This window comes from Myiozetetes cayanensis, unplaced genomic scaffold, assembly GCF_022539395.1.
Source record: "Myiozetetes cayanensis isolate MyiCay16 unplaced genomic scaffold, myiCay2020 scf1, whole genome shotgun sequence".
NCBI classification, from domain to species: domain Eukaryota; kingdom Metazoa; phylum Chordata; class Aves; order Passeriformes; family Tyrannidae; genus Myiozetetes; species Myiozetetes cayanensis.
Genome location: NW_026086604.1, coordinates 16,271,349 through 16,415,527, shown reverse-complemented (window position 1 = coordinate 16,415,527; position 144,179 = coordinate 16,271,349). Strand labels below are relative to the sequence as shown.

General features: G+C 39.4%; 4 protein-coding genes and 1 long non-coding RNA gene across 12 annotated transcripts; 3 read left to right on the top strand and 2 right to left on the bottom strand.

Moving 5' to 3' along the window:
* The first annotated feature begins 35,127 nt into the window (after nt 1-35,127).
* On the top strand, nt 35,128-43,814 carry TRHR (thyrotropin releasing hormone receptor). Its single transcript, XM_050324464.1, has 3 exons — nt 35,128-35,922; nt 42,567-42,980; nt 43,809-43,814. The coding sequence occupies exons 1-3, from the start codon at nt 35,128-35,130 to the stop codon at nt 43,812-43,814; spliced, it is 1,215 nt and encodes a 404-aa protein (XP_050180421.1).
* A 23,509-nt stretch (nt 43,815-67,323) lies between these two features.
* On the bottom strand, nt 67,324-104,103 carry NUDCD1 (NudC domain containing 1). Its single transcript, XM_050305759.1, has 10 exons — nt 103,940-104,103; nt 95,274-95,428; nt 85,179-85,364; nt 83,404-83,587; nt 79,299-79,484; nt 76,907-77,114; nt 74,801-74,945; nt 73,348-73,473; nt 70,722-70,881; nt 67,324-69,507 (listed from the first exon to the last, which is right to left on the bottom strand). The coding sequence occupies exons 1-10, from the start codon at nt 104,055-104,057 to the stop codon at nt 69,215-69,217; spliced, it is 1,761 nt and encodes a 586-aa protein (XP_050161716.1). The 5' UTR covers nt 104,058-104,103; the 3' UTR covers nt 67,324-69,214.
* Nucleotides 104,104-104,253: 150 nt separating this feature from the next.
* Nucleotides 104,254-110,234, top strand: ENY2 (ENY2 transcription and export complex 2 subunit). 3 transcript variants are annotated; one of them, XM_050306011.1, is made up of 5 exons: nt 104,254-104,352; nt 104,678-104,771; nt 106,468-106,538; nt 108,993-109,067; nt 109,977-110,234. In XM_050306011.1, the coding sequence occupies exons 2-5, from the start codon at nt 104,704-104,706 to the stop codon at nt 110,051-110,053; spliced, it is 291 nt and encodes a 96-aa protein (XP_050161968.1). In that variant the 5' UTR covers nt 104,254-104,352; nt 104,678-104,703; the 3' UTR covers nt 110,054-110,234. The 3 variants fall into 3 exon arrangements, with proteins under 3 accessions (XP_050161968.1, XP_050161981.1, XP_050161974.1); XM_050306024.1 differs by lacking the exon at nt 104,254-104,352 and adding an exon at nt 104,420-104,437; XM_050306017.1 differs by lacking the exon at nt 104,254-104,352 and adding an exon at nt 104,492-104,510.
* A 1,794-nt stretch (nt 110,235-112,028) lies between these two features.
* Nucleotides 112,029-114,170, bottom strand: LOC126635128 (uncharacterized). Its single transcript, XR_007627534.1, has 3 exons — nt 114,024-114,170; nt 113,578-113,667; nt 112,029-113,382 (listed from the first exon to the last, which is right to left on the bottom strand). It is a non-coding gene; the product is annotated as an uncharacterized LOC126635128 (long non-coding RNA).
* A 6,057-nt stretch (nt 114,171-120,227) lies between these two features.
* EBAG9 (estrogen receptor binding site associated antigen 9) lies at nt 120,228-140,113 on the top strand. 6 transcript variants are annotated; one of them, XM_050305921.1, is made up of 8 exons: nt 120,250-120,396; nt 126,451-126,626; nt 127,557-127,654; nt 130,950-131,028; nt 131,235-131,393; nt 133,461-133,568; nt 134,619-134,710; nt 139,586-140,113. In XM_050305921.1, the coding sequence occupies exons 3-8, from the start codon at nt 127,572-127,574 to the stop codon at nt 139,704-139,706; spliced, it is 642 nt and encodes a 213-aa protein (XP_050161878.1). In that variant the 5' UTR covers nt 120,250-120,396; nt 126,451-126,626; nt 127,557-127,571; the 3' UTR covers nt 139,707-140,113. The 6 variants fall into 6 exon arrangements, with proteins under 6 accessions (XP_050161890.1, XP_050161878.1, XP_050161884.1 ...); XM_050305927.1 differs by lacking the exon at nt 120,250-120,396 and adding an exon at nt 120,638-120,788; XM_050305933.1 differs by lacking the exon at nt 126,451-126,626 and having other exon boundaries at nt 120,228-120,396.
* The last annotated feature ends 4,066 nt before the right edge of the window (nt 140,114-144,179 follow it).

The window sequence follows — 144,179 nt, the reverse complement described above, 5'->3', positions numbered from 1 at the left end:
TTGTCATTGTTTGCTTCATTTGTTTGTTTTTCTTTTTGTCTTTGGTTCATGTGCTTTTTAGTCTAATAAATGCATCCTATTAGATACTCACTTTTCAGTCTGAGAGCAGTCTGGAAATGAATAGATGAGACTAATAGAATCCTAATGGCCTGTAAAAACAAACCTTTTATTGTGATATTTTAAAGTTCTAAATGTGTTCTCTTGGTTCTGTTTCTGAGTGCAGAATATGTGCACAGTGCTTTAATATGCCAAGTGAATTTGTGTCTTCTTTATCTCAGTATGTATAATGCAGACTGTGTTTGCATAAATGGGTAAGCAAATAAATAGAAATATATTTAATTCACAGTTTTTAAACTGAAAAGTTCTTATTGCAGTTTGGGGGACTAGTGGAAACCAAGACTATAATTGCTAGTTACATATCTGGGTTCATGCGTGTAGGCAGGATTTGGCACAAAGTCACTCTATGCCCAAAAAAGGAATACATGTGACATTTTAGATGTTGACAGCTAAAAAAAAATAGAGCAGGGTAGCCAAGAATTATACTATGACTTCAGTTATTTAATTTATTGACTGACTTGTCTAATGCCAAACTAAAGTGGTGAAGCACTTAGCTGAAGCAGGACAGATGGTCAGTGAATCAACATTTCTGTGAAGAGTGATGCTTTTATCCATTTTTTTCAGTTCCCTTAGTGTTATTATCATGGTATTGATCCAAACATTGGATTTTTGTATCAATTTACATCACCTGATATCATATGATCAGGATAAGAGCAAATGTAATCTTTCTCCAAGAAAGATGCAATTTTAATAAGCCTTCTGGAGAAAACAGCTGTGGCAATTTTCATGGAAAAATAGAGGTCAAACCATTGTTTACATACATATTTAGATCCCTTAAAAGCATTACTCTGCATACACATATCTGCTACATTACCTTTAAAAACGTTTTGTTCCTTGCTGCTTAGGAAGGTATCAGTGATCCATAATGCAGAACCTCCTGTTTTGAGCACCACTGTACTGAATAGTATTGAACAGGCTGCTGCTAGCCCTGTTTTACAATTTTTCAAAAAGAAAGTATTTTAGGGTGTCCCAGTTTAAATGAGACAAGGGTCTTTTGCAGAGGATGGGTTAGGAGGAAAAGACCCAAACTTCTTTTTCTAAGCAATTATAAATCCAAAATTAAGAGGCTCCAATTGAAGGAAAAACAAATTATGGAAAAGGGAAAATAACAGCCCTTTATTAAAAGGTATGTGTGTATTAACAGAAACACACACACACACAACACACAAAAACCAAAACAAACCAAGTAAAACAACCAGGCAATACTCCTATACCCACAAATAATCCCCTTCAAGAACAAACCGATAAACCGGCAAAAGCAAAATTAAATAGTTCAATTTCTTGCACCCTTTGGTGCAGTTCCAACCACAGTCAGCAGGGGGCACCGTTGGGCCACTGGAGATGCAAAACTTGTAATGTCCTGTACCATTCACCAGGTGGCGCTGTTGGATCACTGGAGGAGCAGAACTTGTAGTGTCCTATTGTAGTCACCAGGTGGCGCTGTTGGATCACTGGAGGAGCAGAACTTGTAATGTCCAGTGCCCGTCACCAGGTGGTGCTGTGAAATCCTTGGTTGCCACCAGGTGGGTTGGGGAAAGGGAAAAAAAACAACACCCCCAGGGTATATTGGAGAAAGAACAAAAAAAAAACAACTCGATTCCCCTTCCCACACTGGAAAAAAGGGGGAGGAAGGGGAAAGAAAAAAAAAACAGCAATAAAACAGAAAGTTCTCCCAATGGAAGAAAACTCACAAACTTCAGCTGGTTAGGATTAGTTTTAAGCAGGGCCTGCAGCCAGCAACAGCTCAGAAGAGAGCAGCAGCAAATTCCCCTCTGACAGTAAGAAGAGAAGAAACCAGGCAGCTCTGCAGCTTGCAGCAGGTCCTCACCTCACCGGCACAAACACCAGCCACACCTCCCCACCTCCTTCCAGCCACACACTAGCCCCCCCAACTCCTCCCCCTTCATTGTCAAGGAGACTAATCTCGGCCATTAGTGGATCCTTAGGCCAATTCTTTTGTTCACCTGATGGCCCATATACAGAGCGCACACACACACACACACACACAGCAGGGGGAAAAGAAAGAAAAATTCCTTGCTAAAATCGGAACTATGACATAGGGTTTGGAGATTGTTTTCATCATCACAACAAGATGTTCATATTTTTGTGAATCAGCAGCTTCTAAGATGGAAAATGTTACAACTGCATTTTTGTGACCAAGTTTACTTCTCAGGTGAGTGTTAGTCTCTGCCCTTTCCTGCTTTAGTGCTCATGAGTAGAGAAGAACAAATAGGGGTTTTTTAAATTTTCCTCCCACCTACATCAGTTGCTCCTCTTGGCCATGCCTAAAACAGGCATCACTCTCGGCAAGACAGAGACATGGTCATGGTCTGTGAGATGGTCTGTGAGAGGTGGCCAAGTTACAGCACCCTCTGATATTTATGCGGTGGGTTTGACTGCAATATTTACCTTATTATCTCTTTCCACCACAGGCATGAGGGTTCCACTGTGGCACGGTCTGTGAGGCAGCCTGGGCAGGGAACTTCAGAGACTTTGGTTTTCTCCTACTTCTATTCTCTCTTCATTGTTTTTTTGCAAATTATTTTTGGTCAGAAAGGTGAAAAGGGAATGCCAGAGTACATCATGGTAATTGCAGTGACTGGCACTTCACCCCCAGAGCTTTCACCGGGATGTAAGGAGAGCAGGGCATACACATGCACTACATTAGTTTTATGTCCACACCATTGTGTGCTCAACTGCTTCCATTTGGTATAGTCTCATTTAATAAAACAAAATAAAAACCCCAAGCATTTTAAGAATAAGTAACTCTCCTTTTCTCTGGCTTTTTAGGAGAATATTGAAGCTAGTCTAGAATACATGTCCTTTGCTTTTAAGACATCCAATGACTTGAACTATTTAAAATATCAAAAGTTGAAGGAAAGATAAGATATTCTTATAGCATACTGGAAGTAGAGTTTTATGTGCAGTTCTCGCCACAGGCTGTTGCAGATGCTAAGAGTTTATGTGGGTTAAGGGTTGATTTGACAAATAAATGGAAGAGAAATACTCTGGGGTTTCCTAAAATGCACACAAATTAAGGGACCTGTGAAGCTCATGAGCTGCAAATGACTGGAAAAGACCCTTAGTTTCTGTTCTTGTCCTTCTGGCTAGACATCCAGTTCTGGCTTTAGATTGATTCAATATATTTTCTCTTATGTTCTGACACAAAGAACTTTCTGAAGAGCCACAGAGGAAGGACTTTTGACCGGAGCATGAAGCACAGTGTCCTACACCATCCTGAGGGAGTGAGTGGTAGGAAACAGTTTCATAGACTCAGAGTTTGTTCATACTGCAAAGGATTTTAAAGATCATCTATTTCCAATCCCCCTGCCTTGCATCACATGTAAGAGTGATGAGATAGTGCTAGAACTGTTGTTTATACAACAGACCATGTCTCTGCTTTGACTAAAATGTCCTGAACTGAAACTCAAGAAAAGCAATTAGGAGTTATTTAAAAATGACTGTGCTTCTAGAACGATCTTCCTGAGAAACGATCCCAACTGCACACACAATCAAAGTAAAGGCAACAAAGATTCCCTCCTCCTTATCACTTTATCTTTACTTTTGCTTTTTAGCCTTGCAAATATAATGTTGATAAGTGACTGAATTCAGCAATTACTATGCTGAATCAATAATTCTTCTCTCCATTGAAAAAGAAAATATCTCTCTTCTTTGTTTTGGGGTTTAAGCATTAGAATCACTAGGTGACTGAGAAAGGCCCTGCTAATTAGTGCTGCACTGGAGAAGCAGGATTAGTCATAAGCTCAGTGAGATTTCTCAGTGGCCGTGCCCTGTCAGGCCTGAGCAGCACTACTGCTGTTATTAAAACATGAAACTCCAATGGTATACACCAAGATGAAGTGACTCACTTGGGCACTGGGGTCATCCTCATCCACTACTCCAGTACAGGTAAGGCTCCCACTAACCTCCCACCCTCTCCAGGCTTGGCTATTAGTGCCACTGTCCCCTATCCCCTCTTTGTGGGTAATGGCAGTAACTGCTGGCAGAGGGGTGCAGAGGCACAACACCCATCTGGAGCCCCTGAAACCCTCAGAAGTTACCTGAAACAGGTGTCCCTTTCACCCTGCTCTTGCTGCAACTCTTAGTGTGCAGCTAGAGAAATCTACATTTCAGGAGGCGCTATCCCAGGTTCTGTAGATAGTGTTGTCTTCTGGCAGTGAATGTGCACTGCAACCTAAATTTAATGTTAAGGGATCTAGCAGAGGAATTCTGGATTTGGGTTGATCCAAGACAGAATTTTGAGTGAAAATATCCAGAGTAAAACTCTGCAACTCTAGCATCTGCTGAATGGGGGCTGGAACAGCTCAGTCCTTCCCCCAGCTGCTCTTCAATCCTTAGGGATCATATAGGGTGGATTAAATTCTGCACCAGACACTCCCAGCTCCAGATCTCTGGTTGCAAGTGTCTGTGAGCTAGAGGCTGCTGCCATTCCCCAAGCATCAATTTTTAGTGCTATTTGAGATGCCCTGAACTGCTGAAGACTTCAGGATGGGGCAGGCAGTGCAGAACCTGCAGGAAGCCCCATGTTCCTTTGGGACAGCTAATGAGATCCCAAGCTTTGTTAGGCACCCGTACATGACATGCTGTCCACTGAACTGGAGGAGGAGATTAGATGCCCGACTGACATGTACATCCTATATTTAAACACATATGTGTCTAGAAGCTGAAGCTGACCTCAAGAGTGAGCAGAGAAACAGAGCGTAGTAATAAAGCATTTTTGAGATTCATGTACTTTTACTATCAAGTATGTCTTTTTAATAGATCACAGGGACCTAAATCCTTGCACCAATAAGGTCAGATTTTGTATTCACCAGTTAATTGTACTTGTGGAAAGGGGTTTGGGTACTAGGAAAGCAGGACAGAAAGCAGCAGGTCGTGGCAGGAAGTGCAGCAACAGAAGCATAATTGTGTTTAAAAGTCTAAACAGTGGTTGATTCCTCTTGTAACTGCTTCTTCCTGAGGCAACCTTTACCTACCCAGACTTGAGGTGCATCTTTCACTCACAGAACAGAATCTGGACTCTTTTGTGTACAGGAAAACAGCAGAGGATAACATGAGGGTGGCCCTTCAGTGAGTGACCAGTGCTGCCCACTGTAAAAAAATGACAGGCTAAGGACAGATCAGCCCTACTTCAAGGGCAAAATGCTGCTCCTTTGAAAGCAAGGAGAAAAATCTCTTTAACTCAGGTCTGGGACCTGCTGATTTGTAGGCAAAGCCACTTAACTGTTGCACTTACGCCATAGCGATACTTTATCTACTTTTTCATTGTATTTTCTTTCTTTTTTAGTTCTCTCAAATAATAGGTTGTTTTCCTTTTCTTTCCTCTCTAAAAGAATTTACTTTCTGCTGTCACTAATATCCATTATTAGCATTTAGATGATTCATTTTTCCTGGTAATTTTCCTTATAATTTTTCATAGTAGACAGAAAATTTTCAAGATTCAGAAAGCATTTAGTTATCATGTTCCTCCTCTGGCCAATAGATGGGACTCTTACCTCTGATATCCCTTCTTTCTTTGATCTTATCACATACATAATAGTGCAAAAGCCATTCTTGAAATCTGAAATGTGAGGGATACATGTTACCCCCATCTCTGAAAAGCATGTAAACAAGGGACCTCTGCAGGTGTTAACATCTCAAATAAAGCCAGATATGCAGGAGGTTGGAGACAGTAGAACTTGGGTTTAGAACAGGTTTATCTTTCAGACAGTGTTTCATGAACAAATTAAAAATACTTGTCATCTGGTTTTTTTCCCTCCCAGGAAGGATGCATATTATAAGAGTCAGTTAATACAATAAATAAGAAATAAATTATCAAACAGGTCCAGTTGATTAGGGAAGCTAAGAGTTTGTTCCTGTTGCCTTTTACTCTCAGATACAAGATTGACACACACATTGCTAAAGTGTATTAGGAGCTGACCTGCATTGAAATAGAAACACTGGATTTTGTTGGAAAGTACTTGTTTTGGATGGGAGATAGTTCCAAGGTGAAGTGGTTTGTGTAAATATCTGTTTCCTTATATTTCTGGTGAAATGTTGGATTTCACCAGATTTCAGTGAATTTCAGCCTAATTGAAAATGCACCAGCTTCTGGTGTAGACCTGAGGACTCCTGTGTTCCAGCTTCCCTGACTGAGAAGTTGTTGGAAATACTGGGATACTATCAGCAGCTCTTGCAGTCAGTGCCCTGAACTCGAGGGTAGGAAGGCCAGGACCTCTCTGCTGGCTGTTGTGGCTTGGGGGTAGCCCTTTTGCAGACAGCCAGGGAGCTGAATACCTGGAAGACCTCCTGTAGTTAACGTGGTGTTCAGAGAGTGGCCCTTCAGGTTTAATTTCCATTGCTTTTCCGTTTCCCAGTGAAATGCTTTGAATACTTAAATTTGTCTTTCCAGGTTCCAGAATAGAAAGAAGAGAAAATCCTACAGCAGAACTGCAGTGTCCCACAGTGGAATGCGTTTTATTTTCTAGCCCTCGAGATGGCTGTGAGCAGTTTTGTCTTCAAGAGTACATTGCTCTTTATTTCTCTTGTTGCAGTGTTATACCTGCACATTTCCTTTTACAGTGTTCCCATCTTTTTGGTTCCCCTGTGTATTGTGCCTTGTGCCTGTTGACTGAGTGCCTTGGGGGACACTCAGCAATGGCCTGGAAAACACCACACATTAGGATACAAATGTGAGTGTCTGCAGTGTGTGTGTACAACAAATACACAACACTGCCTCGAAGGCATTTGCCCACATTGATCATTTGAAAGAGGATGATGCCATCAGGCCCCAGCTGATGGTGTTGAAGTGGGAGATGGCCATCAGTCAGATTAAGCAGCAACCATGCATGGTTTTTGATGTGAAGGAGTCGCACAGAAAAGAGATATGAAAGGCACAGGAAAAATTGTGACACGGCTGGGTTTGACACAACTCGAATCTACCCCACCAGCATCACCACCTCTGCCCAGGCCAGGTGCCCTGTTGGCAAGGGAGAGGACAGCAGCACTCTGGGGGACCCATACCTGTAGCATGCAAGCCTGAAAACACAGGGTGCTGACATTTACATATGCATTACCATTTCAGTAAGTGCCTAGCATTGAGATATTACTGGCATCATCCTAATTTTACAGAAGACTGTCAGGAGGCTTTACCTCTGTGTGTGTCTAGCTGGACCTTGTGCCCTGAATGCTCACAGGCATCTGGAGAGCAGAGGCTGAACTCCTGGAGTGTGTCTCAGCTCTAATTTCATCCAGATGAAGTCAGTTTCACAGAGACAGAACTCAGCACTCCAAAACCATTCCAAAAGCATGGAAAATGGGCAAATGGGAGTGTTGCTAAATCATCCAGCAGAGTAGCTACTGCAGATGTGTCCTCAGTTGAGTGGGGTATGTTCCCACCATATGGGTATGTCAGCCAGCAGGCAGGAGGCAAGAATGCCCTACAGCAGAGGGGCACTGAAAACCTGAGTGCTGAGCTGCCTGCAATCAGCACAGCTTTGCAGGTGGCATCTGCCTCTCCTACCCATGTTTCACTAGCAAAATGAACAATGGTGTCATCATGGCCTCATGCCTTTCTGTAATAAAAATCCCAAATAAACTAGATTAGTATTCTAATTTGTTAGAATTTTATCTATTCTTTTTAAGTTAAAAGCAGTCCTATTTTTAATTCCAGGTAATACAAGTCCCAAATGGCAAGGAGGAGAATGTGAAACAACACATGTTGGCTACAAAACATGACAATCCGTTACTGAGTCATCATCACCTGTGACTGACTACTGTAGCCCTCCCAAGATACCTTCTTTATGGTTTTTTAATAAGTGGTATTTCACCTTATCTCATCTTTGCACAATAAATGAGCTAATGAAGTTCCATACTACAGGCAAACCTGGCAGCTGGTAAAATGAAATATTAATATTTTTTGGTTTTGCAGTCTCAAGAGACTTTCCTTACTTTGAAGCAAGCAAGCTCCATCACCTGCAAGCTAACTCTCAGGTGAGCTGGGTGTGCATTAGTCAAAGGGTTTTTGGTAAGTTGTCAAGCATTCCTTGCATGGCACATGAAAAGGGGTGGATCATCCATTGATTAACAAAGGAAAATAGGAAAGGAAGAAGGGAATTTCTTGATCATGTTGAAGTTCTGCAGACAAAATATGTCATTCTCTTTGGCAAGGGCTTTCACTTGTCCCCAGGCTGTCAGCAGGCTGGCCAGACTGCTTAGTCAGATCAAATGTCATGTCAAATGATCAAAAGTTCTGTTCGTTCATGCTCTCTGCTCTCGGCTTCCCTTGCAATGCTCTCTAACTCTTGTTTGCACAAAGGCTTTGCTCAGGACTTGCTTTGGTGAGCACATGTGAAAGTGTATGTTCTTTACAGGACAGCTCAATGTCCAGCATGTAAATACAGCAGAGCATGTTTAGGCAGTTCAGTATCAGTTGTTCCCTGGAAGGAGCACGCTCCCAGCCCACAGAAACACCTCCTATGGCCACATTTTGTCTGAAATTACTTCCTTCGTTTTCTGAACCAAGGCAGCAAGGTTACAGAACACTGGGTTTTCCTGACTCTTTAAGCTGTTAAATATTTCCCTCGTGTCCTAAATGATGCATTTGTTTCCCTTCTCCTATTTGCCTACCCTGCACTCCCCAAAACATGATGAAATTGATGACCTGTCCATTTAGAGAGATGAGAGGAAATATCTCCTTATGTTGGACATGATTAACCTCTAACTTCACCAGTGGAATAGAAAATTACTTCAACCCTACAGGTGTACTTTGAAAAGGGCAGAACAATTTAAATGCCTAGTAGCTTTATGGACAAATTTAATTTATTGAGAGTAATCTGTCATTATACTTTTAAATGCTGCATGGCTGTATTGGAAGACAAGAAGCAACATAGTTTTCCTCCAAAAACTGTCAAACATATTAACCATTTTTCCATTATACTTTCTCCAAATTATAATTGTCAGTGTTGATGGCCTGAAGCTGAGTTTATTGAAAGAATAACCTGAAATGTAAGGGCAAACAATTCTGCTTTTCATGGCAACATGAAACCGTAATGAGATGCTGCTGACCTATAATGCACCTGTGTACACTTATCCTGGCCTTTATGCTTGAGAATGATGAGTAAGAGCCTCATTAAACTGCTTGGAGGCTGTGGCTGTTTGGGTGAGGGGTTAATTCTGTACTGTATCTGTGACGAGGGCTGGAGTCTGGCAGCCCAGGATTCAGGCAGGCTGCAGTGTTTATTATCCTCTTGTCTCTGTGCCCTTTGCTTCCCTCCAAGGGCTCCACACATCATCCTCGGTGCACAGAATGTGAGGTCATTTTACAATGGTTTGTATTCCTGGGGAAATGTGAGTGCTGGGTCAAATGATGCTTTCAGCTCCCTATGGATAGATATATTGATTTAAGTGTAGTCCATTAATGTAATAATTATGAATTCATGACACAGTGTTTTGCTCTCCTGTACAGAACAGTTACGGTCTCATAATGGCTTTCCTTGTTTTCCAAGTATACTTGAAACCCTTTGCACTGTCTACTAGAATGACTGACTTTCTTTGACTTCAAGTTCAGGTAAATTACATAACCAAACATTTATACCCCAATTCTCAAAAAAAGATAAAAGCTGAGTCAAGCAAACAATGACAACAGAAGTGTCAAATAAACTAAGGACCCAGGATGGCCTCACACAAAACTGAAGCTGACTGGTTTAATCCAGGAAAGGGATCAGTTCTCTCAACTCTACTTTACTTGTATTTAAAAATGAGTGTATTAGTGAAACATTACAATTTTTTTTTCTTTCACTGCTGGGAAACTGAGAGACAAGGAAACTAATGCATAACTATACTACCAATTTGTAAAGGTTTTGTGAGGATATCTGGCTCCCTACATCTTGCACGTTCATATTTTCCGCCTCTTCTTCTTTGCTCCTTGCAGTGAAAGAAGAGCATCCATCACAGACATAAGCACTGCACCACTCAGAGCACAGTTTCTCACTCTGAATTGACTCTTTAAGTAATGCATGAAGGCACAGTCAAAAAAGTCAGTCTGCTTCCCTTCTGTGCAACTTTCAGACCCTTCACAGGGATATCCCAAAAGATCCCAGGATGTTTCACCTTTCACAAGAACACTGAGTACACGCTGTAGAGACCTTGGACTTGAGTGTCAGCCATCACTTTTGGGCATTTGCTGTACTTTGCAGTTACTATTCCTTTCCTTTTGGTGGTTGGACTTACCAGTCATTTCTGCTTGCTCTTTAGCCTCAGAAAAAAGGAGTTGTCCCATCTTCACTTCCAGTCTCAGTTGCAGGAATACTGAGGGGCAATTTGAGAGCTGGTAGAGACTTCTGTTTCACCATGCTGTGGTGGTGAGGTATGCAAGAGAATGACCGTATTCTTTAGGAAAAGAGGACTGAATTGTCCACATCCACTAGGCATGACAGCTGGTGATAACGTATTCAAGAAAACAGAAGTTGGAAAAGATTAAAGTTGCCTTTCTGAAGATTAAATCCACTGGTCAGGTCAGACTGTCTGCAAGGATCTCGCCTTTGCTAAGACAAAGCCACCCACCCTCCCAGGTTCCCTCATCTTTAGCAATCTAGTGCAAAAGAGGAGCAGGTGGACTTCTGCCTGCTCTGGCAGCCCAGAGGGAGGTGCACCTGTGGGTGAAGGCCACCTTGTGCAGCTGAGCCTCCTCTTCAGCTGGGATATCTAGCATTGGGAAGCACTTGTGGAACAGGACGGCACCTGAGCACTTTGCTTGCCATGTTCTTGCAGCCCAAGAGGGAAAGGTATGATGAAGGGTGCAGGGTGGGAATCAGAGTCGCCCATCTCCATGTAAAGAACAGTAGGGAAAGCAGCTTCCAAAACCACCCAGTCAGCTTCCCTTCAGACAGTGGGAGCAGCAAACTGCTTAACCTGAAGACTACAGTACCTGACATGTGCCCAGTGTGTGCACCATACCTGCATGGTTTGCTGCACCCTAAGGGGCCCCTGGAATGAAGGTGAGACTCAAAAACACTAATAATTTTGCAGACAAATGAAAAAACAAGCATTTGCTCCATCTGTAATGCACAAATGGGTTTTTCCTTCTCCTGCCCCCCCCCCCTAAACAAGCCAGCAGCATAAAATTGTTGTGGAAGAATGTTTTGTTATCAGTTCCACACAGCTGCACCTTAAAGGGGAGAAAACTCCCTGAAGCATTCAAAACTGGCAGTGCAATGACTATGGTAGAGGTACTTGTCTGCAGAAGGTGCACATCCTGATGTGGGTCTCTACCTTGACCTCACGAAAAATCCTTTCACTGCAAGTGAATCCACGAGCTGACAACAGTTTCACTGAGCTGGACTGGGAAGGACTGCCTGTTTCACAGTAGCTGCTGTGGAAATTACTTACATTGATAATGGTACTTACATTACAGGTCTTTGCGATAGAAAGAATTGACTGCTTTTTCAAGAGAGGGGAACAAAATAGCTTTAGTCAATGCTTTTGTATTTTTAAGATGGAGAAAAAGATGTGGTCCTCTTCACTCCCTAAATATAGTTAGTTTAATTAGAAAATGCAAAATGTAGTAAGAGGCTTGAATTTCTTGCACTTTTATTTTGTATTGATTGGATTAACTGTTAGAGCAACCCCTCTTAGTTCTTGGTGCTATACAAACATGCAATAAGGGTCCAGACCTGCCTGATGGGGGTCTAAAGAGACAAGAGAGACCAAAAGTAGGGCATAATATTGTCACTTGCAGCTGGGTACAGAAGCACAGAACAGCTAAATCATTTTCTTAGGTCATGGATGGTATGAGTAAACATTTCTTGATCTGGTTTAAGTCCAGTGATTTATACATTAGAGTTATGTACAAATTAGCATAAATGATCCTTTTAGATTAATTTAGTGTGATGAACAAGCGAGGTTAAATTATAAGGTTTTGGACTGAAGGTATCATTATTACCCAATCATTTTTTTCTGTTGGTATGTCGTAATGGGACATAGTCCTGGGCAGTCATACATTTGTCAGACATTATCATAAATGCTGCTTTTGTGATTAAAACTATTCTTCTCTTAAAACAAGACAAAGTCTTTCAGCCACAGCTATTCTTTTCTGGAAAGTAGAACATTATAATGAATGTGTCGAACTTATCTTTCTGAGAAAAAAACAGTAGTATATAAAACAGGGGCTTTTAGTATCTATAAAAAAGTAGTACTTTATAGAAAAAAAGGAACTATTAGTTTGCTGGATTTCAAAAGTATCTTACTAAGTCAATAGAAAATTAGAATAGCCAAAGCTATTTAAAGATTCAAAACCAGAGTTCACAGTCTCTTTTGATTCATATGAGAGAGCACAGTAAGAGAGAAATGAAAGCACAATTTATTTGAGAAAATATTTTGGGGGCCCTTTTTTTTCTCCTACTTTTTCCTCCTCACCAATGTCTTTTTCAGTGCTTCCTATGATACTGACTTGAATGCTAATGAGTTAGTACTTTAATATATACAACCAAGCCGAGGTACTTCACAATTGTCACCACAGGAGACATCTGACTTTTCTAACTGGAATCTGAGAAGTTCAGCAAGCCTAGTGTTTTTGTGGTGAATTATAAAAAATGAAGGACAAATGAAGGAGTTATGTTCCTCATTTGGTGCAATTTTTTTCAAAAATGAAATGAAAATGAAATATTTTTTCTTGAAATTACAATAAAGAAAGGAAACAACAAATGTGAGGATGTGATAACTATCAGCCAAGGTGGGGGAGACTTCATAAACTCAGCAGCATTGACAGTCAAATCAGTGACAGAGGCTTTGCAGTCGAGTGCTGTATCTAAAACGGAGTAAGCACACCACACCAAACCTCTGTGCCACTGCCCTGGCTCACACGCGCAGAGGGAAAACCAGACAGAGTGACCCACCTGGGGATGAAGGATCCCCTGCTCCACTGAGAAATCCGTTCACCGTCCTTGTCAGCCAAGCTCCAAGGTGAGCAGGGACACATCAGTGTTAGATCCCCTCTTCAGGGACCCAGAAACCTGTGCAGCTTTGATATACCTTTGTCTTCTTTTATTATTCCATTTTTCACTGGTGCTTTCTCCCTCTCTGCATCTTTTTTGATTCCACTTGATTTTGCAGAACTCCTAGCAGACAGAGCTAGGGAAAGGTGATGGATTTGGTGCAAAGCTGTTGCTCAGCTCAAGGTCTCTCAGGTGAAAGTGAACTATCCCAGATTGCTGGGAACCACATATTAGTATTTTCTCACCAGAACATGCACATATTCTCTAAGTCAGTGACTCTGCTGAACCAGAGTTGATAGGATAAGTCATCGCTTTTAACAACAAAAGCAGAATAATTTAACCCTTTACAAAGAACTAGAGTAACCTCAAGGTACCTGGACTGAAGTTAAGCAAGAAAAATATGAAATATTGCTGGAGAAATAAAAAAAGGAAGTAAGATCAAACTTTTTGTTTTGTTTTTTTTTTTTTAATTTGTTTATTTGGGGTTTTGTTTGTTTGTTTGTTTGTTTTAATGTACTTCATGTTTGGTGAATCAAGTACAGAGTCTAGAACTGTGGTCCTTGAGGTGTTCATAATTCACCTGAATCTCTTCTATCATGTATTCATATTGTTATAAAGCCTGGAAACTGACTGATTTAAGCTATGTTCTATGAATCAGAAGTAAGGGATAGTTTCTTTCCAGGAGTTTTTGCAGTAGCCTAAGAAGTACTTTATTTAAGGAGAAGAAAACCAGCAGAGGGCAATTTTAAATTTCCTGTTAAACCAGCCAGCATTTTGGGATCCTGCAGATTTATTCTGTCGGAGGGAGAAACCAATTCTGGAGCCTAGTTCACCTTTGGTGTGATGCCTCCTGTGTACCAAAAGCGTAAAGAAAGTCTTGTTTGCTTGGGCACAAAGGGGTCAGGTAAAAGTAAGAATTTTATCCTGGGTTTGGGTTTACTTTTGTCCTCTTTTCATTCACCACTTTACCAAAGTTTGCATTTCCTTCAGGAGCAATTAACTACTGTAGCTGAGCCCACACCATTACTCTGCCCCCCATCCTGCACTCCAGCCTCTTCTCCTGTGGTGCATCTGCCCTGCTTTGGCTGCATGAGCCACTTTGACTCACCCAACAGGACACTAATTCAGATAAAAAACAGCAACAGAAAAAATACTTTAAGCAGTGCAACTTATTTGGAGATGAGACAAGTTTCTGAGTAGGCTGGGCTGGGCCAGGCTGCAGGGTAGGGAGCACAGCAGCAGCACACAAGAGAGGTCCTTTGAGGGACGTGGAGGTGGCGAAAGGAAGGAAGCACTCTCGGGATACCACTGGCCCTCTTGGCCTCAAGGACACACTGCTGGCTCATGGCCGACTTGTCATCCACCAAAATGCAGGACTCCAAGGTCGTTCTCAACACAACTGCTCTCAAGTAGCTCAGCCTCCAATTTGTACTGGTACCTGGGGTTATCGCTCCTTAGATGCAGGACCCTACACTTGCCCTTGTTCAGCCTCATTAGGTTTCTCTCTGTCCAACTTTCCAGCCTATCGAGCTCCCACTGAATGGCAGCACAACCTTCAAGTGTATCAGCCACTACCCCCAGTTTCGTATCATCAGCAAACTTGCTGAGGGTACGTTCTATCTGCTTGACTCTCCTGTGTATTCACAAGTTAAAAATAAAACCACCAAATCAGAAAAAATATGTCTCTAAAATCATGATATTGTCAGTGGAGCTAGAAGCAGGTGAAATAACTTAAATGAGTTCTAACTTAGTTAATGTTAAATGTTCTCTCTCCTTCCATGGTAAACAACTAAATAAATTATGTATATGTAGATGCAGACATGAACTTGTTTTCATGCATGGGTCATTAAATAATTGAGGTCTACCATAAGAAAGTAAAAAGTAATTATATGTTCTTTCAGACTTTTCTCAAATAAGCACATTATCAAGTTTGCAGGAAGGGAATCCAAGTTTAAAGGCTCTGAACTGGCTACTCATAATTATGAGGCAGATTTATATGAGGGAATTATAGTAGATAATTTTATGTTTAGTTTCAGTGGTCAGGAAGAGTTAATTGTCACTGTGTCACTACTTAAATGAATATTTAAGCCTTCACACACTTTGAAGGCTGTGTACAATTATGATGCTTTGATTTCAAAAAAGACTAGGTAAAACAAAAAAAGTCTAGAGAACAGATAAAAGAAGGATGTAAAATACAAGGAGCCATTAAATAGACTAATATATTTTAAGAAGAGAAAAAGGAGTTGAAGTGGGATGCTGAAAGTCTATCAAATGGATAACAGAAGGCAAGAGAAGATGGAATAGTTTTGTGTTGCCTTTCCAACAAAGAGGATCAGATGAAGCAAGCAATTAAATGAAATTTAAGTGTGTGAACATCTTTCCTCTCATGATGGTCTGATCTAATCTGGTTGTATTATATTGTAATCTATTTCAAGATGAAATATTCAAACCCATAATTAAAGTTTTAAAGTGTATCTGGAAGAAATATTTTCCAATAGGATGAAGATGCTGTAAATCAAACAGAAAGCCAACCAAATCCTGGGCCATCAGAAGCAGGTCGAGGGAGGTGATTCTGTCCCTCTACTCTGCTCTGGTGAGACCCCACTTGGAGTACTGGATCCAGCTCTGGGACCCTCAACATAAGAAGGACATGGACCTGCTGGAATGAGTCCAGAGGACAGACACAAAGGTGATCAGAGGGTCGGAGTACCTCTGCTATGAGGAAAGGCTGAGAGCTGGTGGTGTTCAGCCTGGAGAAAAGAAGGCTCCAAGCAGACCTTATTGTGGCCTTCCAGTGCTTAAAGGGGGTTTACAAAAAAGACAGAAGAGTTTTAACGGAGTCTGCAGAGATAAAGGGTAATTATTTTAAACTAAAAAGAGGGCACATTTAGACTAGGTATAAGGAAGAATTTTTTTTACTTTGAGAGTGGTGAAAGAGTGGAACAGGTTACCCAAAGAGGTGGTGGGTGCTCCATCCCTGGAAACATTCAAGATCAAGTGGGAGAGGGCTCTGAGTAACCTGACTTAGATGAAGATGTCCCTGCTCACTGTAGGGGAGTTGGACTGGTTGACCTTTAAAGGTCTCTTCCAGCCCAAACTGTTCTATTTGATGCTTGTTTTATAATTCTTGGAGAAAATTATGTACATAGGAAGGGAGGAAGAATCAAACAAATGATTGCATAAAAAACCAACTAACCAACCAACCATTCTCAGTTTCGTGAAATACATTGACTTCATGAAAAACATGAAGTTACAAGGTGTGTTTACAACCACAGAGGCTGTATCCCTTTGCCAACTTCAGCTCACACAAGATGAGTGATTTCCCTTGTTACAGGAACTGTTGCAAATAGAACCATTCTTTCCATTTCTTTCAAACCTGTTTTAAATACAAATTTTTAGTACTGTTCAGTTTAAAAAAGAAATCCTGGAGTTTGGTTTTCTAAAAAACAAGGAAAACAACAACAAAACACCAAGAAAGAGATCTAGTTCACAGTATTTGAATAAATTTCAAATCTTCCACAAGACATAGCAAAACCTACATGTAAAACTGTTTCGTTTCTGCAAATGGTTGAAAAGTCATTGCTTAAATTCATGCATCAAACTGACACATCACATCAGAAAATATCAACATTAGCTTAAAATCAGATGTTATTCCTTATTCTCCTTTGAATATTTCATGTCATTCACATTTTTCTTTGAGAGATATTTTATTTATCCGAGGCTTTTGGATGCCTAAACTACAACTCTGATATTATTACACTTTTAGCCCAAAAGATCTTTATTTTGTTTTAGGAAATTAACAAACTTAAAACTGTTAGCACTGACTGTACTTAAAGGTCTTGTGATCCTTACAAGATGGGGATCAATGTATTTCATCAATAGCTCATGACAGCTGAATACCATTAGGTTTGGATATAGAAATTACATCTTCCCCTCGAGCAAGAGGAAGCTTCATATTCCTTTGTTAAGAGGTAATACATGATAGAACTGCAAAAAATATTGTTTCAGTTCAGTAAAAAATTTAGAGATTTCTCTTCTTACTTCCTCTTTTTACTGATTACTATTTCACCTCATAAGTAGACTTTTGACTGTGAAACCCACTTCTCAAAGTCAAACAGAGGAGGGACCATAATCTTTGGGTTTTAGGGAAATGGCAGAATCTAGTGTTACAATTAGTGAACTAGGAATTGGCAGTAAGCAGAAAGCTGGTGGGTCAGTCTCCCTGGGGCTATTTTTAAAGTATGAACTTCTGCAGACCACCTGAATAGATGGCACATGAAGAAATTCAAATCACTGTGAGGAGGCTGAGTCCAGCTCTCCCATACGACCCTTGACCACTAGCTTCCAGTACATTTTCCCATTATTTTTTTGTTTAGAAGAAATAAGCCTTTTTTTGACTGATAGTTGTATCATGGAAGTGTTTCCAAACATCTTTAATGCATAAGGAAAAAAGTCACAACAGCTACCAATGACATTTTCATAAGTTTCTTACTTTTTCTGGCAGGCTCTGCTTCTCCCATAAAAAAAAGAGGCATTTTAGAAGGAGATCTCCATTTCTGACTCATTCTGCATAGTAACATCTTCATTGACTTGAGGCTGATCAAACTTTTCTGTTTTCCTTTCCTATAAATGCATGGCTCTTGAACGTGACTCTAGGGCTTTCTTCCTTTTTAGAACTGCTTTTTTTTTTTTCTATAATACCATGACACTTTGTTATGTTGTTTGAGGGGGGGGTTTCCTTGATGTGGAAACTGTTGTCTGTTCAACAGCTCTACGCCTTTTCTCTCCTGCATTTTTGACTGAAATCTTGAGTGCAAAATCATGGAGGATGTCTGCTGTAGAACCTTTACTTTACCTTGACCCTGATTTTTGTCTTTTCTTTATTTGCTTTGAGTGAATGACAAATACCCATATTTCTTAGATATGAGATGTTGATACAGACAGATTAGAAAAAATCTGCAAACTATATTCTGAGGACTTCTCTGGAATTACTTTCAATTTATTATAATGCCTCCATTTTGTATCCAAACAAAACACTATCCTAATCCACTTATTGCTGCCTGATAAGCAGTGTGAAATAGACTTTGCTGAGGATTTTTAGTAGCCATTTAAATTCCTCTGAAATAATTTTATCACTTCTGTCTAAAATTACCCTTCTCAGATCATTTATTCTGTGAAATGAATGATGTGTGTACCGTAATTGGCTTTTATAAATGCCAAGTTTTTAGCACTCTATGATTAATGTGCTTATTCTTGTCATCAAAATGAAGCTGTAGCCTATGCAAGTATCTCAGCAATTTCTAGAGCATTCTGGAAACCCCTTTGGTGCAGCCATGACCCACTGAGAAATAAAGTGATGCAACAGTAACTGAAAAAGAGGAGTGAGAATATGTGAGAGAAAGAGCCCTGCAGACATATGGTTGAGGGAAGAAGAAGGTGGAGGGGGCATTTCAGGTGCTGGAGCTGAGATTCCCCTGCAGCCCCTGGTGAAGACCATGGTGAGGCAGCTGTGCCCCCGCTGCCCATGGAGGTCCACGGTAGAGGCAATATCCACCTGCAGTCTGTGGAGGATTCCCGTGCTGGAGCATGTGAACACCTGAATGAGGCTGTGACCCTGTGGGAAGCTTATGCTGGAGCAGACTCCTGCCAGGACCTGCGTGGAGACATGAGCCCGTGCTGGTGCAACTTTGCTGGCAGGACTTGTGACCATGTGGGGGACCCACGTTGTTTCTGAAGGACTGTACCCCATGGAAGGGACCCCGGCTGGAGCAGTTTGTGAAGAACTGCAGCCTGTGGGAAGGAGTCACATTGGGAAAGTTTGTGGCAGGCAGTCTCATGTGAGAGGAATCCCACGCTGAAGCAGGGTAAGAAAGGGAGGAGTCTCATGCCAGGATCAGTGGTCTCTTCAGGTCCCTTGTCTCTACTGACACAATTGCCTCAGGGTATTTACCATGCTTTTGGAACAAGGACTTTTGGAAGAGTGCAGTTGCAGAAGGGACCTGCACATGCTGCTAGAGCCTTCACGATGCCAGCCTGCCTATTCACCACAAGCTCATCATATTTTGGAGGAATCCTACATGGAGATGTGGCAAGGAAAAAAAGCCTGAGCCCTCTGCTACTTCATCACTACAGACTCTCAGCAAAACTAAAGATTCACAGAAATTCAGATATATGAAGGTTACTGGCTCTGCTCCAGCTCTGAGCAGCTTTTCAAACACCATGTCATGGCAACACCGTGCCCACTGTACACATCCACATGGAGTTCATCTTTATTTTGAATCCTTTTGGCAGCTCCCATAGATTTTAGCTGCTGTTTTTCTGGTGTTCAAATAGTGGTTAAATAGGAATGCTTCCAATTTTCTATAACTTCAAACATAATAAAATCTTGATGTGAAGAAAAATGGCTATTTCTTTTGACCGAGGACTCAGAAAACTGAATGACACTTCCTGAAAGAAACAGTGCCTTTTCCAGACAGATTTACTCATTGTAAATGAGGGGATCTTCCCAGTTTTGCAGGGCCAAGTGGGGCGTCCTTGATCTGTATCACCATCGAAGGGAGAGAGGAGGTCTGACAGATAGCTGCTGCACTTTCATTTTTAAAAGATAAGGTATGTGATGCCTAAAACTATTTCATCTCTGTTTACATCCAGTTCTGTCTCAGCCTTAAATACCCTGCCTCAAAGGCCCTACATTTTGTGGGTCTGCTGTTATGAAGATGCCTTGTGAAGCAAGATTAAAGCTTCTGGAACCTGCTGTCTTCATGTCCCTCCAAATTGCAGAGGAGGCATATCTCAGTGTGGTACAGGTATTTAGAAAATCCACAGAGCCTTCCGTGAGCCTTAGCTGTATGTATTTCACCATTTAACATAATTTCAGCTGTGATAAAATGATCTGACCACTAATGCTATGTTGTCAAGGAGATTATTTGACCTATCTCAGAGGGCATTCACTATGTAGAAAGCAAAAAGCTCAGAATAAGCAGTTCGTTTTAAAAGACCGTCCATGCATAATCATTGATACTGTACAAAAAGCAGTATACAATCATGCCTTCTTTCTGTCTTCATGAAAATTGGATACTCTAGTCAGAGTTCAAACTGGATGGGGTTAGACCTCTTAGGGAAGATCTCTGATAAAGTGTTATAGGTTTTTTTATGCCTGTCAGGGAGCAAAGATGGGGAAACAAGCTGTAACTTCATATTATGCAGTGCCAACATAAGAGAATTTATGAGAATGGTGTGTTATAAGAGTAGTTGAACAAGAAAGATGCCTAAGAATAACAAGATAAGAAGTCTTTCTATGTTTCTTTGCACAGCCAGAATCTGATCTGATGTCTGCTTGAATCAATGAGAAAAACTCCGTCATATTTTGCATTTTGGGTCCAGTCTCTGTAGAAACATGATCATGACCAAAAATAGCAACAAAGAAGAGCCAGTCATATAGAAATGTCCTTAAAATCTGCAAAAACAACAGGTTGTGCATGCTCTCAGAACAACTTGCCCATTTTGAGATTTTCTACCAACTTGTGGAAAGGACAGGTAGCACGAGGCTTGGATTATCTCAGCTCTGCCCTGCAGTTTTGACATGGTTAGCCACTGTGTGCTTCTCCTGATGCACAGAGAAATGCAAAACCGGCTTGAGATACCAGTTGCTCTTCCCACAGAAATTGTGGACTGACATATCCAGATTGTATGGAGTAAAAGAAAAACAAAGAAGTTATTTTCAAGTTTGTGTTTTGTGTCTGTCCAGTTTTGTGAGTGCGAAGGACAGTAAGGTTCACAAGAGCTGTTTGAAATTGGCTAAAGCAACTCTGTTTCTTGCAGTGTTAAATGAAGATGTAAATGCACACGAACTACATTCCACCTCAGTGTTCTTGGTACTGCTTCATCTCAAGATTGCCCATGCAAGGAATCGTTGTTGGGAGTTGGAGCCACAAATTCTCACCTTCTCGTAGCAGTGCTTATTTTCAGACATATTTTGTGTTTGTTTAGCTTAAGTCCTGGGGCTTCTAAACTGTTTGTTTGTATGAACTATATTTCACATTTTGTGGTATGTGTTAGGTAAAGGTAGCTTTTCTTTGTTGAATGTAATTTTCCATGGTCCTTGCATCTACTGTGTGTGTGGGGAACAGGGGTGTCATTTAACCAACTTGCTAAGGTAGCATGTGTGTTTTAAAAAATGGCCAAGACTTGTCACCAAGCTATCATTTAATTTTTTTGGGCAATTGCATGAAAAATAATAAGTGCTTGACAAAATCCCAGAATTTTATCTATCTGGCAAAAATATATAAGAAAAACTAACCTTACTACTCTGCTTGTGCTGCTCTGCTATGTCTGACTTCCCACCATGCATGTACTGCTCCGATCTGCTCTGCACCCAAACACAGGTCCTGGCACAGCCTCCCGATTTGAGTGCCAGGAATACACTAGAGTCTTTTCCAACATATCTCCCTTTAGAGTCATGGAAGCAAGCAGTTGGGAAGACACATCTGGAGATCATGTAGTCCAACTCCCTGTGCAAAGCATTCACAGGTGCATCAGACTGCTCAGGGCCTTGCCTAGGCAAACTCTGAAAACCTACAGGTTTCAAGTCTCAAAATCAGTCATCCAAATAGTTTGCCATGTGGCTAAACAGCCCAACCTCACCCAGCACCACTAAATCACTGATGATTTCAAGGAGCAGAACCAGAGTGTTCCATCCCTTCATCCCAGGTGGCATGCAGAGGACTGACCACCATGGGGCAGCGGGCTGTGTTTCTCAAGGTTGAGCAGCCTTCCACATCTTTCTCCATTGCCCTCTGTGGTGGGGCTGGGCCTGACAAATGTGGATGAGGTGAAGGCGGGGGGAAGGAAACCATCCCCAGCCCCTGGGAGATGCTTGGCTGGTCTTGCTGGCTTTGTTCTGCACAGTAAATCATCAAGCAGATGCTCTCTCCTGCAGTTCACCCACAGCCCAGTCTTCTCCTTTCAGTGCTGCTGTCAAGACCACTTGCAAGCCAAGTTAGCCTTTTGTCCTTCTGTTGGTGTTTGTTTGTCTGTATTGTGGTTTGGGGGTGGGTGGTAGGTGGTTGTGGGTTTTGGTTTCATGGGTGATTGTGGGTTTTGTAGGGGTTGTGGTTTTATTTCTTTAGTAGTTTTATTGTTGTGGTGTTTGTTTTTCTTTTCCCAGTTTCTTTATTTTCTGGCTTATGTGGCTTTCTTAACCCTCCTGTTTCTCTAAAAAATGGTCATCAACTGTATTTCCTTCCCTGCTGCTTGTCCCCAAATCTTTTCCTCGAAGGATTCCTAAGCAGTTATTTATCATCCTTTTCTGGTGCTGGTTCGAAGACTTCTGCAGAAGGCAGCGAGGATCCTCCTGAACAGCCAGGCTGTCTGCTAAAGTTGCCTTAGTGGCTGATATCAGACTGACGGTGTCTGTGGGTGAGCCAGGTCACAGAGTGCTGCTGGACTGCACCCTGGGACATCAGCACACTGACAGCGTGCAGCCTGGAGCAGGAAGGCAGGAGCAGGGTATGGAGCAAAGCTTTCGCTTCTGCAGTCCTTTCCCCTCTGTAAAACATTTCCAGATTTCCTTGTGGGCCAGCAAGAGGAAGGGAAGGAGGAGCTGAAGTGCTGGATTATAATATAAGCACAAGAGAACAGGACTCTCTGTCATGATGGGGAGTGAGGAATCCTTCACAGACCTTCTCCAAGGGTGCTACCGGGCTTCACATGGGGCTCACCAATAAAACTCTGTGCTGGTGCTCTGCCAGCAACTTATGGGAGGATAATGCTCAGCCAGGCACAGGATTAACATTTCTTTCAGACTATTACATCCATTGTCACTGGTCCTCGCTCATGGTTTCTTGTCTCCTTCTTGCTTGTTTTATTCCACTCTTATTTTTTGTCCCTGTCCTCAAGAACAACATTAACCCCTTTAGATTCCACATGTGAAGTAGGAATCTGAAGTGTGAAACATCCCTTCTGTGATACGTCATATATTTTGAACTGTTCTTGACGTTTGCTTTTTCTCAGTAAAGCCATTTTTCTCCCATGGTATTGGCAAATAACAGGAACTGCTGTTTGCATGCTCTCATGACCTCATTCATCATACATGCACGCTGTGTAAGTACAAAGCAACATCAGGGAGAGAGTCTATGGTTCCCTGTTATGGCTCTGTTGGTGTTTATGAAGAATTGATTTTAGCCTGTGGTGCTAACAAATTTTTCTGGTAACAACTCATTACTAACACATGACAGCTGAGTCTGGCAGTTCACCTTGAAGATAAACCCAAAGATAAAAAGAGATGAATGAGGAGCAGCTCCACTGAACTCTTAAATCTCCATACATCATAAAATTACTGGAACAGCTGTTAAAGATTGCACTGATGCTCATTCATTTCAGTGACTGAGCTCTGGATCATACAACCATACTTCACTTTCTGTCCCATTTAAAATGTTTTACTGTCTTTTACTTACCTTCTCTGTTGACAGGCTAAGAGGAAGATACACCTGAGCCACCAACACCCCACTGTGCTACTGATCACTTTGGAAACAAAAGGCAGAGCACTATAATCAGTTAAACCTCCTCAGCAGGTAATACCAGGCTGAAGTCAACTCAGCAGGTATTTTTGCCCACTGTTTTCACTTCTTCAGCTTTGCAACTGAATGGGCAAGAACCCCATGTACCTGTTACAGTATTGACCGTGTTACATTGGGTGGCTGATGGGGCTAGAGGGGCAGGGGTGGGAGCATGTCAGACTTCTCCTTTCCTGCTCCAACCTGCTGTGCTGAGAGCAGCCAGGGGAGAGAACAAAGGTCTCTAGTTGTGAAGTAGAGCCTTTGATCCTCCCTGCTAAGGTGGTTATGAAAAACATCCACAAAACTTACAGGCCTTTAGAACTAAGGGCAAGGGTAAAAACCACCTGGAAGTGAGCGTGTTGTCCCACACACTGTGATGAAGGAATTTATGGAGGAAGACGGATGAGAATAAAGAGGGGGAAGCAGAGGGAAAGAGCTGTGTATGGTAGGAAATCCAAGTCAACTGCCCTTGTCCTTATGGGGGACTTCCACTTGAAAGAAATAAACTGAGAGCATCACATAGCTGGTACCACCTGAGTCTAAAGATTCCTAAAAATCCTGGATGACAACTTTACGGAACAGGTCCTGAGGGAACCAACTCGTAAAGATGCCATCCTTGATCTTCTGCTTGTCAACAGAGGGATCTTGTGAGTGAAGTGGAGACTGTTGGCCATCTTGGCCACAGTGACCACGAAGTGTTAAAGTTTAAAATCTCTATTGACAGGAGGAAAAGTGCCAGAACAACCTCAGCTCTGGAGAGGAGGAGAGCAGACTTCAGGTTGCTCAGGGAATTAGCAAAGTTCCCTGGGAAAATGTTTTTGCAGGTGCTGGGGTCCATCAGTGCTGGTCACTTTTCAAACATCACTTCCTAAAGGCACAGGAGTGAGTAATTCCCAAACGTTGGAAATCAAGTAGGCAAGGCAGAAGGCCAGCTTGGCTGAGCAGGGATCTTCTCTTGGAAATAAGGCAAAAAAGAAAGGTGTATGCCCAGTGGAAGCCAGATCAAGTGACATGGGAAGAATTCAGCAATGCTACTTGCCACTGTAGGCAGAAAATCTGTGCAGCCAAAGCTGGAGTTGAAGCTGCCAGAAATGTAGGGGACCATAAAAAGACTTTTTTCAAATACATTGATGGCAACAGGCTGTATAGAAATATCATCATCCTGTTATAGGATGAGGATGGTCACCTCACAAAGAGGGGCAGGGACAAGGCAGAGGTGCTTAATGCTTTCTTTGCCTCTATCTTCAACAGGTATGATGGACAAAGGGGGTCTCAGTGCCCTGAGATGGAGACTGTGAGAAGGATCAGCTCCCAGTTGACCATGAAATTGAGTGGGATCTGCTGCTCCATCGGGATCACTGCAAATTTATAGGGCCTGATGGGATTCATCCAAGAATCCTCAAAGACCTGGTTGATGTCATTGCAAAGCCTGTCTTGATGATTTTCAAGAGGTCTTGGGAATATGCAGAAGTCCCAGCTGACTGGACGCTGGTGAACATTGTCCCTATTTTCAAGAGGGGCAAGAAGGAGGACCCCAGAAACTATGGGTCTGTCAGTCCCACTTCAGTGCCTGGTAAATTTATGGAGAAGATTATTCTGGGAAGTATTGAAAAACAACTGAAAGACAGCATAGTCATTGGTCACAGCCAGCATGGCTTCAGGAGAGAAAAGTCCTGCTTATCCAACCCGATTCCCTTCTATGACAAGGTAACCCACCAAAGCTGATCAAGGGAAGCCAGCTGATGTAATCTTTTTGGATTTCAGTAAAGCTTTCCATACTGTCTCTCACAGGATCCTTCTGAAGAACATGACCAGCACACAGCTGGATAAACACATCATGTGGTGAGTGAGCAACTGGCTGATGGGTGGAGCAAAGAGGGTAATAGTGAATGGGGTGACATCAGACTGGTGACCTGTCACTAGTGGGGTTCCACAGGGCTCTATCTTAGGCCCTGTGCTCCTCAATATCTTAAAAAATGACTGGGACATAGAACTGGAAGGGATACTGAGCAAGTTTGCAGATGACAGAAAACTGGGAGGAGCTGTTGACTCCCTTGAAGGCAGGGAGGCCCTGCAGAGAGACCTTGACAAATTAGAGGACTGGGCAGTCACCAATCATATGAAGTTCAACAAGGGGAAGTGCTGGATTCTTTCCTGGGATGAGGCAACCTTGGATGTTCATATAGACTGGGAAATGAGATGCTGGAAAGCAGTGCCATGGAAAGAGACCTGGGAGTCCTGGTCAACATCAGGTTGAATATGAGTGAGCAGTGCCCTGGCAGCCAGGAGGGCCAGCCATGTCCAGGGGGGAATCAGGCAAAGCATCACCAGCCGGTCGAGGGAGGGGATTGTCCTGCTCTGCTCTGCACTGGTGCAGCCTCACCTTGAATACTGTGTGCAGTTTTGGACACCACAATATGAGATAGATATTAAGCTATTAGAGAGCATCCAAAGCAGGGCAGTGAAGATGGTGAAGGGCCATGAGGGGAAGCTGTACGAAGAGCAGCTGAGGCCACTTGGTCTGTTCAGCCTGGAGGAGACAGGGAGACCTCACTGCAGTTACCACTTCCTTGTGAGGGGAAGAGGAGGGGCAGGCACTGATCTCTTCTCTGTGGTGAGCAGTGACAGGACCCAAGGGAGTGCTCTGAAGTTGTGTCAGAGGAGGTTTAGGTTGGATATCAGAAAAAGGTTCTTTACTCACAGGGTGGTTGGGCACTGGAACAGGCTCCCCAGAGAAGTGGTCACAGCACCAAGCCTGACAGAGTTCAAGAAGCATTTGGCTGATACTTTCGGGCACATGGTGTCACCCTTGGGGATGGTCCTGTGCAGGGCCAGGAGGTGGACTCAGTGATCCTTGTGGGTCCCTTCCAATTCACTACGTCCTGTGATTCTGTGAAATTGTGTTTAAAACCATGCTATCCATTAACAAAACATGTTTTTACAGTCTGGTAAGAAAAAGCATCAACTCTTACCTATTAACTAATTATTATTAATATAGCTATTTTTATTAATATAGCTTTGGTGTTATACAAAAAATTAAAGATATTTTCAGATATTAGCTACATACTCACAGCTCATTCCCAATACAATTGTAAGAGAAATGAATGAAGTTAAAAGGAACAAACTTACTACTTTTTGCACTGCTGCATTCTGAGCGATAAAAGATTAAAAGAAAACAAAGTCAACATTTGTTTAGCTTTATCTCACAGGATTACTGCTTGAGTAGATTTTATTTGATTCACAGACCTCTTTGTTCATCTCTAATTAATAACATAAATCATTTATTTGTTCCTCTGATTGTTGTCATAGTGGGGTTTTTAATTAGCTTTTTCACATGGGTAAGTCATTGCATGGCCTTTAAGATTGCACATCTCACTGTATTTACCAAATCTACACTTACAAAATCAAGGCAGCAGTTGTCAGAACTGCAGAAAAAAAGTAGTTGGTTCTTTGCAGAAATGCATCTTTTAGTTTAATTCTCTGTTGTCTAACAGTTCACAAATTCTGGTCCAAGTTTCTCCCCTATCTTATGGTATGTGTATGACTCTCTCATGCATTTGTTTTCTGATACTCTTGTTCCAAACTTGCTCAGCTTCAGATACTTCTATTCCTTTCTGTCTTTTATGTATCCACTTGTTGTAATATTTGTCAGCTTGAATGGGTTTGAGACTGATAACCTGTCTGTCAAATGTAGCTGAAGTTGGTTAAAGCCTCTAAGAATTACTGAGGTTGAACAAATGGACAGATGAAGGGGCACATCCTCAGTCCTTTCTCATATCAGTATGAAAATCAGTGGGCTGGATTCTAGTTTGGTATGACCCCAAAAGAGGGCAAAAGAAAGCATCATGTTGTCATTTCTACTTCTTTTACAATGGACTCATCCTAATTCGAAAAACAACCACACTCTGGCTCTTCTCTACTGCATCTCAAAATCTACTGTTTGTTCTACTTTTAAATATAAATGAGCAAGTGATTTTGCGATTCACTGTTTGCATTAAAGAGCAAACATGCTCAGAGAGATTAACTGACGTGAAATCAAAAGAGTTGTTTTCAAAACTTTTATGAAGCTCAGAAGTTACAAACAAATAGGTTTACATCTTCAGCTATGGAACATGATTCTTTTTTGAATTATTAAAAATACTTTAACATTTTGAAATGACAAAATGCAACTTCTGATTTTTATTTCCCAAAAAAAGCACTCTACCACAATTGAAAAAAATTTGAAAGTAGTTTCAGTCATCCTGGCTGCATTTTTTTCTACACAAAACCTTTTTTGAGATCCCTTCACTCAGCCGTAGCAGTAACTCTGTCCCCTTCCAGAAATGCTCCCATCTAATGATGGGAGTGGCGTGTGCAAGAAGTCATGGTATAAACCAGTTTTCCGCTGCCTTTGCATAGTAGAGCATACAGCATGAAGCCAAGGACGTAGAACAAGATACTGTTTTCATATGCTTGTACTAACAGATTTTGGTGTTGTATTTGAACAACCAGTCACCCACAACCAACTGTCTCAGACTGATAGAAATCTTTTCCTAAGGTTTTTTGCCATCCTCTAGTAAAGACACCACTGGGATCACAAACTCCCATCTTTCACACGAGTGTCTTCTGCTGTGGCTACAGTGATAACAGCAAATAGCTGAGCACAGCTGGTTAGTCAAACACCAGATGTTTACATGCCTTTTGGTATAATTCAGTTTTACACTGCTGGTTACTAAGAAGTTACCAAGCTTTACATTAATTTGGGATCTGGACCCATGAGCCTCAAACCAATCTGATGTTCTCCCTCCATACTTGGGCACCTGATGGACTGTCCTCCATCTGGACCCAGCCTCATGCCACACAAACTAAGAGTTGCTCTCCCAGACACTCTTTTTCTATTATCTTTTTCTAAGATTTTGTTGAGCTATTTATTCATCAAGGAAAAAGGTGCTTAGATGTCAATTTCTTTCCAAGACCAGGTGACTCAATCTCCTTCCCAACTACTAGGTTAGCATGTTGAACCCACTGAGCACCTCATTACGGATGTGCCAAACTCCCTGTTGGTAATCAAGGTACTCAGGTGAGATGAGTAATTTTCACAGCTAGAAAGAACTTGCATTAAATATTACCAAAAATATGGTATCTTAATGAGTTATTTAATATCCTTGTGTTGCATTTCTTCTGAACATAAAAAGCTGGATATTGTGCTGAATTATGACAAGTCTTTCTGCTATGAATTTAAATTAATGTCCTCAAATTCTGTCTGATCATTCATTACTTTACCATCTAGAATAATAGACAGGCAATTATATTCTTAATGACAAAGCTCTATGCAGAGTCATGGTAGAATTAGTATTTATTCTCCTGACTTGAGGTTCTCTAGAGACATAAGACAAATGACATAAAATTAGTTTAACACAGAAACTAGAAAGTTGTGTCCTTGAAGTAAAACTATGGGATCTGTGAGATCTAAAACTCATAATCACCAAAGACAAGACCTCTGCTTTGATCTTTCAAGCAGTTATGTTTTCTGGTTGGTTCAAATACTGGATCTCATGTATAGGCAGTTGATTTTAATACCTATAACATACATGTTTGCTCAGAGAATATAGACTTTATAGAATGAGATTCCAGTATAATTTTAAAACAGTTTTATTTTTATTAAGATTTTGGGATTATAGTCTACATTTTGCCCATAATCACAGAAGACTTTTCATGGTGTTTTTTAAAATAGGGGCAGCAATTTTAATTCAAAGTACATATATTAAATAAAGCAGACTTTGACAGTATACATTTTCTTCTTTGAAATTATGCATTATCAAGTAGCATTAATAGATGTGTTTAAAGGATGAAAAGACATCATATAAATCAGAAGAATGCCCAGTTACTGCTGCAATAATTTGCCAAGGCTGGCAGAGTTTCGGCATTTCTCCTTGCTCTGAAAAATGAGGCACAAAGTTATGAGTGGACTATTCATCAGATACCATGGATCCTTTTCCCGTTTACTGGAGTCCAGGGGGTAGTTCAGTCTTTCCCAACATTCACCTGAGGATCTTCCAAAACCCATTTAAAATATGAGTTCGTGTGTCCCACTTTCCTTCTTAGGAAGGCACAAGACAAAGGAACACAGGTGTGTACAGGGATTGCAATGACAGAATCAGAGGGCACCCAGCCCATCCTACTTTTATCAGAAAGAATCAACCATGTCTATGCCAAGCAGTTTTTTGCTCATTCCTAATGCTGAAGTCTCTAGCTTCCCTGCATAATCTATTCCAAATCCTCTTTACTGGCAAATTCCTCAATCTTTACAATGATTTTTCCAATCCAGTGGTATTTCCAATCCAGATCTTCCCTGTGGCTGTTTCAGATTATTATTTCCATCATGGGTGCAGAAAGCAGATCAGTCATTTTTATTTTACAGCCTCAGCCTCATCTTGTGAAGGGTAGGTGACATACATTTGTTCATTGTTTTCTCATGGGTCTTGCTGTCATAGATAGATCTTTCCTCTTGCTCTTCTGAGTTGTATCCACATCTCAAAAGGTGCCACCCAAAACTGGAGACAGTCCAGTGAGGGATAAGCTCATACATCATGTTGGAGAAGCTCTTGCTGATGCACTCCAGATGAAAGTTTGATTTCACACCAGCTTCTTGTTAGCCCTTCATACTGATGGATGCATGGCTTGGGATCAGATGAGCTGCTTCTACAGACTTGTTCCTCTCCCATTTGTTCCCCACTGGTTTTATGTACCTGCTTGCCCTTGCCAAAGTGTACCACTTTGTGTTTTTCACTATTGAACTGAACCCCTTCTTTTTCAGATCACTTTTCTGTGGTGATTTTGACAGCTAACAGTCACTTAAGAGGCAAATCCAAGTGAATGCAAATAATTCACCAAATAATAAAATCAAAAAAGCAGTTTTCCTCACCCATCTCTAAATGTTTTTTGAGTGGTCTTTCTACATTTATTTTGGCAAAGTTCCTGCTCCTTCATCAGGCTCTTGTACAGTTTATCTCCATCTGAGCTGGTAGAAGAAAAGCGTAGACTTAAAAGTCCTTCCAGCCTTCTTTGTCACGTGATCCTAGTTCTGTCTCAACAAACCAGTGGTTTGGTCCAGTGACTTTGCTGACAGGCAAGAGATGAATCAAATTTCCCATGTGAGCCAACTGATTGCTTAAATACAATTTTTGTAATTTTTTTGATAATTGTTTTTTCAGAACATTTTAGTTAAAAATTCCTTATTATTTGCCTTGAGCTAACACCAGTCCAAGATGAAGATTAAATGAAAATAAATATAATTCAGCAAAACTCACCTTTGAAACAGGATTTGCACTCTCATGGAGATTAAAAGGGCCTAGATCAATAGAATTTGTCAGGTACACGTAAGAATGCAAGAGTCTCCAACTCATAATAAATCCTAAACCACTTAGGTATTTTTGGAAAATCCACTCATGATTTTAGCAGTATTTCAGCATTCATCAGTTACAGGCAACAAAAAATTATTTAGAAAAAAGGATCACTGTCTTGGGTAACGAGATTTATCCCACAGAAAAGGTGTCTGGTCCCCTTACAATCTTTACTCATGAAAGGCTTTTCCAGGCGCAGATTTCTCCCACAAACCAAACACTTACCCACTGTCTCACTGTATCAGCACAAAAACACAGCCATGTGGTGCAGCAGATGGAGGAGGATAAATTCTAGTTCACCACAGTTGCTACACTATTTAACTGTCCAGTGTAAATCCCAAACACATTTGGAGCTGATCATGCCAGTAGCTAGATACAAACTTTAAAAGCCAGCCTTTGGATGGTACTAAAACAGTTACCCATTGGTGGCTTTTGTTCTCTACAAACTGCAGCTGTGGAAAGATTTGTACAGCAGTAAGTGCTCAGCAATCCATCGGAGGTGGGTGCAGAGTAAAGAATCCAACTTAGCTGAGATTTTTCATGAACCCTGAGTACAGGCAGGTAATATGGTCTCAAATTTCAGAGTCGTTTTTCAAAACAGAAAAGGCCAGCTGGGGAAGTGATCTGAGTTAGAGAAACAGAACTAAGAATAATTTATAACTATGGGGTAAACTGTTTATAGTGATTCAGTGTTCCATCTCAGTTTTTGCTTAGTTATGAGACAGTTTGTTATGTGTTTGTTCTGACTCAAGTGAGCAGAGACACATTTTAATTGAGACAAATGGAAAACAAAATTGGGCACAAATACTGTTGGCTAAGTGGTACACAGCACAGGAGGTATCAACATGATGCCTTCCCCTCTCCCTCCTATCCAGGAGTTGTACCAACATAAATGTACTAGCAAAAGTCAGCACATTTCCAGGTCTTGTTTTTCTAGTTATTGTTGTTGACTTGCTGACTGCATCTGTCCTCATTAGTACATGCAATGTCAACCGATGCCTGGACCAACAGGCATGGATATAAAGTGGGGTAACAGATACGCAGTAAAAGCTTCACAGTGATCTATGGTCCATCTGCTGTGCTGCAGGGCTTGCATGTATTCATGATGAATTGCTTTTGAAACTAGCCACTATATTTTGACAGTTGCGTTAACACAACGTTAATGGAGAAGAAAAAGTTGATCTTTTACTGATTCCAAGATTCAGTATTTGACTTCTGACTGATGATCACATTATATAATTTGAAGGTATCAGGCAACTTGCATCATACAGTGTTTCAGTGAAATACACAGCACCAGATGCTTTTATTACATATACATACAGAACATATATATCCAGTCTTGAAATTCCTTCTGCAATTACTGCAGGTTTTACAGAAACATTGAAGGCTGGGGAAGTACTGTATGGAAAAAAAGGGGAAATGTTTCATGTAGGATGTTAATACTGTCAAAACTCTGAATGCCTCCTATAGATATATTTCCCCATAGCTATACAGTAACAACTCCATACTTTTTTCCCTACCAGAGTGCAACACTTGATAAAAAGACACAAAAAGTGACTGAGACGAGATGGTCTATCCCATCTCTGACACAGACCAGTAGCAGGTGCAGAGGAATGAGGCAAGTATCAGATACTATGTCTTGCACATCTTCCAGACCTCTGATATTCACTTCAAAGTCACATGGCCTATTAAATATTCCACAGCTTCTCTGCATCCCATGCCCTCAGCCATGTCTTCTAGCACTGCAAACACTTACATAGTCTCAGATGTGTTAATTTTTAGCCCCAACTTAGATCATCCACATTGCCTACAAAAGTTAGCAGAATATGCAGAAGCATGAGGAACAAGCATTCATGGTAAGACAGTGTGGCAAAAAGGCATCAGTCACCCCTGAAAGAGAAATCAGCCTAAGGAGGAGTCAGACCTTTCCAATTCATCTGAGGTCCCTGAGGGTTAAGGGGTTTATCCAGGGTGCCATTTAACCCAGTTTCTTGCTTTGAACTTTGGTTCAGTGCCTGATGGGTTTGATGCCTGCAGGGTCCCTGAGTGCTGACACAAAGTCTGTGATCTTTCACTCCTGGTCTACCTCATGGTGCATTTCGTGGTGTATTTTATTCCATGGGGTTGGACATCTATAGCTATCCCCCCTATAGTCACACAGCTTTAAAAGCATGGATTGCTAAGGGGTAATCTGTCCAGTTTGAAGGATAAAATGCTGTGGAGTCTGAAGGGGCTGGGAGGCATTACAGTAGTGCTGACCTTCTTTCTCTTTCAGCTGTGTGCAAAATAACAGGATCGTATAGAGGAGAATCAAGATGAGACCTACGATACTTTTCTGCTGATATGCTGTTGGTCGAGCAACCAGCAACCTGTGTTTTCCCATAGGCCACTGCAAGGCCAAAAAATCTGCTTCTTTTCACCCATGTTTCTTCATCTGTTAAACCGGAATAATGATATTTGCTTTAGTTTGCTGGGTACTTTTGGGTCTACAGATAAAAAACATATGATTATGACTGAAAAGTGAAAAGGCAAATGGAAAACAATGACTAGAAAACTTTACCGAGTGGCTTCAAACCTCTGGAACTGTTTGAATCTGTTTTTCATCTTTGTTTCAGGTGATACTGTCTTTTTGTTACCACCTGTTGTTTCAGTCTATTTAAAAATGCTAGTTTTGCACCATGTGCCTGTGCTAATCCTTCTCTCTTGACACTAAAAATTGTTCTGAAAACCAAGTTGCCTTCCTCAGTTGTGCAACACTGTATTTTGTTGAACCCTTCCTGAGCAAAGAGCAAAAGCATTTGCCCTAAATGGAGAAAAAGAAGGATTTTAAGGCAAATTTACTCTTTAACCTTTTAACACAGTAGTATAAGGAGAAACTACGAGTTGAGGGGCTGCGGTGGGGAGTTGACAAGGGCACTTTCACAGAGCCCTGCAGAAAGTTTGCTATTGTTTCATTCACTGAGGCGTTTAGGTTGCCAGCGAGACAGGAAAGACCTGCATTCATCTACAGGTGCAGCTGAGTTACTGCATCGGTAGGGCTTCATTTGCACGGCTCAAAGCAGCTATTTCCACAGACAGTCTTTGGTTCATCTGTGTTTTTTCACAACCTGACTGACAGTGGAGGAGTTTATTCAGCCAGGGAAGACCCTTCCTTGAGGAAACAGTGGAGGAGGGGGTGGGTGTGCACATGCACGTGTGTGTGACTGATCCATTAAGAAGCAATTTGTGCTGTGGTAGTTTTATTGTCACTGTGCTACAATTCAGAAGAGAGCTGAAAGGGCTTGGGAGTGATGACAGCAATAGCAATAGAGGTTTTGAAGAGAATTTTCTATAAACCACATTTTTTTCCCCTGTAATTTTCAAAAGCTGGGATGTGTTTCTTTCTAAGCCCTGAAGTGACTCTTACAGACCCCTGCAAAGTAGGAGGCAAATTACCATTACTTTCATAAGGACAGGGACACGGGGAAGTCAGAATTTTAGAAACTGGTGTAATTTTATTGCCAGTCATCTCTCCTTTGTCTGCCTGTGTGGATCAATATGATCAATACGTGAGATAGGCATCTGAGAACAGAGAGAGGAAAGCGGTATGAGGCACAAAACCTTTACAAATTCCTCTCTTTTCACGTCCTGCTGCTGTCTCCACCCTCGGCGCTTTGTGACTCCTCCTGGCAAGCGGCGATGCTGGTCTGCCCGGGCTGGATCAGCTCAACCCTGTGCGGAGCTCAGCAGCTGGCGGTGCGGGAGGGCTCTGCATTCCCTGCCCCTGCAGGGAGGAAACTCACCTCCGCGGGCTCGATTTCATGAATGACAACTCAGCTATGAGGAAACAGCCTTTTAACCTGTGCAAATGAGCTGGAGTCTTAGAGGGATTAACCCGTCTGGTAGTTGAATTTATAAAGACTGAAAGTCCAGGTGCTTTCGGGGGAGTGGAGGACGGCACAGGAGTGGGACTGTGACTGCATGGAGAATGTGCTTTGGAGCTGAGGAGCACCCAGACTGCTCCACTCACCCTTTTGCATGACAATGGAGAACAGGTGCTGAGATCAAGTGCTGGGCAGAAGCAGCAGTGGGCTGGTGAAGATGGAGAATGGCACAGGGGACAAGCAGAACCAAACTGTGCTGCCACTATCAAGCCAGGAGATCATTACAGTTGAATACCAAGTGGTTACCATTCTCTTGGTCCTCCTCATCTGTGGACTGGGCATTGTGGGCAACATCATGGTGGTTTTGGTGGTCCTCAGAACCAAACACATGAGAACTCCCACTAACTGCTACCTGGTGAGTCTGGCTGTGGCAGATCTCATGGTGCTTGTGGCTGCAGGACTACCCAATATCACAGAAAGCCTGTATAGGTCCTGGGTGTATGGCTACGTGGGGTGTCTCTGCATCACTTATTTCCAGTACCTAGGGATCAATGCTTCTTCTTTTTCCATTGCTGCCTTCACCATTGAGAGATACATAGCCATCTGCCACCCCATCAAAGCCCAATTCCTGTGCACTTTTTCAAGAGCCAAAAAGATCATTATTTTTGTCTGGGCTTTCACCTCCATATATTGTATGCTCTGGTTTTTCTTGCTGGACATTAATACAGTAGCCTACAAAGAGACTACTGTTGTGTCCTGTGGCTACAAGGTGTCCAGGAGCTATTACTCTCCTATCTACATGATGGACTTTGGCATATTTTATGTTGTGCCAATGGTATTGGCAACTGTCCTCTATGGCCTGATTGCTAGAATACTGTTCCTGAACCCCATCCCTTCGGACCCAAAGGAAAACTCTAAGACATGGAGGAATGATGTGGCTCACCAAAGCAAGCCTGTGAATTCCAAGATGACTAACAGAAGTTTCAATAGCACTATTGCTTCTCGAAGGCAGGTAGGAACAGCAGTTTGAAATGTCCTTCTGAAATGTAAAGCACACTTGGTTTAGAGTTCACTGTTCTGAAGCTGTAGAAAGAGGTAAAACTTTTTGCTAACTAGTCAAGTTGAAATTCTGTGATACGTATACACATACGTATAAATATGAATTTTTTTCTTGCTTATTCATTATTACCTACTGCAAGGACCAAAAAAATTAGTATTTTATTTCCCATATTGAAAAGTATTTAGGGAGCATCAATTATGAATGAAACATTTTCAACTATAGTTTCTTTATATTACAGGCTGTTAGTAATCTTGCCAAATATACAGTGACTTTTGAGTAATTTTTGGGATCTGAAGAGAAGGAACTAGCCTGGGAATTTGGGAGACTTGAGGTTTGGTCTCAGTTAAGGCAGTTTGTCACCCAGCAAACACAATCATGTTGCCACTTTTCCTGTCTCTAACTCTCCTGTGAAAAGTCTATTTAAGGAAATCTGTATATAAAAGTGCTTTTTAAATGCTAATATCTTGGTTACTCTCTCTCTTTTTATGTATCAATTGCTCAAAACTGGTGCATACATTTGACTACCTTCTTTTTATATTGTTAAATATGTGTGCTGTCCTGTGTCGTAATACCAGTAGAATATAGTTAGTAGATTAATGCCTGGCTGTTTGCAGTAAACCACACTGCCTCATTCTCACACAGCATGCAGCAAGTAACACAGCTGGTGCAGTGGCTGTGTGAGAAACACAGGGTGCATCCTTCTCAGCTGGCTCTTGGGAGCAGGCTCCAGTCAGGGCAAGCAGCCTGATGTGAGCATTGGGAAGCAGTGTTTTGTGCTGAGTGCCTTGGCTCTTGACCTTGTATGGTACCCCAGTGGGTTGCTAAACCAAGCTTCTGCTTCCCTACACTGTACAGCTCCCTCAGGAAACCAAACTGAGCTGTGCACCTGCTCAGACAACCTGAATGCCCCCCTTGGGTGAGGGGTTGAACTTTATATTCTTCTTATTTTGTGTAGATTGCTACTGTTTAATGAGAGGGTCCATGTTTTCTTATTACAGAAGTGGCATGGACCTCAAAAGGTGACTGAGCTCCTGCTAGAGCGCCCAGCACTTGCAGAGCACTAGAGCCCTGCTTTGAAATGCACAGCAGAAACATGTGGGCTACGTTATATTAATTATGTTGCCAATTATAGTTAATAGTCAGATAAGAACTGTTTAATGTTATTTTTCTTTGTCCATTAATTAGCAGAAGAAGATAATCTGATCTTCAAGTTCTCAATATCACTTGAGTGCACATGCTTGATTGCATGTGCTTAGCATCACTTGAAAAACAGACAAATCTTTTACACTGAACACTGCTGAATATGGATACTGCTTTATTATGAAACCAAAAGGTGAAGATTATAATATGAAATCTTTTATGTCTTGTAAAGTCAGCAAGATTTTTCTAAAAGCTTAAGTAATCTGGTTGCTTAAAGTAGCCTCATTATGAGTAAAGCCTGCATTTACATTCAGTACAACATGGGAAGCAAAGCAAGGATAGTGTGGCATTATAAGTAATATTTTTTTACATAATAGCAGCACAAAAAAGCCAGTGGTGTAAAATGAGAAAACACAAGTCCATATTCAAAAAAATCTAGCATCTCAAGAGTTAGTAAGACACAGAAGTGAAAATTTTCTGCTGCTCTGGCAAAGCCACGTGTAGCTGACAGTATAGTTTGGCCTCACAGTGAGTCCTGCTCTCATGTGAAACTATCTGTCTTCTCAGAACTGTCCTTGTGTTACAGAGAGTGAGTTGTATACAATGCCCAGCATATAATCCAGAGAAAAAGTGACTGAAAATATGGTGTACACTTTCTCCTTCTGTGGCAGTTCTCATATTTACCCAAGAACATTTCTACAAAATTAAATTTGTGCATGTTTCTGTGGTGGGTTGGCTCCTGCTGAGAATGGGGAGAAAAGGACAGGCAGATAAATTATCAGTTGTTGTCATGGGCAATGCAGACTTTACTTGGGGAAAATGAGTATTGCCAATTTATTTCCCATTGTTATAGTCCCAAGGTACACTCAGTCCCTTGCCTGAAGCTAGCCAGCAGTGTGGGGCCAGGGAGTATTTCAGTCAGGTTGCAGAGGTTGGTCTCTTGTCACCCCTTCCTTCTCACTCTTCTATTGTTTCAGTGTGGTTCCTCCACTGGCTGCAGTCCCTGCAGGTGGTGCCAGCCTTGCCAAAAGGTGCCTCCTCCTCTGACTTTGGTGTTCCCCCACTGTTTCTCATTCTTTTGTTCTCTTATCCCCTCTTTCTCTCTTTTTAGCATTTTTGGCATTCCTTAAATATGTTTTCTCAGAGGCACCACCAGCTTTGCTGATGGGCTCAGCTGTGTCCTTATGGGTCTGTTGGAGCTGGATGGAACTGTTAGGGTCCGGCTTGAGACAGTCCTTGGCTTCTTCTCAGAGAGACCACCCTTCCAACCTGCTGCAGTAAAAACTTGGACGTGGAAACTCAGTACAGTTCCACTGAGTGCTTATAATTACTACTACTACTACTACTACTACTATTATTATTATTATTATTGTTATAATTATAATTGTAATCAACCTACTATGAACTCACACATATAATACAGCAGAATTAAACAGTAAGTTAGATAGGTTTCCCCAATCCTCATGACAGTTTAATTAAGGAGTTTCATAACCATTTTTGATGATGATTAATCCAACATGGCAATATGTAAAGTCACTTTCCCCCCTTAGTCTGAGCAGGATTGCTTAACTAGCTTGGATTAAGCATGACCCAGACTGCCAAATCAAAAAATTTTCTTAATTTTTCATGGGACTTTCCATTATATCATCTATGTTTGGAAAGTGGTCTGTTGTTAAAAAAGGTAAAAATTTTTTGAACAGGATAGGAAAGCATTTTCTCCTTGTCATACAGTGTTTTAGTTGAAGAGCACTATCTGAAGCTGTTTCCATATCATGACAGAGGTCAACTCTATTGTCCAGTAGTTTTTTAGACCTTTTTCTTTTTAACCTTGTGTTAAAAGAAATGCATATGGCTGTATATTAGTGTTCCTATGTCTACTTCCAAGAATTAGTCAGTCAATACTTCCAATTGTGAATCATACTGTTATGCAATTTCATTTGTTTTCTCCAAAAATGACTTGTGTTGCTACTACGAGAGTTAGCCCAGAATCAGGAGCTGATGCACTAAAAATGCAAAGTCCAACTTGGAAAACATCCTGAATTCAATACCTAGGACGCTTTCTCACACAAAGCACCAATGGAAAGGGCAGGTCAAGGGAGGAACAATCCTGATATGGCATCTAGAATAGCTCTATGCTCAAGGAAGAAGAAAATATAGAGTGAAATAACCATTTCCTTAGAGCTGTGGAGGGCAGCTACCTAAGCTGAGGTGAAGACGGGTGGGAAGCTCAGCATACGTATAAAACATTTTATATATATATATATATGAACAGTAAGGAGTGAGATTCTATTCCTGAAGGTGAATGGATGGACTATGTTCAGTTGCATTAGAAAGGATATTTTCAGTCTCTGATGTAAACAGACATAATTTCAGCACTGAATAGGAGTCAAGAGGGGAAGCAAGGAGTCAGTTCATTAATAGAAAATGTGTCATTCAAAGTATTCAGAGCAGATTTTGCCATAAAACAAAGGTTCCCTAATGAGTAACAGTAACCAATATTAAATGTATTTTTACAGCATAGAGTATGAGGGAGAAAAGCTATATTTTGGGGGTGGTCCTTGAATTTGCTAACAGTGCTTCTTCTCTTCTAGCAGCACAAGTACTAGGATCTCTCAGCATTTCTAAAATGTTAATTTTTTTTCTTCTGGAAATTGGAATAATTTTGTTCTGCTCAGAATCAAGAAAATGTTCTGAAGACCCAGACATGGTCAGAAGGAAGATAAGAGGGAAAGAACTTAAAACTGAAGGGTATAAAAGGGATTTTACCGACATGCAAGAAAACTTTGAAAATGTGAGGAAAATTAAATCCTTTTTTTTTTCCTAGGAGTATCTGTTCTTGAACTACCTTGGCAAGCAGCTCATTATCTTTTAAAAGAAAGCAAGAGGCCATGGGAAGCAGATGGGAAGACAAGGAAGGGATCTAATCCTCTTTTTATAGCAGCTAAGAGTCCATACATTCTCTGGGTGATGTGCTCAAGGAATCACAACCTGAGCTGTGTGCTCCTCATCTGCCTAGTTTTCCAGATCAGATCTTGGTGCTGGCTGTGTTGAGCTCTCCCATATTTCCATTTTATCCCACATAGCTCAGCCCACAGATCCCAAATTTTTTTCTTGTGTATTCATAAAATGAACATTGAATTACATATTTGCAGGTATATTTCATACTGCACCCAGAGTAATTCCTAGTTTCCTCAGGTATCAAGGGTACTGTGAAAAATAAATACAGCCTTAGATAACAAATGTTGTTTATACTTAACATGGGATCCAGCTCACTAAACATTATGCATATCTTACAAAGTTAGTTACTTAGTCCAATCAAATCATCTAAGGTCATCATGGTCAGTTATAACAGGCAGATTAACCTCTAGAGAAAGTCCTGTCTTTGACAGTAGTGCAGTCTGCAATGACCTGCTCCCCTGAGAAATCCTTCTGTTCTGTCACAGCAGAGCAAGCACAGATTTCAGATTTCAGCTTTCAGTGCAAGATAAGTTTTGTAAGGCCTACATGAAATCCTCAGTCTTATAATTTGATTTCACTTGTGATGTTAGTTTATCAAGACCTTAATCCTTCTATTTATTTAATGCTCCTCCTTGTTGCATAACTTCTTTTTATTACAAAATCATGGACTGGGATATACAATCTCTTTTCATTGCAAGAAATACCACCAAGCACAAGAAAGATATTATTACATACCTTTAAAACACCAGAGCAATTATCACTTTTGCCTATCAATGTAAGAAAGATTAGTGTTCAAAGGAGAATGAAACAACTACCAAATTCTGAGTACCTCAGTAATGAAAATGTTTAATAAAAACACTTCCTTAGAATGACAAGGTTTTGGAGCAGGAAAGAAAAGGAGAATACTAGTTCAGAATTAAAATATTGTGAATCTATTCAGTAAAATACATTTTGAATATTTTTAGAACATTCTCAGAAATAAAAACATAGGGTTTGAAAAATGTTTGTATGCAACCAGCACCATATTCAATCTCAAGCACTTCACTGTCATTCAAAATACACTTGAAATTTGGACTAAACCAGGTTTGCTCAAAGCCTTTTAATCATGTTTTCAATCTCCCTAACTAGGAATAATTTGTACTCTGAGTGTAGGATAAGCAGTGTGCATCCACAAGAAAAGAGCAATCAGTGTATCCTTGCCTTCACCTGAGCAATGAATGAGGATGCTAATACTGCTGCTTTCAGAGAGCTTTGGTGTGTATGTTTATGGGTAATAAAAAGTATGTTCTTTAAAAGTTTGTCCTCTTAGAACTCCAGAGTGTCAAATAATTAGCCCCCTCCCAAATGCTGTTTAGTTGTGTTTCATATGAAGATAGGGCAGTTTATTTAGACAAAGTGGACCAAAATTTCCTCTAAACTATTCCTGTTCAGCCCCATCAATCGCAATGAAGATTTTTGGTGTGGGTAAGAAAGCAGCAATTTTTCTTTAAAGACATGCTCAGGAGAAATGTAAATTGTCAATGATTGGTAACAAAGTGCCCTGCAGAGCTTCTGATAGTAAAATACTCTGATGCTTGTGTAGACTATTATCCACTGAATGCCTTACCTGATGCAAGACATCTCTTAGCTAGGCTAAGTCCAGTTGTTCATCCAAGCTCCACAAATAGTTACTTTCTTCCTTTCAATGTGGATTATTTTCCATGATGAATTATTATTCTCCATTGAATGGATTTGCTCAGTTTGGAGGCACGTGCTGGAGCTGAGCCGGGGTGAGGTGAGGAGTCCTGAGACTTCCTGAGCCAGAGCAAGTCAGTACTGAGTCACCTCACTGCTTGCTGCCATTTTCACAGGAATTTCTGTTTTAGAAGTGATTTGCAGATAAGGAAAGATCATAATTTGAGCTACCTAGGACATTCACATTTTGTTTTATTACTATGACTGTTCACTAGAAAATTAGAAAAAATAGCCTATAAGTCATAATTAAACATGTCACTTGACAAGAAAAGGAGATAGTATTTCTCTGTCTCATTTTTTTACTTCTACTGAACACAGCTGTAGCAAAATTAAAAGTGAGGGTAAAGGGAGTAGAATTATAAGATAAATATGAATATGTACATTTAAAGACAGATAAAGATGCATTAATTTGTGTAGAACCTTTGCTTTTCATCACATTCTTTATCATAATACCTATAACAAAACCAACAAACTGATTTATAGGTATATGTGTGAGAAGTTGAAAAGTCTAAGGTCTACATCAATTAGCTGACTGGGTTATCACCTGGAAGGAGTAAATTAACAAAAACTAGGAAGAATTTGGATCCAAGTTTTTTTTCTTCTTACTTTAGAAAATTTTTCTGAATCAAATATTCATTAGAAATTCCCACTGAAGGGCTTGTCCACAGTTTTGCTTTGACTCTAGAGGAGTAAGAGTGCACATGTTCATTTCAAGGTGAGTACTAACCCTCTGCCCTCTTCTGCCTACCTCTGTGTTTCCCCAGGTTACCAAGATGCTGGCTGTGGTTGTGATTCTATTTGCATTCCTATGGATGCCCTACCGCACGCTGGTTGTGGTCAATTCCTTTCTCTCCAGACCCTTCCAAGAAAACTGGTTCCTGCTATTTTGCAGAATCTGTATTTATTTAAATAGTGCCATCAATCCTGTAATTTACAATCTCATGTCCCAGAAATTCAGAGCAGCCTTCAGGAAACTCTGCAACTACCAGCAGAAACAGCAGAAGAAGCCTGCCAGTTATAGTGCAGCCCTAAATTATAACATCATCAAAGATTCGGATCACTTCAGCACTGAGCTGGAAGATATTACTGTCACCAATACCTACCTGGCCTCTGCAAAATTGTCCCTTGGTGATACATGTTTGTCATCTGAGGTAACAGTCAATGCATTTCAGTGTTTTGTGTGGAGTCCTCATGAGCTGGAGCATGTTGCTGGGCATGGGGCTGTGCTGGGATTGCTTCAGCTGGGGCAGCACCACAGAGAGCCAGGAAAGGCTGAGGGTAGCAGGTGATGCACCAAATAGGGCATGGCAGGGAGGGAGGACTGCCCAGGTCTGGAAGGTAATGATTTTGAAGGACCGTGTGCCAAGCATCATAGGAATTGGAGGATCTGCAGCATGGGATGAGAAAGATGAGGAGAAAGACAGAGATTAAGCCTTATTTTCTGAGGAGCAGAGGGCAATAGTGAAGCATCAGAAGGTGGTGCTCAGGCACGGTGCCTCACGTACACATCTGGTAGGAGGGTATTATGTCTGAGCTGTGGATGTCTGAGCTCAGTGATTCCTCCAGGCATGCTCCTTCAGGGAGGGAAATAGAGCCTGCAGGGAGGGAAATGGGGCATTTTCTGGGGTCTCACCCCCTGGCTCCAGCTGGAGATTTACTAGCCCAGTGCCACCATGCAGCTGGTGCTAGGAGAAGACAAGGTTCTCCCGCACACCAGCCCTCTGGTCCTGAGAGTGCTGAAAGCTCCACTCACTTCCATTCCAGCAGCAACATCCCCATGTGTAGCACTTCTCTCTAATCCAGCTCTTTTCCACAAGATGATGTATGTTACTGATTTCATGATACTTTTTTACACAATACTACTTAAATGCTGTTTGTAAACCTGTATGCTTTAGAATTTACCAATACAGATGATCCACAGAGAGGCTTAGTTCTTATTCGTATTTGCGGATGGTATGAGAATGATGATTTTTTTTTCAGTTTTCTTCTCCTCTCCTCTTTTTCAGGCCTGAGGCCCAGCTTCTTCTGTTGTACACAGACATTTGGATGTTTTGTTCCTACCGAACTGTATGAAATGTAAAGACATCTCTGCTCACAGAATTGCAGGGCTTACTATAATCTCTACACACCTGCCTGTGCCCTACAAGAAAAAACAGCCTCTTAGGGAATGAAAAGAATATACTACTGAGATTAACTGAACAAAGCACTTAATAGAATGTAACTTTAGGAGGGTGAGTTGGCTTCCATGGAATACCCAAATGCTTTGTCTCTTTAACTGGCCGAAGAGTGGTCTGCATTCTCGGGCTTCCTAGGACATGTCCACAGATGCAGAGTGGGGCAGTGGCTGATGCTCCCAGTGAAGCTGGGAGTCAAGGAGAGGAGCTACCCTTCTGTGTGGCTGCACTGGGCAGTACCAGCAGGGCCTGTCCAACAGCAGCCAGAACCACTGATAACAGCAATTACCTGCCAGTGACTCCCTCATCCCACATCAGAGCAAATCCGATTGTGGGCATCATAGCACACTTCAATAACAGGTATCTGATGGCAAAGAGTGAAAAATCTTTCTCTTCTTTAGTTTATTTTCACCTTGAACAGCATGAAATAGGAGGACCATTGAATGAATTTGCAGCAGGGAATAAACAAAAAATCAGTAAGAAGCTTTTAAAGTATCTTATTTTTTCATCAATCTAGTTTACAGATGTTCCACTTTAAATGTAAGTCTCAGCTACTATTGAATTCTGTCAGAACTTGACAGGTATTAAAGAGTATTGGACAGACTTTCACCAGTTCCTCTTCCCTTGGTTCAATAGCAATTTTGTCTAAGAGCGCTGCAGGGGTGTTGTAGCTTCAATTTAGGTAATGTCTAGGGAAAAGAGGAAAAATCAGTGAAAAATAACACCTTTAATTTTTTTTGTCTCAAGGTTTATCTATTAGAATACTTTAGAACAGAAAGTATTGTCAGAACAGAAGTCACTGTTGCTTTTCACTTGACAGCATAGTTGCTTCCATGCTTTTCTCGCACAGACCCACGATAAGCAGCCTGAGGCCACAGTCTCTCTGCTGTAGCTGCAGACAAAACAGTATGTACTGCTTTGGCTTTGCTCTAGACCAGCTCTTGTTCTTGCCAGAATTATATTTTCCCGTTTCTGTGCAGCAGTTACAGAAACTGAGGAAGGTGCCTTGTTTGTTATGAACATTTTGTGCAGCTTTTCTACATGAAATTTAAAAACTTGAAAAAAACATTTCTGTTGTAGTAAAAAACCTATCCAGTGTGGGACGAAAGAAGCAGCCCCTCCAGCATTGTAAGGCTTTCCTGTCCAGTATTCCTTTGCACACTCTGCCGGTTCTCCATCACTTTCATTTACATCCAGCCATATTTGCAAACTCAAAGAGATCTAAAAATACCCTGATAGACCTCTGATTTAAATGTTAAACTCATGAATTGTGAACCTGTGTCTGCTGTATCCAAAAGATTCTGTTCGACACTCTCTGCATGGGAAGAAGAAACTGAACAGATTGCCCACAGACATTGTGGATTCTCTCTCACTGGAGATATTCCAGAACAGTCCAGATGCAATCCTGTGCTATGTGCTCTAGGATGACTCTGCTTGAGCAGGGAGGTTGGACCAGTTGACTCACTGCAGTCCCTTCCAACCTCACCCATTCTGTGATTCTGTGATTCTGTGATTCTGTGATTCTGTGATTCTGTGATTCTGTGAACAGTCTGTATCCTACTCTGTCTGCACCCTTGCTTTAACTTCTGTTTTAACTTTGCAGAGCTCCACAGGGATTTTCTAGCTTGGCAGAGTGATGGCAAAGACAAGGAAGGGACCCACAAGAAGAAGGTTTTAACCAGCAGTATAGGTGTGACCGACTTCTAGGAGCTGGCAGAGATTTAGCTGGAGCAGATCCCACTGCAGAACCCATGCAGGCTGTGTTGCAATCTTTCCTAAATCCTCTGCATTGTGGCTCTTCCTTATTTATGGGGGGCTGAGGCTTGCCAGCTTGTCTGCCTGAGCAGCATAGACCATCAGGCTACTGCAGTGGGCTCTGTTTCTGTGCAGATACTCCAGCACTGTGGTGCCTGAACACCCACAAGACTGAAAGGGGGATGCCCAGACTACTTTTGAAATAATAAGAACTAAAACGACAGAGTAAGGCACATGGCAGCCAAGTGAGCAAAGCTGCCTGGGGTTCAAGAATCAGAGAGAAGGATACCAATGTGTTCTTGAGTTAGTACCTAACAATTGTCTCATAAATAGAATTCTATAGCTGTGACATACACTTCGAATAAACTTTTGCTTTGTAGAGCTTGATGTGAAATGACAGCATTCTATGACACTTTACTGCTCGTGCTTGCTTAAAGCTACAGTTTGCCACCACAAGCACTAGTCAAGGAGAGGTACCACCACCTGTGTAACATTTCCTCCAAAGCACCTATCAGAGAGAAATTAAATTATCTGGGAAGGTTACACAGGAATTTATGTTTGCTTAGCCAAGAGGCATATTCAAAGTCAAAGCAAGTTCCTGTATCTGGCTGAGCAAAGGCTTTGCATCCATGAGCCAGCACCACTTAAAGCTCATGAGAGGCAATCCCCGGGTCTGAGCTGGAGGCAGAAGGAGTGGAAGTGGCCACCGGTGTCACTGGTATCAGGAAATCCTTTTGCTCTTCATATGCTGTTTTCAGTCAGGCACCTTTCAGAGCAGGCCCCACTTTCCAGACTTTTTAAAGAGGTAGTAGAACTAGTTCCTTTCCTTAAAAGGTGAACAGATGGGCAAAGCGTGCATTACACAGAAACCTGACTGTCCAGAGAGGAGAAAAACTGTCTGGGTAAGGACTGACCTCAGTATTCATGTAATGACAGTAACACAAACTTACATTTTTATCTCTGCACTTTTCAGAGCACAGACTGAGCTACAGCTTTTAAAGACTGACAATATCAGAAGTCAATTCTGCTTTCTCAGCCTCTGTTCCATAGTTCTTTTTTTTGTTTCAGATGCTCAGGTGAGGTATTTAAGTCCATATTCTTAGTGAGATTTCATCAAGGGCTAAAATCTATGTAGATGGTTTTGTATGCACCATCACTTGGAATAACAAATGAAGTGGAATGTTTCTGGTATTTATTTGTGCAAATAGAAATGATGATGCTTGCAGAATTGTGCTCAAAAATGCAATATTTAAAATTGCAGTTTTTAGTTAAGGTGTGATTTTAACTCATAATGTGATGTGATTGTGTCTTTATAGATGTTAATTATGAAGTCTACACTAATTATATACTGATTCCTACAGCTAACACTGTGAAACTTTGTTAGGTATGCTAATGTGATTTTAGATCTATTTCTGTGTTTGCCCTTCTGTTTATAACAGCAATCAACTTTTTTCTTGTACCTAGATGTTGTAAATTAGACATGTGGGCATGTGTTTATTTAAAAAATTGTGTGGTTTTAAATTTATTGATAATTATATCAAACTTCTTTTGCTAGAAGTGAAAGTGACTAGATGTCACTGACTACTGACTACTGACTGCAGTAATAGAACTATTTATCTTTATATACTTATTTTGAGGATAGTAAATTCCTTTGCCACATTTAGTTTGAAAAAATTGTCTGATTGGTAGCAGTATTGAAATCCATGCCTATATCCTTACTTAATGTCTTTGATGTAAGAGAATTGCATTCTTATTGCACTTTCATTTGGAACTTTACCCAGAATGTAACAGAAGGGATGATGCTGTAGCATCTGCCTTCTGGAGTTATGTTGCTTCCTTTGTGAAATACTGAGATTTCAGAAGCTCATGTGTTGCTAAATTGTCCAGATGAGAAAGGTCAGGTGTATTTAAAACAGATTTTGGTTTGAATTATCGCATGACCTCTTTGAGGTCAAAGTTAAGGATGTATCAAAGATTTTGAAGCAGCTCCAAGGTGTTGTAAAGAGGTTTGTGACACTCCTTTGGAAGTAAATGCTGTAAGTCAAATGATACAGATCTCATTAGCATTCCTTCAAAAACAGCTATCCAACAAAATGGACTGAAGGACTGATCCTACTTCAGGAGCTGCTGCTGTAACTCCCCAGCTACACAATAAAGGCTCAGTTCAGTTACTTGGCCTTTGGAAGTAGACAAATTTTTCTTCATTTTTTTAATAAAGCTATTTAAAAAAACAAACAAAGCAACCAAGCAAAAAAAAAACATATTTGAGCATTATCACCATGGAAAAAAATATATGATTTCAAGAATGTGCAAAGCTAAATTGTTCTTTCAACAATGTTGCATGAGCTTATTCATCTCTTAACTCTGTGTTTCTGCAGTTGTTTTGTTTGGTACAAACTGCAGTGAAATTTAAAAATGACCTTTCAGTATTTTGTTATCTCTTCTTCAGACAGAATTGTTCATTTGATGTTTGTTCTTTTCAGTAAGAGTTTGTTTTCTCCTGATTCTTTCATTAGTACTGAGATAAAGTGATACTTCAAATAGCAGCAAATTGGCCCAGCCAAAGTGATTTAGATTCCAGAATTCCTTAATTTGGGAGCTGAATCCTGTAAATCTGTATTCCTACAAACCATGTAAGAGCGACTGGTTTAGAAGGAATTTCTTTTTCACCTAGCTGGAGTAATTCTGATTTCATTCTGTCACTGCATGTGGTTTTATACATTTGTTTATTATAATGACTGTGAAATTGTGAGGAGAAATGTACTACTGATAAATACAGAACAATTTTTGTTCAAAAGAAGCATTTTGTAATTCTTTGATGCATTCCACTGCCGAGATTAATTTGTGATGGATTTTTGTTGCTTCTCTAATAAAATGTTGAACAAGATAATGATACTGTAATTCTAATTTTTTAAACAACCACTTGAATACATACCTTTTGTCTTGCTGTCCTTGGCAATTTGCAAACAATGTAACAATATCCTTTATCATCTGTAGGGGAATGAGCATCCTGAAAAAAGCAAGCTTTGTTTGCTGAAGAAAATGTAGTTTTCCAGTAGCCTAGCAGTAGTTACAGTGCTTAAATGGGAGGGGATTCATCTGAATCCTTGCTCCTGCTACAAGAATTATTTATTCATTTTATTGGACAACATTAAACAACATAAAACAAAACAAAACAAAAAAACCAACCAACCAACCACCGCCACCACCAAAAACAACAAAAAAACAACAAACAGACCAAAAAAACCCAAACCACTAACCAAATAACCCCCCACACACATCTTTGGAGCGGGGACAGAGACCAGAAGCCGCTCTGTTCTTTGGTCACCACTGTCAGTGTAGTTGATTCCTGTACTTGATGGGTATTGCCTTACTTTTCTCGTAATGTCAGCCACTTGTGCTTGGACCCAGCCTCAAGAGAATGAGTAGAATTACTGGTCTGCACTGATTTCCCTCAGTGTAATGCATAGGAAACTCAGTTTCCTGGGAATCGGGATATACACAAAGGCTGAATTCCCTAGAGGCTAGACTAAAGCCGAATGCATGTCCCTCATTTTTTGAGTAAATGTTCTATGACTAGTAAAATAAAGACAGAGGGCTCCATCTCCATCTTGCAAACTTCTGTGAATCCCAGGAAGCAGGTTTCTTAATCTTTTCATTTGTACCCAGCTCAAGTTGTCTTCGTGGGGCTGGATAACCCATTCATTATTGCACAGTGGGAGTTGACCGGATGGAGAGCAGCTCTGCAGAAATGACGCACTGTGGATCCTGGTGAACAGGCTGGGCCTGAGGCAGCAGAAAGCCCCTGCAGCAGAGACAGCTGTGAACCTCCTAGGTTGCCCTAGCCAGAGCATTGTCAGCAGGTCAGGGGGGATGATCCTTCCCCTCTGCTGAGCCCTGGTGAGATACATCTGTGGTACTGTGCTGTGACTTTCAGTACGCGAGAGATGTGGATGTACTGGGATGAGTCCAGTGCAGGCCACAGAGGTGATGAAGCAACTGCAGCATCTGGCATATGAGGAGAGGCTGAGAGAGCTGAGATTGTTCAACCTGGACAGGAGCAGGCTCAGGGGGATCTTGCCAGCAGGTATGAATACCTGGTGGGGAGAAACTCAGAGGCTCTTTTCAGCAACGCTCAGTGACAAGGCAAGAGGCAATGGGTACAAATTAAAATGCAGATAATTCTGCTTAAAAATTAGGAAAAAAGCTTTTATTGTGAATGTGGTCAAACACTGGAGTAGATGTCCCAGAAATGTTGTTAAGTCAAGCTTAAGTTCTGCCCTACAAACTTCACTGTTTGAGCTTTCCCTAACTGCTCTAGATTGTATCAACTGAGTGTTTATTTGTTATCACTCGTACAAACTTTTTTGGTTTGGTGAAGAAGCATAATTGCCCTATTCCTCTGCAGTACATTGCATTTCTCTTTCTTTTATTGCAAGTGAAAGAGGTTTTCTAATTGTTTCGAGTCTTTTTACAATGTTTATAATACATGAATTTTTATTTATGATTTGATGTATAGAGCTAAGCAGAGCACTGCAGTGGGCACATTCTGGTTTCAGCCAAAGGCACTGGGCTGCTGGTGGGGAGGAAATGCTCAGCAGGCCATTGGTGTCTGTCAGAGCACTTGCCTCAGGCAGGATCCTAAGGGCCTTGGCAGCCTTCAGCCACGTAATACTCCAAGTTTTAACCTAAATCTCACTAAATTTCCCTCCTGAAACACATGAGCTTACATTCACCACTGGATGCAGTTTCCCAAAGTGATACTAATACAATACCCAACACTCTGCAGAAATGCATTATGGCAGCACGGACCCACACAGATTACAACTGCCTGATGGAGCGTTCCTCTTTCATCACAACTCCTCAACCCTTCTCAGGCATTTGGAGTCTCTTCCAGCTCTTGATTTCAGTGGGGAAAAAGTAGGGGAAAGCAAAACTGCATCTGTGCTGGGAGAGCTATACCCTGACTGCACATCAGACAGTGAGGTGTTCCTGCTCTGCAGATGTTCAGGATCCAGGCAGAAGAGAAAAGCTCTTGGTCTGCCAAGGCTAAAGCATGGGACAAACAGACAGAATGCATGAAACCATGGAAAATAATAACAATCTCACATGATAAACTTCTATTATGTGTAAAGTGTATGAATGCTCCTTCTCACTGTTAACAACCATTTATATTCTATAGCTAGTATATATCAAAATAGGGAATAATGAAAATAAGATTATAAGTAGAGACTTTCACTCAAAAGCTTCACTTAACTCATAGCTTCCAATAAAATAAAGTACAGAAAAGAAGTAGAGTCTAAATTAAGTAGCACCCATGTGAGGTAAGAGATATCTCAGTCTATCTCTTGAGTTTCTATCAATTCAGAATGTAATTGTGCAAGTCTGCTGCCATCTCCACAGATGTAGCAATGAAAAAAATCCCTATTGATCACAAACTGATTTTTTTTCTACTTCTGGACAATAACTACATTAGAGAAAACAATAACATGAGTCAGCTCCCAGTGTCTGGGGAAACTACAGGCAGCAAATTGGATTAACAGATTTGTCTCATCTGACACTGATTTTTATCTGAAATACAGCAAAGCATATTTAGAAGGAAATTATGGAAAAATTTAGGGTATCTTGAAAGGCAGGCCACGCTGAATGACGCTGCCACAGGCATTATCATTCAGGAGGAAAATTAGCAGAAATTACAAAGGGTTGTTAAATTATTTAGGGCATAGGACATAGATTTAGAAAATAAATAAGAAAAGACAGTTTTGATGGGAGGAAGCACCTTCAAAAATTGACTCATTATGATGCAAACATGAAATTTTAAAATATAATACTGGATCCTATGCTGTTTATGCAGAACAACAATTAAAAGAGTCAGCAGCACTGTGAGAGGATAAAGTGGATGTGTGGGAGAGGCAGATTGCTGTGTCTCTACTGCAGTGAGAACGGGTTAGTCTAATTTTTTAGAAATCACGTCTAGTAACAAGTTGCATATCAAAGAAACTTCAAAAGCTGTTGATGTTACCTTAAAATAGCAAGTGACAAGATCTTGAAAGAGACTGCTTTGGCTGATGTATTACAAAACATAGGGGGCCATGAAGTGGGCTCAGACAGCAAGATCGCATTTTTAAATTACAAACTCTCTTTTTTTTCCCCCAGTGCTATGGACATTCTGGAGTGTCAGACTGAAGTTCAATAGACCTCTTCTATTTTGACTTCTTAAAATAAATATTTTGGTGCTCAGGAGTACTATTCTGCAGATGATAATTCCATGTAGTGAATAGTAGTGAGTTCAGTGTCAGGATGGGCTCTGTTCTGCTGCTGCCGACACTGTTAAGCTGCTGTACAGTCTCTGCAGCACATTTAGCCCCTGGCAAGTGACACTTTCACAGGGAAAGAATGGGAGTTAGCCTGGCCTGGCAATATTCCAAATAAGAACTTTGTGTGTTGCTACCCCCTTGGTGAGGGTAAAAGAATTTATACGGTGCAGGCATGGACCATGTGGTGCCTGTTGGGTCTGAAGCTAGTGAGCACATGGTGGTCTAGTTCGAGTGTTAGCATAGGCCCAGCCACTCTCCCTCGTGGGAACTAAATGACTTTACTATTTTTTATTTATGATTCTTCTTCTCCAAAGCTGTCTACTTGATCTCCATAATGAAGTTAAACTTAAAACAGTTGTTTTGTTCTCTGCCAGCAGTTTCATCCTTTGCATCCAGATCTGAAACTGAACTGTGTTCTAGAAAATTTGGAATTTTATTTTTCACAGAATAAGGGTTTTATACTGTTTGCAGATTCTGCTGTTCACCAGAAGCCAGTAAAAGGATAAGAGAAATGAGTAGTACAGAGCAAAGAAAGAAGGCCACTTAGATATGGTTAAAAAGCACTACAGAAGGGGTATATGGTGTCTAATTATGGCACTAAATAACTTTAGTTTTGTAAGTGCCTTTCTCAAAGAATCTAAGTTTGTGCTGAAGTGCTAGTAAAGTTCTTTGTACCACCAAATTCATCAAACACAAGCATATGCTTAGTGACCTATTTGTGCTTAAAAGCTTTGTGGAACAGCATTGGCTAATTAATTGCAAATTTATTTTTTAAATCGCATTCCTGTGTCATTAATCCCCTTCACTTCCCACCCTGTAGGTCAAGCTCACAACTCCAGTTGCTGCCTCTGGCACAAAAAGCCTACCACTGGTGCCCTGTTTTCTGCCAGAGAAAGCACAGAACAGCTCCACCCTGATCACACACATCACCTCTCGAGATCATGATCCCTTCCTGAGACCCCTCACTGCACACAGGGGAGCATCACCACTGCCTACATGGAGACAGCACCTTTGCAGACAATGCCTCCCCCTTCCTTCCACTGTCCCATGCTGCTGTCACGAGCATGCTACAGTGTACCTGGGTAAAGCAGGAGTTGTGATGCTACAGCAGTGGCAGCACCATTTGTCACAGGCCTATAGCAAGCAATAGACAAACTCTGTCTTTTGTTAAAATGTGAGACTAAGTCTGGAAATGGGGTTTATTTTCCCCCCTTACCCCAGTAATAAGACATGGCAAACTTTTCAATCCTGATGTAATCTTAGTCCTAAACACTAATCTCATTCTGGGGACAACTGTCACAGTAAGAGGAGACACTGGAATGAATTTTCCCACTTAATGAGAGATATATGAAGTCAGATTTTTCTGATTCTGGTTTCAGTAAAACAGCTGGACTTCTTTCAGTATTTCAGAAATCTAATCTCTTAGACTGTGCCAGAAGCAGCAAGTCTAAATGACTGTATAAGATGCACAGTGGGGGAATAAAAGACTTCATCGAAAAATATCTCAAATGAGAAATAAATTCTTTTAATCCTTTCTATTTCAATACTCAAAAGACAATCTTTGAAGGGATATCCCTCGGTAAACCCAAGTGAGCACACTGGATATGTAGGACACCTGCCATTAGTGAGGTAGCTAAAAGTAAATTTATGTTGTATATCTGGTAAGGTTAATCACTAAAATCTGTGTTTATTAACAGTGGGTACAATCCACATACATGGACATCAGTAAGAGAAATGAGCAACAGGTAACCTCTGCAGCAGGGATTCAATTTCCAGACTTTTGAGTGAAGATGTTTTTCTCTCTAGTCTGTTCAGAAGGATTTATTTTTTATTTTTCCCCCCAAAGGAAGCTATCTCATCCTTTTCTTTTTGCTCTAGGCCATTTATCATCCCTAGCTGTGCTGTTCATGCTGCAAATCCCATTTGAAGGTTTGTGGCTGGGATGGAGTCAAAGTTTGATTTCTGACTTCATTTTGTTTCCTTTGTTCACTAAGACAAACCAGTGAAACTCTTGGAGCACACAAAAACTAGCACAAGTCCCCACAAGCCAAGTGTCCCTTCTGCTCTCCAGAACATCCTCTTTGTGGAGCTACTTACATTTGACAGGTACATGTCTCTGGTAAATCATATGCCTCAGTTTCATGAATGATGCTGCCCTCTCGATTTTGGCATCAGTAAGGACCTTGCAAGGACACTGTCCTGCGATCTGTGCTCTCTATCACTATGGTTGTAAGAATCAGTGAGTCTTTATGGGAATACCCATGCAAAAATGACTTTGAGCCTTTATTTCCATGAGTGCTGCTCTGATGTTTTGTAATCTGGTTATTGCAGTCTCTGAGAAGCTCATGGTCTTGGCAGCACTTATTGCCACAGCACAGGCAGAGAGAGGCTGAGACTGTGCCCGTGATGAAGGCACAACACATTTATAACCAGACACATAGGCAGCTTGCAGCATCCATCCTCAGCCACAAACTGGATCTGCCAGCACAAGGAGGGCTGCGGTGGCCAAGCTGCCCACATCCCTCAGTCCCATGCCACAGGGCAGAGTCTGCTGCTGAGCCTTTGACACAGGTCCCTGTGGTGGGGTGCCCTTTTTGTGCAAAGGTCCTGAAGAAACCAGCTTTTTGCAGAATTTGCCTGATGCCAGATGATGAGTTGTATTTGAATTCAAATTCTTCTTGCAGTTAAAATTTCCAATCACCTCAGTGTCTTTGGATTATTTCCAACACAAAATTTCTCCAGTTTGTTCATTCATTTTCAGGACAGTTTCCAGTACTTAGAAAGGCTGTATAGAGCATTTCTTTATGTCCTGTATTCTATTTAACTTATTTCCTTCAGTTGTTTAATTGTTGTTTACCCAATAACATGTCTGGAACAGGCTAATATATCAATTGCAACAGGCTAATATATCAATATATATTGTATAGCTAAATAACATGCTTTGCCTTCACAGGGACTGTGTTTTTGTGAGGTTTGAGCACTTAAAGTTTGCAAAGCTTCCCTGGGAAAGAAGTACCAGAAAACTGATCATCAGTACAGCCCCCCTGCTGCTTATTTTCCCCAGGTAACAAGTCTGTAAAAGAAAAACGAGGACTGAGGGGAAAATTTTCTTATTAGTTAAATTATAAACCTTGGTAATAGGCGAAGTGCTGTGTTACTGTGGCATCTTCTGCAGAATGACTAAGGGGTTTGAAACTTAATTTTTTGACATGAAGAGGGAATATCACATGAATCATTCCCTGCCAGCATGAGCAGGAGCTGTACCAAACCAATCCATCATTGCTCCAATCTTTAGAATGTCATTTTTCATAGTCCCTCATTTCAGGAAATTATTTGAAAATTAATTAAAATTAATTGAAAATTAGAGAAATGTTTTACTGATCAGGAATGAAAGGGCAAAAACACCTTCTGCTTCTACATCTGTTACCATGAATCCCACCAATAAATAGGAGTGGGTCAAAAATTGGTTTGAGATTTTTTTAAGTTTCAGAAGTTGGCTGAAAGAGACAGTATTAATTACTTATGCATAGATTAATTATTCCTACAATTGATCCAGATGGTAGTAGGAATGAAAGCAAGAAAGAAAATTTTTTGTAGAACAGAATTTGCCTTTCAGTAGTTCAAGAAATGCAAAGTGTTGGAGCAAGGGAAACAAGATTGCAGTACACTCTATCTTCTTTATTAATACCACATGAAATTGGAAGAAAAAGCTTGGTAAGAAATATTTTTAATATGAATGTTATATCAAGAACCTGGTTCAGAATTTGCAAACTGAGGAGATGAGTGTCTGGACCTAGCTCCCCAAGATCTTAAAGATGCCAGAATCCATCACAACATGTACCACTTCCAGCTCCCTTTCCCTCCCTTCAGCTTCCACTGCTTCTCAGATAGCTCAGCATGAGGACTACTCAAAGAGCATCCTTGATTATACATAGACTGTTTCTATTGCAGGTTGTTTGACAGCAGATAAATAGCAGATGCATTCTGAGCAAAAGATCTGTATAGTTCAGAAATTGCTTTCTTCAAGTAACACATTTTAGCATCTCCATGATGTAGCATCAAAAGGGCCAGAGCACATCAGGTCTCTTGAGAAGAGGAAATAAGCCTTCATCTCTGTTGTTTTCAGATCAAATATTTGCCTTAAGTTTGCTACAAATATAATCTTCTTGCATTAGAAATAGAGAATTTTTCTAACTGGATGAGTAATCAAAGCTGCAAAATACTTATATTTGGATGGCTAATTAGAGTTGCAGACTGCCTGATTGCTTAGAGCTAGACATGCTTTCATGTTCAACAAAATAATTAAAATGGAATGTTTTTCTGTGCAAAATGAGATACTCAGGGCCTAATTTGCAAAATATTTAAGTATTAGCAGCTTGAATCCTCTAACGAGCTAAAGAGGAAGAACCAAAGAGCCCTGTAAGTATCTAGACTTTGAATTAGGATTTGTTTTCTGACAGTGGAAGTTTAACTTTTCAAAGTAATCAAAGTTGGGGGAACATGTCTCCTAAACAGTGCCTGTGTGTCTCAGAGATTCCATCTGGTTCAGCTAGGAAAGATTAAAAATAAATCCACACAATCAGGTGCACTGCCTCAGTCACAGTAAATATCAAAGTAATGGAGGACTTGGTAGTTTTTGTCACCAATGCCTCGTTCTTGTGGGGGTGCTTTTCAGTTCTGAGTCCTTTGCAAGATTCATTTTTCATCACTGGGAGGTTATGCTACAGACCGGTCCATAAAAGTGTCTTTCTTTTGGAGTCTGAGAATATATGACTCCAGAGTGACTTCCCTCTGATTCTCCAGCTCAAAGTACAAGAATTTTGATTGACATGTTCAAATCCAAAAATCAAGTGAGATTTAAAGGCAGAAGTAGATACTCAAAATATTTGAATTCCAAGTCTACATATGGAAATTTATACATCTACAATTTAACATCTTCAAAGAATCTAGACAACTTCATAGGCTGTCTAGAGGAGGCAAATTCTACTGGGGTACAGTGCTAAAATATCCAAACTGGTGACAATTGCTATTCAGACACAGGAATTTCAGGTAAGTTCTTTTGGCACAATTGCATGTAGCCTAACCAAGCATTGTCAAAACCAAATACATGGAGCTTGAGACACAAGAAGAGGGAGTAAAGTACTCATATACCTATGTGGCAGAATCCCCACAGATGTTGACGGAATGAGGATTTTCCTCATTTCAGTTATCTTACTTTCACTGGAGTGAGAATGCCAGGCTTTACAGATTTATGAATGAACACTAAGTAGTAGAATTTACTACTGTGAATGAAAATTTCAATCCAATGCACTTGTAAATATTCCTCTATAGAAAACTCTGGTTGGTTACTTTGCAACAGTTCAGCATTTTCAAAAGACAAAAATTTCCTAGCACCTCTGAATGTATCAAGGCAGGTCCTCTAATTTGCAGTTGGCCTGTGACTCGTAGTCACTTCAGACACAAAACAGGGTGGATGTACATCCACCATGGGAGAGGGGACCTTTAAAGTAGTTTGATGCATCATCCAAGCCCTGTAGGAGAAAGCAGACAACATCCAGAACTGAACTGACAAAAAACAGATATGAACAGCAGGGGAGGAAAAACCCCAAACAAAACCATCAACAGGCATCTGGGTCGGGACCTGAAAAGGCAGAAATTTATCATGGTTTTGGGATTTCGGGGTCACTCAGACCAGCGGGTTCTTCATCTGAGCTGCAGTTCTTGTTGGGGTGCCTGGCAGAATCATATTTAGTCTCATCCAGATGTTAAGTATTGGCCGAACTCAGGAGACAGTCAGCACAGAGACAGCAGCTTTGGGTGCTAATAGCTGATCTAACTTCAGTTTACAAAATGGAAAGTTTTTATAGGCATATAAGGAAGATTCTGGAAAAAGGGGAAAGGTATGTATAAACTTGGACAGGGCATTGGTTAGGATTTGGGACTGACATGCATAAAGAGTGGGGATACATGAATCTTTAGATAACTACTAAGTACTTAATTGGAAAGGGCAGATGCATACCCTGGACACTGTCCAATCAGGAACTGTCTGCTTTCTCCTATGGGAGAAACTTACAATCTAACATACACAGTCTATTTGTCTGATGCTGTCTGGCCTATGTTGCCAGAAGCTGTTTCCTTCCACCTTCTAAACTCCTCTTCCTCATCCAGGCTACCTCCAACAGAAATTTAATTAATTTCAGACCTAGATAATTAGCTAGATTTTTAACCATGATAATTTAGAGTGTAATTTGTGATGTCTTCCTGTCATCACTGCTGAAAGTGAGCCTGAACAAACCCACCCTCTCTCAGAAAATAAAGGCAAGCCATCGAATGAACAAAGAGCACTCAGGTGCTGCAGCATTTCCTCTTCATTATGTTTAGCCAAGCACTAATCAAAGCAGAGGTACTCTTGTTTTCTACTCCTTATCTCACCTGAAAATCCTCTTGCATTTCAGAAGTGCCAGCACCCACAGAGTTCCATCTGTAGGATGGTGTTTCTGCCCATACAAGTTATTCTCCTGCCTCAGGGCATCCTATCAAATGTTGAGTTTCTAAGATTTCCACATACAGGCTGATCCAAGGGCCAGTTATAGCTAATATGCACCATCATCCTGTTTAAAAACCTTCCTCCAGTATAGGTCCATATTGTCCAGGAGCCCAGTGTCCTTTCCATCCTCATGCACTTTCATGCTGTCTCTGCAATTCAGACGGGATCCAGACTGACACAGACTGTGCCTGGTTTGTTTTTTAAAGTATTTAGCTAGTGACATACACACTCTTGGGAACAAATTGTTCCACAGGTATTAAGAACAGAGAAATAATTCCTGTTTCATAGAAACTTTGAGGGACTTTCTGGTACTGATATGAAAGCAAGTAGCCATGACTGATGCCTTGCCTCAGCTGTGGCATTTCTAGGGTTTCTTTCCTCTTCCTAGCAGTTTATTTTAATAAAAGTTATAAAAATCTTATTATGCAGAGTTCTTCATGTCTCTGTTCAACTGGGTAGAAATCAGTCAACACAGAAAACCAAGTGAAAAAATAAACTGATTTTTCACTTAGTTAGAGTGTACATCTTTCAGTTTAGCTGAGAGCATAATCAAGCTGAGAGCATCTTTACATTGGTGAAAAGATATTTATCTCCCAAAAATTCAGTGAGTGACAATTGTAAATGGCACTTGAAAGTGCCATGACATATCAAAGGATTAAAGATTTATGTCATAGTGAATGAATGGCTTGTGTGCAACACACTAAATGTAGTCTTTGTGTCACTGAGAATACCACAGAAAACACACCAATTTTCTTTTGGGGATAAAAAGATGAAAAAAAAGAGACAGAGGATAAACTAGGCTGCTGAGATCCATCTTTTTTGATGTAGCAAAAGAAAAAAAACCTGTCAACTTGGGTCTTTCCAAGAGTCACAGAAAAAAAGGTAATAGGTTTTATTACTAGAGGTGATACTTCTACGACATAAAAGATCTCCTATCTTTTGGGCTCATTCTCAGGTTTGGATTGATTTTTCCCTTCTCCCCTCCAGTCTTTCTAGTAGCCCCCTGCAAGTGCCAACCTCCTCAGGCAGACAAAAAGCCACCTATCATGGGCTGGTTTGCTGCCAATAAAGGCACATGAAAAGGCACAAAAAATTATGTCTCAGTTTTGAGTGTCTTCCATATTGTGTTCTGCAGATTTTAAACACAATACACACACACACAAAAAAAAAAAAAAAAAAAAAGTCTAAAAGAGCTGTTTAACTCAAACCTATGCTCATTTAAATTTTTATTTTCCCCTGACTTGCTGCAGTCCCTGCTTGATGATTTGCAAGAAGTGGCTGCCCATCGGGTGACGCCAGACACATCCTTCTCCCTTGATTACAGTGAAATTCAGAACTTGGTATAGATCCAGCCTGTGACACTCAGCCTGACTAGGAACTCCTCAGCCCACTATGCATGTTTCTAAACAGCTAGAATGGTTGAAAAAAGAGAGGAAAAAAACCCCTGCAAACCAAAACCAACCAACCAACGAAAACATGAAAACCACAAACAAACACAAAAACCTCAGGAGATGGCATTGGGACAGAATGACCACAGAGTATGTTTTTGCAGACAGGACAACTAAGAACTTGAAGTAAAAGAATACAGGCAGAGAAGGAATTTATGATGGATATGCACAGCTAATACATCTGCAGATAAATGCATCCTGTATCCCCCTCCCCAAGAGACACACAAAAAAATTAAAATGCCAGATGATATACATATGTAAAAAAGTGCTCGTGAACAGAATTTATTGACAATCACATCAGCAGTGGGTTTGAGCAATGGTTTGAGACTAGAAAACATTCTTCACATTCACCACTCAGACACACCCAAGTCTACAGGCCAAATGGGACCTGGCAGAATTGCTCAGCAAGTCACTTTCCATCATTTACCAGCAGTCCTGGATAACCAGGCAAATAAGGTCCTAGTTGACTGGACACCCATGGACAAGAAGGGGCAGAAGGAGGACCCAGGGAACTACAGGTCTGTCAGCCTGACCTCAGTGCTGGGGAAGGCCATGGAGCAGATCATCTCGAGTGCCATCACACAGCACATGCAGGACAACCAGGGGACCAGACCCAGCCAGTGTGGGTTTGTGAAAGGCAGGTCCTGCTTGGCTAATCTGATCTCCTTCTGTGACAAGGTGATCTGCTCAGTAGATGAGGGAAAGGCTGTGGATGTTGTCTACCTGGAATTTAGCAGCCTTTGACAGCACTCTCCATAGCATTCCCCTGGAGAAACAGGCTGCTCATGCCTTGGACTTGCTGAGGTTAATGGAGACACTGAATGCTGACGGTTGTCAGTCAATTAAGATCTGATTACATTTCCTTACAAGTTTAGTGATACCACTCTCCACTCTCACATGAATATGATGTGATTTTTAACATTCCTTCAGAGTAAACCTAAACAAACAATGCAATGTACTATTAGTGCTTACCATGCCTGTTTGTTTTCTTTCTAAGAAAGCACAACATGAAGAAGTCCAGTTCATGTGTATTAGGGCACGCAGGCATTGCAGTCTTGGTTGAAGTGCAAAGAACTCACTACTGAGCAGCTTTGCTGGGCTGTTTATGTTCTGCTGGGGGAATAGCTGAAATATTCTCCAGACAGCTCCCACCCTCGTACTGTAACAGTTTCAACATTTTCCCCTAGGAAGAACATTACCCCCAGCAGCAAAGTAAAACACATCCCTCATAAGATGGATATGTGTCCTGAAGAAAGAATTCCAAATATCTTTGCTTTGAAATTACCTTTGTGCAGTTTCCAGTGCATTTTTTTCCCGATAAAAGTTTGTTTCTGACAAAGACACAGAATAAAGAAAGGAATCTTGTATAAAAACCTTTATTGTTTTTATGAAGGGGGAAAGCATGTATTTTGAGTAAAAGTGAATTATATGTCTAAAGGATTTTTCTAATTACTCTGATTCAGTACTTAAATATGTTAATATTGATTTAGTACAATATTTTTACAGGTTAAGAAAAAAATGTAAACAGCAGAAAACATACTTTGTAGCTATAGGGCAGCACAAATATATAGACAAGTTCATTTTAATCTTACTTGTATTTCAGTCTTAGCAGAAGCCCAGACCTTTTTGATAAGTCCTTTTTAAGGGCTTCTTCTCTGAATTTTTAAGCTTGGTGCTGGCTTAGTGTTTTGTTTTTCAAATGTTTGTTTATTGATTCAGCTGGTTTCTTAAAGCACCAGCAGAAGAACATCTGAACCCCAGCGGGCTCGTATATGTCACTGCTTAGAGTATTAATTTCCCTAAGCAGTACAGCCGTCTGTAACCCACTACCATATGGTTCTCTTCTCTCCTCGTCTTCTGTGCACATTTTCATACATATAAACACATATGATACTCAATTTATTTTAAATATTCACTTTTTTTCTCTGAATAATTTCCTCAGTTGGCAGCAATGATATACCCTGTTTCCACTCAAGTATTTTAATGTGAAAAAATCAAAACATCTTAAAAAACAACACACCTTCCTTGGCCTGGCTTTTAAAAATTTCTCTGAATCTGGACTCTGTGCTGTCATCACAGGAACTCTAACCCACACAACATCTGGAGGCACAAAAGTTTCCTCCTTAAAAATAGAGAAGGAAGCAAAAGATTGCAAAGTGGAATAGTTCTTACAGGTTTTAAGAAATTGAGTTCACATAGTGAAGACAGAATAACCAAATGAAAATCAAATACTAATGAGAACTGCTAATTATCTCCAGTTCTGAATTCATGTTCTCATATGTTGATCCACAAGTCTGTGAATAATTCCACTAGAAAATCTGAGTTCTGGGAAGTCGTTAATTGTAAACGTTAATCAACCTGAAGTCAAAATCATGTAACTGATATGTCACATTTAATATAGAAATGTATCTCCAAGAATCTACTGTGTGCTCTTTCCTTCCAAAGTAGTAAGCAAGTCAGTTAGCAAGTTAACTTATTTCTGGCATCATAGAAAATAGATTTGAGATGTCAGGTAACTGAGTAGGAGCACCAAAATCTGCATAGACACACCAGATGAGTTCGCACAGTGATGCATTGTGCTAAATAGCCCACAGCTCCCTCTTTGGGCATCTGAAACCTCCCAGTATGTTGAGTTCCATGGACCTCAGAGACTGCAGCCATGCAAACAGACAGAGTGAACCCATAAAAATAAGCTGACTTCACTTTTCGCCCACTTCCCAATTTAAGCAAGTTTAAGCAACTTACACTAATTTTTCTCTGAAACACAACTGAGTCAGTGGTCCCCATGGCACTAAGACACATCAGGTTCAAACTTCGAGGATATTACATCCATTTTTTACAGCACAAAGATTTCTAAGAACAGAAAGAAGAAGGTATTTGTGTACTTCCCAGAAAAAACAGTGAAACAACAATAAAGCAGCCTGAGTTTTAGGTGTTTTGGGGTGGTTTTTGTGTGGGTTTTTTTTTGTTTGTTTGTTCAGCGTGGGTTTTTTTTGTTCATTTGTTTTATGAGAAAACTGAAAATGCAGATTTTATCAGATGTCACATTGGTTTCAAAGGGGTTCAAAACTGTGCTGCTAACAGTAGCAAATGCTTTTTGCTTAAATATCTTGTTAACTACTACCCTTGTGAATTTTTCAGACAGCAGCAACTACCTGGAGCTGCATCAGGCAAGAAACAGCACAAAAGGAGTGAATCCAATCACGCCAGCATCCAGGCAGTTTTGCTGATGACTTACCCTTGCCAAATGCATAAAAATGGCAACAGAGGAAGACTTGATCACAAATGTTCTCTTTCTGATTGATCCAACTGCTTTGAGTGGAGTGTAAGATTTTAAAAGGGAGCGTGTGTATATCTTATCTGGCCTAAGCAGGCTTATTCTCCTGTGAAGACAGGCAGAAAGTATTGGGGTTGTACAGCCTGGAGAAGAGATGGCTCCAGGGAGACTTTACAGCATCTTCCAGTACCTAAAAGGGGCCTACAAGAAAGCTGGAGGGCATGCACTGATAGGACAAGGGCTTTAAATGAGACTAGGTTTAGATTAGATAATAAGAAGAAATTCTTTACTGTGAGGGTAGTGAAGCACTAGGACAAGTTGCCCAGAGAAGTTGTGGATGTTGGTCCAGTGAAAGGTGTCCCTTCCCATGGCAGGAGTATTGTAACTGGATGATTCTTAAGGTCCTTTCCAACCCAAACCATTCTATGATCCTATGATGATTCTGCACAGTTTCTCATATTTTAACTCTTTTTAGAATCTGACATTGCAATGAGAATGTCTTCAAAGCATCAGTTTTTATTTTTGTTGAGTCACCAGTCCTTGATCAAATCAGGAGCCTGAGTTCCTAGTCTCTTTTTGACTAGATGTATCCATCTCGTACCTCACGCCTGCATGTTAGGTAGTCCACATGCTAATTCAAGTCTAATTCAGTTACTCAGAACATTCCCATAAACTGTTAAAACTAAAATTACCATAAGGTACTCTATATTTATTAGAGAGGAATACATGAAACAGGGAGAACTAATAGCTTCAAAGAGAAAAATCATTAAAGGCCAATCAGCTCCAATTTTAGTGCCTGAAGTGATTGAATTAGTATTCAGTGGATCTTTTTTTTTTCCCCCTGCTAAACATCACTTTTTTTGATAAAAATAAATGCTTATTATTCCTACATCATTTCTGCCGACTTGAGGCATCTAGTCAATACTCTGCCTTGGAGCTGTTTTAAGTTTGTGTATAATGAAATATTGAGATATATCATATTTAATCCTCAGCAGAAGAAAACGCCACAGGATTCTTGACTGATGTTTTCACAAAAAGCGGTTTCTATGACACTGCAACACATTTATAAATGTCAGACTTACAGGTGTTTGCATTTTGATGTGGGGCAACATGCACAGGAAAACCTAAACAGTAAAAAAGTCAAACCAAAACCATTGCAATGCAGATTCAAAGGGCCTTCGAACTACTAATCAGCATTTATTCACATTCAAGAACTTATTCCCAAGTGTAAATCCATGTTTTAGCATACAGCAAAGTATTTATACTTAAGTTTTACAACAGAGTCATAAACAGGTTAATAAAGAATCTTTGCTTTGCTGTCAGTAATGTTAAAAGGTTCTCCTCTTGGAAGCCACCCCACCCTCCCCGATACTCTAAGGCAGTATGGATACATATAAGTGTGTGCATATAAAGATGTAGATGAAAATACCACTGTACACACACACACAACTCTGGCACATTCAGAATGTAATTAATGCATTAAGAAATGTGTTAGTGGAATACACTAGTAGATAGGGTCATCATAGCATAATGATGAATTATGTGATAGTCTAAAATGATTATTTTTAACACTTACTTTCTCCTGTTGTTTTTGACAATTCTTTGCAACTGCCAATTGGATTGCCAAATCATACTGAAATAAAAGGATATTTTCCCTAGAGCGTTAGATTAGTAAAGATTATGACAAGTGTATTTCCAGGTCTGCTTCTGAAATTGTTAATTATATCTATCACTGTAACTTTGATACTCAGCTACACTTCATCATAAATATCTTTATGAAAAAAAATTTTTTCAGGAGTAACTTAAAACTTTTATAAAGCAAAAAAATATTACTCCAGCAAATACTTCGCCAAGCAACAGCCAAGCCTTTTGGTCAAGACTAGTTATCTTTTGACCTTGCTGATCTTTATCCATAGCACAAATAAAAATGGGGAGGAGGAGAAACAAATCCCACCAGATTTCCAGAAATGTATTACAAATGGCACATAGGACTGGCAGCACAAATTTTTAAACCAAAATTAATGTGTGATTGACTGCAGGCTTTAAGTTCATCTAATCTGCATAATGAGAAGTGAAAACATAAATCAACAGAAGGCGAGGAAAATACAAAATTCTAGTGGTCCATTATTGAAACCAAGTACAGAAAACTGAAATAAAATATAAGCTTCAACCTTATTTCTACTCTCACAGGGTCTACTACTTCATTAATGACATACGCACAAATCAAATCCTTCTTCATCTCCTTCACGTTCCAGCACAAAAGCACACCTGTGCTGAGGTGGGGGACAGGAAGGAAGGGCAGATCTCCCTCTTCCACCTAGAAGGATTTGCCCAGATCAATTGGGTCTTGTACACAAAAAAAGACACAGGATAAAAGGCACAATGTGCACTTTAAAACAAGAATACGCCTGAATACTTAACCCCCTCCAGTAACTACCTCTGTAAATTTGTATGTTGGCAGATATGGAACATTAAGAAGATTTCACAGAGATAAGCAAGGAGTGCAATAGTGCACACCTTGGCAACAGGTCCTGCAGCAGACACCCTTTAGAACTTTGCCCTAACAGAAAGTTCCTTAACATAAGTATAACTTTAAGGATTTATTTCTATTTTTCTATTTTATTTCAGTAGCATAGGAAGCGATACAGATTTGAAATTAACATAAATCCTTTAAAATAATTAAAAACCCCTTTCTTAATAAATTTTACATTTTTTCCATTTATTTAAAGTTGTAGAAGAATACATGATGGACTCCAAATATGCAGCCAAGGAAAACACTGAAAAAGAGTACTAAAAACAAATAATGCAAATCTGTAATAGCCAAATAATTTCTCAGAAGTTCTGTAAAGAGATTGTGATTGGGACCTCTCTGGAAGAACTGTCTTTTAAAATGTAAGATTTCAAGAAATAAAACCCTAGTTATTATAGAATGGTTTGGGTTGGAAGGGATCTTAAAGACCATCTAGTTCCAACCACTCTGCCATGGGCAGGGACACCTTCCACTAGACCAGGTTGCTCAAAGCCCAGTCCAGCCTGGCCTTGAACACTTCAAGGGATGGGGCAGCCACAGCTGCTCTGGGCAACCTGTTCCAGTGCCTCATTATCCTCAAAGTAAAGCATTTCTTCCAATACCTAATCTAAACCTACCCTCCTTCAGTTTAAAGCCATTCCTCATTCTATCACTACATGTCCTTGTCCAAAATCCCTCTCCAACTCTCTTGCAGGCCCCCTTTAGGTACTATAAGGTCTCCCCAGAGCTCTCTCTTCTCCAGGCTGAACAATGCCAGCGCTCACAGGCTGTCTTCATAGCAGAAGTGCCCCAGCCCTCTGATCATATTTGTGTCCCTCCCCTGGACTCACTCCAACAGGTCCATGTCTTTCTTACATTGCGGAACCACTCCAGGTGGGGTTTCACCAGAGCAGTTTCACCAGGGCAACTGTTTTCACCAGGGCAGAGCCACCTCCCTCGACTTGCTTCCCGTGATGTAGCCCAGGACGTGTTTGGCTTTCTGGCCTGTAAGTGTACATTGCCAGCTCATGTCCAGCCACTCACCCACCAGCAACCCCAAGTCCTTCTCTCCAGGGCTGCTCTTAATCCATTCCCTGCCCAGCCTGCTTTTGTGCTTGGGATTGCCCTGTAACAGCATGACAGGTTCCTCAAGATAACAGATCTTTTAATTAATAAAATACCCTTAACTCTCATAGAAAGCACAATAAGACAGAGAGTATTCCCTTTTGAGAACATCATGATTGCAAACACAGATGAGTAACATGGAAAAAGGGATGAACCTTTTCCCTGTGTTCAGTTATTTCCAGAAGTAAACAAGAACTCCCTTGAACGGACACACATTTGGGCAGAATGTGAGTTTTAGTCATTACATATTGTAATACAGCCTCTGAAGAGGTAATCATTTCATTTGACTTTGTTTCCACTGATGCCCAAGACAGCAGAGCATGTTTCCAGATATCTACTTCACAGCAAGATGAATTTGACAAAGCAAGCTGAAATTCTCATCTGTATCGAAGATTCCTGCAAGAGGCCCAAGGTGACAAAATCATGTTGCCTATGAATCCTTCACTCCTTCATTTCTCAAATATCACATTCTTAACTCTGTGTTCACAACGAGTAAATCTCAGGTTACTAAATAATATTCATATACATGTAAAAACACTTAATTTTTGCTGTAAAGTAATAAGCTATATGAAGTCTTTTCTACAGGACCCTGCAGAAATTCTACCACCTTGTTTGACATTGTTGCCCATTAAAATTTAGATGCAAAACAGTCATGAAACGGTAATACATTCACTAAGCCTTTTGAAAAAGCATTTCCAAGATAGTTTTAAAAGAGCAAGGAAAAACTTTTCAATATTAGATATATGACATAATCCTACAGTAAGGAGAAGGAAAATCAGGTTCCTTGGAAATTTGCTGCATTTGAAGGGTTTTTGCAAGGTACAACTGCTTGCCTCTCTCTTAAATTCTCACTTACTATTTAATCAGTTCACCAATACAAGTCAGGAGAATTTACAGAAGAGTAAAGACAATCACAACTAAAGAAACACTTACTTTTCTCTCAATACTCTTATAGAGTTCTGAAATGATATCGGAAGAGAAATGCAAACTAAAAGGCCACTTATATTTGTGACTCTCTCAGTACTTTGGTACCACAGACAACAGCAGCTTTCCTGCCAGCATACAATATATTAGGCATTCTTTGTTACAGAGTTTAAAGTAAACTATGAAAAAAAACCCAACCCAGGGTGGAGTTGTCACAACTGTCCCTTTGGTTTAAATGTATCGACAATGCCAATTTAAAGAAAAAAAAAAACCAAATCCAGAAGTCTTCAGACACAACTATTCCACTCAATTAACAACAGCAGTTTGTTAAACCAAAGTATCCTCACTGGCCTGAGTCCTCTTACGTTGCAAATATACCACATCTGAACTTGTGCCTCACAGACAGAAAGGTTAAGCAATAACACAGCATTTACAGTGGGATCAGAGGCAGGAGCAGCACTTCTGAGTTTCCCATCCCAGGTTACAATACTGGTGCTTTTTGCAATACTGGTGCTTTTCTGTCAGCCATTTTCTCATTGTAAATGAGTCACTTGAGATGAAGTACAAGGTCATATGAAAATGGCACACCTGAGAGTATAACCAGACTTTAACTAATAGCATTCAATGTGTATTTGCCAGCTATACATTGACCCTTACTTTGTTTCTGTAAAAAGCTTCTAGAAGGTATTCCAGTGTCTCTTAAAAATGTGAACAGATTTCACTGTATGAGTAAGTCCCAAACCAATAATCTAAAATGTGCATATGCAATGAAATTGCTCCACTTAATTACCTGTATAAGATACGTAACACTCCATCCATTTCATTCACATTTCACTCAGTGCTACTGAATGTCAAAATATCAAAACAGCTTTTTGGTCAACAGTATTTGAATTGGGGATTGTTTCTTTTAATGATACATTCTACTTTGCACATCATATGCTTTTAACTCTTTATCTACTTTTTTCATATGTAAACAGTGGCATTTAAAACCAGAATTGGATTCTCAAAAGTCAGAAGTATGGCAAACAAAGTCACTTGGAACAAACAATGCATAAACCTATTCACATGTGCAGTAGCAGCCTCTGACAATTGCTTTGACAAAGCTGTTGATGCAGAAGACACTTTCCCATAGCTCTGAAAAAGTTTATTTCAGTGGCAGCAAAGTCGAAAACCTTTGTCACCATCTTACAGACAAATTCTAATGAGAAAATTTGGTTCCACTGTAAAACATCCCCTTTTTGAATTTCAGCAAATTGCACTGAACTTGTCAGATCATCTACCTATCCAGTTCTACAACAAATTGTTAACACAGACTACAGCAGAGCACACTGAATAATTAATTTCCAGAGTTCACCTTTATTAAAAACAAGGTTTTTGTTGTGAGAACAAATAATCTCTCATTTGTAGCTTGAAAGCCTAAGATAGGATCATGTGATTCCAGGGTTGCTACTAGCTGCTTAGCAACCTGTCCTACTTGTCTTCCTTCCTTCCTGTTGTAGAGAACTGTGGCCAGAGGAGTCGGCTGACGATAGATGAAAACTCGTCGCAAGCACTCACAAAGAGCAGCATAGGAGTAATCTGGAGCACAAGCCATGAACTTCTTGTCTTGCTTTGATGCTTGGACATAACCTGTGTTGCCCAAAATCAAGCAGAAGGGATAAGTAATATATTGTCTTCAACAGCACTTTAACTGGCTGATACAAAACCAAGCTTAACGTAAAAAACAATATGCAATTAGTAACAAAACAAGAAGATATATGTTCTTATTACATAAGGCAACAGTTTCTGGAGGGATGCATTAACCAGTTTAATGCCAACATACAATTCTTCTGTACATCATCTTAACTGGTGTTTTTGACACAAATGTATGTACAGCTAGATAAAAGCCCCACAAGGTTTCTCAGCAGGATCATAAGCTGCAGATATGGCCCATAAGGGCAATCTTGACCCAATTTTAGCAGAATAACTCTTTTCTCTCCCCTCACCTCCCAGTGTGTATTTACATTTAAAAATTAAGATTTCTGAGCCTCTCTATTCTAAAACAGACACTTAAAATTTGTTTTCTATTTAGAACTGACCGAAAAAAATTAGTTACTTTTCAATGCACTGTAATTTCTGTTCATATTCACTCAGAAAGAAAAAATTTTCCTTTTCCTCTTTCAATACAGGACTCTATTAGTAATCAGACTTATTTCAGACTGATTTCTTTTCACACTTTTGTAAGGAGGCTTGAGACACAATCTTTGCCAAGTGATCTACTATCTTTCTGAAAGGTTATTTTCTTCACTTTCATTGAACAGTGCATGGCAATGGTTATGACATGGGGCAATGAGACAGCAAAAATCTAGAGGTCTCTACTTAAAACATCTTACCTTAAGTTTACATATACCTAGACACATAATCAATTAACTGAAGCTATTTCCCTGATGCTTTCTGTGTAGGTGTTAACATGGTAATTGTGCTTTCCAAGTCTCTAATTCATTTGGATAAGTTCACTTATCACAGAACCACAGAATCACAGAATTAACTGGGTTGCAAGAGACCTCCGAGATCATCAAGTCCAACCCTTGATCCAACCCCACTGTGATTATCCAAGGAACTCTCCTTTTAACTGTGCTTGCATTCTGTGCTTGCATTCTATACATGGTCTGAAAACGTTTATTTTCCTTCCAGGGCATAAACATTTTATTTCTATGCTCTCTTAGGTCTAAAATTAAGCTACCATGCTGCTATCAATCAAACTTCCAACTTGGATTTAAGTAAGAGAAGTATCAACAGAAGCCATACTAAAAGCATTCAGGTAGAAAAGTTTCAGGTGTGTGACACAGAAGTTAATTTCCTACCTAAAGCATTAAAAGTTGCAATGTGTTCCCACATGTTCTCTGGTTGGTCAGAGTGAGGTTGCCAGAGAAGAGCATCAACATCGTGTCTCAGGCAGAAGCATGGCATTTCTCTGGGATTCACAACAACTGAGAAAAGATACTGATTGCTTCCAAGATTAATCTGAAAATAAAACAAATATTAATTCAAAGCATAAAAAGCAGGTTCTGTTACACGTATGCTAAAGTTAGATGATCGAGAATTTCATGTTTGTTAGTTGACAAAACGTTTGAACACATTATGCTGCATCCCACTGATCAATAGCTCAATATGTCACAGGTACCTAACACACTTCAAACAGATGTACTTAAGTTCTTTGGGATAATATTTAGAGAAACATTATGTCTACTACACAAGCAAATGGGAATGTGTTTTGTGCAGAAATGGTTTTCTAGGAGAGAGGATCCTAACCTGAAACTTCTGATGTTAGGAAAAGATTCTAAGTAATCACATCTGGTTTTCTGCAATGCCAACCTGGAAGAAAATACTGTCCCTCTGAGGTAAAAGCTGATAAGCACTGAAACAAGGATTAGTTACAATACTAAAACTATGAAATGTCAACATTTTAATTTAGTCACAATCAAATAATTAAAAAAGTAATGGCCAGTCTTCACGAGTGAAGATCCGGGGAAGGTCTTTACACCTTCCAGCCTGCGCATTGGATTTTTTAGGTGAGACACAGTGTGCATGGAACTGAGCCCACCCTTTAATCCTAAGGTTCATCTGCCGGGGCCAAGCGAGCTTGGACGGTGGCAGCGAGGTCCTTAGGACGTAGGTGGGTTGCCTTTAAGGGCTAACGAGCTCCACCTGCCCGGGAGTGGCCCTGACTGGGAATCGAACCCGGGTCTCGGCAGTGATAGCGCCGCACCTTTACCACTAGACCACCAGGGGCTCCTTTATCAAATAATTACTAAATTTCAAATTGGCATACTCTTCAATAAATATGTTTGTAGGAGTTGTGGGTGAAAAGCTGTACCAGCCACATTTGTGAAGGAACAGGCCCCTGATATGCTAACAAAGAAAAAACCCAAACAACTTGAAAGAAGAACTAAATCAAAATGAAAATACATTTCTTTAAGCTGAAAAATATACTGAAATACTCATATTCCTATACACTCCAACAAGGACCAAAACCACAGCTTCACATAGATGAAGTTGAAACGAAAATTTCCTATCCATAGTAATGGTCCTTTGCCCATAATGCTTGACACACATTAACCTTTGAGTTACTTTTATGTCACCCATTTTAAAAACTGTTTACAAACATTTTGTGGAGTTCAAACTTGCTCCATAATATTTTGCTGCCTGCTAGAAAGCAGCCTTTCTTGATCCCATGATTTCATGTTCCTCCTGATCTCAGAAATGTCTCTGGGGAACAAACTTCTTACCCTTTAGAGTGAGAAGCAGTAGTTTAGGCTGAGTTATGCAGGACTGTATCCAGTCTGGGCTTGAGAACCTCAAGGATAGAGGCTGCACAACTTAATAGGCAACCCAATCCATGCTACAACAATGGTTGTTTTTCCTTTTATTCAGTTTGAACCTCTTGTTTCTACTTATGCCTGCTGTATCTGGTGTATCACTGAACAACTAAAATCCCTTCGAAATGAGTTTCTGTAAAATGTCCTCCTACCAATAACATATTTTATCTACTGACAAGTCTGTCACACTGTATCCACAAAACAGACTACTTTCTTGGTGGAGCCATGTATCTGTACTGCCAAAGAAAAAAAGACAAGAGATCAAAAAAAAAAAAAAAAAAAAAAAAAGGGAAGAAAAAAACCCCAAACAAAACAAGCTCTCTGAGATACGGACTTCAGACTTCTCTAGCTTTTTCAGAGGAAACAGAAGATGATGAACTGGATCAAATCTTATCCTGTAACTATGATATGTTTGTACAAAACAGGTTATCCCTACATGTACTTTGTGTGACACAGAATAGTGATGGGGTGCAAAACCAGTATTTATTACAAGCTTAGTAGAAACATATTGAATAAAAAAACAAGAACCACAAGATGAGTTGATCTGTAATGCTTTCATAAGATTGTGCTGTTTCCCACTCCAGCCAAAGGACCAGATCAAGTTCTAATTTTACTGTTACTCAAGGCTGCTTACAGTCCAGATCAAGCCTACTATTAAAGCATTTTGTCTACAATCTGTTATTTTCAGTGTGATTGACAAAGAAGTATCCTAAAGTGATTTATGCTCCAGCTTCTTAGTAAGAAGGGTCAAGTTTCTACCAAGCTATCTGAAAAATTACTAAGAAAAGTGCAAACTAAGCCATCTAAAGAATGTTATGCCACTGAAAAAGACCCTTTTCTTATAATTATTTTGACATAACTTTGCTTTTTCAAATGGCTGACTTGTGAAAGTATATATATTTTTAAATCAGAACAAAAGAAGCCTTGCTTTTATATTAAAATGACATTGAAGGACACATTTAGGTGAACAATTACTGTCGCTACTGTGATATGATGTTATGGAAGAAATTTATGTGTATTCAAGAGTTTGCAATTTTTGTACCGATAATAGAATTCAACTTGCATATAAAAATTGCTTTAAAGTATTTCTGTAATAATTTGCAGTACTTACTATATGAGTGACTTTCAAGGTATCACCATCAAATCTGCACAGGCTTGCGCCATCTTCAAGAAAAGCATCACATTCTTCTAATTCCTGAGCATTACAAGGTGGTTTTTCCTTTTCAGGGTTTGGATTCTGAAATAAAGACAATGAATTTTCAGACTACACTGAAAATCCAAACTACAGAGAAAAAAAAAAATCCCCTTTCATAAAAAAAAATCAATAGAACTGGAATAATCACTTGCATATCCATACATGCTGAAATATTAAGCTATTATGTACTTATTCAAAATTAATAGAACTATTTCTGCTGTGGAGGTTAGCATGAGTGGTAGGTATAATAAAACCCATTTCAGTTTGAGGAAAGGTACATAAGCCACTCAAACATGGTCAATAAATTCCCTTCTCTGAGTAGCAAAAGTATACAACCCTGAAAACCTATGCACATTCAGTAGATGTACAGCAATGTAAGCTTGTTTCAGCCTGCTATTGAAAATGCCATTAAAAATATGGATTAATTAATTTTGTGAGGAGCTCTAAATACTTGCTTCCTTTTAGCTTTACTACTAATAATTTTAATTCATTCAAATATGTTTAATTTTTTTAAATAACTGAAAACTATGATTAAAAAATCACCACTTTAACCTCAGTATGGGGTACAAAAGAAAAGATATTTGAAGTTCCCAATAAAACTGTAGTCAAAAGATATACTACAATCTTTTGCTCCCAAATAGTGAGGGAGCAAGGAGAGAAATCAATTTGAAGTACTAAACAGAATTTAATAACACCTTTCAGCCTTATTTAAAAAAAGTAATAATCCAAAACTAATACATCAAGAACCACAAGGAATCACACTTCAAAAATTTTAGATGAAATGCCATTTTCTAATTAAACCAAGAGGGGAAGTATCAAGCAAACAGCAGTTAAAAATTACATTTTCTTTTGTTTTAAGTAGACTTCCTGTATAACAATAATGACAGAAAGTTCATGAATCATGTTTAAGGTTTCCTAAATTTTGCTTTTAAACATGTCATTTACACTCACAGGATGCAGGTCAAATACAGTATCCCTAGGAAGTCAGTAGAAAAGTATTGCTAACCTATTGATGAACAAGAAACAGACAGCCTCCAAAATCAAATAAACTGCTTTAAAACAAACTGCCACATCCTAAATGCTGGGAACAAGTTTATTTTCAATGTTAAATCAGGCTTCTGTTCGGTGCACAGACACTATCATGTGAGCTAAACTGAGTCCCATGTGAAGATGATTTTACTGCTCAAAATACATTTGCAGCTCTAGTGCCATTTGTTTGCAAACAGTTTCAATTAAAAATGAATGCAGTTAGGAGTCTGAATAGTAAATGAACTAATGAACCAGGTCAATGAACTGCAAAGAATGATATCAAGAAAAGACAATATGCAAATGTACAAGAATTTTGAATGCTTGATTTTTGACTCTTTACCATTACTTCAGAAGTCAGATGCATCAGGCTTTCAGCTATTTCGGAGCATTGGGAAGGGTCCATAATGAATTCTCCTCTTGTGTCACCAAGTATTAGCTCTGGCCACCGGGATCCCTCATTTTTCTTAATTAGAGAAATTTCCAAACTAAAATGTAAAGAGAAGAGAAAGAGTAGCAAATGAAAACACTACATTCATTTTTCAGATTAGGAAAAAAGTCCTCTAGATTAGAGCACTTCAAACTGAATTAGTAATGAAAATCACAGAAACCATTAGCATTCAAATTATAAAATAAACCATTCTAACAAAAAATATTCTAAAGAAAAGCAGACCAAGTATTGATTTCTAAAAGCCTAAGCACAAATCTCAGGGTTTTCAATGTAAATGCAGTTTCCCCTGAAGCAGACTCATTAAAATATTTCATATACAGCAGGAGATCACTTGTAAAGTAATTTTTTCAAAGAGTGTCAGACTTTTACTACAGTGGTTTATTTGAAACACAAATAGCGGTTCCTAGAACTACTTAAGTGTGCCCTACATTTATATAACATCTAGGACAAAAATATTTGTTTTAATAGACCTCAGAAATACCACAACAGTTAATTATATATACTATTATCTAAAATAATATCTCAGAAGAAGGAAGATTCCTGTAACATAAAAAAACCCAATAGAATAATAGTTTTTCAACAGAGAATAATCATTAAATTATTAGGAATACCTAATTAACTAAATGCAAAATAAGACACTTAGCCCATGCACCAACACAGCAATTCCATTTAAATACTGTGTTAGACAAACACATAGATATAACGATAAAATTAAGGTTAGTTTTTAGATACACTTATAGGGTCTCCAGCAAAGACAGCTATAGCGTTTCTGACAGAAAACCTTTTAAGTTACTAATTACTGTATCATAGCAACAACTATTTGGTGGACCCTGAATCAGTTTCTGAAGCCATTTCACTGGTATAAGAACTAGCACACTTTTACAGAAGATATTTAGAGCAAGCTTTAAACTTTTAATCAACAGATTTATAGTGACACTTCAGTACAAACATTAAGAACTGAGTGCAACTAATTACACTGAAATACGGAATTACTATTTCTCATTAAAGTAAGCCTGAGGTTCATACAATATCGCTCACTTGATTGAATAAAAAAATTGAGTTACTCAGCTATTTTTCAGCATGATACCTAATAACCAACAATCATGAAGTCACGAAGTCTAAGATACAGCATTAGTGTAATCTATAAACAAATATATAATTCTTCTGGAGAATTACTCTTTTTTACATTTAACCTTTTGGGGACCTGATCTCGACACAAAGGGTGGCCTTTGCTGTAGATAAACAGCTATCAGATGTTAAGTGGATCAACTGGTGATGTACATGTTTCTCCTTGAGTTCATTACCAGAGTGTGAATATCTCCCTGAGTTAGCCAGACCAGCGTGCTGAGTGAATATATGGCTCAGTGCAGGCAGAGTACGAAAACTAGACAACTCACAAAAGAAAAATCTGACTATGTTTTAGGGAGATCTGAATTATTTCCCCCCCCCTCCATTCTTTCAATTTTTTATTTCAGAAAGAAAACTAAAATTTACTTCTCAAATAAAAGCATGAATATTTCTGTTTGTGGTCTACAGTACATGAGGTTCACACAGATTCATTTTCTATAATGCACATAATGTATAATTGATTAGGAAAGTATGATAAAGAAATTATAAGTCAAACCTAAAGAATTTCTTTTACATTTTTACTAAAAAAGCTTGTTTGTGGAAAATTGCAGTAAAAAGAGAAATTATTAACACAAACAACAAGTACATTCAAGTTGACTCTGCTTGCAAATCTATATTTAACATTTTGGTGTTTAAATGTTTTGGATTTTTTTCCTGGAAAGTTTAATGTAAAAGGAGAGGATTACTTCCTCAATTAGATAAAGAAACAGTGTTGTGAGACAGCATTGCAAAAGCCAGTGAACTGTTTTCAGGAGAGGAAACAGATTCTTGCAAGAAGGGACACTGGGTGTAGCATTAAAAGAGCCCATTCCCTGGAATATACTCTGAAATCAGTTCCTACCAACAAGAAAACTAAATCATATGCAATACCTTTTGTTCTCTTTAATTATCCATGTGCAGCTTTCATGGTCCACAGGTGAATAGAGCTTTCCTTCCATCAAAGGAGGCTGGTCTCTCAGCGTAACACTTATGTTATCAGGGGAAAAACGTACTTTTATGTCATCTTTAGTGATGTCTTGAGGCAGATGAACTGTTATTGTCACATCATCTTCGGTCTGCTGCCAGTAATAAAGAGGGTCTACAATTGGAAACATGCAGGAAAATACAAACTAGATTATAAGGGTTCAAGGATTACTGGATCTCACAGCATACAGTGCTGGGGTATATGAAATTTTGTGAAAGAGTGGAAATTAACTTTTACTCTGAACAATTTACACAAAATATATTCTGATCATAAAATGGAGTAACACTTTTTTAGCAATCAAGTTTGCCTGTGTCCCTCATTTGGAAAGTAATTTCTATTCATGTCTATACTCAAATATGCTGGTAGAGTTATACAATGGGTATTAACTATCCCTTTCAAGTTTACTGTAGTATTACAAAATTGATACCCAAAATGTACTTAAATACACTGAAACATTAATGATTAATAATCTGGTTGAAGAGTCATCAGGTGCAGTGGTACTTACAAGCTACTGAATGTTCAGATGCATACAACATTCAGAGATGTGAACACTTTTTTCTTACATATTTTGCCAGAGGCCATGCTGACTATTCAACAGAAATGATTTTTGAAGACCAAGTAGTCTTAATCTGCCTCAGCTAATGGAGACGAAATAAAACTGTCTGCCCAGAAGTAGTGATTGACTTTTTCTACTTGGTCTAGAATCTGTCTGATGTTTATCTTTACAATTAAACTACCAGAAGTGGCCTTTAAAGGGAAATGTTTATACAAAAGGAAGGCTATTACAACATGACTGGGTAGTGCACAGTTGGTCACAGAAAATACAAATACAGATGAATACATTTTCTAAAGAGCAATCTTGTACAAGTGACCTTTCTATTTTGAGAAAAAGTACAGTACTGGCTCCCTTTGGAAGCTCTCAAGTTGTCACAACACAATGTGAGACTTTATTAATTTAAGCTTCATACCAGCAACTGTGACACTGGAAGGACTCTTGCGCTGTTACCCACTGCCACGAGTTTCATGTTTGCAAAGGATGAGTCACAGGTGCTACAATTATACTTCCCAGAAACTATTAGTATCTGAGACATGACAGCTTTCAAAATTCTGAATATGGATACAGATTGTATCTGATATTAAAAGTCTTTTATGTCTGCAATTTTATATAACCATGCAACTAGAATTAGAGTCTACCTTAGGTCTAGCAAAAGACAAATTCTCCCTTAGAGAGGTATTAGACTTCCCTCTAAACTAGGAGTTCAGGTTTCAGTACTTTCTTTACCATTAGATTTTTGTGCTATGGGAAGTTTTCTAAAGGTATTGCTGCAAAGTGTGTTTCACACATTGCAGATTTCTCGGTAACACTGTATGTCTACATGAAATGAGCTATGTTAAGAGCCATACAGTGTTCTTAACTGTGTTTTTTTAATCATACTCAGCCTACAACTCAAGCTCTTAAAATCCTTAAAGCACTGAACTAGCTAACGCAGGAGACAGCTGCATAGACATTGCATTATGGTGCTCAATCCACTGAAGAACTCCTTTGCCTCAAATTTATATGTACAATATGGCAGCATTAAGACATTCCAGAAATTTGATCTTTTTGTACTGTGTTCCAAGTTAGGACTTGTTAATTAACAAATGCCTCATATTCAAAAGCAGAAATAAAACCTAAGATAATACAATGTAACTACATAAACATACAACGTAAGTCATACTTAAGAATAAACAAATTTATTAATAGGTTTTTAGACATTTAGTTTTATTTTGATTGCAAAGAAAATAAAGTATGGATGCCTTTTGTTGAAATTATTATTTTTTTCTGAAATGATAATATTTTACAGGATTCTCATTTTTGAAAAAGGAAAAGGCTTTTTAAAATTATTATTTAAATTTTAGGCAGGAATAAATTACATATCAAAAAGCTTTCTTAGGAACAACAATTTGAGGGGGTCAATGCCCTCCTCCCATCTAGGAAGACAGGCTTCTTAGTTTGAGTACTTCAGCCAGATGTATAAATTTAGGTGTTACCAATCCAACTACTATAAAATACTTAGTACAGTTCTGTTTACAAGACAGCCTTTTCCTTAAGACAGAAAAATTCTGTGTCTCCTATCCAAAAAAGCACCTCATATAGGTTCATGCAAAAAACAAACAGAAAAAAAGTGCCAATCTGTCTAGAAGATAGATATTAAAACAAACATTTATAGCTAGTTTCCAAACAAATGCTAAACTGATGAGATATTTTCCAAGACAAAGAAAAGAGCAGCCTACCATAATTTGCCAGATGAGTCTTACCTTTCTTTTCATTTAATACTTTTGTATCATCATTTTCTTCTAATTTGTCACTTTCACTTTCCATAAATTTGAATGGTTTGTGGGAAACAATCATTAGACCATCTCCACTTTGCTCTATTGCTGCATAATGGGGGACTGATTTTCCTTGTAAAACTCTCCTTTTAATGATTTCATATTTATGAACACCTATAAAATAATAAAAAAAAAGGTGGTAATATTTTTCTAGAAAACAAATTATATCTGAGAAACACATTACACTTAAAAACACTAAGCAAATCTACTTCTTAAATCACACTACTCTATTTTAAAAGGAAATTTATGTTTCCCAATGAGTTTGTTAAATATTGGATTATTCTAAGATTGCCTTTTTTATTCATGATGTCTTTGTTGATCACAGCTAGCCCAGCACAGTCTCTGTACAAACAAGTTTACCAAATAATTTTCAAGCTGCTGTAAAAACCTGAGAAACAATGAAATAGCTAGTGGTTATACTTTACTTATAATGGAAAATGCCCATATTCCTCAACTCTTAAGACACTGCTCTCTCAAAGGGAGGTCCCAAATGTCAGCTACACTACGTCATTCCCAACTGTGCTCTGACACACATGGGTACTCCTGACTCCAAACACCAGTAAAGTGACAGGTTCTAGCACAATATTTGTTCCTTTTCCATCGGAATCTTACTGCCCCCAGAGTCCTCATGAACAACCATCCAGCCCCAAGAATCACACCATATGCCTGAAAGTATCATCCAGATGCTTCTTGAACTCTGTCAGGCTTGGTGCTGTGACCACTTCCCTGGGGAGCTTGTTCCATCTCCCAGCCACCCTCTGGGTGAAGAACCTTTTTCTAATGTTGAATCTTAACCTCCTCTGAGACAACTTCAGGCCATTCCCTTGGGTCCTGTCACTGGTCACCACAGAGAAGAGATCAGTGTCTGTCCCTCCTCCTCAAAAAGAAGTTGTAGACTGAGGTCTCCCCTCAGTCTCCTCCAGGCTGAACAGACAAGTGACCTCAGCCCCTCCTCATCTGGCTGTCCCTCAAGGCCCTTCACCATCTTCGTTGCCCTCCTTTGGATGCTGATGGATAACCAGGTATAATTTAAATCCTCTCAACTGGTTACCTTCTTTGCTAAGCAAGAAGTGGATTAAAGGTTAGTAAAAGGACTATGATGTAATTCCAGTACTTAATGGTGTTAATTAAAGCACCACTCTTTAGAAGCTTTGGTTGGACTGGAGGGAGGGCAGCATTAACTGAAGAGATTCAACAATTCTAATTAGAGACAGAGTAAGATCTATATAATCAGAAGGCTCCAAGCAAGAGGGTAACATGCTTTAAAACATTAACAAATTACTTTGGCTTAGATACATAACCAAAAGGAGCACGTTTTTGTTGCAGTGGGAAGTTAGCCGTGCTGTGAATGAGTTGTTATTTAACTGACAGAATCTAACTGTGCACTGAAACATAACAAACTAGTTTGTACGTCTCTGCTACAGCATTTGCTCACTGGTTAAAAGGTATTACAATCTCACAACTTACTGTTGTATAACAAAACCAATTGTAGAGTATTTCTAATCAATCATCAACACTTCAAAAAGTTTTGAGTAAGTCTTTATGATCTTTCTGGAAAGTTTATACCAAATGATTTTTCTCAGACAGAAGGTCAAAAGAAAGCTAACATGTCACATTTTCTTAGCCTGATAAAGCAGCATGATGGCTCTTCATTTCAAGCTTTTACAGTGAGGATTCCTAAAACATTGGTTAGCTAAAGAAAATTACAAAGTTTGAAAGGGTATACCTTTGTTGCAGTCCTCTGAAGTACTACACAAGATGTGAACAGATCTAACCACTGCCTCCATTCTGATTTCTTTTCATACTTCCATTTTTTTTGTTCTTAGGTAATACAATAGTGGTGGGTGTGATTACTTTGTCTGGCCAACCAGACATGGCACAGACTCTCCTAGTTTTTAGTGTCAAGAGACATAACTATGTTTTAGGGCTTTGCTTTGATGAATCACAGATTTTGGCAATTTAATAAATGGTTTGTTGATTAACTACTTACTCTTACTACAATATGATTTGATAAACTGAACCCACAGGCAAAGTTTCAAGAAAGGTTAAGCATAGCAACTGACTACGGATGGAAGAGGATGAAAAGAACTGTAATTCCTCAAAACAGTTTTATCTTTGAGACTGGTTCATACATCAGTCTGATTTTTGAGTTGTTTATTTAAATTAACTCAAAACTTAATTTTTTCTTCAGTTTGCTTTGAATCTTGTTATTTAGGTCTCTACTCACAATAATCTCAAAAATTCTGTCTGTTCCTTGGAAATACTGGAAAACTGGTAAACAATTTTGAAAGATTTTTAAATCCACATCTATGTATTCCATGACTATTTGTCATAAGTTATAAAAAACACATTGTGAAAAATAATTTGTTCATGAAAATGTACGGTATTGGACAACATAATAAAAAATTGTGTTACTGCTTTCACTAAGCAACAGTCTTAGTTTATACTGGCCGTGTAACTAATTTAGTTTCTCTTCTAATGTTCAGAGGTTTCTTTTTCTTGTTGAGCTGGCCACAAAAGCATAAGGCAGTCAGTCTCATGTGGCTTTCTGGCTCTCTGACAAATATTGGCATCACCCAAGATTTCAATAGCAGAAAACACAGATAAAGTCACTGAGGGCAACATAGCTGGCGAAAGGGCTGGAAGGAATGTCCTATGAAGAGTGGGTGAGGGCTTCAGGCTTGTCTAGTTTGCAGAAAATGAGGCTGAGGAACCACCTCATTGCTCTCTACAGCCTTCCTAAGGAGGGAGAGTGGAGAGGAAAATGCTGAGCTCTTCTTCTTGGTATCCAGTGACAGGATGGGTGGGAATGGTTCAAAGCTGCACCAGATGAAGTTCAGACTGGGCATTAGGAAGCATTTCTTCAGTGAGAAGGTGTTTAAACACTGCAGCAGGTTCCCTAGAGAGGTGGTTGAAGGTCCAAATCTGTCAGTATTTAAGAGGCATTTGGACAATGCCATTGACAACGTGCTTTTAACTTTTGGTCAGCTGTGAATTGGTCAGGCAGTTGGACTAGATAATTGTTATAGGTCACTTCCAACTGAAATATTCTAGTCTAGTCTAGTCTAGTCTATTCTAGTCTAGTCCAGTCCAGTCCTTCAATATATCTAGGAGACTGAGTAACATTTGACTATTAACACCACAGGATGCAATCAACTGCTTTAGTTCAAGTATTCAAAGATTGTTTCCATCGGTATCAAAATTATACTTCTTGGAAGATAATGAGCAAGAGCATATCACAGTCTTGCCAAGAAGGTAGATTAATTTAATCCATGCATCTTTAAATCAGCCAGTGAAGTATGGGGTCTTTATGTAAATCATTATATTAATCTATGTATGTAGGGTCATATTGAACATATAAAGTAACATTTGCCAAACTTTATTAGGATAATATATTAATAGGTATTAATACACTAACTAATATGTTTTTAATGTGTAGCTCTAAAATTAACATAAAAGTTATGTTATTCTTCATACTCACTGTAGGAAAACCTAGAATATGCAGCATTTATTTTTTTATGTTACAGGTGTTATACTTATCTCATATTAATTCCAATATCACTACAACATTAATTGGAAGCTACAAAAACACCAAGAAAATCCCTAACCAAAGACCCATATCCAGCTGCACACATTTTGAAAAGTACAACAGACAGCAGTTCCAAATAGTTTTGTATAACCTCGATTTTACAAGACCAAGCTAAAACAAAACTGCATTTCATAACATCAAAGTTCTATCTTGTTTTCTAGTTATCTTCACCACAGATGTATAAAATATATTAACATAAATAATAATTAGTAAAAATATAAATTTAATATAAAATATATTCCTGCTTTCCAAATGTCTGTCAGAATTTAGATATACAACCAATAACTTGATCCCAAAATGTAAGAAAAAATTACCTATGTAAAATCTAAGTTGAAGTTTTGGGGAAAAGAAATATCAGCAGTTGTGGAAAAGCAACTTCTAAGACAAAAAATTGTTAATTTTTTTAAACATTACTCACCAGTAATAAAAATGTAAAACACTTACCCTCTTTGCTTATCTCTGCAATCGTAACCCATTCCAAGGTAACATGAAATCCACTTCCTTTTGTGTCCAATTCATCTTTTTCTACCCTAAGCAGGAGCACAGCTAGTGAATGTGTATCAGATTTTACAAATGAAACACTGTGTGCTATAATAAATGGACTCCCTAGTTCTTCATTAAACACAATCTAGAAGACAAAAATGTTGAAAAAAGTCAGACAGTTAAACCTGGAAGCCCTGATCTTTCACAGAAAGCAGTGAAAGGTTTCAGTGAATATCGAATCAGTAGCAGTTTGCCTCCCACAAACCTCTCTGCCAGTATGCATCCATGAATGTCACATATTTCTGGCTCCTCCTTCTGTGACTGTCAAACAACTATATTCAAATGTTTTTAGTTATTATTTTTATATTACACAATCATTATAAGGGTCTGTTAAGCAAAGCACAAAGACCCGTGACCCCATCTGCATTATGGCTGTTTACTACCACAAAATGTGGAGGTGCAACTGATACATATGGATCCATAAACACTGTCTATCAATTGGGGAAACAGTCTCATGCTCAAGATGAAAATGGAGGCATTTCCCCAAGGCCCTCACTGCTTCTCTAGACACCCCAGCATTCTGAAAATCTTTGTAGACCTTGACATGTGCAAACATTAAGATAAAAAGGTCCAGTGCATCACTGCCAGTGTTTAATCATCAAACATAAGGGGAGGAGGAATCTCTTTATTTGGGTACTATCTTTTGCAAAGAGATTCCATTTTCCTTATTTATGAAGTACTACAAAGGACAGTAAAAAAGAAAAACCTATAATGAAGTTAAGGCATATAATATTCATGTTTAGAAGAAGATGGGGTTCGAATTCTTTTAATTTTTATTTATATATACAGATAGGAAAAGTCCATCCAATATCTGGTAGGCCAAGTATATTGAATATGTTATATTGAAAGGCTAATAAGCACCACTGTGAACACAAAATAATTAAATACAGAAGGACTCTACATTTTGTAGCACAAGATGTTTAACATTTGGTTCATATAACAGGAAATTTTAATTCTAGAAACTATGTATTTCAGCTTTTCTCAAAAAAGTACCCATTCAGAAAAACCACTGGGTGCTCTACAGTCTCAGGAAATCAATTTAAATGGTGACAGAACCTGAACACATAAAGTGTTTTTGTTCCACTGACAACTCCAGTGTAACTTGTAACTCCAATGTATCAGAATTTACATAAAGAACAGAATAAAGATCAGTTGGTATTTATTACGAAGCAGCCAAAGAACAGGATGACCAATTTCCTTTACTGAACTCTCAAAAAGTATAGGGAAAGAAGCTAATGCACCATCCTGAAATGTTCCACTTCAGTATATACACCTATATTTCTGCCAATACTAGAATATCCTTGATTACTTAGGAAACTTCCCTCTAATTAAGAAAATAGATGCAAAATGCAGGCACTTTATAACAGATTCGTTTTTCATGAACAAAGACGAACACACCACAGAACATGAGACTCAGTTTCAGGTAGGAATGTAAATTAATTATATTTGTTGTGTCCAATTAGGATAATTAATACCATTATTAATGTAGACATTACTTTGATATGGATAAAAAAAAATACTCTTATCAAGACTCCTTAAAAGAATTATGTCAAGAAATTAATCACAAGAAATATAAAAACATACTTCAGTTACAACGAACAATTCTCATAAGAAATGCGACAATAAGAATTACTTGGTAGACACACAACTCCTAAATATGTTAACGCAGGACTCACCTCCCACTTTTCAGATGCATTATTTCCACGTTTGCCTGATTTAATTAAATATAGTCTTCCTGTACCATCAGAAAGGGTCACCTGTGTGGCAGATGAGAAGTGTATCGAGGCACAAAGGCGATTATCACACGCAGTCAAGTCTGAAGGCAGCCTGAAAACTTCTCTTGGCTTTTGTAGAGCAGTGTCCTATAAACAAACAGTCATGAACTAAGAGTCTGTGAGGCATTTATTAGTTTCAGTAAATATTACAGACAAATTAAGAATACCAAATCTCAGCAGCAATGTACCGGCTTCTTTGTGTCATTAAGCATATTTGGAAAGAAGTGGCTAGCAAGAGTAATTCCCACATATGTGGAAAAGGTGGTGGAATTTCAATAAATTGGTTTCTGTGAGTGTTCCCTAATTGATATTTTAGTACTCTTTTCTTTTCTTTCTATTTTACAGCATTAATTATATTTTGCATTAAATCAAGGCTTTTCATTTCTTTTCCCCTAGCATTCCCATGTAATTAATCACTTACTTCATATAATTTTAGTCCCAGTAAAAACGTGGAGACTTAAAAATAAATTAACTTGGGGAAGAGTGGCTGGAAAGCAGCCCAGTGGAAAAGGACATGGGAGCGCTGGTCTACAGCTGCTGAACATAAGCCAACAGAGTGCTTAGGTGGACAAGAAGGCAAATGACATCCTGACTTGTATCAGAAATAGTGTGGCCAGTAGGACCAGGGCAGTGATTGTCTCCCTGTACTTGGCACAGTGAGGCTGTATCTCAAATCCTGTGTTCAGTTTTGGGCCACTCACTTCACGAAACAAGCCTGAGGTGTTGGACCACATCCAGCAAAGAACAACAGAGCTAGCGAAGGTTCTGGAGCACAAGTCTTATGAGGAGCAGCTGAAGGAGCTGGGGGTGTTTAGTCTGGAGAAGAGGGGGCTTAGAGAAGAGCTTATTGGTCTCTACAACTACCTGAAAGGATGTTGTAGCCAGGTGTGGGTCAGTCTTTTCTCCCAAGTAATAAGTGACAGTACAAGAGGAAGTGGCCTCCAGTTGTGCCAGCGGAGGTTTAGATTGAGTATTAGAAAAATTTCCTCACCAAAGGGTTGTCAAGCATTGGAACAAACTGCCCAGGGAAGTTGGTGGAGTCACCTTCCCTAGAGATATTTAAAAGACATGTGGACATGGCACTTAGGGACGTGCTTGAGTGGAGTTGGCAGTGCTGGGTGATTTGCTGGACTCAATACTAAAGGTCTTTTTCAACTTAAACAATTCTACAATTCTATTACCCCTCAGGATAACTTTATTTAGCATTCTGTTGCAGTGGCACACTACAATCTTTCTTAACCAAAACTACAGATAGTTTTTGAGCATGAATAAACAGACACTATAATGAACAAATTGCGCGGATGATGTTATTCTCCAGTGAACAATAAAGATATGCAGATTTTTAAAAAATTGTACATACCACTGTATTTAAAAAAAAAAATCCATTATTTCCTACTGTATTATCTTTATACAATAATAGTGCAAAATGAATGTTAGATAACTGATTTCATCTTTATTTCCAGTAGTTGTTCTTAGAAGTCCTGCTTTAGTCTTATGATGTGTTCTTTATTTCCTGATAATTCTAACAGAAAAAATGGCTTTCCTGATGAAAATTAGATTTCCAGTTATTTTCATTAAGTACAGCAGCATGTCTTCCATGGTATCTTTTAGGGATTATTCTTTATCTTGTGCCTTCACTCTCACATACAGATCCTTCTCTGCTGAGTAAGGCTTTGTAACTCTGCTCATTATTTGGTTCATGGAATGCCAGCAATGCCACTGCCTTCTTAGGACTAAGATTTACCTACATTTTTTGTGCTGAAGTAATCTCTGAATACCCAAGAAGCTTGTTGAGGAAAAAAACCTGCCAAAATCTTTATGATTAGAAAAGACTGGCATCACAGTTTAAAAAAAACAGGATATCCTTAATCAGCAATACAGTTTGATCAGCTACTTATGATGTTGATCAGGTTGCAGCAAGAAGATCACAAACAAAATATTCTCACAGAAAAATATAAGAGGCAAACTGGAGATTCAGTAACATCACAGTCACGTCTCTACAATCTTTCAAATAACTGAAATAGAACTTAATTGCTTGAAGTTTTTCAACTGAACTAATCAGCTGTTAAATAAAATGGGCTGGCAGTCTGTCACAAGTGGGGTCCCTCAAGCACTGATACCAGGTCCCACACTGTTGAACACCTTCATAAGTTACCTGGATGATGGGATTGAAAGCACCCTCATCACATTTGCTGATGATGCAAAGCCAGGTGATGACAGACATGTTATAAGGGAGAGCTATCTGGCACAGAGAGCCAGCCAGCCTGGAGGAGTGGGGTAGCAAGAACCTTGTGAAGATAAGCAAAGACAAGTGCAAGATCCTGCATCTGGAATGGAACACTCGAAGAGTCCAGTACAGGCCAGGATCTGTGTGGTTGCACCAGGAGGAGTTTCATTTAGACATAAGAGAATTTCTTTACAACAAGAATAACCTGTGACTGGAACAACCTCATCAGGGTATGGTAGAATCTCCCTCACTAGAGTTTTTCAAGATGTAACTGGACAGGGTGCTATATAATCTCATCCAGGCTCCTTCTGCCAGGAAATCTTGGACACTATGATCTTTTGAGATCCCTTCCAATCTGGGTTGTTCTATAATTCTAAAATAAACTCCACACCATATTCAGCACCTTGTCCCTTTCACTGATTCGTAGACTTCAAGATCTGATCTGAGGTCTTCAAATAGGTCTTCCAGTCATAATAAAACAAAGGAATTCTTGTTGTGTCTTTTCTGTATCTTAGAGGAACATTTCTCATGAAGTTATGGTCCTTTCCCCTCATCTCATAGACTGTTTTATTTTTATATATATATATATATGAATTATATGAATGTATGTATCATAAATGAAACAAAATTAGATGCAATGGGTTTCATACATATTTTACAAGCTAGTGTACCACTTGTATTTGAACAAATAAAGTCAGCTCTGGAGAAAAAAACAACTGCTTGATTGGCCTTTAAAGATCAATATTTCCCTTTTTAAATCCAATTTATCTTTTTAATCCAACAACAAATAGACTATGTTGAGAATATAATTAGTGATCATATAGCTAACTAAACTGTTTTATTTCACTAAGCTAATTTCCAATCAGTTGATCTACAGCTATTTTTGAAGCTCCACAAATCAGAAACCTCTGTTTAACAAGAGGGAAATTCTCACCCTTGTTACTAAAATCTGCATTAGTGTCACAAAAATAAAAATATATTTAAGTAGAAATATATTTGTAAAAATAGAAAAACAGAATTTTAGAATAGAAAACTATTACAGGGACAATTTTGAAGATATTTACAAGTATGCAAAAGGAAGCACAAACAGAAGAACATTTCTGTATTGAAAGCCCAGGGCAGGAAAAAGTAATTACTTTTTCCATACAAAATGTGTCTTAGTCTCAAGACCATCTTTACTTTAGTAAGGCATGAGACCAAGGAATAGCAGTGAAAACATAAACTAAAACACTGTCTCATTACAAAATTCAGCCGCAAATTGGCTAATCATCTTCTGTCCCTCTATTTTCTCTCAAACTATCAGTAGCTTGGGGGGGGGCGGGGAATACTCTGTACACATGTCTACTTCTAGCTAAAGAAAATCACTTATTCTGCTCTGTGAAATAAGCAATCAAAAATATACATACAAAGCACCATCTCGAAAAGAGTACTTTGTGCTTGGGTATGTGCATACAACACAGAAAGAGCACACTGGTGAATGCAAAGCACACCGTGGTCTCATCTGTTGAGAATCCAGCAACTGAGGGGATTTCAAATACTACATACCTTCCAGATGTTAGTAAAATCAGATGTGCATTTAACACATGTTCAAAGGTAAGCAAGAAAAACTGGATTTGAGTAAGTACTATTTTAATGAGCAAAAGGAAAAAAAGACCAGATGACAAGCAGATAGCCTGATTGCCTTTTCAGCCTAGTTGAATTCATATTAGAGATTACTGTGTGCTACATTAAGGTTATTAAACCTGCAATGGAAAATATGCAAATTTGATTTTTAATTATTGGAAGCATTCAGTGTCAGTTTGTAGATTCAGTTGTATCACTACATCCCTTGAACTATTCTAATGATTTTAACACATTCAGTGGGCGAGAATGAAAGAATTAAAATGAAAAAAAAAGCAAACAGACCAAACCTGCAACCCCCAAAAATATCACACAGACACTAGATATCAAGAATTTTGGCTTCCTCACATTTTACTTAATTTTTAGATTTCACTGAAAGGAGTCTTTTCTACAATGAAATTATTCCATAGTAACTAGCAATGACTACTGAGCCTAGGAAAAAAAAGTCAAAATCCCATGTATCTTATCATAAAAATAAGAAGCAGCATTCCTCTTAAAAGTGATTTACAGGGCTATATTATATAACATTACAGAAGACCACGTGTTTATTATTAGCCTTCAAGTGAATCTTAACAGACAATAAGCTTCAAAGAGTTTCGGATGCAATTAGAAAAAGACTTATCTACTACTTTATCTTCAAAGCTCACATCAGATTTATCAGCACTGAGCGGGAATTTCAGAACTCAATAAATCTGAAAAAATTAAAAATAATCTTCACTACAAAGCCTTTCTCTCAATAGGCAAGAACAGCAATGCTCTTATTCACAACCTTTTTGTACAATAATTTAACCTTAGGCATTTATTAGAACAGTTTTTAATCTCATTCTGATGATGAAAAGGATGGGCTTCCTTGAAGCTGAAACAAAACCTGCCCTCAAAACCGTTCTGTGTCAGATTTGCTTTTTAACTTACTGTTTCTTTGTTTACCAGCTTGTTAACTGGGGTTAAACAGTAATTCCCTACTTCAGAAGTATGAGGGGATGGTGACATTCTATAATCATGTATTTTACTATCAAGAACTGGCTAAAAGTACTGCAGTTTTAACAGAAATCAGGTTTACTCACTGCAATTATGTTTAAATGAGAGCAACACAGTTTCTTAAAGAAAACACTAAGTACAGCTTCTTGTCAGACTCAGTTCTTCACCTCTTCAATTCTTACAAAGATTCTTCCTTTGTTTTTTCACTCCCCAGCCTCTCTTACCTATCCACTGGCCTTTAATTCTAGCTTTGCCCACTTCTATACCTCTTGACAGTGTACTCTGCTTCCTTTTGGCCTCTGTCGTTCTATTCATCTATTCCAGATTTCATCTGGGTGCCTTCACTATCACAACTAATCCTTTGCTTTAAGCAGTTCATTTGCCTCACCTGCCTATGACACTAACCCTGATTTTGAGCCTTTGAAGAAGCCCAGGTTTCAAAGTTGTGTAGAAATTCTGAGCAAATGGTTTCTCCACAGGCAAAGTCAGGTAGACCGAGCCAGGCTGTACTCCAGTTGCTCACGATGAGGAGCCAGTGTGCAGGTACAAGAGGCAAAATGTAAAATGTAGGCTTAAAAAGTCCCCCTACTATTCCTGACTCCCCCATGTCAGGCCCCATTTCAGTAAGCATGTCTTACCTTCATAATTAAGTAGTGACATTTTATTTAGTTTCTTTAGTGTGCCTGTAACACTTAAATTTTTTAAATTGCATTAAGAAATGGTATTGTTCCAAAGACATAAAAAGTTTGCCATACTGTCCTGGTTTTGGCTGGGATAGAGGTAATTTTCATCCCAATGCTTTGTTCTGTATCTAGTATGAGAATAATGTTGATAACACACTCATGCTTCAGTTGTTGCTAAGCAGTGCTTTCCCCAAGTCAAAGACTTTTCAGTTTCCCATGCTCTGCCCATGAGGAGGTACACAAGAAATGGAGACAGCATGGCCAGGACAGCTGACAAACTGGCCAAAGGGATATTCCAAACCATATGGCATAATGCTCAGTATATAAACCCAAGGGAGCTGTCCAGCAGGGACCAATCCCTGCTCAGGGATGGGATGGTCAGCAGGTGAGGAGCAACTCCATTATTCATCACTCGTTTTTCCTTGGGATTTATTTCTCTCTTTTTATTATCGTCCTTTTCATTTCTATTTTTGTTGTTTCTATTATTATTATTAATAAATTTTACTTTATGTTAATTGCTAAACTTTTTATCTCAACCCACGGATTTTACCTTTCTTCTAGTTCTCTGGCTCTCCTTCCCATCCTACTGGGGATGGAAGAGGAGGAGTAAGTAAGCAGCTTACTGGTGCTTAATTTTCAGCTGGGGTTTAAGCACGATACTTTGTGTACAAACATGTGATACTGCATAAAAGATTTAGAATGAAAATGAATTTTCCAAGGAAAAGACAGGGAATGAGAAAACACAAAATATACCAGAAAAGGAAAGGAAAAAAAAAACACAACTAAAAGTCATACAGTAATTCTCACAAAATAGCAATAACAAATACAAAAGTTTATATGAAAAAATCAAAATACTCTAGGCATTTGACATATCTCTCTGTGCAAAAATGTCCATACTCAGCACTCTGAATAACAAAGAGACAAGTATTTAAAGCCCTGAAACAGAACACTAAAAGATTTTGTTATTCTTTACTTTATCTGCTTCCTTATTCTGACTTGTTTTAAACAGAATTCCCACATTCTGTCTGGTGCCACTAACAGTTGTTCTGAATTGAAGTGAAAGTTATGGAAACAGAATTCCACAGCTAATTCTTCTTGGAATTCAAAAAGATGACAAAAAGATGATTCAAAAAATATAGACACCATTTAAGGTTTTAATTAAGTGTGAAAAGAGTTCCTACCACAATTCCTTGATTTGATTATTTGAACAAAAAAAGAAACAAAGTTGTCTTTGCAAGAAGAGCTTAAAGTCAAGAAACCAAGTCCAAGTATTTGGACTTAACTGCTAGAGGAGAAAACTTTGAGTATTTTCCAGCTATATTCGAGTACTACAAACATCAAGCAAACAAAGTCAAGTCAGATGCAAAAAAAATGCCCAATCATAAAAACCCAACTCAGTAATCCTGTCACCACTCTACCCATTGGGTCTTTAAAGCAAAGTATCAATCAATGCTGCTTATTCAATGAAAGAAGTCCAACAGCTGCAACAGCAGAATGTTAAAGCTATTATACAGTATTTCCTGCCAAATTAGGGTAACAACTTCCTCAAGCTGGTGTAAAAAAAACCCACCTGAATACTCATCAACCAACACTGAAAAACTGCTTGTGTTGATCACTTTTCTTTTTTCAATCATGTGTGATTTTGAGCAAGTGGCAAGGTATTACATACACTTTTTGCCTTCACAGATGACATCTTTCTAAACACCTAAGTTGCATGGATAATTCATGCTTTATGGATAAGCAACACACTTACGTTAGAATCAAAATTGCAACAGAAATAAGACATAAAACTGGAAATAATGTGTTAGCCTATGTGTTCTTTCACTCTGGATTTAGGATGAACTTGTTACCCTGTTCAATCTTCTGTTTTAAAGAAGACTGAAATGAATTTTAATTGTAAGCTATACTTGGTCTAAACCTGTCTTACTTGTAATATACATTTGACTAATATATGGCCAGGCACATTTGCAATGTGACACCTTGTTGATGTTTCTGAACACACATTCCTTTTTATACATATGCAAACATGTTTCCTTTGCAAAACAGCACTGTATTGTGTATTAGGACACAAGATAGTGCCTGTTTATTTCACAGTTTAATCAGTTTTATTTCCCAGTTCAGGTGGAACTGAAACTTGTGACAAGATATTAATAAAGTGTCGTTATCTTGAAATTGGTTCTGGGGAAGAATATTTCTTACGTCAATTTACTGCCTGTTGTAAAATCCTTTATCTGCTAAGAAATAAATTTACACACACAGTACCCTCCTAATAAGGGAATGTGTCTGTGTCGTGCAGGAATGAGGGTTCTGCAGGGGTGGCCTCAGTGCGAAGGGGCCAGGGCTGTCCCACGCCACATACAGCCACTTCCAACTGGCTCCACGGGAGTCACCATTGGGCACAGCTGAGCCTGTCAGCCAAGACGGTGGTGGGGAGCAGAAGTTTGCCTGCAGCTGTCCCCCTACAGCCCACAGAAAACAAGAGTAAGGCAGATATTCATAAACCTCTGTGTCTTATTTTCTCCCCATCTCGTTGAACATGGGGAGCAAGAGAGTGCCTGGTGGATATCCAGCAGCAAGCCAAGGTTAACCAACCTCAAGGATAAAACATGAAAAATGAGACTGTGACAAGCCACTGCTCACAGGCGGCTTTCCCTGGCAAGTTCCTTTCTTTTAGATGTTCCTCCTAGGAATCCAGATAAGTTCAAAAGATTTGGAAGACGTCCTAGAAAATTATTTTGCCTCAGTAGGAGTCTGCCAAAGGCCCCAACTGCTTCTATATTCTACGAAAAGCAAAGGAACTATTTTGCAGCTTCAGTTCTCAGCCTATCATCCTCTGGAAAACTGTATTTCCTGAAAAATCTAAACCTACAATTTCAGCATTTTTATCACCTTAGTCCTGACCTAGTAATTCATGTCCTCAGAATCTTGCACAGACATATGCTCTCAAAAACTCACGCATTGCCCACAGGGTTACAAGTCAAATTCCCTGATAGCATGACAATGGGTATTTTTCTTTCCATATAGTCTTTTATTCCTTAGTGACCAAGCACTATAATTGTACATTCCAGAAACATAGTGTCCATAAAGCCATGTCATTTCCACTCTGGAATGAAGAATAACTCTGTAAAGGAAACTAAAGCACCATGGCTAAAAAGAAATACAAATTTTGACTACTTGAGTACCAACAGTATAAAAGTGGGAAACTCAAGTTTTTCAGACTTAGCTTAGCTTGCTTACACTATTTCAAGTTTCCCCAGGGTCACCAGGATCTTTTTGGTACCAAAAATGATGTCTAGATTAAGCTATTAGTCCTCAATGGCTTGCATTTCTAATTCTACTATGCTTCTTTCTCTCCTTATATCTACAATGACTGGATTTTCAAGTTAGCAAACAAACATCAAATAAATACAGCAACTAGAAAAGAGTGTCTACCATTTTCTTCAGCTTGCCATTTATGTCTACCTTCCCCAGAAAGGAAGCAGATCCAACACTATGTAGAAGCCTAGAAGAAAAGGGGCTAATGTGTGTGTCTCCAACACCGATAGCCAGGTGGCTGTTGGGCCAAGCTGTTGGTAATAACACGCTGTGAGAAAGAACAGGATGAAGAAGGTGGCCATACAGAGGTAGCACAGGACTTTTCTGGGACAAATATCCTTGTTCTAGCTCCTGGAGATAAGCATAGCACAGTACAGCACAACTGCAGGAACGAGAATGAGAAGTGGGTATGGACTATAGGGGGCAACTAAGATCACCGAAGACCCCTGAAGCCCTCCAGCCCATTTCCAGAAAGGTTGGGAAGAACAAACTGCACATGATAACTAAATTGCATAGAAAGTGAGTCACTTATTTTCAGGGAAGAGAAACCTATCCATAAAAAGGTATCCCTCACCAAGCCTGGGCAGCACCTCCAAGACCCTGGACATCCCCATTACCTTGATCAGTGCTGGAGCCAGGACTGGTGATTTCTTTTTCTCTTTTTCTTCCTTTCTGTCTCTCTCACCCTTCTTAATTCTCCTCTTCCTCTCTTCCCTCCTTCCTTCCCCTCTCCTTTTCTCTTCTTTTCACTCTGCTCCCTTGTCCAAAACCCACTTCTGTGTGATTACACTAGGAGATCAGGGACTAACATACCAATTTCCATGCCAAGTGTGTAATTCACTAAAATAACTTTGTAAGCTTTTGTGGACTCTCTGACTTTTGTTGTTCCTTTTGACCACAAACACTTTTAATTCCTGCATGCTCCCTTCCCCTTAGGGGTGGGACATCACACACTGTTGCAGTACTAACACAATGCTATTAACAAAAAGAAGTCAGAAATCTCACTTGAAATCCCTTCATCCTTCCTGCTGAAATGTATTTTTGCTGATCAACCTGCCTTCCTGGCAATAGCTTCCCCCAGTTTTTGCATTTGGATCCTATTAACCATATTTTCTCTCTCATCTACCCCCATCTATTCAAATTCAATGATTTAAAAAAAAAGTTTATTCTTACCAGAGTCACTGACAGATTCATAACCCTTCCAAACTGATCAACATAGTAGACATTATCCTGGTACCAGGAATCAAGGTGAAGATAATTATACATGCCAAAAGCACGCATGTGGTCAAGGGTATATTGATCATCACGAAGTTGCACTTCTGCTACAGCTGGGGGGAAAAGAAAAAGACTATTTTAACAATCACTTATTTACAACTTAATAAAAGTCAAACTAATAATTTAAAAATAATTATTCCATTTTCATTCCATAGGTCTGCTTTATTTGAAGAAAAATGCACTATGTATACACAGTTTAAAATTCCACCATAAAGTTAGAAGGAACATCATCCACTCTGAAGGCCACTGCAGTCATTGGCTTTGATGGTGTAACACCTATTCCCATTTACAGCCTATTGTGGTGGCTTCACCCTGGTTGGATGCCAGATGCCCACTGAAGTCATTCTATCATTTCCCTCCTCAGCTGGACGGGGAAAGGAAAATATAACATAAGGCTCATGGGTGAAGAGGAACACAGGGAAAGACTGCTCACCTATTACTGTTGCAGGCAAAACATACTCAACCTGGGGAAACAAGTTTAATTTACTACTATTAAGAGCAGGGTAATGAGAAATAAAACCAAATTTTAAAATACCTTCCTCCCCACCCCTCCTTTCTTTCCTGGCTCAATTTCATTCCCATTGGTCTCTCCCTCCTCTCCTCCAGTGGCACAGGGAGACAGGGAATGGAGGCAGCAGTCAGTTCATCACACCTCTCTGCTTCTTCCCCTACTCCAGCATGGGGTCCCTCCCACAGGCTGCAAATGGATCTCTGTTCCACCATGGACCTCCATGGGCTGCAGAGGCAGCCCCACCATGGTCTGCACCACAGGCTGCAGAGGGATCTCTGCTCTGGCACCTGGAGTGCCTCCTCCCCACTCCTTCCTCGCTGACCTTGGGGTGTGCAGAATTGTTTCACAGTCTCAGTCCTCTCTCTGGCTGTGGTTGTTCTTGAAAAGCAATTTTTACCCTTCTCAAATACATTATGCCAGAGGTGCCACCACCATGGCTGATGGGCTCATCCTTGGCCAGCAATGGGTCCATCCTGGAGCTGGCATTGGCTGTGCTGGACATGGGGGAAGCTTCCAGCAGCTTCTCACAGAAGCCACCCCTTGTAGCCCCCCGGCTACCAAAACCTTGCCACACAAACACAATACACCTATCCTGTCTCTTACCAGCATGTGTTGAATTTCAATTTATCAATAACCCTCACAAGATGAAACACCATATGCAACAACAATATAAAACCAACTTGTAAGTTTGTACATGGTTCATGTACAAACAAGGGTAAAAATTTTACAAGGGTAAAAATTCTGCTCAATAGTAACTTCATAAAATAGTAAGCAAAAGAAATATTCCATAAAACTAAGTGACTTTCATAGTCTTAATTTCTGAACCACGTTACGAACATTTGCAAGGCAAAAGGTTAAAACAGTACAAAGCAATAATAATTCACGGTAATTAAAAAAAAAAACAACAAAAAACCCCAAACAAACAAAACAAAACAAAAAAGGCAAAAAATCTCCTATGTCTCTAGCACACCCACTGAGGCTGAAATCTTCAGGAATGTCCAACATAACATCAAAATTTCAGGCTAAGTTTTTCTAATTGAAAGAGGCTGTAAAGAATGCCTGTTCACTAGAACAGTACCTTCTTCAAGGCAAGAAGTATTCCACCTACAGTCATCCACCTGAGTAAAACTTTTCCAAACAGAAAACCTCTACTCAACTAACAGTAATCAAAACTGGGTTACCTTCCAAAGACTAATCAGGTTTTTATTTAAATTATCTGCAGCTCTTTTATTCCTATTCCTCATTTACACAGAGATCAAGCAGCTGTAGTCCCAACATCTTAAAATACATTAGCAGAGGTCTAGTCCATCCTTCTGCAAATAGTCTCACATAGACCAGAACTCCATTTCACTCTCTACTAGTTATCCCAGGATCCTTAGCTTTCCTGCAGAAAACTTATCTTGAACTTCACACAAGCAAAATCCTTTAGAATGTTATAAATAAACTCTCTCAGTCCATGATGATTAGCACTCAAGCCCAGAGAATGGGGAAAGCATCTCAAGGCTAATTCCTTTCATAGCAACAGTTCACAGTTATTTTAATTCCTCATCATCCAACTTCTGTTCTCTTCTCTGCTCAAAAACAAAGTTAGGAAATATTTCCAGGATTTCACTTCCATCCCACCCTATAAGAGGGACCATTCACAATTCTGTGCAGCAGCACTCAGATTTCTTAGACTCTTCTATAGCACCCACTTAAAACCTACTGAAGCAGAAGTAGTTTACTCTACTCTGTCAGAACACCAATTACTGCAAAGAGCAGTTCATTTGGCAGTGCCATCAGTGCCACTGCACAGCTATCACAAACCCAACAATCAGACAGTCACTATATGGCTCAGAACTGACCCCATTAGAGACACTGGCTATTAACATAAAAGTGGTTTTAGGAAACTGTGCAAGATTATAATGCCTAATTAATAAAAAATCCAGTCATACTATACAAAATGCTTGCAAAATGACAGTATAATTAGCAATTAGTCTCCTAATCACTGTTGATATTTGCAAACCAGCAGTATTAATTCCACTCAGCTCCTATCATTATTCATATTCACCACACAGGAGGGATTTCCGTACTTTTGCATTTAATAAATTACTGTTCCACAAGCTATGGCCCTTCAGAACAAGACAGGATATCAACAAAGGGGTGAGAAGAAAGTACACCTGTCATAATGGCAAAGACTGCTACCCATTCCAATTTCTATTTTAACTAATTAGAATATTTTACAGTAAATTACACTGTAAGAAAATTTAGAAGAATATATTGTGAAAATGCTTTATAAAGCTGTTTATATAATCAAGCCTTATCGTAAAGATATTTTTCCCAACAGGACAAGAGATAACAAGACATGAACATGCTCTAAACAACTAAAGACCAAAAGAAATATAATCCAGGATAATTATTTTCAATGAAACCAAGAACATGGTTCACGTGTAGCTACATTAACTGATCTTCTGAAATTGGAATACACATGCGGAAACACAAAGATTTTTGGCACAAAACCCTAAAATTGTAAGACTTTCTTTCTCCACTTCTCCCTCCCCACTCCCCTAGATATTGTTGCTCATGTCAGAAATGCAACTAAAACACATACAAATAGTAAAACCAGTCCAAATTAAATGAATGGATAACTTTTCACAAAAATTCTGGGAACAATATACTATTTCTTAGCTTAGTGCAACGTAATGAACTTTATAAAAGCTGGAAGATAAATTTCCAGCCTGCAGTCCTAATAAGCCCTGAATAATACAGGGGGGTCAGGAACAGGAGATCCAAATCCCTTGTATTATTGCAGTTTGTAATTAACACCACATAAACAGGAGTCAGAAACTATACAATTCGTAGGTGATTTTAAACCGGGAAATCAAACAAATGAATACTGTCCTGTCATGAAACATTTCAAATAAGATTATCGACTGCTTTCACAAGGTATCACAGTTACATGTTGCTCTGTCAAGATTAAGCAATTAAAGTACTTATTCCATCCTCCATTTATTGAAACCCATACTGTGATCAAGTGAAATCTGTGCACAGCTGCCATCTGCTATCACATACAATGAGCTCAGATAGTTTATAGGAGATTCTACATTAGGATGAAGTTCATTCCTTCCTTTTTACAGCCTTTAAGGGTTCTTGATGGTCCTTGGAAAAAAGAAGAGAAAACCAACAGAGCTGAGTGCAAAAAAAAGTAAAGGACAAAACAAAGAAGAAGTTAAGAGTTTTACTGAAGTAAATTCAGAGAAAGATAAGGTAACATAAATGGAAAAGAAGAAATACTTCAGTCAGATCATCACCTTATTCAATCTCACATTTACACAGTTTTGCAGGTTTTTATTTGGTTTTCAATCAGGATTTTTTACTGATTTGTTGTTGCTTCATTTGGGGGAGTGTTTATTTTGTTTTAGGGTTTTTGTTTGGGTTTTTGGGGTGGGGTTTTTTGTTGTTTGTTTTTTAAGAGTCAGACTAATTAACTCACTAGCTTCAGCTGTTTGGGTTCAACTAAAAAGCAGCAGTCAGTGGCAGCTACTCAACAGAATGATACATGGGCTCTTTCAAATTTCTGATAAATACACTAATAACTGATAACTGCACTACTAAAACCCAGAAACAATAATTCATATTGTGTCACATCAGAAAAAAAAATATACAGAATATACAAATTAAATCTCAGCTTTCAATATTATTTCCCAACAACCCTAGCTAGGTGGGATATTTCGGACAAAGAAAATCATGCTGCTTTTCTCAAATTCTGTTTATCTCCAGTTCCATTCTTTAAAAAAGTCATTTGACTCAAGACAGTTCAAAGATAATTAAGCACAGATTTTCACTCACAATGCCTTTACTTAAAAGCAAAAGCACTAAATACAAAGCAATTCAAAGCAATCAACAGAAATAGTAACACATTCCTAACTTAAATGCTATAATAAACTCCCAAACTGGGTATTATAGTAATTATTTCTCTGCACTGCAAAAACACTCCCAACATTCTCTGAATGAAGAATGCTATCAGGAACTTATACTTTAAATGAATAGAGAAGTCTTACATCTGCCATGAAACACACCCCCACAACCATAGACCCTCCATTTTTAGACGTTTTACTGAATATACCAAAGCAACTTTACAATACAGTAAAAGATGCAAAATAATTATATCAGCATATTTTGTGGCATGGAATATACGCTTGCATGTCATGCCTGGTTTTGCAATGCCACCCAGTGGAAGCAATTTTGTATTTCATACACACTGATCTACTGGTGGAAGAGATAGTTTATTTTCTAGTATCAGCATTCAAAGATCCTTCTAACCCTGCATTAATGTTTGCTCTTTAAATTTAAAAAAATATGTTTTTATTGTTATTGCCAGCGTCATCTCACTGCTGTTGTTGAGTAAAAGTACAAGGCTTGTTTAATCTACTGCAATAAGTATGTTAATAGACAAAAGAAAAAGAAAAATACCGTTTAATGAACACGTGGATTGCTGAAAACAAGCATGGACTGACAGACACCTTGTAATGAACTGGCTTTGCCTGACGAAATTACTCACACAGGTGTGAATTTAACAAGATCCAAAAACTAGCAAGGCCTTTGTTAAAGTATCACTATAGCAATGCCTCGATTTAAAAGCTGACTTGTGCCAGCTGCAAGAACCATCTTCTTTAACAGCAGGTCCAAGGCAGAACCTGCCTCTACATTATCTTTTTTTCCCCCTCAAGAAATGAAAGTACAACACAACAGATACACACATGCCTGACACAAACCTTTATGAACTACAGCAGTAAATGTCTGCAAGAGCTCACAATTTCTTACTATTTCCCATACATTAAAGACTTTTTTCTATATTTAATTTTTCAAATGAAAATGGAATATTAAAATATCCAAGTCTTTGAAACATATCAGTGCCTTTTGCTCCATAAAAATTCATTACAAAGCTCAATGCAAAGAAAATGTTTGAAAATAAGTTATGGAAATAAACTAAAAAAAAGGCAAGAGATATACAAAATTTAGGATGAAGAGTTAGGAATTAAAGGTATAATAGTGCAGGACCCACTACTAGTTGAAATACGTTACCAGGATGAGAGATGAGACAAGAAATGACTGTGACAATTTAGAATTAACTAGGGCAGAATAGGTAGGAGTAAGGAAGAAATAAAAGAACATGCAAATCATAGTGTTTAAAAGGGAAGGAAAGGTATCAGAATTCCCCCATTCTTCTTCTCTGTGACCACACATTTTAAGAAATTCACTAGAAAATTGCCTTCTACCACAGATTAAATAAATAAATAATTTTTAAAAATTTATTTCTGTGTCAGTTGCACACCTGACAAGAGCAAATTCCTGTCAACCACAGTTTGACAGTTGAAGGCAAATTAGAACTGAATACTAAGTTGAACACAATGGTCAGAAAATGAAGCTCACCATAGTCCACACGAGCATGACAATCACCACAAGTGCCACACAGTACCACATTCTGCTATCTACCTGCTCCAGTGGTAGAAGCCTGCATCAATTCCATGTGGAAAAGTTTTTTTATTTTATCTTATACCTAGCAGTGAAATTAATAAATATAGATAAATATAAAAACACAGATACATATATTGACAAAGAAGATTGATACTCTAAAACTTAATAAGTAAGTTTGTAATAACACTGCATAAATACTTCAACTACAGCTGAGACAAAACTCAATTCTACTTAAGAAGGAGTACCTATTTCTATTTATTGTCATGTATTTCAAGTACTCTAAACTTCACATATTCATCTTACTGCCACAAAATCTGGGATGCCACACAGGCAGAACTTCAAATTTCAGGTCCTTTGAGACAAACACTCACAAAGTATTTTCCTGGAAAACAAACAAAAAATTCAACAGCCTTTTTACATTAATCTTCCAGCCTTTTAACAATAATCTTCCATATTTTTTCAAACAGTTGTGAATAAAATCAGAAATAATCATGCTGATAAGTGTTCCTAAACATTTGACATTTCTTTTAGCTATTGTATTCAGTCTCACTTTGAGGAAATCCAATCAAACTCTTCACACAGTGACAATTATTAATTTAATAGCCCACAAACTACAATGTTCTTCATCATGTTCCAGAGGCTTTGAATCTGTTCACAAATGCGCTGGAAAGTAGAAATTCTTGGCCTTCTCACACAGTATTAGTTTCTTCTCACATGCAGTACTTTGAAAAAGCCACAGCCTCCACATTATTCATGGTCTCTACAACTCAGCCCATTGTTCCTGTACAACATAAACCCCAAGTTTTGGAAGGATGCTTGCAATTTAACACATATGTAGACCATTGACACAAAGTTCAGGTACAGAACCCCTCTGCACTGCGAAGAAACTGCCTTGAAAGAGGCAAAAGAAAACCATCAAGGAGGAAGAGGCAACCAGAAGGCCTAAGAGTAGGCTGAAAACAAAACATCTGGAAGACAGTTGTGTATTTCCTGCTACTAATTTCCAAACACAACAACAACAAAAGCTTTCCACTGTCCAGAGGACCTATATCTGTACCTATATATACATACACACACAGAGAACAAAGTGCGTTAACATTAATGAGTCTGTAGGACAGACAAGTAAGTTTAGACTGAAACAAGTCAGAGTTTTTGTGCTGTGGGAAATGGGGAAGGAAAAGAATACAGTCACAGATACCAATCCTCTATCACATCAGTTACTGTAACTATTATTTAAAATGTCAGAATGAACAAGAACTGAGTAGATCCACCTGTCCATTAGCAACTCCATTGATTGTGTATTATAATGAAACCTCTCATCCTCACACTTTAGAACAGGTGCACAACTGACTATCCAAGAACCACAAAGCTTGTTTGACCATAGGCAGAATATCAAATAAGGGATAAACTAAGAGACTGCACCTATGTACATCATTGCCACCTTTGACACAACTGTAGCACGCCTCCACACAACTGTATTTGGACTCTGAAAGGCGACACCTAAATCAGTCTCACAGTAAAATTGTCAAAATATGTAATAAAAAAGTTACTTATTAGATTTTCCACTCCTACCACAGACAGGACGACCTCAGCTTGTTCACTTGTCCTTCAATACACAATTTACCTACAAGTTCCATCTTACTGCTGACAACTCAGCATGGTAAACATACCTTTCTGGTCCACTACTCATACAATGTTTTCAACAAAGAACTAAAGTACCATATAATGGGTAACTCTGTAGACAGGTTTATTGCTCAGTAAATATACAGAGACACCAATTAGTATATTATGTTCTCAGCATGATTAAAAAAAACAGAAAGAAAACTAATTTATCCACCTTACAAAAGACCTAAATTTCACGAATCAATAAACGCAGAGTGCTGAGAGATTTCAGGGGACGTGTTGTAGGCACATACTCAACAGGACTTAGCATTAATGTACTCCTCAGTGAATTAGCCTATTAGTGGAGCAGCATCTCAAATACTGCTGATGCTTGGCAGAGAAAGCAGGGCATGGAATGCATAGCCTGAGGATCAACCTCTGAACTGTGGGCAGAGTAAGAAAGACAAACAGCTAATTTGCTGAATTTTGTGTAACATATTAATTTCACATGTATTTATCTAAATCACACATTCTCCGTTCACACTCCCCTCTGAACTCCCTGAGGTGGTTATCAGCCTCAGCTCGTCTGCACAAACCAAGATCAGATTTAGCTCAAGGCTTTCCTTACCCATTTAGAAACTAAGCCCAAACTTCCAGGGGCAGAGAGGTGCGAGGCAGAGATCTGACAGAGACCTCGGCCCACCAAGAGCCCACCCGAGGCTGAGGGGGAGAAGGGACGCCACTGCCAAACCGCAGCCACTGATACCCAGAGAAGCCGATGGGTCCCCTGAGCGCCCACGGGGCTCCGGCGGGCTGGGCTGTCCCCGCTCGGGGCACCTGCACCCAGGGCCGCTGCTGGGCCGCGCCGCACCGCTGGGGGAGCAAGGGAACGGCGGGCGGATCGGGCCTCCCGCGCTGCCCAAGGGATGCCCGGCGGGATCAGCTCCCAGATGGATCAGCCCCGCGCCGCACCCGCCCCGCATCCACTGCTCACCCGCGTCCAGCCCCAGTTGGTAGCAGGCCAGCGGCTCCAGCGACAGCTTGTACCCCTCGAACTTGGGGTCCAGGAGCAGGCGCTTGGCCTGCAGGGAGCAGTGGGCGGCGCCCGCCATCCCGTAGCTCCAGGAAAACTTCGGGAAGCGCCACCAAGTCCGCGGAGCTGCGGGAAACGCGTGGGAGCCGCCGCCGAGCTCCACGGGAAGGGGGTGCGCGGGCGCCGCGGGGCACACTGGGAGTCGTAGTTCAGGCCCGGCGGCGGCCGCCAGCCCGGGGCGCACCGGGAGCTGTAGTCGCCGAGCCCGGACTACATTTCCCGGCGGTGCCCGCGCGGCAGGGGCGGGTGGCCCGCTGTGTGTGTGACCCGCCCGCTCCGCCTCCTGCGGCCCCGGAGCGGCGGCGCTGCGGAGGGTGAGGGGGGAGCGCGGTGGGACCGGGCCCTGCCCCGCTCCCAGCCCCGCTCCGGGCGCCGCGGGGGCACCGCCGGGCGGGAGAGGCACCGGGAGGGCGCGCCGGGCTGCGGGGAGGCCGCGCCCGGCGACGGGGGCCGCGCCCGTGCGGGCGGCCCGGTGAGCTGGGGCTGCCGGGGGAGCTCCTTGCCCTGAGCTGGGCACACACATTGACCGCGGGGGGGTCAGTGGGGACAGAGCGGCGTGTCATTCTGCCTCGGTGACTTCTTTGTGTTGTGTGAGTGACACCAGCGCTTGTCGAAACTCCTTCTCTGCCCTCTCTGCAGGTTTGTGGAAAACCCAGATTTCCAAAATGAATAAAGATGCCCAGATGAGAGCAACCATTAACCAAAAGCTGATAGAAACCGGAGAGCGGGAACGGTAAGTTGGCATCCTACTCCGTGCCAGTGAGAGACTTTAAATACATCAAACGTGAGCTACACCTAGAAGTAGAGATTAAGTAAACTTAACTCTAAATTCTTCAAATGCCACCACATGAAAGTCTTAGGTATTATATAAAGCCATTTAAAAATGCCTTTTGAACAGTTTCATTTTAGTCTTACACTTGAAAAGAGATGCCGGGGAAGTAAAGGATAGGGTAGTTGGCTTATGAACACTTTCTCTTATTCTGGTATTTTGTGTTGAAATGGCCTTGGTTCATATAAAAATCACCATTGTTACTTCCTGATAAAAAGAACGAGACAAAACTTTCCTTTTTGCTTTACAGTTTTTCTTGTGTTTCTCTATCTTCTGATGTAAGGGAAAGAAACATATGGTAGAACACATACAACAGCACTTCTGTAAGTCGTTGTAGAGATCCCAATAAAGGCAAACAAGCAAATTGAGCAATGTAATGTGGCAGTCAGTTCTTGGCCTTTTGTTGTCTCTTCCCTCTGTTTTATTTGCGTTGTATTTACATCTTATTAGCATGCTTACGACATTTCCCTCCTCATTGTTTCACTGTGCTTGTAACCCCATGCACCAAAAGCTCTGTTTCCTTCATTTTTCAAAGGCTTGTATGAGGAGTTTTTTCTCTGGGTCATGGTGTAGCCCTGTACCTGGTGTAACCTTTTGCAGCCTGACGTGGTATCTGTGCTTCACTTCTTTCCTGTTTGTGACCATCCCCTTGGAGATTGCACAGAGCTTCAGCAGAGCAGGCAATTTCTTGAAATGGTATTGGGATCTATTTTATCCTAATTTAAGAGTAAGAAAAATTTTAACAGAGTGTCAAAAGCTGTATTACAAATAGGCTTTGTGAGAGCTGTACTGTGATCAGAGGCAGAGCATTCGGAATTTCTTTAATTAAGAAATATCCAGGAGCAGTCAATTTCACCTGTATTTTTACTCTGCTTTTTGTCATCACTTCATCTGCCCTCTACACAACTCACTGAATAAAAGGGATTAGACCTGTACAGTTCAGCATCTTGCTGCAATCCTTTCATTCATAAAACTAGGGTTTTGCCAAGATTTTTAGGATGATACAAGATAAGCAGGATTGCTAACTGATGGAATAAAGGGTAAAGATATTAAAGCTTATTTTATCATAGTTTGTTTTCATTTTCCCTTCTGATTTTTAATATTAATTTACACTTTTTTAGCTAGCTTTCAATATTTTTTGGTATATGGAGGTAATGTGTAACTGGGGAAAGAAATCTGCAGTTGGAGACAGTCGTGCAGAATTCTCTTCAGAAGAGGGGGATAAGGTTTTATTTATTTTGAATACCTGGTTTCAAGTGAATTACTCCCAACTTTGGAAGTTAGCATACATCTGCTATTAGAGTAGACTCAAGCAGTTCAAGTGATTCAAGGACTTCTACCCCTTTGCTGTGGCTGCAGCATCAATACTGCCTGAAGAAATGCTGTGAATTAGCTCCTGAGCCACCCAGTCTTCATAGTCCAGTGTGGTAAACTGAAATTGGTCCTCATTCGGTTTAGGATTCATGTGCTGTTCAGCCATTTCTGCTGCTGGCCTGGGAGTTCTTTGGTAGTAATTGTAGGCTTAACTTTCACACTGAAGCATATTTAAGCTGTCAGGCGTGTTTGCTGTTCCTAACAAGTTTGTATATTGTCTTAACAGCCTTAAAGAGTTGCTGAGAGCCAAATTAATTGAATGCGGCTGGAAGGATCAGTTGAAGGCACATTGCAAAGGTAACTGTGGTCAAGTAATTAATATCCTTTGTAGTCAACTGAGATGAAGGCTGCACTGCCTAACAGTCAATTTAAATGAAATCTGGGAAAGCGGAAAGTATCCCTGGCAGTTAGTTTTCCATGCAAGAAAGCATTTTACTATCTTGGCAAAAAAAGTCTTGGAAGAACTCTGATCTGAACCTTATTAAGCTTCTGAGACAAGGGTAGAAATTGATTCCCTAAATATTCATGATGATACAGCTTTTTTTTTTTTTTTTTTGAGAAAGATGAAGAAGGATTGAGTAAATACAGTGGTTTGCAGCTTAGAAACTCTGAACTTACTGAACTTGCAACTTACAGAACTTTGTCCACACACAGGAGAGAAAGAAGTGCATTTGAACTCTTTTTGAATACAATTCTTGAAAATAAAGTGATCTGCTTAGAGGAGGGAAAACAAGCAGATGAACCTCTAAGTACCCAAGTCTTTAGTTTTGAGTTAAGTGTTTAGCATTACTACAATTTACTGATTTGTAAATCGTATGAAACTGTTATACATATAGTATTTAAGCATCCAGGAATATTACCATGTGATGAAATTTACTTAAAGCAAATAAAAATCCCTTGAGATTTCACTTTAATTCTGATTTGGTCTATTGTGCCTGGAAATTCAATAGTTTGTTACAAAGTTGTTTGGTTTTTTTTTCTGTAGGGCTGTGTTAAATTGTTTTCATAGGTTCAGCAGAGGAGGCTGAAATTATTCATGCTTGCAGTCATCTGGCTGATGCCACTGCCAGAGATTATCCATTTCAGTAGTACAGATAATGGAAGGGATGTTTATTTGCTTTCTCAGCTATATGCTTTACACTCTGCTATAGTAAAGAAATGTAAAATTATTTTGCTTACATTAGTACTTTGAACTGTAACTGCAGCTGCTGAGACTGGAAAAATATAAATTAATTTGTCTGCATTAAGAGCCTTATAACCTCCAAAAGAAAGGACAGAGAGACGTGGAGCTCCTGGAGTGGGTCCAGCAGAGGGTGACAAAGATGATTAAGGGATTGGAGCATCTCTTTCATGAGGAAAGGCTGAGTGAGCTGGGCCTGTTCAGCCTTGAGAAGAGATAACTCAGAAGGGACCTTATCAATATTTATAAGTATCAGAAGGGACAGTCTCAAGAGGATGGATCCAGGCTCTTCTCGGTGATGCCAAGCAATAGGACAAGAGGGAACAGGCAGAAACTGATGCACAGGAAGTTCCACCTGAACACGAGGAAGAACTTCCTTCCTGTGTGGGTGACCGTGCACTGGAACAGATTGCCCAGAGAGGTTCTGGAGTCTCCCTTACTGGAGATACTCAAGAACTGTCTGAACACAATCCTGTGCCATGTGCTCTAGGATGGCCCTGCTTGAGCAGGGAGGCTGGACCAGGTGACCCAACGTGGTCCCTTCCAACCTTAAACATTCTGTTATCGGGGGAGGTTGTGGGGTTTATTTGGTTTGTTGTTGTTTGTTGTTTTTTTTTTTCTTTTCCAGTTCCTTTGTTGTGATGAGGGTTTCGTTGGTTTTCTTTGGCTGTTTTTTTGTTTTTGGTTTTTTTGGTTTTTTGTGTTTTTTTTGTAGCTTATTCTAGAGCTTCTTGCCATTATGGATTAGGACCAACAACTGAGCAATCCAGGATTAATTTCAGGGAATTCAGCCAAGAAAAGGAGTTTACAGATAGTTCATATGATGTCAGTTCAGAAAACATATTTAGTGTCTTGGGGACAATCAATCCTAGGTACTGACATATAGTTAAAAACATGTTTAAATAATATTTTAGGTTCATGCTACTGAATTGAGATTATTTCTCAGCTTTGACTTCTGCATTCTTCAGTAATGTGCAAGGCACTATAAGTAGAAAATTGTTTAAATACTGATGTGTATTAATCATATACTATATCTTAATCATTACTGTTATTTTGCTATAGTTGTATTCCTTTCTTTCAGAGATACTTTTCAACTTTGCTGAAATACAGAGACATGTTGTTTAAACCAGACAGGAAGAGTAGTAGCACTGTCCGTGCTGTCCCTTTTTGTATGTTCCCAAGTCTTTTTCCAGTTGCATCTTTCTCACTATTATGTAAATAATGTATTCTAAGAGATAAACAGCCACCTTGTGCTACAACACTCCAGCAATAGGCACATCTGGTAATGCTCAGATGAGATAAAACTTTGTAATGTTTGTTTTTAAAATATGAGCTGAACAAGATGCATCAGAAGAGACAAGTTCCCATCCTTAAACCTATGGATGAATGAGAGACTAATCCAGTGTAAAATGCAGTAGGTACTGAGTTATTAACCTACATTTAGGTCATTTGCTACTTCATATTCTCTGACGACATATGCATGCAGGTTTTGTATCCTAATCAGTGGCACAGGTTTTGTCTTCTAATTAATGGATTAAAAGACTTAAAATGTTGATCTTGGTTTTCCCTAGATGTCATTAAAGAGAAAGGATTAGAGCATGTTACTGTTGATGATTTGGTGGCAGAAATCACTCCCAAAGGCAGAGGTAAGGAAATACATACATAGATGTGGTAGTACATCAATAAACATAACCGCCTCTATTTCATTAATGTTTTGAAAGCAACATTATGAAATTGCCTGTGTTGGATTCAAGGAAAAATGTTAGTAGCTTAATATTAACAACAAATAAAACATGTGAATAGGTATTGTGTAACAGTCATTCAAACTCTGTAATGAGCTGTGTGCATAGACTACTTTGCAGGTCACATTATTTAGTCGTGTCTGTATTCATCTTTATAATTGACTTAATAGTCCCAAGAAAAGTTGGAGTATGCAGCACAGATGTTTTAAAGTTAATGATCCTTTAAGATGGAAAATCTGGACTAACAGCTTTAGTGTAATGGGAATGGGAAGAGTAAAGGACCTAGCATACAGATAGAGGAAGAAATGGAGTCACTTAAGGAAACTGCAGTCTTCTTTATGTTGTCGTTCTTGGGCTCTCTAATAAACTTTGATGTTAGTGGGAGAAACATCATTCAGTTTTAAATAAAAATAGACCTTCAAAATAACTTGCTGGAGACTTTTACTCTGAGGTCATGGCTGAAATTTTTGGTTTTAAATTTGTGAAGAAGAAAGGATAATCACATTTGTTGTGGTGATTATATCCTGTTTACTGTTCAATAATCCTTTCCCTCAAGCTTTCCTATTTTCTGTACTATGACTAGGCAGAAAAACCTACCAGTAACAACAGTGTTCTCAACAGACCTCAATTTTAGCCTATTTTTAATGGGAGAAATATAGATGTGCTATATGAAAATCAAGTCGTTTCAGTTACTCAATATATTAACAGAATTGTGAGAACAAACAAAGGATCGACTTTGCTGTTGTGAAAGTTTGGTATTGGCATATGTTTGTTTTGTATTTTTGACTCTTTGCCACCTTATTTGTGTTTCAGCCTTGGTACCAGACAGTGTAAAGAAAGAGCTCTTGCAAAGAATAAGAACCTTCCTTGCTCAGCATGCCAGTCTTTAACTTCGACATTCATCTGGGTTACAGTGTTTCTGTTTCTGTATTGCGTCAGTCACGTCAGGATTGGAATGCAGTTTACATACTTAAGGATGGAAAATTTTTGTATGACAAACTGAAATTTCTTTGCACTGCATTGATTTCTTAAACTTGGTGTTATTTTAATAAAAAATTTTGTGGATTTACAGTTCTAAGGTTCTTCTGTCAGTGCACTGTAATGTGGTATCACCTGTTCCAGTTTTTAACAATCCGTAATTTTATACATTTGTGAAACCTTGCTCAGATTTTCAAAAAAGGACCACAGTTAACAAGTATGGTGACTAGAAGTGTGGAAGTGAGTAAAAATTGTGGGAAATGGAATATGACCTACTACTAAGCATTTCTTTTCTGATGAAGAAGTTAAGACTACTTGAAAGTGTTGGTGATGTGCCTCTCGGTAACATTTTTCTAGAGAAGGAGTTGTTTGAAGGCTCTGACTTGCGTTACAAATGTTTACTCAGCAACTCATAAGAGGTTGAATTCTTCTTCAAAAAAAGGCAGTTGTATCTTGCATCAGTAATTCTCTTCACAATTACTTTAATTAAAGAGTCACTATTCTAATCCGCAACAACTACAGTTTTCTAGCTTTACCCATCTTACTGGTAATTTTTATTTATTGGCTCTTTAGGAGAGTTCAATAATTTGCCAACATAAGTCTCTTAACATGATGCATTTTAAATTCTTATACCCAGAACTGTAACATCTGCCAGGTCTATATATATCTGCAAAGATAAAGCTGATGAATACAGAGGGTCAAGAAAGGGACTTTGAAGTGAGAACATTTAATTTTTTCCAGCTTCAATTTGAGGTATTTGACTATGACATAGAGGAGAAGTATAAGCAGAAACTGAATGAGGAATTGGATACTGTTGTGTCTCGGTGGCTATTGTGAAAAATTAATTGACTCAAATATCCATGCTCCTAACTAGAAGAATGCTCTAAAAACTGCCATTTAGAAAGTCATTGCTGTGGCAGGGGGCTGTGCCCGTCCCGTCGTTGCTGGGAGTCCCTGCCGAGGAGCCGCTCGGGGGCACCCGCGCCCCACTCGTGGGGAGGGCGGTGGCTGCTCCCCCTCCGCTCTCCAGTCCCTCCCAATCCCAGAACAATAACTGGTACAGAGCCACGTGTGTGCTGCCCGCGCTGGAGGCGGGCTGTGCTCAGCCGAGAGCAGCGCCTGCACTGGGCAGGGGCCAAACAGCAGCGGCAGGATGTCTGTGCCAGGCTGAGGATGCTCCAGAGTCTGCTCAAACTGGGGAACAGCTGGGAAAGAAGAGTCTGGCAATGGCCAAAGGTGAAATTTGGCACTAGATAGGAGTCTGTATAACCAGGGCACTATCAACATCAATGGAACAGGATGTAATTGGTCATGAACACCTTGTGTCAGCTCAAAACTAATATCACAGGAGCCAGGATCAGCAATCTGCTGCAGATATTCCTCCTGACAACACAGGCTGTATTGTTTTAAATCTATCTTCATGTCAGTTTGAGCATACTCGCTGTTATGTCACTATCTCTATGCTGATAAATAATGGTGGGTGTCAGAAATAAGAAAGTTCTTTCACTTAGAGGTCTGCCTTGGTTTTGAAAACGTTTTTTTGCATTTAATTATGTTTCATGGGTTAACCCCAGCTGCAACTCGGCCCCACACAGCTGCTTGCTCACTCCCCGCTCGGTGGGATGGGGCAGAGAGTCAGAAGAGTAAGCGAGAAAACTCATGGATTGAGATAAAGACAGTTAAACAGGTAAGGCAAAAGCCATGCACACAAACAAAGCAAAACAAGGAATTCATTCACTACTTCCCATTGGCAGTCACGTGTTCAGCTCTGTCCGGGAATGTGGGGCTCCCAAGATACTCTGGAAGACAAATGCCATCACTCCAAACATTCCTCCCTTTCTTCTTCCCCCAGCTTAATGCGTTGAGCTTGTCATCATATGGTCTGGGATGTCCCTGTGGGCGGTTGGGGTCAGCTGTCTCAGCTGTGTCCCCTCCCAGCTCCCTGTGCAACCCCAGCCCCCTTGCTGGTGGGGTGGGGTGAAAAGGAGAAGAGGCCTTGGCTTTGTGTAAACTGCTCAGGGATAACAAAAACACCCCTATATTAACACTGTTTTCAGCACAAATCCAAAACACAGCCACGTAATAGCTACTATGAAGAAAATTAACTCTATCCCAGTCAAAACCAGCACAGTATGCTAATTCAGTGTTTGACTGCAACTTCATTTGCTACAAGTATGTTGTCTGAATTGCATATATGTAAATTTATTCTGAGTTCTTCATTCTATACTTGATTTACCCAATGCTAGTAATTGATGGAGTACAGAATGTTTCTTCACATATCTAGCAGAATACATGCTAGTTGAGTTTTTTATGTATGTAAAAGCTGTAAAATACCATCCATATTCTTACTCTTGTTCTTAGAATTCTTTGTTGATATAATATATTGCATAGGATTTTAAAAGTCTTTGCTTGATGAATGGCTGCAGCATGTCATGGACACACAGTAACTTGCTCCAGAGTTTCCACTTGATTTCCTTCACAGTGGTGGGAGAGGATGAGATTTAAGGTATTCATACAGTGAACTGTGGAAAGCTTGTTTTCTGATTAGTAAACATTTGAGATTCCACCTAGAACATGACAGTTGAAGTGCAATTGCTGTAAGTGCAGTGTAGTTCTCTCCAGGCAGCTCATACTTGGCACAGAATAAGGACTGAACGCTGTATAAATTTTCAGAAAATTGTGCTGACCAATCTGCAGTTAAAGGCTTGACAAATAGCTCTTTCACTGGCTTCCAAAAATAAGCTGTAAAGTTCTGCCCAGAGCAGCTTTAAATGCAAAAGTGTTCAGAGACACAGAAAGAAGAGGAGAGAGTGACTGCCTTCCAGAGATACACCAGTGGCTCCTGTCTCAGGGTAACACTGGCTGTTCTCTGATGCAAGCAGCCCAGCGCCATGTGTTCCCCACATAAGTTCTGTTAATCACACCAGTACAGCCTCCATTCAGTAGCTAGGCAAAAACCATGTTGGACAACATGTGCAGACCCAAATTGGACTGGACTGTGCTGGTCAGAGTTATCTTGATGGATCTTCTAAGAATGAAGTTAGATTGGGAGTGATATCAGCAATGGGAGGTGGTTTCTTTTTAACTACAGGTTTATTCTCAGATGCATACAGTGGCTTGTTCTGCAAACTGTTCTCTGCAGAGCCTCAGTTTCTGCTTATTTGTTTGAGTATTGAAAACAGTAACATTCAGGAGGCAGTCAGAACACTGTCCTGCTGAGGTTTTGAGTCTTTTTCACACACTGAAAAATAAGATGATCTGTCTTGGTAAAGATTCCATACCCTGTAGCATATACAGACACATAGATGCATTAACTGATTTTTTTTCAAAATGTCAGCATTTTCAATGTCATTAAATACATTGATTCCTTACAGAGGCATACAGCACACAGAACTAGGTAGCCAAGAAGTGACAACTCAGGACTCATATGAATTACCTCGGCTGTGGGCATATACATCTTTTAGCTGGCAGCCCAGTGTATATACAGTCTAGTAGCTCATTTAGCTCAGTTTTTCTGTAGGCAAGTCTGCAAAAAAATAAAACCAGTTTGTAAATAGACAATGAAATAATGGGTTGGATAACAGCTAGAGTAAATTGGTATAGTTCTGGATGCACATTAATCCAAATTCTATGTGACAGTGAATTGAATAGTTCTACTGCTGTCAATGAAAGGCCAATAGAAAAAAGTTAGCTCAGTCTCTCCCTTGGTTAGGCCCTGAGGGTTATGAAGCGCACAATGAACTGAAATTGGTTAGATTCTAATTTGTTTGATAATTACTTTCCCATGAGTACTTCTCCATATTGACATTGTCCAGCCAAAAAAATGTTACAAAGCAGCGACATCACCAAGAAATTCTGTTGGCATGTCAAAATTACACTCACATCTTTGATAGATCATTGTGATTTTGCCATCACAGGTTTTCCAGTTGTTTTTTTGGGGTTATTTCTCTCCTTTTTTCCCAGTTATTCTTCATTTTTGTTTACTGCTGTAATGTTTCAGTATGGACCTTCACCACTTGGAGAACAAGTACATCTGAAATCTGTCCAAATCCAGTAAGAGTCCATTAGTGTCATTACAAAATATTTGCTGCTTCTCATTTCTCACTGGAGGGTCCTTTGGGGTGACAGCTCTGCACTACCTTGCCCATGTTCTCATCTTATGGAATACATTTAATTGTAGTGGCACCTTTACAGTTTGGCTTTAACTTACTTAGTGATTGAGTTTTCATTGGAGCAATGAAAATATCCAGTACTTCTATCTGCTGCATTTCTTTGGCTTTATTTAAATTTCTAAGTATTTGCAATTGAAATCAGAGTTGTGTTCTACTTGGCCTGTTTTTTCTCAAGTATTCAATTTCTAAAAGAAACAGCTGTGGCTGCAGAGCCAAATGTGTAATGACTGGAGCTCAAAATGAGAAAAAATAAATTCCTTTCCTCATAAATAATTTATACTTCACCACTTTAGTGTAATAAATAGGTTCATCAGCATTCTGCTTGGAATGATCAAAGGCCTAATCTCACTTCAGTGTATTTCACATTTACCATTGTGCTTTCCACCTGAACAATACTATTCTTAAAACTGTTCTTTTTGCTTACCTTATAACTAGTGAAGTGATTTAGTAGCAGATCATAAAAATTTCTCTCTAAGAAATCCCTGCTGATTTCTCTTTGTTGGAGTCACTAGGAAAGGGGTATCCATCCTTTCAGTCATTGATCCCAGGGTAAAGTATAAAGTTGCTGCTGATAAAATCTGCATCTGGCAGCCAGTGGATGAATACTGACAAGGGCAGAGCAACCTGGCCTCTTCTGCTGGCTGGCTCTGTTCCACTGCCTGTGTACAAAGTCAGTGTAGTGTTGGGCTTTTGCATCTAGTGCACAGGGCAAAAGCAACACAATTCTCTGGAAAGCAATGACACTGGAAATCATAGTGAAAAAATACTTTGCTTCCATGGGATCTTTGAATACAACATTGATTTAGCTTTGCATGCTGCACTGGTGAGTCTGACACTCATAATGCACAACTCACAATTTTGAAAGGGCTACCACTTTGAGGGCTAGCACTGCTAGCTAAGCCTTAAAAATCTCCCAGTATTACTCTCTTGAAAAGAAAGATGATACAAAATATGGTTGTGATGTGTCATAATCTCCTCAGGGAGAAAAACGGAAACAAAAGGGCACTTTAACAGAGAATGGCATAAAGAGTAGCTGGAAATAGAAGTCAGACAAATTCAAATTTAAAAGTACAGCTGCTTCATCGCTAGAACAAACCATAAAGAAATATGGTGGATCCTTCATTTTTCAGTGCTTTCCTGAGTACAACATGCCTTTATGGAAGAACTGCTGTAGTTCAGATTTAATCAAACTTTCTGGAAATAACCGTACTTGCCTATGCATGCTCCCTGGAGCTGGCAGCAGTTGCTCAGTTTCTTCCAGCAGAGAAAGGAAAACCAGAATACTTTCCATAAGAAGAAATGTTGCTTTAGTTGAACACAAGCAGAAGTTGTTGGCCCAAATACTGGTGTACCTGGGTGGAATGTAATGCCCTTAGAAGCTACAGTGAAAGAGACAGTAACAGTTAAGCATTACAAAATCTTGTTTCATAACTTGGATTGGAAAATGCTCCTCTACAGTCAATGTTTTGTTAACTTTTTCATGCACATTTCATTCTGAGATAAGACTCTGTCCAAATCCTGGATCAATTTGCTCATATTGAGTTGTTCAGATTACATTTCAAAATACCTGTTGACACATATTTTGTAGGAGGTGTTTCATCAAATAGTCAATGGACAGAAGAGGACTGTTCTTCCTTTGTTGAATAAAGATCAGAAAGAGTGTGATCTAAGCACTGTTTCTGTCTACTGACTGCTGTAATGATAAAGATAACTTAAAATGCTTCACCATCATAAAGTGAACAGAAAAACTTGATAATGAAGGAGAAAATGCATTTCTTTCCCTTCATCATAACTCTTCTTTGATTGCTGTCTCCCCTAGACTGTATACACATGAAGTTACAGAGCTATATTCAAAACGAGTTTCTGGTTTTTTCCCCCATCAAAACTGGGATTTAGATTTCCCAATCCAAATTTTACTGAGACAATAAAGTTTGTTTGAGGATGGTAGTGATTTTAGTCAGATTTGGGAACTCAACATTTCCAATAGCCACTTGGTCTTGATACATAGGTGTATGTATAAGAACCTAAGTTTTGAGGCTATAACATAGGTCTTTTTTTCAGAATTGATTTGTTTTTTAAATGGGAAAAGGGAGGATTTTTTTATATTAAGTCCTTTTCTTAACTTTAGAACAATTATTCTTGAAATTAGACAGTTAGATCTGGCAAAGGGCATGAATAAAAGAAACTCATTTTTTACCAATAACTAGAAATTGTTCTAACAAATGCTGAGGTATGAAGAAACAAAGAACAGTTTCATTATTCTCTCCCCTCAAAAAACAAACATACAAACCAACAAAAAAAAAATAAGTCAAAAAACAAACATACAAACCAACAAAAAAAAATTAGGAAGAAAATCCTTTGCCTTCCTAAATGCATTTGCCAACAGAACTTCATGACCTTGCGTTTCCATGCTATGCACTCTCTCTCGTTTCCCTAAATGCATATCATATACACAGAGGCATGAACACACAAGCGTATCCATGTAGATAACTACTTTTATAAAGCAACATGCTAGATACTCAAGTATTTAGAGGATTTGAATTCAAATTCTAACACACTGCCTAAGACACAGCTTCTAATAACTTGAACTTATGTAATTTTTTTTCCTTACTAAGAAACACATGAAAGGCCACGTGTGTGAGTCAAGCAAGATTACTTAATAGCTGCATGCAACAGGATGGAAAGGAAGATTTCCTATTTAGTAATGAAGTGATAAATTAGCTGTATAAAAAAGAGGTCCCATTATCCTCTGCCTAATTTGTAGTTAAGCAATATAAGGAATATTGCAGGGACAAGGAAAACTGTGTTCTGGTACATATTCCCAGCATTCTCTATATTAACTCACCAACAATAAATACAAGAACACCCTAGGAAGGAGAAGTCAATGCTGTCAGCAGAGAGAGGAACCCAAATAATCTCCCCAGGAAATTTCTCAGCATCAGAGAAATCACAGCATCAGGTTAAAATCACACATTCTTCATCACCTCTAAGTTCTTTACAGCACTGAACAAACCAACCAGACTGTTTCAGCCTGAGGTGGGTATTCTTCGAGGCTGACTGGGAGTTCTGCCCCACAGAAGGTCCTGTCAGCTGTCTGGGCTCCAGAGTGAAGGTCAGTGTCTTGCAGAGAGATGATTAAAGGAAGCAGAACGTTGAATCATTCTCAGGGGAGCAACAAAATTGCCCACTCCAGCAGAGGACCAAACCTGCACACTCTCCTCTGAGCTCAGGGAGATCTGGGCAGTCAAAGCTGCTCTTTGGGCTCCTTGGCTGCTGCTTCCAAAAAAACTACTTGAGGTGTGCTCCTTTTCAATTTTGAACATGATTTTTTATATAGTATATGCTTGATAACAGTTAGTTGGTTGAATTTTTCTACAAAGGCCTCTCACCAAGATCACTGGTTTGGAAATTTCCTCTACAAGCCACATCAAGCCTTAGTGGGAATAAGGGAAGGAATTTAAGGTATGCTGGCAGAGGCAGCAGAGAGTAGAGGTTCAGCCAGGAAAATCTTTAGAGAGGAAAGAGGCTTTCATGAATACTTGACTACTTATTTGGGAAAGGGGTCATATTTTCTACAGGCTAGGATACATACTTGCCCACAGTTAGGCAAACTCTTTGGACAGTGCTTAGATATCACACAAAACAGGTGCTCAGAAATACTAGAAAGGAATGGAAAATGTGTCTAACAATGGAACCACCTCTTCTCATCTAGAGTTTCAAGATGACAAAATTTCAAAGAGCAGAATATGAATTTGTAACAGCAGTATAGAAAACTACTTCTGGATTTTATAGTAAGAACCTGTAATTTTTCTGTGGTTAGAGCTAAGAAAACTCTACTTTGACCAGAATCAAACACTTATTGAAGGTAAAATTTCTTCTGCAAATGTAAAACTTGAGTTACTACACAATTCAACAGGACTGTAATTGAGGAAAGGTACCCTTAGTTAAAAAATTATTTATAGCTTTAATAAAAGACTTAAGAGCGAGAGAGCACACAAGTAAATGAAGTGCATATCCCGTAGGAGGGAGAATTCATATTGAAAGAGAACGTATCCCTTTTACAGACAGAATGAGGTTATTAAATAGAAACATGAATGTATCAGGATGATGGAACCATCAACCTTTGAAATGATGGAAATTGCTTTAGATATAAAAGAAGTGACACTAACAAACCTGTAAATTGTCAGATGTGATTTAATATGTTTAAGCCTTAATAACTGTAAAAGAAAAGCATTAATTTAAAAAAATAGTTCCCTTAAAAGCTTGATTAGTTTACTGTAGCAGAACTGCATTTGATGTGGCAATGAAATATCTACAATCCAAAGGAATCCAAGTTTAAAACTTCAGAGCTGAGGGTTAATGAAATTTTTAAACAAAGAAATATTTATTCCTGTGAACATTTCTTTTATAAATTATGTCTATATTATTACTAATTTTGAAATTGCATAATTACGTTTTTAAGAAGACAGTTATTTTTCATTAGCGGTCTGCCAATTTCCAGGATTTTTTCATTAATCCAACAGCCACACATAGGTCTGTTGTGCACTTAGGAGGATGGTGTGGGGGAACCACTCTGACAGTTTTTATATTAACTGTGGGTGTTTATATGCATATGTTAAAATGCTTCCTTCTCACTGTGGCATATTCCGTTTTGAGTATATAGATGGTAGTGACACAATCTGAATGTGTTTTCAAAAGAAATGGAACTGTCTATCTTCATAACCTGACCTTTCTCAGTGTGTCATGCTAGCAGTTTTGTTTTTCTGTGTGACTGCAGAGGAAGATTATTTTCCAGTTTTGGCTTTAGAGAGAAAGCTATACTGAGAGATGGAGCTCTGGTACACACATGCTTTTGAAATGATCTTAAAACCAGAGTTTCTCTTATTGAAGGCAGGTTCTGCAGGGGTAGGGGTGTCAATCCCACACAAGTAACATGGAGGAAGCGCTTGAGCTTGGCCACAACTGTGCCCTGACTTGCTAGGGACTCCACTGATCTTAAACCAGGACACTGACTCCTGCCTCGTCCTCAGATCTGCTCATCACCAGAATCCTTCCCTGCAGTCAGGGCTCCAAGCAGCCCCCAGACTGCCCTGCTCCTGTCCTGGCTGACGAGGTCCTGGCCCCACAGCCAGCCATATCACGCTTGGTTCCTTGTCCCTTTGGGGCCTGTTTCCTGTTGAAGGGTTAGGGAAAGGCAGTCACAGTGTCTGTCAGGACATGGGACTGTATGATGGCAATGCCTTCTCACAAGAGCCATCCCCCTATCATCCATCTCCTCACTGCCGTAACAGAACCCACGGTACAGAGAACAGCAGCAGGTTGGTTGACTGTACTAGCAGAAGAGAAAGGCTTTAAGGGAAGATACTTACACAGTGCAAAGAGAGCTGGGCATCATGGCTTGGAGTTGAAGGGAAATTATACTAGTGCTGCCCTAGAACTGACTAGGCTTCCCTGTGAGAAGGGGACAAAACCTCCCTTTACCTCATTACCGAATGAAACACAAATGGAGGCTTAGAGAGCTCTGGGAAATCTTAGGTTAGATCACTTAACCAGCCGCTAACACGGACAAGCACTTCTTGAACCACCTCGGTGAACAAACTGGGTCAGTGAGACCGCGCCTGTCAGCGGCGTTTGTTTTTTAGTAGCAGCCGAATTTACAACACAGCATCCCGACAACTACATTGGAACCTTTACTGCCACGTGTGCAGCACCTTGACACGGCTAAAGCACAGCATCCTTTGATCGTAGTTCCCCCACGGGACAAAGACCCGACTGGGACTGCCCCGTGGCCCGGCGGCCGCTGTTCCGAGGCATGGGGGAGGCGGGCATGGGGCAGGCGGGCAGGGTGGAGGCCGCCGAGGCAGCCCGGCCCGGCCGCGCTCCGGGATCGGGAGCGAGGGAAGCGGCGCGGCCGGAAGGGGCGGGAGCGTCTCCCGGGTGACGGGGCCGAGATGGCGGCGCGCGAGGCGGCGGCGGAGCGGCGCGCGCCCGGCTCTGGATGAGGGGCGGGCGGAGGCTGCGGGAGCGGCCGCCTCGGCCCCTGGAGCCCCGCGCCCCGCGGCGAGGCCTCCCCGCCGGGGCAGGTGAGCGGGGAGGGTCGGTCCCGGTCCCGGTCCGGCGCCGCCGGGCGCCGCTTCCGCCTTGCCGGGCAGGGGCCCGGCCTGGGCGCGCCGCGGGGCAGAGCCCCGGCCCCGCAGCGCTCTGCCCGCCCTCAGCCCGGCAGCGCCGGGCCCGCGGCCTCTGCCCGCCTGGTCCGGGCCCGTCCGGGGCGGAAAGGGGGAATCTCACGGACTGGGAAGAACGTGGAGTGACGGGCGAGCAGATAGGCAGCGTTTGGGAGCTGGGAGGTTTGGCACCCCGTGTCAAAGGGCGGGGGGCGCACGGCCTGTCAGAGCTGGCAGTGGGACGGCACTGCTTGGCTTTACGTGGTCTGAAACTCCTCATTGTTCACGCTGGCCGGCAGGTTTCGTAAAAGGTAACGTGAAGGTTTCTTAGCACGCTTTTAAAGTTTTGAGAATCTCTAACGGGTCAGAGGAAAATTAAGTGCTACCATCTGACTCCGGTGCTTTCTGCAATAACACTAGAGCCTGGCCTGGTCAGTAGAACGGTGGGGCACTGTGTCGTGGTCGTGAATTCACTGTGTAAGTGCCTTAGGTGCACTAACTAGAAACATTACTTTCATCTAATGGAAAAAGCATAGCTTGCTGCTTTTCTGGAAATACAGATGTGCACTGCAGAAATTTCTTGTAGGCTGTCTTATAGTGTTCGTTCATTGTAAATAGCTGGTTCCTGCCGAGACAAGCGTGTGTTGCAAGGTAATTTTGTGGTAGTAACAAGGAGAATGTGTTAATTTGTTGTCCTTGGCGGTCTATGTAGTTACAGAAAACTTAAGTCCAGGGTGACCAATAATGATGGGAACAGAAATGGGGTCTCTTGAACTCTGGTTCTGTGTCTGAGCACTTTTGCAGTGTTGCGAAGTGAGTTATGTGAGTTACTGCATTATGTGAAAGAGTTGTTGTGAGGGTTGTAGTGTAGTATCATGGGATTGTGTTACTTCAGTCTGTTCTGCATGCTGGTTTTCAGAAGATAGCAGCATAGGTAAAGAATTGTCAAAGAATGACTGTGATCCATCAGTGGACATTAACTTTCTATTTTAACTAATGTTGCCTTGAAGAGTAGAACTTATTCTAATTCAGAACAGAAAGCTTCAAGAGTTCACATTAACAAGATTCGAGCTATATTCTGTTTCTTGGAGAGGAAGAGGTGAGATGTGGTGGTATTACTATAGTAGTTTTATGGCTCTAGGAGTTTAAAAAAGAGTTGAAACTATGTTTTGTATCAGAGTGTTGGGTGTCTAGAATAATTTAGGAATCATCAGCAGCCACCAGTTTTTGCTGCCTTTAGTTAGAGAGACAAAATATTGTCTTGAATTTTGGTGTCTTCTGCAGCTCTTGATAGTCTTGAAATCTCTTGGATTTGAGCACCTTGGATGACTTTCCCTATGATTTATAGGAGTGAGCTTTCATCCCAGCTACCTCAACTGCCTAGTAAGGGTGCTTGTTCTGAAAGTTGGAACTTTATAGTTGAAACAACAGTACCTATTACAGACATATAATTAAATAGAGGAGATGCCTTCTAATCTTCCCTTTGGCTTCTGCTCCTCTGTTTAATGGCATGGTAGCATGGCTTCGAGGTTCAGTCATGCTGTTTATCTACCCATTTATCAAACTCAGTGGTCAAGACTGTGGTAAGTTTTTTTTCCCACCACATTCAGTGTTCCTAATATTATGTTTCTATATAAAGAGAAGGGAAAAAAGGCAAGAAACCAAAGAAAAACCAAACACAGGAAGAGGGAATTTGAACCTCTCATTAGGCTACAGAATCATGGTGACTGTCTTTGAAATGCAGGAGGTGCTGGTTGTGTCTTTCAATACCTGACTGACCGCTGTTCCTGAATCGTTATGTTGCTGTTTTCAAAATACAGAATATCTTGAGCATCTTATAACATACATGATTTGCAGGAGGATTTGTGTGCTTGAAAACAGGGTTTTTAGCTCTATCTACTAATTTTCATGAAATTCTATCTCCCTATAAACCTACTTGCTCATCATCAGATTGACGTGGCCACTTAACTTTTGTAAAATTTCATACAAAATAAACTTTTAAGAAATCCTGTCCTTGCCACTGAAACCTTGCTAGGTTTTTATCAGCTGTTGTAGTGAAAACATAAAAGCACCACTGACCCAGTATGGAGTTTTGGTGCTGACAAATGTTAACACTCCAGGCCATGTTAGTCTTTTGTACTAGGAAATTAACTTCTCCTTTTTACTTTAGAAGGGTGAGGCTTTTTTTTTTTTGGCTCCTTATGTAAATATGTATGTGGAGGGGAACTTTTCAGACAAGTTATTTTTAGTCTTAATTTAGAAGCCATCCTTTGGCTATTTATCTAGCTGTGTTTAATATGGGATAAAGTCACTGATCCTGAGGTGTCTTCATGTTTTCATTCCAGAGTCACAGATGAACTGATGTGAAAGAAAATGTAATCAATTCACAAGGCACTGATAATTCAAGGCAGAAATTGTCTTTCAAAGATGATGATATCTAAAGTAAGCTGCACAAATCAGTTGGCATGGTAGAGGAACAGAGGGGAGCAGAAAGGTGCCGTGTAATGAGTATTTTGACATCTTTTTCACTGAGAGTAGTAGACGAGTTAATTAGGAGAAAAAAAGTTTCTAAAGCAATTTTAATGCCACAAAGTGACTTTATTTTAGAATTAGATTTTGTCCGTTGAAATACTGTATAAGTGGTATTTGTGTGTACAGTTAGATACGAAAGAGGAAGTGCTTCTCCAGGTGACGGTGTGCTCATTGTACAGTGATGGTGATGAGAGCTTTGCTCATTGCACCATAGTTGACTAACCAGTCCATCTGAGTAAGGACTGTGCTGGCCACTTCCAGTGAAATCAGAGGTGCCAGGAGTTCTCTTGAGGCCACTGCTGCAAGCTGAAAGCACTATAAAAATGTTTCAGTTCAATAAACTTCTGAACTTTCCTTCTCTTCCTTCTATTTCCTTTATGGATCCATAAAATGTATAAGTTGCCTCATTCCTCTGGCTTGGCTCTAAAGTGTTTAACATCTTGCTGCTGCTGTCCTTTGAATCTTTTCTGTGTTCATCTTCCATGTGAGCAACTGCTGTGACTTTTTACCAGTGGAAGGCAGGACAAGCTGAATAAGTCAAACTCCAGCTAAATTTGGCATCTGTTACAAAATTGCTTAGTTGACTGCTAGTATTAGTTTAATTAGGATTCATGTCTTGATTTATTTGCTTATTTATGTCTGTTGTAAAGAAAGTTCATTTGACAGTAAGTCTGATAAATGTAATACATTAGAAGCAATTTCAATAGTGAGAGAAGGAAATCTCTAACCTGTTTTATAAATGGGGAGCAGAGGCATGATGTGTGATATACAGAAGGTTGTATCAGGCTGACAGACAACTCTTATCAGATTTTCCAAATTTTAGTCCAGTGTTTCACCTTTGCCTCTATCTGTTAAGGAATGTGTTAGGATTCTTGCTTCAGCACTGCCACTTTGTACAATGTCTCTGTCATCCTGTGTCATAGTTAATTGCTCAGGCAGTTGTAATTCCTTTAGTGATTCTTTATCAAGGAAAGGTTTAAGAGAAGAAAAGAAAGACAGAATGTCGTGGCCCTGCCATTTAGCATTACACTGTTCAGTATTTTTTCCCATTCATGAGAAAGGAAAGGTACATGCCTGTGCTTCTTTCCAGTGTCTGAGAAGGATGGACAAGAAAAGAACGAAAAGCTTATTTCACATAAGAAGTTTAATGTAACAGTATCAGGTGAATAAGATTTGCAGTGAACTGAGGAAAATTAAGGTTCTTTGTACATCTGTATTCATTCAGCTACTTCAGAATATAAAATTGCTTACCTTTGAGAAATTTAATTACCTTAAAAAAAATCCCAAACACAAAAAACCCCAACCCCAAAAGCCACCAAACAAAACTCAAAACCTAAAGGTTTAAGCTTTATCTTTTTGGGTAGTGCTGTCCTTAGAGCAACAATGCACATGTTTCAGGTTAAGTTTCAGACACAGAGGATAATGTTTGACCTGTCCTTCTCTTGAGACAATCATTGGGTCAAGATTGTGTTCCAAACAGCTTTTAGCATATTGCTAAAATTAATGCAAATATACTGGTTCATATCTTAATTAGCAGTATAAAAACTAATGTAATATTACTGTGGTTATGTGATAGCATATTGTTGCCAAAACTCTGGTTGTGCATCCGACAATTTCTAGTTTACAGAGCTTAATTGGGAAGACTGCAGTCAACATTCAGAGAAGAGGTAGACAAAACAGTGCTTGCTGTCTTGAATCATAGAATCATTAAGGTTGGAAAAGACCTCTAAGACCATCAAGTCCCACCTTTGAAGGGCCTAGTTCTGCCACAGTTGAAGTGAAATGCAGCTCTAACACAAATATGTTAAGTGGCTGTTTGTGTCTTATCGTAACTGTGAAATCTTTGTGTGATACTTGAAAAGTGGAGAGGCACAAGTTATCTGATTGTTGTGGGGAATGACAGTACTTATTGAACCCTGCCAAACAGGCATGCTGGTGATATTGGATGCAGTCACTCATGTATAGGAATGACCTGGGAAATGGATTAAAATGGATTAACTTCTGGTAGCTAATTTCTTGTCAACATTGGATCTCACAAGTCTGCAAGCCAGACTTCTTGTGGATTCTGTTGTGTTTTTCTCAGTTGTTTAACTTTATATTGAGAATAAATATAAAACAGAGTGTGCAATTTAATAAATGAAAAAAAAGAGATGAGTTGAAAAACTGGGCTTATAAATACGTATGCATACATATAAACATATATATGTGTGTATATATATATATGTCATTGACACACCTGAAGGTTTTTTGGTTTTAGTTTTGTACTTAGTAACCTTCCTAGTTCTTTGACTTGCAGCATAAATAATATTGAGTCTGCAGAGGTTTTTGAGTAATGGTTTCTTCCTAAAACAACCTTTTCAATCAGTAGTTTGTTTTGGTTTGGTTTTTGGTTGTGGTTTTTTGTTGTTGTTGTTTGTTTGTTTGTTTGTTTTGTTTTTTTGTGTGTTTTTTTTGTGTGTGTTTTTGTGTTTTTTTAATTTAGTATCTGTCTGTACTGTCCAGTGTGGCAGTTAGGTGGTGTAAACAGGGTAAGATGACTTTACTCTTTCAAATATTGAGTACTATTCTATTCCTTGTCTCTTGCCCTTCGAGCTGGTAGAAGAGTGAATTCTGCTTGAGTGGAGTGAGCTTCTAAACAAGCTTCCTTTCAGAAAAGATGTACCTTTATTCTCTTTCAGCAGGTCACCTGCTCTTCGTGCCAGGTAGATAGCTTCTAGCTGTCTCTTCTAAAAATAGTATTTTCTTTCACCAATTCAGTGTTAGTTTGCAATAATTTCTACTCTTAGAATAGAAAACTTTCCATCTAATTACTATCCTCTCTGTTTTCACTAACTTATGTTATTTCTGAATCCTTCAAATTCTTGACTGATGCATTCTTTATCATCTAGATATTGTCAACATTGCTCATTCTGGAAGGTAAGGAAGTGCTTGATCACAATATGAAATGATGGTCCAGTCTTTTAAACTAAAAGCTAAATGTGTTGGGTGGTGTCTGTTCTTGCTTCTTTGTGGGAAGTCTGACTGCTTCCTATTTCTGTCAGATGAAGAGCCAACCCACTACTGTATCAAGTTCTCTGCATTTTTAAGTCTCCCATGAAATGAAATAAGACAACACTAATGTTGAAGTAGAGTTGACGTGTCCTGTGAGGCCTTTCTCCTGAGCTACAGCTCAGTGGTGTGGTCTGTAATTTGGTGGTTACTTACTGACTTAACCTTCCACTTTGCAGTAAAAGGACCTGTTTGTTTAATAGCCATCCAGTATGATTTTTCAGTAGCAGAAATTCCTGTTCTGGACTATATGTGAAGCAATATTTCCACTACTATATTACTTCAGTGTTTAATAGTAGTTACATTATGTAGCAAATGAGCACCAATAAAGATAAATCTATGCTCCGTGAAGCTCACAAATCCCATTATGTACCTTTTTAATAAAATCCTCAGGACAGTATTGGAGCAGCCTACCTAATGATCCACCTTCCTGACTCTTCCTAACTTAAAGCCTGGAGTATAAAAAGTGATTTAAATGCCATAGCATATTTGAAATCAAGCTGCCCTTCCATGGAATACTCATGGCCTGAGGAAAATGTCACAGGGCTGCCTTCTCTTCTCACCAGGAGGTATGTTAAACTTGCAGCAGAAAATGTTGTTACAAGTGTAGATGTACATAATGAAAAGCTATTTGTGAAGCCTAACCTCTTATTCTTTACTCTGAAATGTTCACCTGTAGAAGAGAGAAAAGGGATCCTTGAATTACAGCAGATTATTCTGAGTCAGTCTGTACCAATTGGAGGTCATCTGTTGGAATGATGTGATATACTGAGTATGAATTCCCTAGATTATGAAATTGTCACTGAAAAATAGCTACCAACAGGAGTGGCTTCAGCCTAAGATTTTTTTCATGGCTGGGTTTGCTATCATGATCCAGTCTGGCACAGAAATACTAATAGGTCTGGGGGTCAACTGGTGCTATAGTGCACACAAATGAACAGTCTTTCTTTGATGATGATTTTTCAGTGACACTGATTCTAAAATAAACATTGTTTATTGTCATCATACATTTCCATCAAAATGGAAAGTAAATTTAAACAGCCAATTTTGGGGTTTGACTTAATGACTAAATTTATAATTTGTACGTGCAAGACATGCTCAAGCAAGCGTGAGCTTCATGAGCTTCTCTCTGATGCTTATTCTGTTCTCCTGTCATTGCCATTGTTCAGTGTCACTGGCAGTGTCTGAAACAGATCAGCTGTGCTGTCACTGCAACTGGTTGCCTGCATTCCCCTTTAAAAATGTCTCTAACTATGACTTTCTCTATGATTATGTGCTGTTTCTTTAAAGGCCATATATATTAGATACCTTCTATTATTTACATCAGTGAAATGCCCTCATAGTAGGCAGGTTGCATCTTTGTTCCAGGTACCTCCTCTCTTTCCTTGCATTAATACAGTTTCACAGAATGCTCCTTGCTTAGCAGCAACTAAAGTAGTTGGCTTTAAGAACTGTATAAAGATGTATAATCCTCTGCATCTAACTTTTTTCTTTTGCAGGAAGGGTTTCTCACCATGGCCATAACACAGTTTCGACTCTTTAAAGTCTGTACTTGCCTGGCAGCAGTGCTTTCTTTCATTAAAAAGTTAATATGCAGGTAAACATGTCTTATTTAATTTGGTTGCATTTTCTTTTTCAACTGCAGGTTCTTGCACTTCTTTCCTTCACCCAGCGCCCACCCACCAATTTTTCCACTTCTGATTTTACTTATTGCAAAACAGTCAAGACAGATGAAAACTAAATCACATTAATTCTTTAATTTGTGTATTCAGAGTTCCAAAAGTCTGTGTAGTGCATTTGTGAGTGTATTTTGTTGTGATAGCTGAATGAGGTTTTCTAAACAACTATGACAGGGTTTTAAAATTACCTTTTAAAACTATTCCATGACAAACTAGAAGAAAAGCTGTTCAGTTAATGGCAACATCCACCATCATGCAGTTGACTTTCACTGTAAATATTAGCAATTCTCATCCTGCTTTGTCAAAAACTAGTTGCCTGAGACTTCAGATTCTTCTCCCTATTGAAAATTCTTTCAAAAGTTTGGAGGACAGTGATGGAATCTCAGGGAAACTGAGTTTGGTTTTTTTTTTTTCTTTAATGGTAAATAATGACTTATTTTTTGCTTAATCTTGTAAGTCATATATAGTGTTCTTTTGAGTTGTAGACCTGTGAATGCAGCAGTGTAATACTTAAAAACATTCTCAAAATCCTCAGGAGTTACAGTTGTGTAGTAGTAGAGTTGAGTAGTACAGTAGCAGAGCACCTGAGGCAGATCTTGGCACTGTGCTGTCCTATGAACTACTCTGCTTCTTGCCACTCTGGCAGCACATTGTTTTACTTAAACAAATAGCAATCTGGAGAAATGCATTCTCCTCTTGTGTATGATGATGACAACTTTACCAGTGAGGTTAAAGCATATGCAGAGCATGTGGTAGACAGAAAATAACTGTTTATTTCCTCTTCACCTTTACTTGTTCCAAGAAGAAGGGGAAACTCTCAACTTGACAGATCTAGTGAAGCTTTAGAAAGATACATTTTAATGCTGCATATAACTATATGAATGTCAACCTTAGTTCTGTGATTTGAATCCCAAATTAAATTAAGAATACTTGCTGTTCAAGTTCTGAAAGAAGTCAAAACACTGAGTTGATAACTTCTATATTAAATGGGCTACTCATTTCTCTACATGTTAAGTTAGTTTTTATAAGCAGATAATTGTTTTGTAGATGTAATGACAGTATTTTCATAGTTTTTTCAAATTCTGAATGAACTAAAACCTTGAAATGAACAGCTGAGAAACTGTTTTGGAGTAAAAAAAAAGTAGAAAACCTCTAATTTTGTGAATAGCATTTAGTTGAAGGAATGAAAATTTAAAATCTTTCACATAAGCAAGTCAGTGAATCAAATGAATTCAGTTCATTAACTACTGATGCTTATCCTGTTTACTGTCAGCTGCAAAGTGTAGCTTGATAAATTTTGTGTTCCTGTAATGCATCCCTGCAAATGTGTATGCCTGATAACCAAACCAGCAAATGTGATTTAATTAAATCTGCATCCTAATTCAGTGGATATGAGCTCGTACTTACTTAGATTATACAAGTGCTTGTAGAGATTGTGCATCTTCCTAGTAAGTGTAGAGCCTACATATAGCATTAGTCATCTCTCTAGTGAAATCTTCTTTTGATAAACAACAGCCTGCCTGAATCCAGTTTCCAGGAAATAAAAGGTATAAGTATAAAAAGAGATGAAACTTCCTTCTGTTTAAACTCTCTAGTTACTTCCTCCAGCTGACAAATGTGGATGTTGCTGATTAGTAAGGAGAAACAAACCCAAGAATTCTTGAGGCATTTGATACTCAGTGATCAATATCTGTCTAATGATGGTTGTGAAGCAGCTGTTCCTATAAGCATCTTGTTCCCTGTGTAGAAGTAGAGATAAGTAGCCTTTCCTCAGTACTGCTCTGTGTAGCATGTTCTTTCCCATGTTGCATGACAAAAGCTTTCCTCCTACCTTCAGCCTTGTTAGTGTAATCATTTTGACTAGATGAATGTTTGTTACAGGCCACTTGCTGGAATCTTCTAGTTCATATAAACAGAGAAATACATGTAAGTGCAAAGTGATGGCTTAGAATAGTATTAAAGATATGTATGTTGTACTGGTCTGGAGGAGGATGCTTTCAAGCTTGAGTTTCCTTTAGAGATGTCACCTAAATCTAGTCAATCAAAACTCTACCAGAAGTGTTTAAGGAAACAATGTTTTCACCTTTACTCTTAAACTCTGTTGCTTTGCAGCTTAAAGGAACAGCTGATAAAAGGGTTGGAGTGAATTATATAAAACTTGAAAGTTTGATGATAGCACCTGATCTTTCCTAAGGAGGAATCTATTGGGCCTAAAGTAGAAAAAATACATCTAGTCACTTACCAGCTTACAGAGAGGTGATTTTACAAGCAATTCAGCTAGTCTGAGTAGATGGTACTATGTTCTATAATATTAAAACTAATGGATAGAAACTACAAATTGAAGTTTCCCAGTTTTATTCTCATCAGTAGTAAGAAACAAAATGTAACTTTTCCAAGCTGCATACGGTCAATTACATGTCTCTTTTGCTACAGGAGCTTAAACTCCTTGGGGAAAGCATTAGTGTAAGCCATAATTTCATTCTCTTGTGTTGTAAGGTTTTAAAATATAGTGAATGGCAGCTAGGAATGTTTTAATTATTATTTTGATGTTTGAATACTGCCATTAAGTAAATATCTAGCTGGTTTATCTGCAAAGCATTAGTGTTTGGTTTCAATTAAAATTATTTGATATCGTTGCTGAAATGCATTGAAACAGTATTCGTTTAGTAAAGGCATGAATTGGACAAAAGCTGTTGACTTGCATAGTCTTGTGTTATCTCTGTTTAGACTTTGAAGCTCAAAGTACTTTAGAAGGGCTTTCAAATCAAGCATCTCAGAAAGTGATTTGTTAGTCACAGCTTAACATCCAAGACAAATAGAAAACTTTCCCAGTGTACAGTAGAAATAGTTCTTTGACAAATGTATGTCGCTAGTGCTTGCTTTATAAGCACTGACAATCTAAAAATTGTAACTGACTTATGCAAATAATTGAGTTATTTTGTCCATTTTTGTATTTCTCAGAAGTATGTCTCCTCTGTTTCCACTGCAGTTAGAAAAGTAAATTGCACACATGAACACCACTTTAAATTCATGATAAAATTCCTTTGTTTAGCGGACTTTTACAGACAGTAGTTAATACTAAGGTAATTGAAGCACTAAATGTTTTAGCCATGACTGTTTTCAGTAGTGCTATTCTCAGACTTCCTTTTTGTTTTTTTTAAACTTAGTGCTCATGTTTTCAGAGCTTGGAGGAATCCTACATTTTTCTTTCAGGTCTGGAAGAGGGCGAAAGTTAAGTGGAGACCAAATAACTTTGCCAACCACAGTGGATTATTCATCTGTTCCTAAACAGGTAATTGTTAAAGTGGTAGGTGATATAATAGATAATCCCTTAACAAAGTGATTATAGCAGTCCTAGAACAGCGTTGGTATACTCCCAAGGAAGATATCATACTATTATATATGCTGTATAATATTAAGTATATATCTTAGCAAGATATAAAAAGACAAGTTTTTACTTGCAGATAGTATTAACTTGTACCATATACTTCTATTCAGCCAGAAGTAGAAGACTGGTCTTCATGGGATGAAGATGCACCTACCAGTGTCAAGATTGAAGGTGGAAATGGTAATGTGGCTGCTCAGCAAAATCCTTTGGAACAAATGGAACCTGATTATTTCAAAGATATGACACCAACTATAAGAAAAACTCAAAAAGTAAGTATTGCACTTTCAACTATACTTATGGAGGGTTTTCCTTGCTTTAAAGTAGGCTGTAAGTAAATCAACGTATAGAACGTACTTGTTAGTAAAATTAAGCTGCCCTGTTGAATTGAGAACAGATGCTTGTGTGTAGTCTAACACGTCCAGTTAAAAATGCTGACTCTTTGAGATTTTAACGAATGTGATGCTATTTCATGTTTTCATCTTTAGTCTTAATGTTAGTCGAAACTTAGGAATAGCTTCATAGTCTGAAGGTCCTGGGAAGTATAGTGCGAGAACCTCTAGTCACTTTAATTGTGATAGTGGAACATTGCACTAAGGTGCTTGTGCTTATACCCTTCCATTATTTGAACAGAGACATTCCATGTCCTGGTCTGCTGAGGTCTGAGAGAGCAAACTGCAGTTTCAGAAAACAATAGTTACTTGTTTAACCAAGTTATACTGGGAGGCTGGAATTAGGGGACTGGTATGTCAAAATAGCTTGCTCTTGAAATATTCATTTCTATTATGGAGACAAGACAGAAGGTCATATCTACAGGAGCATCAACATTGTAAATAAATGCTGATTAAACTTCTGGTAATTGCAAGTTTTATTTGTATGTGCAAATCTCTCAGCTGGTTACTTAACAGGTCTTTGAGTCAATTGGAAAATCTCACAACAAAGGCTGTCAAGTACTGGAACAGGTTACTAGAGAGGTTGTGCAGGCTCCATCTCTGAAAGTTTTCAAGCCCTAAGTGGATAAGCCCCGACTACTTTCATCAGCCTCTGAGCTGACAGTGCTTCGAGGAAGAGGTTGAATTACAGAACTCCTGAGGCACCTTCCAACCTGCATCTCCCTGTGTACCTATGATCTGGAGGTGATACTGTTATCAGTTTTCTGTACATTCAGGATCTGCAGTATTCTGCGGACTAAATTCTTCTAATGAATGATTTTGATCTCCCAAAATCTGAGGGGCAGAGGAGGACTGAGGAGATTTCTCCTTTACATCTACTGACATTTTTTGCCTAATAGGATGAATGACCTTCAGGTTCAGAACAAAACTGGAGAAGAGTCCATGCTGTTTGAGTCCTGTATGCTGTGTTTATTTTAAGTATATCTCTAGGGATGACTACAGGCACTGTAAAGAACATTCCTGTTAACTTGGCCTACTTAGTACCCTAAGATATGCATTTATGTTTGTATTTCCACCAAATATTGCCTCAGTATAAACCCCAAGATTTGAGCTAGAATCTACTCATGTTACCACTCATCTACACTCACCTATTTGGAAATGGAACTTCAGTCAAATAATGGATTCTGTCATTGCTAAATAAGACTGTCTAGTCCTGTTTCCTTTCTTGCATTGGTACTAGCATTTGTACAGTCAGTGGAACTGTGAATCTGCCTCACTGGGAAACAGCAGAGACTTAAAGTGGGCTAAATGAGGTTACTTTATGACTTGAGGTCAAGACAAGGGAGGGAAATGTGATCTTAGCAAGCAACCATGTTAAATTTGCTAATACACTTTCTGGGAGAATCACTAGTGCATGTTTTTCAGCCAAACCAGTATGGAACTTTACTAGCTGGTATGATAGAGAATGACTTTGCAGCTATTGAAACTGTCTGCACAGATATCCTGTGGAAGCAGCTGGGAGAGCTCACACTGCAGTGAAGTGCAGCAGTGCAGACAGCACTGCCCTCAAGAGTAGTATCTTACAGTGACCTATCACAGAAGCAGGATTCCTCCAAGGAATATGTCATATAGTTGGTAGCTTTCATGAGTAGTAGGAGATGTGGCTATTTGATCTGTAATTCTTTGTGCCCATTCTCTGTCTTGATAGAGTCATAGGTTTCCATGTGACTAAAGAAGGAGCTAATGTAGGGAGGGGGAGTTCTTACCTTTTGCATCTTTCACTTATCAGTTCATTTGGCTGTACAGCTTCCAGGACCTGACCAGGTTTGAGACACAGTGTGGTATTGTGTACCTGTGCCTTCACAGGCACAGAGTTACATGATCACCAAGGAGTCTCTGTAGAGTTTTGATTTACCACTTGTTGTTCCTGTTTTTGAATATTTTCAGATAGTTATTAAAAAACGAGAGCCTTTAAATTTTGGGATTCCAGAGGGAAACACAGGATTCTCCAGCAGATTAGCAGCTACACAAGATATTCCTTTTATTCACCAGTCTGTAAGTATGCTCTAAGTATTGATCTTGTATTTGATGGTTAAATGACTGTTCTGTAGGGGAAGGAATAGTCTATCTAAGGTATGCATTGTGGAGAGTAAGAAGAATAGTTGTGGAATAATGTAAATTGTTTTAAAATTGAGTATTTGGTTCAAAGAATGAAGTAGTTAGTCTAATTTTAACTAATATGTTCTACTGAGAAACTCAACTGATAAAACGGTAAGAAACTTCCATGCACTTCTCTGCTTGCAAATCTGCTGAAGCAATGAACTGTAGGGTTTTTTGGTTCTAACCAGTAAGTTACTAACAAAAGAGTGGATAACTTTTCTGAAAGCCTCTTGTGTTGCCTTTGTTTTATCTTATCTTGGACCCAGTTTTAACTTTCTGCTCTTCCCTTTCTTTAGGGATTGTAATCTAACAGTCTCCTAATTTTTGCTTTTTAGCCTTTGAAAACATAGTGTAGTTACCTGTCAGCATGACCATTTAGAAGGAGATGCTTTCCCACCCTTGCCATCTTTAACAGTGTTTCTGCTTTAATTAGCATAGTGCAGAAAGGGTCTAGGCAGGAATGTTTGTAGGCAGGATGGTTGTACCAATCCTGCCTACAATCCTACTTACAATCCCTGTCCATAATGAAAATAGTTCAGGAAAGGAACTAAAAGCATCACTCAGCTGATATTGGGCATACTAACATATGGATGTACAGGTTGGTTTGTCCATGCAGCTTCCAGAAATCTTTTACTCTATCTACTCATTTAATCTGCTCAATTTATCTTCCTCTTCCCAAAAACGCACTCCAGTACTTCCTTTCTGCCTTTGTCCAAAAACCCCTTTGACAACTAGAAAAACTCACCATTAGAGCAGAAAAAAAGACAGTAATAGACAATTAATAGACAGTAAGTTGAGAAGCACTGCCATATCTTAAATACTTCTGTAAATCTGAAGCACTAAGGTTAAAAATAGATGTTAAGGAAACTTTCCTGTCTGACCATCCAGGAACCACACCAGTGCTTTTTCTTTTTCCATGTGCTTAGAGCTTCTCTTTTGTTTCAGCCTGAACTGGGAGACTTGGATACTTGGCAAGAAAATACTAATGCCTGGGAAGAAGAGGAAGATGCTGCCTGGCAGGCAGAAGAAGTTCTTAGGTAAGTGAAACTGATGTGACACATGTAAAAGAATCAAATTTGTTTGCCTATTTAACACCTTTCTGGTAAGTGCTAAGAATTGTTAAACACTTCTTAAGACAAATTATTTTTGTGCATCTAATCTCTATGTAACTGGTAGCTGGCAGAAGACATTTGGATTTAATCATTTTAGTGGATGTGATAGAAGGGGAAATCTGAGAATCACTGGAACATTGCAACAACACATTAACACGTGCACACGCACCTGCGCACTAAAAAACAGCCCAAAGATGCCTCACCAATCCCAGTGACTTATTATGTAAAAATAACACATTTGAACTTGGTTAAGTAAAATACCACTTGATATGCTTATAGAAAGGATCATAACCATGTGCTTAAAGTAAAAGTAGTTCAGGATAAAAGATGAAGTACTAAGTATATTCTTGGAATCCTTGTAAGAGCTATGCTTTTCTAACTAACTTTACTAAACTAGCTGATAAGGCTGAATGAAAAATCAAAGTTTTGCACAAAGTTAGAGTGAGTACTTCATCTGTTTATGTTCTTTTTTTTCCCTTTTAAGAAGACACAGAAGGAGTATGGAGATTAAAGAGCTGCAAATTGAGCTTAAGTTAATCACACACAGTGATTTCACTTTGCAGTGACTTAGGGTTTTATCAAACTTGTATTGGTTGCTTCATCATCAGGTAACCAGCCTCAGATAGCTGCAGCTACCTAGACTGTTCTCATTTTACTCACAAAATCTCAAGTACATGGCTTCAGCAGTCCAATAGTGATAATATGAAATAAATACATGATATATTCAAAAATCATTCTAGAACTGTGAATCTTTAAAGAAAAAAAGATATCTTTGGGGAAAAAAAAAAGAATTCCAATCAACTATTTATTTTAATGTTTGAAAAATTTACTTTTTTCAGTCTGTGAAATAAGATGAGGGAATTCACCAGCACACTTTCAATGCAATATTCATAAATGTTTCTATTTAGTGTCTCTGTCAGCCTTGCTCTGCAGCAGCTTAGCACGTGAGAATAAGATTATACTGCAAGTATTTTTGTAAACTTAAGCATTTATGTGTACATTCTGGTCAATATATTGGTTTTTTTAACTTCGGTACTGTTTCAGTCTTGTCTTTTGGTAATGCATAACAGAAGGACAAGCCTTGGGATATGAATGATGTGTCTTTAGGCTGGTTTTGTTCCAAGGATAGTAGTTTTTCCCGTAAAAAATAACAATAGGCTCAGTAAGATCTTTAATCTCTGAAGTGCAGTCTACTGAGACTTAAATGAATGACAATGAAAAATGCTGCTCTTTTTGAACTGAGAAGTAAGACAACTACTTTTGCTAACTGCAGAGGCTGCATAGTACTTTACTTAACCCTTGTCACATTTCATTACAGATGTTTTTAGGACTACCAAAAGTAGCATTCAAACTTGGGGCTTGTCCTATACAAATTAACTACTAAAATTACCTGGTGTAGGTACATGCCAGTTTGTCTCTGGAGTGTAAAATTTGTGCAGTGGATATTTCCAGATAGTCAAAAGTACATTGTCTGCCAACTGTCAAGTTCGTACTCTAGAATACTTTTAGGAAAAGAGATCTCTTATGTGGAAATAGCAGTGGGGTTTTCCCCAAACCTTCATTTTTCAAAATGTCATGTTATTTGGTTGAAGCTACTATAAAGATTTCATCCTGTAATCTTTACTATTGAAAGGCTTCAGCTCAAGTTATTAATTTTGATGAAATTTCTTCCCGGCCCCACTAAAAAGTATCAAACTTTACTTTTTATAGAAGGGATGTGTGTCTAAATATTTCCAGTAACTAGAACATGACTGGAACTGTAGCTGTCTCTGTGGCAAACCACTTGGCTACCTCAGTACAACTGGTCATTGTGTAAGCTGTATCCCAGCTGCGTGAAGTAAAACTTTTGTTTTATTCATGACATGCAAATGGCAATGTTTATCTGCAAATGAGCAAAGTGCTGGCTCATTTTTAGCAAGATTGATAGGAAATACCTGCTGGGTTTACAGTTTCTCTTGCAGGAGAAATCTGTGATATATTTAACATCTGATATTCACATGAAACTTTAGTATAGTACTTGACAGGCCTGGCTCTGTTTTTGACAGACTGTAGTAAGGAAGTGGTATGGAGTCCCCTCTTAATGCTGGTCTACAAAATGATCTGAAGATCCCATGGCCTCTCTGGTGACTTAGTGCACAGGGATAACAGTTGAAAGAAGCATGGATAAGATTTCAGACTACTAAATGGAGGAGAGAGTCCTCCTAATATTCCAGAGTGTTCTTGCTGACTGTACTCCAGTGGTGCTTTTTGAGAATTAAATGAGTGTCCAGAAAAAGTGAAGGTCTCCCTCAGCCAGCTGCATCTGGGTACCTGTTGGTGCTCAGTTAGTGTTTAGAAGTATCTTAAGACTAGAATAATTTTTGTGTAGTAGTGGAGTGCTGATCAATCATGGAAAAATGGGCTGTGGCCTGCTAAATAGCAGAGAAGACTGTATCCTGTGGCCTCTGGTGACTCAGTGCATAAACATAACAGTTGAAATATGCATGTACAATAAGCCAAATGCTCCCTGGAATCAAATCATGCAGAAAGGCAGTGCTGAGGGTTAGGCTACTAATGCCTGAGAACTTCCTGTAGGTTCCCCCCCTCCCCTGCCCCCCTATCCAGCAGATTCTGGGCTGGGATGCACTAAAATTTTCCAGTCAGTGATGAATCAGTGTAGCAAATGATAAACTGGATTTTTAGTTAATTTGAGTTAGTTGGAACTTGGTTTCTTCTGCAAATTTTAGATACCTATCTACAACTTAAGACTTTCTATTACCAATGAAGATTTTTTTTACCCAGTGGGAACAGTTAAGCTAGTGCATTTTTTGTTTATAGTATCTACTTGTGTATATTTTTCTGTGATCAGTTGCTCTGTCCAAGGTGACATGAAAGGTCTCTCTCATTTGGGTGTCACCGAATACAATTTCTTGGCCTGTAGAGGGCGTGGAGCCACCGCTGCGTCAGCGCGGGGAGAGAAACCGGAGCTGCCGTGATCAGCGGCACTGCTTAATGCACGCCTCGTGTGGCTTTCTGAAACTACTGTCTCTACAGACTGGCTGGTGCACAAAGCAGTTCTTTCCCTCTGCATCAGTTCACAGGAGTGGGGAATATAAGAAAATCTGCTACTGTAAAGGGACAAATATTATTACTCTGACTGACAGCAACACTGTCAACTATCCAGCTTTTGGGTAGAATGTAAATAGTGGGTGATGACCTCAAAAAACCCCAAAGCTTTTGAGCTGCTGTTAACTTGGGAGGTAGATCCTGATGTGAATGACTATTTTCATTCTTCCATGACTGACAGCAGAACAACTTAGTAGAGTCTTCTAACCATTAATAATCAATCAAGGGAAAAAAAGTATTAAATAAGTGCAGTCTCTCTCCTGCTAAATACAAAGATAGTATGTAGACTTTGTACCTCAGATATTTCGAAGTTTTGTGTGCCCAGTTTGTCCATAGTTGGAATCTACCAGAGAAGGTTGCTTTAGGTGATGATACTTTTTAACTCTGTATGTTTTACTAAGTGGATGTGCTCAGGTAATTTAGATACATTTAAATTTAACTCCCTCATCAATTAGAATTCTTTATTATCTTTTTATAAGCAGTTCTTTATTCTTACTAAAACTGTGTTAAATGTCACCTTTTCAAGTTAATGAAACTTCATTTTTAAAGTTCTCTTGCAAGCAATTTAGGAATTTTTTCCGTGTCTAATAAACTGAATCCAAAGTAGGAGTGACCTACTTAGACAATACAGGAGAGAACTGCAGTGTGTCACTTGGAGTATGGATCCAGTTGTTGGTCCTGAACCACTCAATAATGTGTTGTAGCTGAAGCAGGGGAATAAAATGAGTGAATTTTTCTGGTGTTCTTTCTTTCTTTGCTGTAGTCAGCTATGTATTTGTTGAAATTGAAAGACAGATTCTTTGAGCTAAGAGAGTGATGTCTGGAGCTTTATAACAATTATAAGAAACAATGCTAAAAGGATACCCAACTGAAGACTTTTTTTTTTTATTTTTTTTCCATAAAGACTCTTGTTTATATTTGTAGCAGACAGAAGTCTCAGTAAGAGACAATACAGATCTTCAACTCCTGGTGGGGAGTATTAAAAGTTACCATCTCATCTGATCATGACAGAAATGTTTGCAGTACTTGCATTACAAAGGGGGTCACTACTGATGCTTCTGCTGAGGAAAAGGGGGGACACAAGTCAGTGTTCTAGACAAGTCAAACTGGTTTGGTCTGAATTTGAAAAGATAGGTGCTCTTGCTACTGAAAGCATTACACAGATTTTTGTTTTTTGCATTAGTCCTTATAACTGTCCTAAACTCTCACTGATTCACTTTGAGAATTTAGTGGCTTTTAGATTGCTAAATAATTGAACGAATATTACTACCCAAGACTAGATTGGATTAGACTGGATATTAGGAGAAGGTTTTCACCCAGAGGGTGTTTGGGCACTAGAACAGGCTTCCCAGGAAAGTGGTCACAGCACCAAGCCTGACAGAGTTCAAGAAGCATTTGGACAATACTCTCAGGTACAGGGTGTAACTCTTGGTGGTGTGCTGTGCAGGGCCAGGAGTTGGACTTTGATGATCCTTGTGGGAACCTTCCAACTCAGGGTATTTCATGTTTTTAGATTAATTTGAAAAGAGGACTTCAGCACAATAAAAAAGTAAGTCTTCTGAGCCTAACAACAGTAGTCTGAAGATCTGTTTTTATTAGTTATAATAAACTATGTATTAGCAGGAACTTAAGGTATGACCATGCTGAAAAATTGAATTCCTATTTTTTAGCAATTCATGTTTTCTTTAATTGCAGGCAACAGAAGATAGCAGAAAGGGAAAAAAGAGCAGCAGAACAACAGCGAAAGAAAATGGAGAAAGAGGCACAAAGGCTAATGAAAAAGGAACAAAACAAAATTGGTGTAAAACTGTCCTAACAGAAACCAGGCATCAGTGGCAGTGTTGGTGAAAAGAGAATTTCAACTCTACAACATACATATGGGTATTGATTTAACTATTTATAGACTTCAACGCAGTGCTTGGTTTCAGTGCATTCTTCAGGTCATCTTGGAAGCCAGGACTTTCCCAAAATATCTTGAACTACTAGTACATGGTTCTTAAAGGAGAAAAACCCCACAGAAAATCATGCCTTGATGGAATGTTTCCTGCAATAGTTCTATTCCAGCACCCTTCCTTGGAGCAAAAGTGATTGACAAGGATGTTGATTGAAAAACACTTAATGAACAGCTCAAGCCTAGGGAAAAGAATGTAAATATTGAGTGGTGGGAAATCTACTGTATTGTCTGTGCTTACCTGAAACATGTAATTAAACAGTTTTAAAGAATCCTTTGCTTCCTGCCTGATAAAAAATGTCTGCTTTTGCCTGTTTATCAATGTATTTACAAACACCTCAGAGTTTTTCATGGGAGATCATATTGACCTGTGCAGGAGAAAATAACTTATGGATGACTTGCAACTCAAAGTGTCCTCCTGGTAGGTTATGCAATAGTAGAGCACAAGTTACAGCTGAACACTAAAAGTGGATTTCTTGTCACTATCAACTTGCAGCTTCCTGTGCTCCCTCATCCATTTACGAGTGACGATGCAATGGCTACCAGCAGTAGCATCACTACACAAGAGTAGTGCACCTTTTTTATAAAGGCTGATGTTGTGAGTGTAAGGGAGTGTTTTAATGACTTACTTGTGTTGGTAAATTTATTTCTAGCAGAAATACTTCCTACATTTAAGGAAAGGAATCCTCACATCTTACACTCCTTGCATAGGTAGTGTAATTGAGAAAAAAAATTCATGTCCTGCTGTTAAAAATGCTAGCGTGAAAATTCCCTGTTCAATTACAAGCACTTCAAATTTAATTTTTTTTGTATACTTACTGTATGTATTTACACAGGAATTCCCCGGGTAAAGTGTGAATGGTAAATGTGCAGCAGAAGGCAACAGTGCTTTAGTGAAGGAAGAGAATTTTAATGTCTGCTGGAAAGAAGTGTATAGGAGGAGGGGGGTCTGTGTACTGCTGGTGTCCAGCCCAGTGCTTTGGTGGATGCCTTTTCCACTGTTGTGTAGATGCTATTATCCTGAATTCGTGGGTTGTATGGATTACTTACCTTATGACAGAGGAGTGAAGTTAGCTTGTTCTGTGCATGGGAATTGTTTCCTGTGCCTACAGAAAACAGTGAAGTTCTAAGGGAATGGGAAGGGGTGGGGGGGCCATGTGACTAGATCTTGCCTGCTTAGATAAACAGAATTTTTTACTAAGTTGTAGGTTCTGGCACAAGTTTTGCTTAAAAAATAAGTAATTGAGAAAACAAGACAGTTAGAATTACTTTTAATGGCCTCAGTCATGGACAAAAGTTTTTAAAAATGTTTTGTATGCTTGTCATGTAGCTTTAAATCTTGCACGAGACATCTGATTTTACAGCAATTTTCAGATATTAAATTTTAAAATATATTTAGAAGACAACACTGTTGTGCATCTTTTCTGCACGAGTGTTCTGGCTAGAGTAGAATGAGTTACTTCAATGCAGACTAAACAATCGTATGACAAGGTAAATCTGCTCCCACTAAACACCTCTAAAGTATTTGACAGTGGATGGGAGATGAGGAAGTGTATGAATAAGCTTCAGTAACAAGCTGTGTTTGTCCTTTTAACAGCACTGAAGAAGCAAGGAGGTACCAGTCATAATTCTTTCACTATTGCTGACACAGGGTGAGAAAACTATCTTCTGCCTGTTTAAGGTGAAACCTGTTGGAAGCTGCATCTCATTTTAAAAAAAATAGCGCTTAGTGTTGCTGTTTCTGAGACAATGTAAAATAGATGCAAATCGATACTATTTATTAAAAATAACAACAGATGGGCTAGTTAAGTTGCAAACAAACCCCCTGAATACATCATGTAAGCACATCTTATTTTTGTGCCTTCGGCCATTTTAAAAACCTTTGGGTGCTGCTGCCATCCTGCATGTCAGTCCTCTTGTATTGCTTTTCTGTTCTTCCTTCTGTCTACCTTCCCATACTTAAGCATAGCTGCTCTAGAGATTCCTCCCATCTCTGCCCTGAGCTGACATGAGGGAGGACACTGCTCTCAGAGGAAGTCTCTTGCATGGTAACAACCCAGGCATTGTTACCTGTTTCATCTTTTTTCTGTGGTCTCTCTTTTTTCCTTCTTCCTATATCTTGATCTTTATCCTAAACAAACATGAAAATACTTTTGGTAAACTTATTGTGAGAGTGCTACGCCATCTTTTCCATTGGTTTGATTTCCTTGAGGGATCCTGTATGCCCACTGTCTACAGTTGTTTTCTTTTCCTCCTGCTGCCATAGGCTCTTCCTTTTCTCTCCCTTTCCACCTTACCCATTCTATGATTCTGTGAAGGGTACAGGGGAATCTCTGGTGGTGAGGGGGTTACTGCCTGAGTCTCAGCTCTTTCAGCAGCTTAGGGGCACGTTGGGTACCTCTTGAGGTGCATATTAAAGAAAGGCTTTTTTTGTTCCTGGGTTAGAAAGAAAATGTTTATTGGAATTATCAACAGGCATCCCTTCAGCCCGGGAAGGAACTGACTTGGTTCCTATGCTATAAGCCTGAATTCAAGCACATATCTGCTATTTTACCCTTAACCTGTGTGCTGAGTGTCCTCTCCATCTGCACGTTTTGAGACAAGACTTTGGTGTGAACAGGTGTGGGTATGAGCATCTTCTAAACTCAGGAGAAAGGATGGGAGTTTTTATTGAACTGTTTGGAGGCTGATGTCCTGTCCTAGGTACTCTGTACAGCACCAGTGGGATCCAGGTGAGGCATGACTAAGACTAAAGTGTAGTATTAGAGGAGGAAAAAAAATAGGATGGTGTGTTTTTAACAATTGGCATATCCTCTATAGATTATGGAACAAAGCCCAGTTTCCCTGAAGTCTGGGACTGGAGCATTTATTATGGTACTTCAGGCCTCTTCTTACAAAGGGCTCCTTGAGGAGGAGGAAAGGTGGAGGTTTGGATGTGAGCTGAATTTGGATAGAGATCAGAGCAAGGGCTTTTTACTTGGAGTGTTGGGAATTCTGTCACCTCTTGTGGAGTGCCTTATGAGAGCCGAGCAGATTAAAAGATTCTTAAGGGTGGGAAGAAACTCTGATGTTATGCTGGTGTTAGCCTTGTGTCTTAAACAGCACATTTAAAAACACTTAACATTTAAAAACACTACTGCTAAATGTAGCCTGCCCAAAACATGGTTTGAAATTAGTTTGGCCTATTGGCATTTTTTAAATGTGGGTTTGTGCTGCTTTGGTGCCTCTTGCTGCAAAAAAACCCCCATAGTTGCAGGTGAATGTATCTCCTAGAACTGAAGATCACTTTTTCCTGTAAATTATGCTCCATTTCACAATCCCTCAAGGCAAAGGTCACTTAAACAATAGTGGCAGTAAAAGAGAAATCCAACATTGTAACATCACGTATAAAATACTGCTCTCTTGGCCTTGCACAGACATACTTTGAAGTAGGAACAATAAGGCATTTTCTGTAATATGTTTCAGTCCCAAGAGGAGATATCTAGGATTTTAAAAGTTCCATGGTTGTGTAAAATTTATATTAACCCTCCAACTAATTATTTTGACTCTAAGTCCATATAATTTTGCTTTTGAAAGTAACCTTTGAGCAGTATCCATTGCAGCAGTGTCACAAGGCAAGCCAGCTGGCTGCAAGCACCCAAAACGGGAGAACACGGAAGAGGAAGTTACGGCAAAGCAAGCAAGATACTCTCATGTCCATCTCTGTGAACTCTTGGGGACTATTTACATCAAATTATCTGTTAGATTTCTCTTACCTAATGTAATGCTTAATTAAGCCTCTAGAATCTCTGTTGCAAACACACAACAATTCACAACGCAGGCATCACAGGGACATGAAGGGTGCCCAAGTTGCCTGTGTGTCAGTGCACATCACCCCCTCGCGTGTTGCAAATGCTCCCTGTACACTGGCCCATTAATTATACTTCTCCCTTGAGGATTACTTGTAACTCCCTTCCCAAAAGTTGCAGAGCAAGGCATGGCAGTGTCAGGCTTCACTGGGCCCCATCTGCTCTGGGTTCCATAGGGAAATACTACACTTGTTTTGCTGAAGGGAAAAATGGGAGGCCAGTAACGTTTAAATAGCTAGAGGTGGTGTTGAAAGCTTGGCTGGAGCCAGACAGACTGCACTGTTTCATCTGTTGGGTTGTGTTGCCCTCCTCTGATCTATCCACAGATCCTAGGTTTTGGACATGGAGAATGACTGGATGGTCACAGTGTGACATGACATCATGACTGTCAGCTGGGTTAAATGAGGCTTCCTGGACCTCTGTTAAATGCCAGAAAGACTGATAGTGTCCTGGTATTGCAGCAATGTGAAGTTCCAGGTTTCTGGCTGAT

Coding starts and splice junctions, on each gene's coding strand:
- NUDCD1 (XM_050305759.1), bottom strand. CDS start 104,057: ATGGCGGGCGCCGCCCACTGCTCCCTGCAGGCCAAGCGCCTGCTCCTG. Junction 77,115..79,298: donor AGTATTAAATGAAAAGAAAG/GTAAGACTCATC, acceptor TTCCAATTGTAG/ACCCTCTTTATTACTGGCAG. Junction 73,474..74,800: donor ATCTGACTTCTGAAGTAATG/GTAAAGAGTCAA, acceptor TCTTTATTTCAG/AATCCAAACCCTGAAAAGGA.
- TRHR (XM_050324464.1), top strand. CDS start 35,128: ATGGAGAATGGCACAGGGGACAAGCAGAACCAAACTGTGCTGCCACTA. Junction 35,923..42,566: donor CTATTGCTTCTCGAAGGCAG/GTAGGAACAGCA, acceptor GTGTTTCCCCAG/GTTACCAAGATGCTGGCTGT.
- ENY2 (XM_050306011.1), top strand. CDS start 104,704: ATGAATAAAGATGCCCAGATGAGAGCAACCATTAACCAAAAGCTGATA. Junction 106,539..108,992: donor GTTGAAGGCACATTGCAAAG/GTAACTGTGGTC, acceptor GGTTTTCCCTAG/ATGTCATTAAAGAGAAAGGA. Junction 109,068..109,976: donor AATCACTCCCAAAGGCAGAG/GTAAGGAAATAC, acceptor TTTGTGTTTCAG/CCTTGGTACCAGACAGTGTA.
- EBAG9 (XM_050305933.1), top strand. CDS start 127,572: ATGGCCATAACACAGTTTCGACTCTTTAAAGTCTGTACTTGCCTGGCA. Junction 131,029..131,234: donor ATTCATCTGTTCCTAAACAG/GTAATTGTTAAA, acceptor ACTTCTATTCAG/CCAGAAGTAGAAGACTGGTC. Junction 134,711..139,585: donor CAGGCAGAAGAAGTTCTTAG/GTAAGTGAAACT, acceptor CTTTAATTGCAG/GCAACAGAAGATAGCAGAAA.